The sequence below is a fragment of the Prinia subflava genome, chromosome 5, assembly GCF_021018805.1.
Source record: "Prinia subflava isolate CZ2003 ecotype Zambia chromosome 5, Cam_Psub_1.2, whole genome shotgun sequence".
NCBI lineage: Eukaryota > Metazoa > Chordata > Aves > Passeriformes > Cisticolidae > Prinia > Prinia subflava.
Window position 1 is genome coordinate 55,366,623 of NC_086251.1, and position 107,748 is coordinate 55,474,370.

Below are 107,748 nucleotides of genomic sequence, written 5' to 3' on the forward strand. Positions count from 1 at the left end.
TCACCCAAGGGGTGTTTGAGCACTGAAACAGACTCCCCAGAGCAGTGGTCACAGCCCCAAATCTGACAGAGTTCAGGAAGCCTTTTGGACAAAGCTCTCAGGCACATGGTGAGTCTTGGTGTGTCCTGTGCAGGGCCAGAAGTGGGATTCAAGGATCCTGACAGGTTCCTTCGGATTCAACATATTCTATGATTCAACTTGGGATTGTAATGAGTGAAAAGTCTCCATTACTCCTATATTTAGGAACTGTGCTGTCATCAGGCATCCACCTCAGCAGACAGTGAAGTAAATGCAAACTTTTGCAAGTTTGGGCTGGGATTTTCCAAATCATAAATGTCAGTAACTCACCCTGTACTCAAGTTATTATTCATACAGTGAGTTTATTGTGAATTAAGAATACAGACAGTGTTTTAATGGTACATGTGAAGGCTGTCACATATGCACTCTGGTTTTCATTGTGCACTTGAGAGAAGCATTAATATAAACAAAGCAGCAAATAATTATATACACCTCCTTCCCCGGAATATCTCTGAAGCAATTCCACCAGTGTGGCAGATCATTCTAAGCATTGAACTATCCCATAAGTATATACAGAAAAATTTATTTATCCACATTTGAATAATATTCTTTGTAAGCATTTTTTATTCTGGTATCTTACAAATATGATCTAGTTACATGTTTTTTGGTCTTGAAACGATTCTGTTGGTTTTTGCTGTTTTTTTAAAATTATTTTAAGGCTAAATACGACCCGCCACAATAATAAAAAAATAAGAGGAGAGGAAGAGGCAAAGCATTAGTCTCTCTACACTAGTATTTACTTTGTATTTTATATTTTAAAGTGTTTGTGGAATATACATACTACCATAGCTGAAATAGAGAAAAACATTTTAATAACAAAGCAAAAGTAGATCAGAAAGTTCCAAAATCTAAACAGGTAAGTATAGTTCTCATAGTACTATTTTAGAACCCATTCTGGAAATAATCTGTAATCTAAATACAACCAGTGTGTTTTGAGAAGCCTCTTTAAGAAGCCTTTTGTTATTGTTGAACCTTTCAATGATTTACTTCCATGGTTCTGGTATCTACTCGGACTTTGCTCAAACTATGGGCCCCTCTGCACCTGTCATAATTGTTGCCCTTGGGGTAGATATGAAGAAATCTTTATTTTTATTAGCATAAAATCTAGTAAGTACATCCATGTACTTGAAAATTTGAATGTACTAAATTCTGTTCAAGTGTTTTCATGAATACCAGCCTTGGGTTTTAATCTTCAGTTAGTGGAAAATTAGGAAAATATTCTCTTCTGTACATATGGATGATTTTGTTTCCATTGAGGATTGAGAAAATACAACCTTCATTTGGTTGTACCTCCAACAATATTAGATTTACTATCTTTTTCTTCCTCCAACAAGATTAGTTCAGTTCTTGCTGAAGATGTCACGATAGATGAGGCCCCATCAGTTTCAGCTTTTTCACCTTCTATTTCTTTAGGTGATAAGCTTTCTTGTGCATCAAAAAACACATCTGGTTTATCTGTTGGGCTATCTTCATCTGAGAGTCTCACCTCTTTATGACCCACCTCTTCTTTGTCAACAGACTTAGCCTTTTTGGAAGGAGATGTGAAACCAAGCTTGGGAAATCGAAACCATCCAGGTTTTTCAGCCTGCTTAGAGGAATCATCTGATGTGTCAGCAGGTTTCACATCTTCTGGAACTGATTTTTTTATTTCTGGTTTTGCATCTGTGCTTGTTTCATCCCCAGAAGATGAAAAGCCAATACTTGGAAGCCAAAATTTGAATCTTCCAGGAGATCTTTTATTATCAGTCTTTTCTTTCTCATTGGTTATGTCTTTTTCTTCACCTTCCACTGCTTCAACTACATCTTCATCTTTAGAGAGAGGAACTGCAGTTATTCCCTCTGGTGATTTATCAGGAAAACTCTCTTCAAGTTTACTGGAACACTTCACTTCAGTAGTAGATGTTTTTAACTTTGTCAATCTTACTTTTCCTCTAGATTCTTCAGATTCATGGTGTGGTTTGTCAGATAGTTTAGGCTCAGCACTGCCAGTTCTCTGTGCTGCTCCTCCAAAGCTTTCACCAGCACCTGTAGGTTTTCCCATTGATACATCTCCTGTTGGAGATGGCTGCTGGACCAGCACATCTAAATCACTGTGTGATTCCGGCAACTTTGCCTTTAGCAATGAGAATCCCAAAGCAGCAGTTTTGACCTCTGCTGACAGAATCTCTGATTCTTTCAGTATTTCAGTTGTGTAGATCTCACATCGCTCAATAGCAACATGTTCAGGTTCTACTTTCTCACTTACTTCTTGGCCCTCTATGTAAGACCAATGGATGTCTTGCCCTGCACTTGAAAGGGACGACTCTATGGTAGCTGTCATTTGTGCTGTTTTAATGTCAGGTTCAGTCACTGTTAAAATCTTGCTTTTTGCTTTTTGAATACCCCCCTCTAGAGCTCCTGGTGTTTCTTCTGGGATAGCAGAGCTTGCTTGCAGTTTCACTATTTCAATGTCAGAACTAGATCCCTTTGGATCTGTTACTACTTTTGACAGTAAAACATCAGCTTCAATTGGGAGAGTTCTGAAAGTGAATCTTGGTATTTTTAGTTTGGGAATTCTTACAATTACTTCTGGGACACCTTGTGTTTGGTCCACTGTTTCCCCTGTTATTCTGGCAGATGCTTCTATATGATCTAGAGCTTGATTTTCCAGGCCAATTGATCCTTCTGGTTTTTGTAACTCCATTTCTGCTGTGCCTCTTTTAGGTGCTGAATCAGCTTCTGACTTTGGCAAATTGGTATCATCTTCAAACCCCTTGATTTCTGAATGCAACATTCCAAACTTTGGAATCTTAAACTTGTATGCTTTAATTTTACTTGTTTCTGCTCTGTCTTCTACTTGCACTTCCACTCCTGCAGACACATCCTTTTCAACACTTTTCACCTGAAATTTCATTTCAGGATCTACTGTAGTAATTTTAACATCCGTCTTCACTGTTGGAACTTCTACCTTTAGATCTTCCATCTTAGCAGTAACGTAAGTACCATCTTCTGATCCTTTTGTTGTAGACCATTCACACACAGTCCTTTTTAACTGACTTTCTTCACTGTCTTTTCCTATGATTTTCACTTCGCCCTTTATCTTTCCTTTTTTAATTGCTGCCTCTTTATTTTGAATATCTAGCTCTTCCTTTGGAAGACTAACATCTCTTTTCTTCTGTGTTGCATCTAGACTAATTTCAGCTGATGATGGTTTACATCCTACCCCTGATGTCTCTAACTTCATGGAACTTTCTACCTTTGGGACTTCTATATCCTGTGATTTGCCTTTATGCTCTGGAAATGTCAGTGTACATGTAGGAAACCTATTTGCTGAACTCTTGTCTTTGTCAGTTTCTGAAGTACTTGGGTATGGTTTAGACAATTCTGCTGCAGACACTGTGATTTCTGAAGTACGTCCTTCAACACTGCGCTTAACTACATCTGCATAAGTTTCAGTTTTTGGAGTATTCACTCTACTATCTGTTTTTTCTGTGGATAATGAAATATCTCCTTCCACCTTTGGCAAGCCAGCATCAGAACTCTTCACAGAATCTCCTAATTTTTGAATCCCTTCTTTTCCAATAGTAATTTCAGCAACTGCATGTGGTAATGAGAAGGTATTTCCAGGAATACTTGTTTCAGTTTGTATTTGAGCAGAAGGAATAGTTGCCTGAGCTTTTTCCATACTTCTTTCAGTGTCAGCATCATGTTTCTTTTCCTTTGAGGATGCCCTGCCAAATGCAGGTATTCTGAATTTTGGCATTTTAAACCATCCCTGGTGTTCTTCAGTCTGAACTTCTTCAACTTTTATTTCATGTTCTTTTAGTTTGATTTCCTTCTCCTCAAGACTCTCAGTAACTCCCTCTGTCTTTGGTTTAGACACTGACTGGGTGCTTATGTCTACCTTTGCATCTACAGTGCCACCTGTCAGAGCTTGGGGTGTTTTTATCTTGCCATCAACTGCTCCAGGATCTGACACATCAAATGTAAGTTCTGATGCTGGAACTCCCACAGCAATGTCACCAATTTCTTTTGTCATTCTTAGATGGGGTAGCTCAGCTTCTATTTTTGGTGAGCTGATCTCTGTCTCTGGGACTTTCCCTTTTGTTGGGGAGATTCCAAACTTTGTCTTCTGGAATTTGGGCATTTTAATCTTCCCCTCAGGACCTTCCAGTTTCACTGTTCTTCCATCCACAACTGATGAGCTTTCTGTTAATATATCAGGGCTCTTCAAATCAGCTGAAGCTTCTCCTTTGGGGAGCTTAATACCAGCTTTTTGAATGTTACATTCAGTGGTAGAACTTATTTTTAAGTCAACCTGTTGAAAACTCCCCTCTGAGGGAGTCAAAGAAGCATCAATCTTTGCTGAGCTGACTGTTATTTCAGTTTTAGAGGCTTCAGTTTCTACTCTGGAAAACTCCAGAGTGCGGACCGTAGTGTCAGCCGGTTTTATGATTATTTGTGCCCCTTCTTCAGTCCCTTCAGGATGACTTTTTTCTATATCAGGTATCTTAATTGAATCATCAGCCTCTATTTCTGTTTTAGAAAGAGCAGCATTAGCTTCAACTTTTGGTGAATGAGACTGAGATTTTGGAACCTTGATCTTGGAGAGTGAAATTTTAGGCATGACAAATTGAGGCTTTTTAATTGGACTTTTTTGTTCAACTTTTCCTGCAGATATTTCAAGATCAAGGTCTGGCCCACTACCTTGATCATCAGTTGTAGTTCCTTTCACTTCTGTCTCTATTCTGCTTGACATGACAGAAAGCTTTTGGTCTTCTAAATTTGCTCCAGAATCTGATTTAACACTTGCTTCCTTCTTTGGTGACCAACTGAAGGATGGAAGTTTGAATTTGGGCATTTTGAAATGTCCTTCTTTCTCTTCTCCATCTCCATCTTGCTTTATTTCCCCCTTGATCTTTACTGCTGCACCTGAATCCTGAATATCACTGCCTGTTTTTGGAACAGAAATGTCAGCTGATGGCAGCTGAACGTCAGCCTCTGATGCCTTACTGTCAGTTTTGGTAATTTTGGCTTCAGGGCTGTAAGTCTCCGATTCTGTGCCACATTCCACCTCCAAGCCTGGTGCTTCAACAGCAATGTCAGATATTTCTACTGTTGCTTTTAGCTGGGGAACCTTGACTTCTGATTTGGATTGCTCAACATCCTTTTGTGATCCTTTCCCTTTAGAAAGTGTAATTCCTACCTTTGGCATTTGGAATTTAGACATTTTTGTTTTCCCTTCAGAACCTTCAGCTTTTATCTCTACATCACCCACAACAATTTCACCTGATGTTCTTTCAACACTTATGCCAGGACTCTTCACCTCAAGCGAATGTTCAGATATCGTCTTAATATCTGAGGTGGAGAGACTGGCACGAGCAGCAGCTGATTTCACTGTCAGATCACCTTCTTCGCAGGTAGGAACTGTGATGTCACCTGTAGGCATGCTAATATCCATCTCTATTTTAGGAGCTTTGGCTTCTGGTTTGGAAAATTCCAAAGTTGGGACTGTAACTTTTGGCACTTTTATGCCAAGTCCTGCCCCTTCTCCACTACTCTCTTTCTCAGATTTCTGAAGAGAAACATTTTCTTTTTCTTGTTTAGGTCCAGAAACATCAGTTTCCAGTACAGGCAGAGAGACCTGTACTTTCTGACCCTTAATTTTAGGGAATGAGATCTTTGGCATGGTAAATTGGGACTTCTTGGTTTTGGCCTTTTCACTGTCTTTTTCTGTTGTATCAAATTCCTCATGGACATATTGATTCTCAGGAGTAGGAAAAGTTAATTCAGACCCCATGTCTCCAGATAAAGTAGACAAAGTGGGTCCTTCCAGATGTTCCTCAACATGAGAAGGAGCAATAGCTTCTTTCTTTGGTGACCACCTAAATGAAGGCAGTTTGAATTTTGATGATTTAAGTTTGTTTTCTTTCTCCTCAGTACCCTTCTCTCCTGTAACTACTTCCTGTTCTGCCTTGCACTCTAAATCTGGGCCATAGATTTCTGCATCTAATTTTGGCAAGGGAATCTCCATGGGTGACAGATTTGGATCCATTGTTGGTGCATCCAGAACAACTTCAAGTGCAGGCTTATGCAACCTTACACCAAGTTCGGCATCAGATGTTTGAGCTGGTTTTTCAATATCAGGATCAGTCATATCAGATATTATCCTTCCCTTGGAAATTTCAGAATCCACGTTAAAACCAATGTCACTTTGAGATCCTTTTCCCTTAGATCGAATTCTGAATTTTGGTTTTCGGAATTTAGGAATTTTAACTGTGACCTCTGTGTCTACCAAAGATGTATCAGCAGATGTTGTTTTTCCCTCTAGCTTAAAACCTCCTTGCTCCTCAGAACCATCTTCACTTAAAATTTCAAAATCTGAAAGATTATCATCAGCAAGAGGTGCTGGTTTTGATCGAGATTCTGTTAGATTAATTTCATATTTAGTAAGAGTAATATCATTCTTTTCTATTGAAGGTTCCAAATCAATTTTAGATGAAGTCACTTCCATTTTAGAGAAGCCAATGCTAGGAACTCTGAATTTGGAACTTTTAGATACACTTTCTCCCTTAATGTGAGACAAACGTTTAGATCCAACACTCTCAGAAGGAAAAGAAGAAGTTTCATCTGTTAAGGAATGACAAATAGTTTCTGAAACAGAAACATCAAATCCAGGCTGCTTTTGTCCATGAGGTTTGAAACTTTTAGAAAGAGACATTTTAGGCAATCTAAATGCAGAAGTCTTAGATTTACCAATTTCCTCCTCTATACCAGTGGAAGATCCTAGGGGAACATCTAAACTAAGAGCTTGGGTCTCAGAGTCAGCCAATGTCACATCCACTTCTGCGGCTGCCGAGGGCAGCGGCAATTCTGGTTCCTTGAGGCTGACGTCCACCTCGGCGGACACGGTGCCCTTGGCCTCTCTGCTGCTGGACCAGCCAAAAGATGGCATGCCGAATTTGGGCATCTTGAACTTGCCATCCTTGGTCTTGGCGGCCTCCTTCTCTGCGACTTTGGCTTCTCCCTCCAGGCTGAGGGTGGCCTCGGGCGCCTGCAGGTCAACGCTGGCCTTTGGAAGGGTGACATCGACGGAGGGCAGGCTGATGTCCACCTTGGGAGCTTTGATGTCAGCTTTGGGCATCTCGAGGGAGGGCTTCTCCAGCTTCCAGCCGGCGCCCTCGGTCTTGGCGCCAGAAACGTCGGCTTTCAAGCCCAGCCCGGGGCCCTCCCCTGTTGCTGTCACGGTGGCAGAGGGGAGGTCGACTTCTGCGCTGGGCAGGCTGACCTTGGCTGTGGGCGCCTCAGCCTTGGAAGAGGAGACTGCAAATTTGGGCTTGTCGAACTTGGGCATCTTGAGCTTGCCTTTCAGGCCGGTGCCATCCAGCTTCAGCTCTCCTTCGGCGGAGGGCCCTTTGAGGTCGATGTCGGGCGCCTGGAGCTCCAGGGAGCCTTCGACAGAGGGCAGCTTGATGTCGGGGGCCGTGATGCTGAGGTCAGCGTCAGCAGCCTTGAGCTCTGCCTGCGGGAGGCTGACGTCCGCCTCCAACTTGGGAGACTTGACAGTGGGCTTGGAGAAGACCACGCTGGGCACCTTGACTTTGGGCATGTGTATTTTCATCCCACCACCTTCAGCTTTGCCTGAGGCCACCTCCAGGCTGGCTTCAGCCTCGGGGCCCTGCAGGGCGACTTCGCCCTCCTGGCCTTTGGCCAGCGAGACTTCGGCCTTGGGCAGGCTGACCTGCACCTGGGGACCTTTGACTTTGGGCAGCTTGACGCTGGGCATCTTGACATCGGGCATTTTGAATCGGCCTTTCTCGCCCTCTGCTGCTACGGCGGGTGTCTCTACGGTCACCTCCACACCGGGCGCTTGGATGTCGGCCGAGGGCAGCGTGACGTCCACTTCTGCGGCTGCCGAGGGCAGCGGCACTTCTGGTTCCTTGAGGCTGACGTCCACCTCGGCGGACACGGTGCCCTTGGCCTCTCTGCTGCTGGACCAGCCAAAAGATGGCATGCCGAATTTGGGCATCTTGAACTTGCCATCCTTGGTCTTGGCGGCCTCCTTCTCTGCGACTTTGGCTTCTCCCTCCAGGCTGAGGGTGGCCTCGGGCGCCTGCAGGTCAACGCTGGCCTTTGGAAGGGTGACATCGACGGAGGGCAGGCTGATGTCCACCTTGGGAGCTTTGATGTCAGCTTTGGGCATCTCGAGGGAGGGCTTCTCCAGCTTCCAGCCGGCGCCCTCGGTCTTGGCGCCAGAAACGTCGGCTTTCAAGCCCAGCCCTGGGCCCTCCCCTGTGGCTGTCACGGTGGCAGAGGGGAGGTCGACTTCTGCGCTGGGCAGGCTGACCTTGGCTGTGGGCGCCTCGGCCTTGGAGGACGAGACTGCAAATTTGGGCTTGTCGAACTTGGGCATCTTGAGCTTGCTTTTCAGGCCGGTGCCATCCAGCTTCAGCTCTCCTTCGGCGGAGGGCCCTTTGAGGTCGATGTCGGGCGCCTGGAGCTCCAGGGAGCCTTCGACAGAGGGCAGCTTGATGTCGGGGGCCGTGATGCTGAGGTCAGCGTCAGCAGCCTTGAGCTCTGCCTGCGGGAGGCTGACGTCCGCCTCCAACTTGGGAGACTTGACAGTGGGCTTGGAGAAGACCACGCTGGGCACCTTGACTTTGGGCATGTGTATTTTCATCCCACCACCTTCAGCTTTGCCTGAGGCCACCTCCAGGCTGGCTTCAGCCTCGGGGCCCTGCAGGGCGACTTCGCCCTCCTGGCCTTTGGCCAGCGAGACTTCGGCCTTGGGCAGGCTGACCTGCACCTGGGGACCTTTGACTTTGGGCAGCTTGACGCTGGGCATCTTGACATCGGGCATTTTGAATCGGCCTTTCTCGCCCTCTGCTGCTACGGCGGGTGTCTCTACGGTCACCTCCACACCGGGCGCTTGGATGTCGGCCGAGGGCAGCGTGACGTCCACTTCAGCAGCTGCCGAGGGCAGCGGCACTTCTGGTTCCTTGAGGCTGACGTCCACCTCGGCGGACACGGTGCCCTTGGCCTCTTTGCTGCTGGACCAGCCAAAAGATGGCATGCCGAATTTGGGCATCTTGAACTTGCCATCCTTGATCTTGGCGGCCTCCTTCTCTGCGACTTTGGCTTCTCCCTCCAGGCTGAGGGTGGCCTCGGGCGCCTGCAGGTCAACGCTGGCCTTTGGAAGGGTGACATCGACGGAGGGCAGGCTGATGTCCACCTTGGGAGCTTTGATGTCAGCTTTGGGCATCTCGAGGGAGGGCTTCTCCAGCTTCCAGCCGGCGCCCTCGGTCTTGGCGCCAGAAACGTCGGCTTTCAAGCCCAGCCCGGGGCCCTCCCCTGTTGCTGTCACGGTGGCAGAGGGGAGGTCGACTTCTGCGCTGGGCAGGCTGACCTTGGCTGTGGGCGCCTCGGCCTTGGAGGACGAGACTGCAAATTTGGGCTTGTCGAACTTGGGCATCTTGAGCTTGCCTTTCAGGCCCGTGCCTTCCAGCTTGAGCTCTCCTTCGGCGGAGAGCCCTTTGAGGTCGATGTCGGGCGCCTGGAGCTCCAGGGAGCCTTCGACAGAGGGCAGCTTGATGTCGGGGGCCGTGATGCTGAGGTCAGCGTCAGCAGCCTTGAGCTCTGCCTGCGGGAGGCTGACGTCCGCCTCCAGCTTGGGAGACTTGACAGTGGGCTTGGAGAAGACCACGCTGGGCACCTTGACTTTGGGCATGTGTATTTTCATCCCACCACCTTCAGCTTTGCCTGAGGCCACCTCCAGGCTGGCTTCAGCCTCGGGGCCCTGCAGGGCGACTTCGCCCTCCTGGCCTTTGGCCAGCGAGACTTCGGCCTTGGGCAGGCTGACCTGCACCTGGGGACCTTTGACTTTGGGCAGCTTGACGCTGGGCATCTTGACATCGGGCATTTTGAATCGGCCTTTCTCGCCCTCTGCTGCTACGGCGGGTGTCTCTACGGTCACCTCCACACCGGGCGCTTGGATGTCGGCCGAGGGCAGCGTGACGTCCACTTCTGCGGCTGCCGAGGGCAGCGGCACTTCTGGTTCCTTGAGGCTGACGTCCACCTCGGCGGACACGGTGCCCTTGGCCTCTCTGCTGCTGGACCAGCCAAAAGATGGCATGCCGAATTTGGGCATCTTGAACTTGCCATCCTTGGTCTTGGCGGCCTCCTTCTCTGCGACTTTGGCTTCTCCCTCCAGGCTGAGGGTGGCCTCGGGCGCCTGCAGGTCAACGCTGGCCTTTGGAAGGGTGACATCGACGGAGGGCAGGCTGATGTCCACCTTGGGAGCTTTGATGTCAGCTTTGGGCATCTCGAGGGAGGGCTTCTCCAGCTTCCAGCCGGCGCCCTCGGTCTTGGCGCCAGAAACGTCGGCTTTCAAGCCCAGCCCTGGGCCCTCCCCTGTGGCTGTCACGGTGGCAGAGGGGAGGTCGACTTCTGCGCTGGGCAGGCTGACCTTGGCTGTGGGCGCCTCGGCCTTGGAGGACGAGACTGCAAATTTGGGCTTGTCGAACTTGGGCATCTTGAGCTTGCCTTTCAGGCCGGTGCCTTCCAGCTTCAGCTCTCCTTCGGCGGAGGGCCCTTTGAGGTCGATGTCGGGCGCCTGGAGCTCCAGGGAGCCTTCGACAGAGGGCAGCTTGATGTCGGGGGCCGTGATGCTGAGGTCAGCGTCAGCAGCCTTGAGCTCTGCCTGCGGGAGGCTGACGTCCGCCTCCAACTTGGGAGACTTGACAGTGGGCTTGGAGAAGACCACGCTGGGCACCTTGACTTTGGGCATGTGTATTTTCATCCCACCACCTTCAGCTTTGCCTGAGGCCACCTCCAGGCTGGCTTCAGCCTCGGGGCCCTGCAGGGCGACTTCGCCCTCCTGGCCTTTGGCCAGCGAGACTTCGGCCTTGGGCAGGCTGACCTGCACCTGGGGACCTTTGACTTTGGGCAGCTTGACGCTGGGCATCTTGACATCGGGCATTTTGAATCGGCCTTTCTCGCCCTCTGCTGCTACGGCGGGTGTCTCTACGGTCACCTCCACACCGGGCGCTTGGATGTCGGCCGAGGGCAGCGTGACGTCCACTTCTGCGGCTGCCGAGGGCAGCGGCACTTCTGGTTCCTTGAGGCTGACGTCCACCTCGGCGGACACGGTGCCCTTGGCCTCTCTGCTGCTGGACCAGCCAAAAGATGGCATGCCGAATTTGGGCATCTTGAACTTGCCATCCTTGGTCTTGGCGGCCTCCTTCTCTGCGACTTTGGCTTCTCCCTCCAGGCTGAGGGTGGCCTCGGGCGCCTGCAGGTCAACGCTGGCCTTTGGAAGGGTGACATCGACGGAGGGCAGGCTGATGTCCACCTTGGGAGCTTTGATGTCAGCTTTGGGCATCTCGAGGGAGGGCTTCTCCAGCTTCCAGCCGGCGCCCTCGGTCTTGGCGCCAGAAACGTCGGCTTTCAAGCCCAGCCCTGGGCCCTCCCCTGTGGCTGTCACGGTGGCAGAGGGGAGGTCGACTTCTGCGCTGGGCAGGCTGACCTTGGCTGTGGGCGCCTCGGCCTTGGAGGAGGAGACTGCAAATTTGGGCTTGTCGAACTTGGGCATCTTGAGCTTGCCTTTCAGGCCGGTGCCTTCCAGCTTGAGCTCTCCTTCGGCGGAGGGCCCTTTGAGGTCGATGTCGGGCGCCTGGAGCTCCAGGGAGCCTTCGACAGAGGGCAGCTTGATGTCGGGGGCCGTGATGCTGAGGTCAGCGTCAGCAGCCTTGAGCTCTGCCTGCGGGAGGCTGACGTCCGCCTCCAACTTGGGAGACTTGACAGTGGGCTTGGAGAAGACCACGCTGGGCACCTTGACTTTGGGCATGTGTATTTTCATCCCACCACCTTCAGCTTTGCCTGAGGCCACCTCCAGGCTGGCTTCAGCCTCGGGGCCCTGCAGGGCGACTTCGCCCTCCTGGCCTTTGGCCAGCGAGACTTCGGCCTTGGGCAGGCTGACCTGCACCTGGGGACCTTTGACTTTGGGCAGCTTGACGCTGGGCATCTTGACATCGGGCATTTTGAATCGGCCTTTCTCGCCCTCTGCTGCTACGGCGGGTGTCTCTACGGTCACCTCCACACCGGGCGCTTGGATGTCGGCCGAGGGCAGCGTGACGTCCACTTCTGCGGCTGCCGAGGGCAGCGGCACTTCTGGTTCCTTGAGGCTGACGTCCACCTCGGCGGACACGGTGCCCTTGGCCTCTCTGCTGCTGGACCAGCCAAAAGATGGCATGCCGAATTTGGGCATCTTGAACTTGCCATCCTTGGTCTTGGCGGCCTCCTTCTCTGCGACTTTGGCTTCTCCCTCCAGGCTGAGGGTGGCCTCGGGCGCCTGCAGGTCAACGCTGGCCTTTGGAAGGGTGACATCGACGGAGGGCAGGCTGATGTCCACCTTGGGAGCTTTGATGTCAGCTTTGGGCATCTCGAGGGAGGGCTTCTCCAGCTTCCAGCCGGCGCCCTCGGTCTTGGCGCCAGAAACGTCGGCTTTCAAGCCCAGCCCTGGGCCCTCCCCTGTGGCTGTCACGGTGGCAGAGGGGAGGTCGACTTCTGCGCTGGGCAGGCTGACCTTGGCTGTGGGCGCCTCGGCCTTGGAGGAGGAGACTGCAAATTTGGGCTTGTCGAACTTGGGCATCTTGAGCTTGCCTTTCAGGCCGGTGCCTTCCAGCTTGAGCTCTCCTTCGGCGGAGGGCCCTTTGAGGTCGATGTCGGGCGCCTGGAGCTCCAGGGAGCCTTCGACAGAGGGCAGCTTGATGTCGGGGGCCGTGATGCTGAGGTCAGCGTCAGCAGCCTTGAGCTCTGCCTGCGGGAGGCTGACGTCCGCCTCCAACTTGGGAGACTTGACAGTGGGCTTGGAGAAGACCACGCTGGGCACCTTGACTTTGGGCATGTGTATTTTCATCCCACCACCTTCAGCTTTGCCTGAGGCCACCTCCAGGCTGGCTTCAGCCTCGGGGCCCTGCAGGGCGACTTCGCCCTCCTGGCCTTTGGCCAGCGAGACTTCGGCCTTGGGCAGGCTGACCTGCACCTGGGGACCTTTGACTTTGGGCAGCTTGACGCTGGGCATCTTGACATCGGGCATTTTGAATCGGCCTTTCTCGCCCTCTGCTGCTACGGCGGGTGTCTCTACGGTCACCTCCACACCGGGCGCTTGGATGTCGGCCGAGGGCAGCGTGACGTCCACTTCTGCGGCTGCCGAGGGCAGCGGCACTTCTGGTTCCTTGAGGCTGACGTCCACCTCGGCGGACACGGTGCCCTTGGCCTCTCTGCTGCTGGACCAGCCAAAAGATGGCATGCCGAATTTGGGCATCTTGAACTTGCCATCCTTGGTCTTGGCGGCCTCCTTCTCTGCGACTTTGGCTTCTCCCTCCAGGCTGAGGGTGGCCTCGGGCGCCTGCAGGTCAACGCTGGCCTTTGGAAGGGTGACATCGACGGAGGGCAGGCTGATGTCCACCTTGGGAGCTTTGATGTCAGCTTTGGGCATCTCGAGGGAGGGCTTCTCCAGCTTCCAGCCGGCGCCCTCGGTCTTGGCGCCAGAAACGTCGGCTTTCAAGCCCAGCCCGGGGCCCTCCCCTGTTGCTGTCACGGTGGCAGAGGGGAGGTCGACTTCTGCGCTGGGCAGGCTGACCTTGGCTGTGGGCGCCTCAGCCTTGGAAGAGGAGACTGCAAATTTGGGCTTGTCGAACTTGGGCATCTTGAGCTTGCCTTTCAGGCTGGTGCCTTCCAGCTTGAGCTCTCCTTCGGCGGAGGGCCCTTTGAGGTCGATGTCGGGCGCCTGGAGCTCCAGGGAGCCTTCGACAGAGGGCAGCTTGATGTCGGGGGCCGTGATGCTGAGGTCAGCGTCAGCAGCCTTGAGCTCTGCCTGCGGGAGGCTGACGTCCGCCTCCAACTTGGGAGACTTGACAGTGGGCTTGGAGAAGACCACGCTGGGCACCTTGGCTTTGGGCATGTGTATTTTCATCCCACCACCTTCAGCTTTGCCTGAGGCCACCTCCAGGCTGGCTTCAGCCTCGGGGCCCTGCAGGGCGACTTCGCCCTCCTGGCCTTTGGCCAGCGAGACTTCGGCCTTGGGCAGGCTGACCTGCACCTGGGGACCTTTGACTTTGGGCAGCTTGACGCTGGGCATCTTGACATCGGGCATTTTGAATCGGCCTTTCTCGCCCTCTGCTGCTACGGCGGGTGTCTCTACGGTCACCTCCACACCGGGCGCTTGGATGTCGGCCGAGGGCAGCGTGACGTCCACTTCTGCGGCTGCCGAGGGCAGCGGCACTTCTGGTTCCTTGAGGCTGACGTCCACCTCGGCGGACACGGTGCCCTTGGCCTCTCTGCTGCTGGACCAGCCAAAAGATGGCATGCCGAATTTGGGCATCTTGAACTTGCCATCCTTGGTCTTGGCGGCCTCCTTCTCTGCGACTTTGGCTTCTCCCTCCAGGCTGAGGGTGGCCTCGGGCGCCTGCAGGTCAACGCTGGCCTTTGGAAGGGTGACATCGACGGAGGGCAGGCTGATGTCCACCTTGGGAGCTTTGATGTCAGCTTTGGGCATCTCGAGGGAGGGCTTCTCCAGCTTCCAGCCGGCGCCCTCGGTCTTGGCGCCAGAAACGTCGGCTTTCAAGCCCAGCCCTGGGCCCTCCCCTGTGGCTGTCACGGTGGCAGAGGGGAGGTCGACTTCTGCGCTGGGCAGGCTGACCTTGGCTGTGGGCGCCTCGGCCTTGGAGGAGGAGACTGCAAATTTGGGCTTGTCGAACTTGGGCATCTTGAGCTTGCCTTTCAGGCCGGTGCCTTCCAGCTTGAGCTCTCCTTCGGCGGAGGGCCCTTTGAGGTCGATGTCGGGCGCCTGGAGCTCCAGGGAGCCTTCGACAGAGGGCAGCTTGATGTCGGGGGCCGTGATGCTGAGGTCAGCGTCAGCAGCCTTGAGCTCTGCCTGCGGGAGGCTGACGTCCGCCTCCAACTTGGGAGACTTGACAGTGGGCTTGGAGAAGACCACGCTGGGCACCTTGGCTTTGGGCATGTGTATTTTCATCCCACCACCTTCAGCTTTGCCTGAGGCCACCTCCAGGCTGGCTTCAGCCTCGGGGCCCTGCAGGGCGACTTCGCCCTCCTGGCCTTTGGCCAGCGAGACTTCGGCCTTGGGCAGGCTGACCTGCACCTGGGGACCTTTGACTTTGGGCAGCTTGACGCTGGGCATCTTGACATCGGGCATTTTGAATCGGCCTTTCTCGCCCTCTGCTGCTACGGCGGGTGTCTCTACGGTCACCTCCACACCGGGCGCTTGGATGTCGGCCGAGGGCAGCGTGACGTCCACTTCTGCGGCTGCCGAGGGCAGCGGCACTTCTGGTTCCTTGAGGCTGACGTCCACCTCGGCGGACACGGTGCCCTTGGCCTCTCTGCTGCTGGACCAGCCAAAAGATGGCATGCCGAATTTGGGCATCTTGAACTTGCCATCCTTGGTCTTGGCGGCCTCCTTCTCTGCGACTTTGGCTTCTCCCTCCAGGCTGAGGGTGGCCTCGGGCGCCTGCAGGTCAACGCTGGCCTTTGGAAGGGTGACATCGACGGAGGGCAGGCTGATGTCCACCTTGGGAGCTTTGATGTCAGCTTTGGGCATCTCGAGGGAGGGCTTCTCCAGCTTCCAGCCGGCGCCCTCGGTCTTGGCGCCAGAAACGTCGGCTTTCAAGCCCAGCCCTGGGCCCTCCCCTGTGGCTGTCACGGTGGCAGAGGGGAGGTCGACTTCTGCGCTGGGCAGGCTGACCTTGGCTGTGGGCGCCTCGGCCTTGGAGGAGGAGACTGCAAATTTGGGCTTGTCGAACTTGGGCATCTTGAGCTTGCCTTTCAGGCCGGTGCCTTCCAGCTTGAGCTCTCCTTCGGCGGAGGGCCCTTTGAGGTCGATGTCGGGCGCCTGGAGCTCCAGGGAGCCTTCGACAGAGGGCAGCTTGATGTCGGGGGCCGTGATGCTGAGGTCAGCGTCAGCAGCCTTGAGCTCTGCCTGCGGGAGGCTGACGTCCGCCTCCAACTTGGGAGACTTGACAGTGGGCTTGGAGAAGACCACGCTGGGCACCTTGGCTTTGGGCATGTGTATTTTCATCCCACCACCTTCAGCTTTGCCTGAGGCCACCTCCAGGCTGGCTTCAGCCTCGGGGCCCTGCAGGGCGACTTCGCCCTCCTGGCCTTTGGCCAGCGAGACTTCGGCCTTGGGCAGGCTGACCTGCACCTGGGGACCTTTGACTTTGGGCAGCTTGACGCTGGGCATCTTGACATCGGGCATTTTGAATCGGCCTTTCTCGCCCTCTGCTGCTACGGCGGGTGTCTCTACGGTCACCTCCACACCGGGCGCTTGGATGTCGGCCGAGGGCAGCGTGACGTCCACTTCAGCGGCTGCCGAGGGCAGCGGCACTTCTGGTTCCTTGAGGCTGACGTCCACCTCGGCGGACACGGTGCCCTTGGCCTCTTTGCTGCTGGACCAGCCAAAAGATGGCATGCCGAATTTGGGCATCTTGAACTTGCCATCCTTGGTCTTGGCGGCCTCCTTCTCTGCGACTTTGGCTTCTCCCTCCAGGCTGAGGGTGGCCTCGGGCGCCTGCAGGTCAACGCTGGCCTTTGGAAGGGTGACATCGACGGATGGCAGGCTGATGTCCACCTTGGGAGCTTTGATGTCAGCTTTGGGCATCTCGAGGGAGGGCTTCTCCAGCTTCCAGCCGGCGCCCTCGGTCTTGGCGCCAGAAACGTCGGCTTTCAAGCCCAGCCCTGGGCCCTCCCCTGTGGCTGTCACGGTGGCAGAGGGGAGGTCGACTTCTGCGCTGGGCAGGCTGACCTTGGCTGTGGGCGCCTCGGCCTTGGAGGAGGAGACTGCAAATTTGGGCTTGTCGAACTTGGGCATCTTGAGCTTGCCTTTCAGGCCGGTGCCTTCCAGCTTGAGCTCTCCTTCGGCGGAGGGCCCTTTGAGGTCGATGTCGGGCGCCTGGAGCTCCAGGGAGCCTTCGACAGAGGGCAGCTTGATGTCGGGGGCCGTGATGCTGAGGTCAGCGTCAGCAGCCTTGAGCTCTGCCTGCGGGAGGCTGACGTCCGCCTCCAACTTGGGAGACTTGACAGTGGGCTTGGAGAAGACCACGCTGGGCACCTTGACTTTGGGCATGTGTATTTTCATCCCACCACCTTCAGCTTTGCCTGAGGCCACCTCCAGGCTGGCTTCAGCCTCGGGGCCCTGCAGGGCGACTTCGCCCTCCTGGCCTTTGGCCAGCGAGACTTCGGCCTTGGGCAGGCTGACCTGCACCTGGGGACCTTTGACTTTGGGCAGCTTGACGCTGGGCATCTTGACATCGGGCATTTTGAATCGGCCTTTCTCGCCCTCTGCTGCTACGGCGGGTGTCTCTACGGTCACCTCCACACCGGGCGCTTGGATGTCGGCCGAGGGCAGCGTGACGTCCACTTCTGCGGCTGCCGAGGGCAGCGGCACTTCTGGTTCCTTGAGGCTGACGTCCACCTCGGCGGACACGGTGCCCTTGGCCTCTCTGCTGCTGGACCAGCCAAAAGATGGCATGCCGAATTTGGGCATCTTGAACTTGCCATCCTTGGTCTTGGCGGCCTCCTTCTCTGCGACTTTGGCTTCTCCCTCCAGGCTGAGGGTGGCCTCGGGCGCCTGCAGGTCAACGCTGGCCTTTGGAAGGGTGACATCGACGGAGGGCAGGCTGATGTCCACCTTGGGAGCTTTGATGTCAGCTTTGGGCATCTCGAGGGAGGGCTTCTCCAGCTTCCAGCCGGCGCCCTCGGTCTTGGCGCCAGAAACGTCGGCTTTCAAGCCCAGCCCGGGGCCCTCCCCTGTTGCTGTCACGGTGGCAGAGGGGAGGTCGACTTCTGCGCTGGGCAGGCTGACCTTGGCTGTGGGCGCCTCAGCCTTGGAAGAGGAGACTGCAAATTTGGGCTTGTCGAACTTGGGCATCTTGAGCTTGCCTTTCAGGCTGGTGCCTTCCAGCTTGAGCTCTCCTTCGGCGGAGGGCCCTTTGAGGTCGATGTCGGGCGCCTGGCGCTCCAGGGAGCCTTCGACAGAGGGCAGCTTGATGTCGGGGGCCGTGATGCTGAGGTCAGCGTCAGCAGCCTTGAGCTCTGCCTGCGGGAGGCTGACGTCCGCCTCCAACTTGGGAGACTTGACAGTGGGCTTGGAGAAGACCACGCTGGGCACCTTGACTTTGGGCATGTGTATTTTCATCCCACCACCTTCAGCTTTGCCTGAGGCCACCTCCAGGCTGGCTTCAGCCTCGGGGCCCTGCAGGGCGACTTCGCCCTCCTGGCCTTTGGCCAGCGAGACTTCGGCCTTGGGCAGGCTGACCTGCACCTGGGGACCTTTGACTTTGGGCAGCTTGACGCTGGGCATCTTGACATCGGGCATTTTGAATCGGCCTTTCTCGCCCTCTGCTGCTACGGCGGGTGTCTCTACGGTCACCTCCACACCGGGCGCTTGGATGTCGGCCGAGGGCAGCGTGACGTCCACTTCTGCGGCTGCCGAGGGCAGCGGCACTTCTGGTTCCTTGAGGCTGACGTCCACCTCGGCGGACACGGTGCCCTTGGCCTCTCTGCTGCTGGACCAGCCAAAAGATGGCATGCCGAATTTGGGCATCTTGAACTTGCCATCCTTGGTCTTGGCGGCCTCCTTCTCTGCGACTTTGGCTTCTCCCTCCAGGCTGAGGGTGGCCTCGGGCGCCTGCAGGTCAACGCTGGCCTTTGGAAGGGTGACATCGACGGAGGGCAGGCTGATGTCCACCTTGGGAGCTTTGATGTCAGCTTTGGGCATCTCGAGGGAGGGCTTCTCCAGCTTCCAGCCGGCGCCCTCGGTCTTGGCGCCAGAAACGTCGGCTTTCAAGCCCAGCCCTGGGCCCTCCCCTGTGGCTGTCACGGTGGCAGAGGGGAGGTCGACTTCTGCGCTGGGCAGGCTGACCTTGGCTGTGGGCGCCTCGGCCTTGGAGGAGGAGACTGCAAATTTGGGCTTGTCGAACTTGGGCATCTTGAGCTTGCCTTTCAGGCCGGTGCCTTCCAGCTTGAGCTCTCCTTCGGCGGAGGGCCCTTTGAGGTCGATGTCGGGCGCCTGGAGCTCCAGGGAGCCTTCGACAGAGGGCAGCTTGATGTCGGGGGCCGTGATGCTGAGGTCAGCGTCAGCAGCCTTTGGCTCTGCCTGCGGGAGGCTGACGTCCGCCTCCAACTTGGGAGACTTGACAGTGGGCTTGGAGAAGACCACGCTGGGCACCTTGGCTTTGGGCATGTGTATTTTCATCCCACCACCTTCAGCTTTGCCTGAGGCCACCTCCAGGCTGGCTTCAGCCTCGGGGCCCTGCAGGGCGACTTCGCCCTCCTGGCCTTTGGCCAGCGAGACTTCGGCCTTGGGCAGGCTGACCTGCACCTGGGGACCTTTGACTTTGGGCAGCTTGACGCTGGGCATCTTGACATCGGGCATTTTGAATCGGCCTTTCTCGCCCTCTGCTGCTACGGCGGGTGTCTCTACGGTCACCTCCACACCGGGCGCTTGGATGTCGGCCGAGGGCAGCGTGACGTCCACTTCAGCGGCTGCCGAGGGCAGCGGCACTTCTGGTTCCTTGAGGCTGACGTCCACCTCGGCGGACACGGTGCCCTTGGCCTCTTTGCTGCTGGACCAGCCAAAAGATGGCATGCCGAATTTGGGCATCTTGAACTTGCCATCCTTGGTCTTGGCGGCGTCCTTCTCTGCGACTTTGGCTTCTCCCTCCAGGCTGAGGGTGGCCTCGGGCGCCTGCAGGTCAACGCTGGCCTTTGGAAGGGTGACATCGACGGATGGCAGGCTGATGTCCACCTTGGGAGCTTTGATGTCAGCTTTGGGCATCTCGAGGGAGGGCTTCTCCAGCTTCCAGCCGGCGCCCTCGGTCTTGGCGCCAGAAACGTCGGCTTTCAAGCCCAGCCCGGGGCCCTCCCCTGTTGCTGTCACGGTGGCAGAGGGGAGGTCGACTTCTGCGCTGGGCAGGCTGACCTTGGCTGTGGGCGCCTCGGCCTTGGAGGAGGAGACTGCAAATTTGGGCTTGTCGAACTTGGGCATCTTGAGCTTGCCTTTCAGGCCCGTGCCTTCCAGCTTGAGCTCTCCTTCGGCGGAGAGCCCTTTGAGGTCGATGTCGGGCGCCTGGAGCTCCAGGGAGCCTTCGACAGAGGGCAGCTTGATGTCGGGGGCCGTGATGCTGAGGTCAGCGTCAGCAGCCTTGAGCTCTGCCTGCGGGAGGCTGACGTCCGCCTCCAGCTTGGGAGACTTGACAGTGGGCTTGGAGAAGACCACGCTGGGCACCTTGACTTTGGGCATGTGTATTTTCATCCCACCACCTTCAGCTTTGCCTGAGGCCACCTCCAGGCTGGCTTCAGCCTCGGGGCCCTGCAGGGCGACTTCGCCCTCCTGGCCTTTGGCCAGCGAGACTTCGGCCTTGGGCAGGCTGACCTGCACCTGGGGACCTTTGACTTTGGGCAGCTTGACGCTGGGCATCTTGACATCGGGCATTTTGAATCGGCCTTTCTCGCCCTCTGCTGCTACGGCGGGTGTCTCTACGGTCACCTCCACACCGGGCGCTTGGATGTCGGCCGAGGGCAGCGTGACGTCCACTTCTGCGGCTGCCGAGGGCAGTGGCACTTCTGGTTCCTTGAGGCTGACGTCCACCTCGGCGGACACGGTGCCCTTGGCCTCTCTGCTGCTGGACCAGCCAAAAGATGGCATGCCGAATTTGGGCATCTTGAACTTGCCATCCTTGGTCTTGGCGGCCTCCTTCTCTGCGACTTTGGCTTCTCCCTCCAGGCTGAGGGTGGCCTCGGGCGCCTGCAGGTCAACGCTGGCCTTTGGAAGGGTGACATCGACGGATGGCAGGCTGATGTCCACCTTGGGTGCTTTGATGTCAGCTTTGGGCATCTCGAGGGAGGGCTTCTCCAGCTTCCAGCCGGCGCCCTCGGTCTTGGCGCCAGAAACGTCGGCTTTCAAGCCCAGCCCTGGGCCCTCCCCTGTGGCTGTCACGGTGGCAGAGGGGAGGTCGACTTCTGCGCTGGGCAGGCTGACCTTGGCTGTGGGCGCCTCGGCCTTGGAGGAGGAGACTGCAAATTTGGGCTTGTCGAACTTGGGCATCTTGAGCTTGCTTTTCAGGCCGGTGCCATCCAGCTTCAGCTCTCCTTCGGCGGAGGGCCCTTTGAGGTCGATGTCGGGCGCCTGGAGCTCCAGGGAGCCTTCGACAGAGGGCAGCTTGATGTCGGGGGCCGTGATGCTGAGGTCAGCGTCAGCAGCCTTGAGCTCTGCCTGCGGGAGGCTGACGTCCGCCTCCAACTTGGGAGACTTGACAGTGGGCTTGGAGAAGACCACGCTGGGCACCTTGACTTTGGGCATGTGTATTTTCATCCCACCACCTTCAGCTTTGCCTGAGGCCACCTCCAGGCTGGCTTCAGCCTCGGGGCCCTGCAGGGCGACTTCGCCCTCCTGGCCTTTGGCCAGCGAGACTTCGGCCTTGGGCAGGCTGACCTGCACCTGGGGACCTTTGACTTTGGGCAGCTTGACGCTGGGCATCTTGACATCGGGCATTTTGAATCGGCCTTTCTCGCCCTCTGCTGCTACGGCGGGTGTCTCTACGGTCACCTCCACACCGGGCGCTTGGATGTCGGCCGAGGGCAGCGTGACGTCCACTTCAGCAGCTGCCGAGGGCAGCGGCACTTCTGGTTCCTTGAGGCTGACGTCCACCTCGGCGGACACGGTGCCCTTGGCCTCTCTGCTGCTGGACCAGCCAAAAGATGGCATGCCGAATTTGGGCATCTTGAACTTGCCATCCTTGGTCTTGGCGGCGTCCTTCTCTGCGACTTTGGCTTCTCCCTCCAGGCTGAGGGTGGCCTCGGGCGCCTGCAGGTCAACGCTGGCCTTTGGAAGGGTGACATCGACGGATGGCAGGCTGATGTCCACCTTGGGTGCTTTGATGTCAGCTTTGGGCATCTCGAGGGAGGGCTTCTCCAGCTTCCAGCCGGCGCCCTCGGTCTTGGCGCCAGAAACGTCGGCTTTCAAGCCCAGCCCTGGGCCCTCCCCTGTGGCTGTCACGGTGGCAGAGGGGAGGTCGACTTCTGCGCTGGGCAGGCTGACCTTGGCTGTGGGCGCCTCGGCCTTGGAGGAGGAGACTGCAAATTTGGGCTTGTCGAACTTGGGCATCTTGAGCTTGCTTTTCAGGCCGGTGCCATCCAGCTTCAGCTCTCCTTCGGCGGAGGGCCCTTTGAGGTCGATGTCGGGCGCCTGGAGCTCCAGGGAGCCTTCGACAGAGGGCAGCTTGATGTCGGGGGCCGTGATGCTGAGGTCAGCGTCAGCAGCCTTGAGCTCTGCCTGCGGGAGGCTGACGTCCGCCTCCAGCTTGGGAGACTTGACAGTGGGCTTGGAGAAGACCACGCTGGGCACCTTGACTTTGGGCATGTGTATTTTCATCCCACCACCTTCAGCTTTGCCTGAGGCCACCTCCAGGCTGGCTTCAGCCTCGGGGCCCTGCAGGGCGACTTCGCCCTCCTGGCCTTTGGCCAGCGAGACTTCGGCCTTGGGCAGGCTGACCTGCACCTGGGGACCTTTGACTTTGGGCAGCTTGACGCTGGGCATCTTGACATCGGGCATTTTGAATCGGCCTTTCTCGCCCTCTGCTGCTACGGCGGGTGTCTCTACGGTCACCTCCACACCAGGCGCTTGGATGTCGGCCGAGGGCAGCGTGACATCCACTTCTGCGGCTGCCGAGGGCAGTGGCACTTCTGGTTCCTTGAGGCTGACGTCCACCTCGGCGGACACGGTGCCCTTGGCCTCTCTGCTGCTGGACCAGCCAAAAGATGGCATGCCGAATTTGGGCATCTTGAACTTGCCATCCTTGGTCTTGGCGGCCTCCTTCTCTGCGACTTTGGCTTCTCCCTCCAGGCTGAGGGTGGCCTTGGGCGCCTGCAGGTCAACGCTGGCCTTTGGAAGGGTGACATCGACGGATGGCAGGCTGATGTCCACCTTGGGTGCTTTGATGTCAGCTTTGGGCATCTCGAGGGAGGGCTTCTCCAGCTTCCAGCCGGCGCCCTCGGTCTTGGCGCCAGAAACGTCGGCTTTCAAGCCCAGCCCTGGGCCCTCCCCTGTGGCTGTCACGGTGGCAGAGGGGAGGTCGACTTCTGCGCTGGGCAGGCTGACCTTGGCTGTGGGCGCCTCGGCCTTGGAGGAGGAGACTGCAAATTTGGGCTTGTCGAACTTGGGCATCTTGAGCTTGCTTTTCAGGCCGGTGCCATCCAGCTTCTGCTCTCCTTCGGCGGAGGGCCCTTTGAGGTCGATGTCGGGCGCCTGGAGCTCCAGGGAGCCTTCGACAGAGGGCAGCTTGATGTCGGGGGCCGTGATGCTGAGGTCAGCGTCAGCAGCCTTGAGCTCTGCCTGCGGGAGGCTGACGTCCGCCTCCAACTTGGGAGACTTGACAGTGGGCTTGGAGAAGACCACGCTGGGCACCTTGACTTTGGGCATGTGTATTTTCATCCCACCACCTTCAGCTTTGCCTGAGGCCACCTCCAGGCTGGCTTCAGCCTCGGGGCCCTGCAGGGCGACTTCGCCCTCCTGGCCTTTGGCCAGCGAGACTTCGGCCTTGGGCAGGCTGACCTGCACCTGGGGACCTTTGACTTTGGGCAGCTTGACGCTGGGCATCTTGACATCGGGCATTTTGAATCGGCCTTTCTCGCCCTCTGCTGCTACGGCGGGTGTCTCTACGGTCACCTCCACACCGGGCGCTTGGATGTCGGCCGAGGGCAGCGTGACGTCCACTTCAGCAGCTGCCGAGGGCAGCGGCACTTCTGGTTCCTTGAGGCTGACGTCCACCTCGGCGGACACGGTGCCCTTGGCCTCTTTGCTGCTGGACCAGCCAAAAGATGGCATGCCGAATTTGGGCATCTTGAACTTGCCATCCTTGGTCTTGGCGGCGTCCTTCTCTGCGACTTTGGCTTCTCCCTCCAGGCTGAGGGTGGCCTCGGGCGCCTGCAGGTCAACGCTGGCCTTTGGAAGGGTGACATCGACGGATGGCAGGCTGATGTCCACCTTGGGTGCTTTGATGTCAGCTTTGGGCATCTCGAGGGAGGGCTTCTCCAGCTTCCAGCCGGCGCCCTCGGTCTTGGCGCCAGAAACGTCGGCTTTCAAGCCCAGCCCTGGGCCCTCCCCTGTGGCTGTCACGGTGGCAGAGGGGAGGTCGACTTCTGCGCTGGGCAGGCTGACCTTGGCTGTGGGCGCCTCAGCCTTGGAGGACGAGACTGCAAATTTGGGCTTGTCGAACTTGGGCATCTTGAGCTTGCCTTTCAGGCCCGTGCCTTCCAACTTGAGCTCTCCTTCGGCGGAGGGCCCTTTGAGGTTGATGTCGGGCGCCTGGAGCTCCAGGGAGCCTTCGACAGAGGGCAGCTTGATGTCGGGGGCCGTGATGCTGAGGTCAGCGTCAGCAGCCTTGAGCTCTGCCTGCGGGAGGCTGACGTCCGCCTCTAACTTGGGAGACTTGACAGTGGGCTTGGAGAAGACCACGCTGGGCACCTTGACTTTGGGCATGTGTATTTTCATCCCACCACCTTCAGCTTTGCCTGAGGCCACCTCCAGGCTGGCTTCAGCCTCGGGGCCCTGCAGGGCGACTTCGCCCTCCTGGCCTTTGGCCAGCGAGACTTCGGCCTTGGGCAGGCTGACCTGCACCTGGGGACCTTTGACTTTGGGCAGCTTGACGCTGGGCATCTTGACATCGGGCATTTTGAATCGGCCTTTCTCGCCCTCTGCTGCTACGGCGGGTGTCTCTACGGTCACCTCCACACCGGGCGCTTGGATGTCGGCCGAGGGCAGCGTGACGTCCACTTCAGCAACTGCCGAGGGCAGCGGCACTTCTGGTTCCTTGAGGCTGACGTCCACCTCGGCGGACACGGTGCCCTTGGCCTCTTTGCTGCTGGACCAGCCAAAAGATGGCATGCCGAATTTGGGCATCTTGAACTTGCCATCCTTGGTCTTGGCGGCGTCCTTCTCTGCGACTTTGGCTTCTCCCTCCAGGCTGAGGGTGGCCTCGGGCGCCTGCAGGTCAACGCTGGCCTTCGGAAGGGTTATATCGACAGAGGGCAGGCTTATGTCTACTGTGCGTGTTTTTTTGTCTGATGCTGTAATTTCTGTAATTTCATCTTTTGCTTTTTTACCGAATTCTCTCTTCTGTATTTCAATATCAGTTTTTGAAATCTCTATTTTTCCTGTTATGTCTGCACTGGTTTTTTCTGTTTGGGATGATTTTATTGCTGATTCTTGCAGAGTTTTCAACTGGCCTTCTGGGTTTTGTTCGATGTCATTTTGATCTAGTTTTCCTTTGGATATCCCTCTTTTCATTTCACCAGTTGGAACTCTTATTGCTCCTGTCGGTACTTGTACCTGAAGTTCTTCTGCATTCATCACAGTTTGCACTTCTACTTCGCTTTCACTTATCTTTGCTTCAGGCTGGGCCCTTTCTTCCTTTGTACTTGACCAGGTAAACGTAGGGAATTTTAACTTTGGCAGTCTGAATTTGCTTTCTTTCCCCTCTATATCTTTTTCTTCTGTTTTCATTCCAATTTCTATGTTTAAGGCTCTTTCATTTGTGGGCATGCCATCTTCCTCTATTCCTTCCTTTTTTACCCTATCTTCTGTGTCGTCTCTGCTTTCTTCTCTTGTTATTTTTATGTCAGTTTTAGGTGTTTTGGCCACTTTGACTGATGGCATTTGTATTTTCCAAGTAGACACTTCTGATTCCACATCCGGCATGGGAGTTTTCACATTGAAATTCCTGCTGTCCTCTGAACTGAAATCAGCTGTTTTTTCTGGTACTGTCTGTGGAACCTCACCTCCCTGTTTGGCAGTGTCAGTCTCTGTCTCTTCTCTGGTGGACATTGAAATTCCATATTTTTTTTTCTGAATATTTAGTATTTGTGTGTCTTCTTCTGCTTGTTTTTCTCCTCTTTCCAGTGTGTCAGATGTCTGTAATTCTGCTTTAGCAGTGCCTATTTCTAGGCCTTTCACCTGTACAGATCCCTTAGCTCTGCGATCGCTCAAGTCTATGTTAATTCCACTTTCTGCATCTTTTTTATCTGCTGTTCCTTTCTGTTTCTTTTTTCGGGATTTTGATGAGGCTTGTGGTGATTTTTTAGTTGGGCTTACTTTCAGATCAGCTGTTTCTAAACTGGGCTTTGGTATCTCTGTTGTTATGTCTGGTACTTCAGGTAGACTAAATTTTGATGTTGCTTCCTTGTCTTTTTTAATGCTTATTTCAACTTCAGGGCATTGTTTTACATGAGATGGAATGCCATTTTTCATCTCTTTTAAGTCTTTTGTTAAAGTTTCATGTCCCTCCCCTGTTTTCATTTCATAAGCAGGAGATGTTGTATTTTCAACAGTTAAGATTTCGGGATTTTCCAGGCTTATATCATCTTTATGTATTTCTTCTCTTTCAGAGATCAGTGTAGTTTTTATTTCTTTTTTGTGCTTCTCTTGTGGTTCTGTTTTGGATCTGTGCATTCTGAATCCAATGCTAGGGAACTTCAGCTTCCTTTGGCTTCCTTTTTTCTCTTTGGTATGGACTTCTTGTGGATATTGAGACTCTGTGTCCGTGCTTGTAGGGGAAATATCCTGTACAGCAGGCTCATATGCATCTGATGTGCTATGAGATCTTCTGTGCCTCAGTATCTTTTTATTTTTAATTGATTGGAATTTTGGCCATGATAATCTATCTTTTTTAGGTCTCTTACTTCTTCCTACCCTTTGGCCTACAATTAATGTTTCCCTGTCTTCTTCTGAAGTGGCTTTTCCTGAAACATGCAGTGTTTCTTCAGGAATGCTCTCAGTGACTTCTTTTTCCTAAAAGCACAAATAGTAGTGAGAAGATTAGAAGTAAACTAAATACAGGTGCAACAGAAAAAAAAATTACTATAAAATACGTAAAATAATGTTCTTTTTATTACTAGCATCTACTTTTTATGTAAAAACAGTCCTGAAGATTATATAAATATGCAATGTCAGGCAGAAATTACATAAAATAAACGGACTGTCATATATGGATTTCTGAAGATTTTGGTTCCTTGCAAAACACTGGAGTAAAAAGAGGTTTCTATATAGAAATCTATACATGTCTGTACAAATATATGTTATATATAGTATTTATATATATGTATATGAAAATAAAATGATTTTTAAGTTGATGGAAACCTATGAAGAGATCATAGGTTTATCAAAATGTCAGTGGTTAGACTTTTTTTAATAGAAAATTTTACGAAAGAGCTTTGGATAAAAATGTTTACTGATATTTTACACTTTTGAACATACTGAGTATAAGTATTACAAGATTACCCAAGTCTGTTCCCTTAGTGGACAACTAACAACAACAAAAAAATGCTGACTCACTAAAGAATATTTTTATACCCTAACACAAGATTGTGGATTAATGTAAAATCCATAGTCTCACTCAAGATATTTAAAAAGCTGCAAATATTGTGTGGGATTTTTTTTTAATCATTAATATTCATGCTAGTAACTTTAAACACATGCCTAAGTCTTAAGAAGACACGTGTGTGTTTTCTGATCTATTTCCACACCCTACATTGCTCTCGTATGTTACCCAAACTTTGTAAACTAATCAGATATCTACCTGGCCTATCCTTTCCTTTTTGTGCTTGGCTGTAGAGTGTTCTAGATCTTCTTGCACAGCAATTTTTCTTTTGAGGCTGAACTGGACTCTGTATGGCTCAGAATATTGGAGAATCTTGAGTGCATCTTCATATTTGATATTATCGAAAAATATTGTAGCACTTAGAAGCTGATCACCTGCAATTGGAATAATACATAATTTTTATTACTTTGTGTTTTCTTATAGTTTTTTTGATTTTTTTTTTGTTGTTTTTTTAATTTTATTTTTTATATAGTAGTTTTATATACTACTTTCTAGGTGTCTTTTTCACTGTCGCAGTGAAAACTGATTTTTTTGTGGTATACAAAAAAAATCACATTTCATTATTGTTCAAGGAAGTTGTCTTAGAAATTATTAATATGCATACGTTGAGCTCACAGATAACATTAGTTGGTTTGAAATCCACTATTTGATACCTAAAGAGATGGCAGATCACACAGCTACAAATCTCATTATTTAAAGATACAGAATAAAATCAAAATAAAATAAAAAGATCAGACTGTACCTTCTCTAAGACTAAATATTTTGGAAGCAGGAGATTCCTTAAGTACTTTTTTAATAAATATTCCTTCATTTCCTCCACCTTTCACACTAAAACCACTAGCACCAGCTTCCACTTCTGTTTTCAGGGTCACTTCCATTGTCTCCTAGAGATAGAAAAAGATGTGAATTTATCATTGTTATTCATTTGTATTAAAGGGTTCTAAGTTGTTCTACAATAAAAAAATTTAGTTTTCTCAGGTATATTTTCAATAGCTCAAGAAAGATTATCCAAAATAGAGTCTATACTTACTCCATGTGGTTTTGATTCTGTTCTAAACTAGAATTAAGCACATGTGTTAGGTTATGTTGGATGAGGGCCATAGGGAAAATAGGTTATAATTTTAAAATGTGAAACATATGGGAACTTTTAGGCCTGAAAGACTGTATTTTCTGTGAAGATTTCTGTTAACTACTCAAATTAAAGTCAATGGGCCAGAAAAGTCAAGAGTAAGAGCTAATGCTGTACTGCAATCAAATCAGAAAAGGTTAAAGAAAGAATTCTAAAAAGAATTATGGAAGAACCCCAAATAGGACAAATAAATGTTCATGCCTCTGCCACAACTTGGCCATTCATAAAGAACCTGGTCAAAATAAGTCTTTGCCCATTTGTCCTTCCTTCTGTCCACCTATTCATGTCTTTGTGTAGTAACAAACTTCACTATTTAAAAGGCTCATAGCTAAAATTATGGAGTGCTTTTAGACTGACCTGTGGATGACTCTGTTTTGATTTGTCTGTAGAATGTTTTCTGTTTTCTTCTTGAAGCTGAAAAGGAATTTTTAATTATTTAATGTTCAGAAATCATGGTGTTTAGGTACAATGAAAGTCAGTTAAAATTCCTGGTTTAGAGTAAGAACTGAGGCTGACTTTAATGGCAACAGAGCAGAATCAGGATCAAGTGCAAGGTACAACATGAATGATTTAACTCTACTATTCCCAGCAGTAAATTAGATGCCAAGGCCTCCCTTCATTCTACCAAAATTTGCATTAAATGTCAGAATGTCAGAGACCAAATTTCTTAAGATATTGGAAGCTTTTCTGTGTCCTAACGTAGCACATTGTTCATGCTTTCAATTTTGTAAACATTTTTTTTTCACTTATTCAACTTCAGCATGAATTTCAAACTGTTGCCTACTTAACACGGCTGTAGTAATTAAATCCCTAACTTTGAAAAACCAAAAGGTACAAGTAATTTTGAAATACTCATTAGTTAGATTCAAGCCAATTATGTATTCTAACAGGAAAACCACTGTGATTTCTTAATGCTCTCTGCCTCATATCCTTCATGGAATTAAATAAAATGCATTTTCTTGCCAAGAAACAAGAACATGTTCAACAAGTCCAGCATAAAACAAAACCATCAATGAACACAGATGCAATTTTGGTGGAGACAGGAAGACTATATGGCTGCAACAATGTCCCATTCTATGACATGTGACTATCTGCTACTTGTGGGAGCTAAAGCCTCTTGAATCAACTTGATAATGCCATGCCTACATGAAAATTCACTGTCTTGCCTTTGAATAGTCTTCTTCTATGGGATACTCATAAACTGGAGAGGATCCTTGTGGCCTTGGACGAATGTCTTCTACTGCCACTTCATTAACCTGTGGAAAAGATGTGAGGGGTGGTAAAGGAACATCCACCAATAAGCAGTGACTCATTCTTTAGGAGTATTTCTCTAGTTATTCACGGTGTCCTGACTAAAAATCTTTTATTAGTGATGGTGCATAAAAAATAACCAGTACCTCTTTTTTTAGGGCAAGAACAAGTACAGTTCTCATGTTAAAGCACTCAAAACCACAAGGGACAGAGTTCTGAGAGACAAAAACCAGTGGTATGCTTATTTTGATTTTCTTTAGGTATTGTATGCATCTACAGACTGAACAGACTGAAAACAGATCAAGCAGTAATAATTGAAAAAAATTAAAAAGAAATCCCTCTCCTGCTCTATTTGCACACCTAAACTTTGCATCCAATGGCTTCAAACTTTATTGCCTTCTATAAGCAAGCAAACCATGGAAAAGTCCCAGAAGGACTTTCTGCTGACAAGCACTTGGCATTCTTCCTTCTGCAGTCAGACAATAGGGAACCTAAACTGTCTCAATCTTTAAAGAAAAGTTACTGTAGTTAACAGCCATGTAATAGTTTGCTAAGTCTTGGTAGTGAACTTATGCCAATGAACCATGGCAAAGAGCAGATGTCTTTACACTGAAACATCTTTCTGGTTTTTGAGCTGGCAGGACAATCCCAAGCTAAAATACAACATTTTTAATGGGAAGGGAAATCATCAGCAAGACCCAGCTATAAACAAATTATTTAAGAACCCGTTTTGCCAAACTGTGATCACAGAAAAATTCAGCTCTAAAAAAACTCACAGAATCTTCATCCTCTGCATCTGCATCGGCATCAGCATCTCCCGGGGGCTCGGCCGGTCTCAGCTGTCGTCCAGAACCTGAAAGCAGCACACAGGTTGTTGGTGCCTGCAGGATCCCACACAGAGCACAGAGCAGTCCAGCTAGCAAGCTGAAACCTTCTGGAGCAGCATGGCAAGGGATGTGCACAGGCCAGTGGAAACGCATTAATTTAGATTCCGAGCATCACAAAATGGTTTGGGTAGGAAGGGACATTCAAGATTATCTAGTTCGCCCTACTAGCCATGGGCAGGGGTTATAATCTGGCTAACTTCTAGTTCTATATTTTCTCCAACCTAGGGATTTTTATCCATCACAAAAGGTTTTACGTTTCTGGATATTTCTATATCTTTGGAAAAAGTAGTGACCATCTGCTGACCCCTGCCTCCTTTATCAGCCCCTATCTTTCCAAAAGGACTGAGTGTAGCCCACAGCAAAGGCTTGGGGGCACTGGAGACAGAAAAAGGAAAAAAGGGAAAAAGGGAAAAAGGGAAAAGGGAACAGAGAAAAAAAAAATTTCCTTAAGAAAAAGGGAAGAAGAGATGTACAAAGGGAATCTGAAGTACTTTTTCTCTGAGCTGTTATTCTTTAAAATATCAAGACCAGTAATTAACAGTTTGCTAATTTACAATAAATTAAATTGATTGAAATTCTCCATATTGAAATTCTTCCTCACTTCTGACAAAGGTCTTAGGAACCAGGAGAGTAAACATCATGAACCTTGATAGTCATAAAGACTTTTTTCTTTGCTTTAAAAAGTATTGAGGCTGGACAGACATGAGGTGAAGGAGATAGGCTGCCTGAAAGAGTCATTCTCATGAAATGCTTTAAATCGGACACCAAAGAATGAAAACAGCATGAGTTAGAACATGTTTTCAGAGATCTAGGTTTAGCCAGTAGAGGACAGTGTGGCTGAACCACATATTCCCTAACACACCAGCTATTCACATGCACAAGTCCTTGTCCCAATAACTATGTCTCTTTCCTGTCTCCATGCTCGTTTTTTCCAAGCCATCAGGCTGTCTAGCTCCCCGACACTCAGTTTTGCAACTGCCATCACTATGCATAGTTTTGGCTCTCCTAAACAGATCCTCTGGCTTAAAAATATGCTCAGAAACTAGAGAAAACAATTGAGAGGGTGAGCTGTGCAACTCATTGTCTGTTTTAAATGGAGAATCCCTGGGTTGGAACACAAGATTTCTGGACGTTACATGCTGTGTGTGCAGACAAAATGGCACAACTTAGTCATGTCTGCAGTCACTGACTTAAACATGTTGCCAAGCTCTTGTTAATACAGTTGGGATTTTGTTGGTCACTCCTCAGTTTTCTGATCTCCTACAGTTACTTTTTCCTTAATTTTTTGAAGATGAAATTATATAAGTATAAGTTTTGAAAAAGTTATGCCCCAGTGATGAGTGATGGTCCACTTTGTTAAGATGAATGGAAATAATGTGGTTCCAGTGGGAATATCCCATAACAGTCTGTGGGTCAAGCTTCCAAACTTGATAAAATAGAAGGCAATCCACATTAGCCATATGTACAGCATCATAATCAGCTCTCCTGCAGTATTCCAGCTCCAGGGAATTAGGATCAACCCAGAACACATCAGGGCTGCCAGACTGTTCCTCCTTTAACCTTCACAGCAGTAATCCTGACACCTACAATGGACAATTCCAGCAAAACCTAGAAAATGGTCTTAATGCACATTTTAACTCAGAGTAAAGATCTGCTTGAAATTTAGCTTGATTTTTTTTTCAAAAGCCCTAGCATTTGCAGTCTTCAGAAGCTCATGAAATCTGAGAAATCAGCATAACCTTGTTAAAAAATTTAGACATGGATTTATGAACCTGATTTGAAGCATTTCTGCTTGAAAATTCTGGAATCCATTCACGAAGCAAATGTATTTTAATAGGCATCATATGAGGAGAAGAGCTGTAGGACTGATGCTTGATTGATTTGCCTAGTGCTTTTAAAGATGCAGGTGCCAACAACAAATTTTATGGCTGTTACTAAAATTCCAAGAAATAGTAAGGATTTAGTCTTGTGGCATTGCCATATTTTTCACTTGGGAGAATCCCACCCACAAGCCCTGCAGTCCAGTAGAATGACTTAACAGAAAATTGCTTGGATTGCTGGAGTGTTTGCTCTTCAGTGCAGCACTTCAACGTTAACTACAGCATTGATCCCTGGTGGCTGCCAATAATTTTCCTACTGGAAAAGAAACAGGAAAGAATCATCTGTGAGACTTCTTAGGCTGGTTCAGTGCAGTTTCTCTCGTTTTACTCTGATGTAACTTCAGTGACGTTTGAATTGTCTGGAACTGGAGCAATGCAAGTACAGTACCTCTCCTAAACTGTGACAGTGGTGCATTTTCCTAAAAAATCAACCAACATATATTACTGTCCCCAGGGCTAACAGAGATGTGGGTGACATTGCATGGAGACTCATCAGACACACAGATGACCTTCCCTGCCAAAGCTTCGCACTGAGGCTTTTCCATCCACCCTGATTTCCCCAAACTCTGCCTAGGCTGCCCCTCTACAACAGTTAACCCATGTCATAAAAGACTTGTTGTGCCCTTGATTCCTACTGTAGACTAAGATTTGCTTCTGATTATTTCCTGATTCAGAATACTTTCAAAAGAAATCTATAAAAGAGGGGCATTACAGCACGTTTTCAGCAAAGCCTTCTTTCTGAGTAGAAAAGCCTGTGCCAATAAACTATGATTTATATGCATGTCATTCTCATGCCCTGAATAGTAGCGATGCCAGCATTTTATAGATTTTAACTTTTTTTTTATGGACCCTGGACAATCAATGCTTTGTTCAAAATGTTTTCATAAACAAGATGGAATTTACATCAGTGACTACTTCTAATAGCCACTGGACTGACTTCAGAACAAGGGAATTTTTTGAAAGTAAGCAGTAGGAGTTATATAGGCTGGATCATTTTCGTATCATATGACTGAAATGTGTATCTGCTTTTTGAAATGCAATTATTTAAAAATTGTTTTATCTTTAGCCTACCAAACCAGATGGACTGTTTGGGCAAAACCAGAAGGAAAAAATAAAAACAGGTTATTTTTTTGGTATTCACATTCAGTGGGCAATAGTCTCCAAAATCACATTTGATACAATATAATGAATTCCAAGTATGATAGTGTCATTGAATTTACATCAAATGTGCTTTAATGCATTGTATAAAGGGAAACATAGTTTTAATTGGAACACTGGCATACAAATTCCTGTGATCTGTATATTTCAAAATAAAATAAAACAGTACATGAGAATACCAGAGGTGTTAATAAAAGAAACAATAATGTCTTTTACTGATCATCCTAGCTTCTCTGCTTCCAGACTATAGCCCTTTCTCTGCAATTCTTAGATTTGGGCTTTTTGCTTTTTAAGATTTTGTACTAAAGTTGTATTTGCATCTGAATGGTGAATTTAAGTAATTTGCTTTTATCTTTAAGCATATTACTTTTCCTTGCATCAACTTCACCATGTGCCTTTTCTTTATGAGGATTTTGGTATTTGCTAGTTACCTTTCCTAAGCTGTGACAAGAAACTAACAATCCTGTTTCTGCAGTGTTGTGGAACTAACTCTGAGTTCACAGCCGGTTAGAAAACTTGTGCCTTGACTTGTGGGCAAGGCTGGGAGATCTTTAGATCAGGTCTTTTCTGACAGTGTAAAGCACACTCTGGACACATAACCTCGTTTGTGCAATTAATAAGGAGAAGGAGGAATGAATAACTGCAAGATAAACAGCAGCAGTAATAATATAATGTCGTTGTCGTTGTTGGCATTGTGTTTGACCCACTAAAGAATTCATACATGTAGGTCAGCAGTTTTCATGGTGCTCCCTCATGGGCTTACATCCTGTTGTAAACAAAGATGTGCATGGCTGCTGTCACGGGCAGCTTCAGCTGGCTCCTGTACCAGCCCTCTCTTCCTGCAGCCATCAGTCGCTGTACCTGCAGGTCTGTCTGTCTGTCCCTCTGCCTCAGGCACCCTCTCATGGGGCTGTTACTCCTCACGCACGAATGGCTGGTAACTGATAATGCATTTCTCCAGAATGTCTTTTGTTTTCAAAACCACATCCCTCTCTCCAGATGGAAGGTGTGCCTGACTTCTCCCCCCACAGCTTCTTCTCCCCCTCTTGCAGGTATGGCAATTACTGGGATTCCTTTTCCTCCCCCAGAGCTCTCAGAGCCTCCTGAGCAGTGAAGTCCCACAGCCCCTCCTGATTCACTTCTTACAGTTGAAATAGGGAATACTTAGAATAGTTGGAATATTTTAAATCGTGGGTCCCAGTTCAGGAAAGCACTTGATAACAGGAACACTATGCACATGCCTGACATTCATCTTGGCCTCTCAAGAGCACTTTTTCAGATAGGTAAGTTCACCTGACTTCCAAGCCAGCAATGCTGGAGGGAAATGATCCTGCAAGCATCAGCTGCAAAGATAAGAATCTGAAAGTGTCTGCAAATAAACCTTGTTGTGCATGTGCTGTGTTCCCGAGGTTTAAACCACGGTTTGCAGCACAGGCTCTCACAGAGTCTGAGCAGGCTCGACCACGACCTCGAGGCCTGTGGCATTTCCAATAAACAGCTCCAATGATGCCGGGGAAAACCACCAGGAAAAAAAAAATCAAGACGTTCATCTTTTACAGCGATTTCCTAGTGCATTCCAGAGAGCTGGATCCACTCCATTGTCTTGCAAGATCCCATGGACTGAGTTACAACAACTGCTGGGCAGGGCTGTGGGGCACGGCCGGAGCGCAGCAGGAATGCCGCGGCTGTCGCTCCATGTGGGCAGGATCCATGGCCCGGGGGACATGCGGGCACCCTGTCACGGACACGGCTGCCTCTCCCAGCCCTCCATCGCAGGAATGTCATGTTCCTTCACTTGAACCGCTGCCAGCGAGGCAGCGGGGGCACCCAGCAGCCCCACCTAGAAGAACCAGCTCGTCAGCTCTGAGCAGAGCGGCTGCCACGGTGGAAAAAGAACCTTCCTGCCTCAGAAAAGGTGTTAAAGTGAGGATCAGCACCGCCCCTTCAGCATTCCCCCTCTGCTCCGTGCTGGGAGTGGGACCCTCCCCTGAAATCTCTGTGGGACGAAGACAAAGGACTGCTCTGTGGAATGAAGATAAAGATTTTGCTGCTGAAGGAGTTTAACAGGCCGTATTATCAGCGGGATGCTATCAGAACCAGCCGGGCCGGTGTTCAAGCTACACTCCTGCCTTTGTTTTGCACTGGTTTGGCAATGCCCCTTGGCTGCACTCTGTTCCTGGGCTGCATACTTGAGCTGTGATGAATGTGGCTCAGACCTGGGAGCCGAAAGCAGGGGCTTGTAGCAGTCGTGCTAAAGGAGCAGCTACTCCCAAATAACCAACGTGTGTGAATAGTTTCCTTCCATTCAAGGCATGAACAAGATGTTTTGATTCATTGCCTTGGTATGTTAAGCAGCCCCTGTTGGCTGTTAGAGTACTTCATTAAAAGCCTTCAAATCATTTCATCTCAAAACCTTTTGAAGACATTATATATATGTGAGTTACAATCATGAGTCTCCTTGCTCAGCCAGAGGACTGTCCATGAAGTTAACACTTACTTTTATCAAAAGGAACAATACTCTGATCTGCAAAGTACATCCAAGCAGGGAAATATCTCGAGAATTAAAGTTCCTTGCAGAACAGACTGAGCTCTATAGGATTTTACAAAGCATTTTCTTCAGGTTGACTAATATCAGGAAAGATGTGTAAGAGCACTGGCAACTAAGAACTGATATAAACACTACCATAAAAACAGAAACTAACAGCCCCCACATGAAAAGAACAGTGAATGGCTTTCCTGTGAGTGTGTGTTTATTGATAAGCTCTGCCTGCAGATTTTAAAGTATTAAAAGCATTCCTGCTCACACTTCACAATAGGAACAAAACCTTTAGGAAGGCTGATCAGAAAGAAGTTCTTGCTTCTTACAGTGATCCACCTTTCCTCTAATGGTAAAGATAAGCTTAATAGAAACCATAGAACAATTCAGAACATGAAAATAAATCACTCTGGTGGGGCTCTGCACAGACCTTCTCAGCTTGAGTCATATTTTAACATGAAAAGCACAGGGGACTTTTTTTTTCTCCAACTGTCAAACTGAAATTTCCCAGATCCTGAGTTAATGACCTTCATCTAGTTATCATCATTTATTGGTTGCTTGGCTGTATAGGAAATGTAGTTTGGCCAGATCCACATAACTCTTCTGCTACAAGGATAAAATACTAACTAAAGTATTTCATTAGTCTGGTATTTCACCTCTTTCTGAAAGAATATAATGTTTCCTATGAGTAACAGAGAATTTGAAAATGAACTCTTCACCAAAGTTTATTGCACTAACATGAAGAGAGTGATGTCCAAAAGAGACAAGCAAAATCAGACAGGAGTGGTTGATAGCTGTATTTGGCTCTCCTGGTCCACCCTTCCTCTTCCTAGCTAAAACACAGCTACAAGGGGCAGAGAGAAAAAGGTAGCTGGAGAAATGCTCATGGTACCCAGCAGACAACCAGAGATTCGGTGTTGTTTCCCCTAGGCCATGGTTCTAACTCAGAAGCACAAGTTTTGGATCATCTCTAGTTTTAGTCTCTTTGCATGGAGGGTAGGTGTAACTTCCTGCCCTGTGTCTGTATCTTGCATGTCTGAGGCAGGATTTTCCTCTCTCTCGGGTTTTATGTGACAGAATGGGTTTCCAGTCTGTGCTTTACTTGCTCCCTGCATGAATTCCTTCTGTGTTTTCTTGCACTATACTGTGATAATGTAGTGAATCAGGACCCTCTCGGATAATTATCAATCATGATTTTTCCAGGATAGCAGGGCCTGTTCTCACAAAGGTGATAGAAGAAGGGAATCACTTTTTAGCAATTGTTGCTATGTGTGTCCAAACTCCTGGACTGAACCAAAATTGCTTAGCACCCTTTTGGACAGAAAGTGAGTGAGCAATTCATAGCCAAATAAAGCAATAAAGACTGGTCTAATCCATTCTGATCCTCAACAGTTTTATTTCCTGGCACTCTCAACAGTTTTATCTCTTGGGATGTACAGGTTTTACTTGCAACTGATTTGCCACTGTGCTGGATGCCCAAATAAAATTTCCTGGAGTGTCACTGCCTGTCTGGATGAACTGAGTTTTAAGAAGGGTTTCAGGAACATGTTGCAAATGAAGAGCTCTCACTTGCTTACCAGCTTCAGAAACCCTAGTGGGAACTACTCTGCAGCTATTTGGTTATCCAATAGATTGATTAGGCCTCTTGCAGTTTTCTCCCCTCTGAAAGAAACCCCTTCACCTATAGAACAAACTAGACTTGGGAAGGGAATGCACAGCACATCTGCCTTCCTCTCAGAGCAAGGAGATGATTCCTGCTGCCTTCCCAGTTAGATAGCTGTGACCTCAGCTCTTACAGTGACTCGGCAGGTGGGTGCCTATTGCAGATAAGGCCCATAAAGGTCACAGAAATTAACTTTGCCACATTCCTTCTCCTCTCTGATTCGCCCTTCCAAGAATTCAGGCTTCTATCAGCAGATTGCCTGTTCCACTGCCAAAGCACAGCCCTGCTCAGATTTATAAATGAGTCAAATGAATGCATTTATGGAAAATGATCTCTCTGCCTGCATAGGCTTGATTGGCAGCCCTGGAGACTCAATTTCTCTGGCCACAGAGTCAGTATTTCTTAAGAAGAAGTGGTTGTAACCCCAAGCTGTCTCTTAAGGTAGCCCAGTACTGAATAAAGTTACTAATTCTTGGTGGTTTTGGTAGAAAGCGCATTTGTTCTGTAAGAACAGGTCTTAAGATAAGAATAGAGGAACTGCTAATATTTTGCAAAAAGCCCAAAGAAACTGATGCAGGCTTTGTATAAATGGCACTTACCACTCCAAACTGGAAACAGACTTTTTAGCCCAAACTGCTAAAAATGCTCTTCAAACTCTTTGCTTAAAAAAGTCCTCATCAGAATCAATGCTCAGTAAAAATTTTTGTATTTGGAGATAAATATAAACATGTACATACATACATATATAGAGAGCAAGAGGTCATATTATGATCCTTATGGTCTTAAGGTCCTTATGGTCTAGAAGACTCTTATTTCTCCTTACCCCACTGATAAAATTCAGTGCACAATGAAGTGCCCAGATACAGCAATATTAATGGAGTGATGCTACTTTGGCCACCTCTTTGGAATGCTGGGCACAGCCCCTCTCAAAACAGGAATGGAGAAACAAACCTTGCAGTTTTCCCACAACCTTTTATGGGGGCTTTTATATAAATATCTGCCCCTGGAAACAGGTTTCAGTTTGAGAGAAAATTCCCTGGGCAACTTGTTTGGATGTAAATCAGCACAGAAGAAAATATTTTTTAAGCTTTTGAATTCCTTAATGTATACGTAATACAAGAGATACGGGATAAAGGTGACAGAAAATTATTATGGGAAAATATTTTACATCAAAGATAAAGTTAACAGTTCCCTCACTTTGTTAAGATAAAAATCTTTTCTGTCAATAAACACTGATAGTAGCAAAATAGCATTTGGCACAGCTCAGTTTTCCTTGTTTTTGTGTGGTAGGAGATTCTCTTTAAAATTAGAGAGAACTTCTGGATGCAGCCTGTGGGTTTACAAAAGCGTAAAATCTCATTTACAGATAAACTAATCCATTGAGTCAGATAAATAAATACATTAGCTTAGTTCTGCCCCCATCGGTGTAATTCAAATCTGAATAAATGGACGATAAACTTGGGTTTCAGTCACAAAAAGGTCAGATTTCAAAATAATTTAATCAGTCACATACCAAATTCTTTTTGAAAATGTTGTTTCTTGATTTTAGCCCATTGGTTTTTACCTCTTTTTTGAACACCTTTCCTTAACAGATGTATACCTTGCCCCAGCATTTTCTAAAAGAGTCATTTGATACAGGTCTTCTTTTACAAATTAAATGTGTTAACTTAATCTTCATTTTTTCAAATTAGAAATAGTTATATAAGACTGAAAAGCATTGGAATTTTAAGTGCATATTAATTTACAGAAGGAAAAACTGATGCTGACAAACTTTTGTTGTTTTGTATTTTTGAAAAAGTAAAATTCAATTTTTACATGTGGTTTTAAATAGTTCAGTACTGCTTTTCCATTTCTGTACCTCCTAGCACCCAAAAATAACAAATCAAAATGCTTGCTTAATAGATTAGAGAAAAACGCGGTTTAGTGAAGGAAATAGAATTCAGTTTTAGGTTTCACAGGCACTCTTATAAACGACTGGGAGAAACCATTTCTTTAAAGACTCATTACTGCAGTTCTGGATTTCTTTCTGGCTAAAGACTAAAAAAGCGACAAAGTAACTACACTGTGGTTCATCCATTAATGAATTGAGATGGGTGGAGTCGTTTGAAACACTAAGAGGACTATTTGTTGGATTTGATTATCAACCCTAATGCTGATTCATAACATTTCCAAACATCCAGAGCTTCTCGTAATACAAAAATAATGATATCAAATGAAAATGAATCACTTTATCATAATGGTCTGTTCACACTCAGGTTAAGTATTTTCTAACTCAGTTAAAATAGGATGCATCCTTTATGAAGGCACAGGGTACTGTGATGAATAAATCAGCTTGGAGTTAGAACCACTGTTAATTAGGGCCATTGTTGAGCTAACATCCCTCGTTGACTGTTCTTTCCCCCTGTTAACAGATGTTTTAAGCTCCCCTTAGTCACTGTTACATCTTTAACCTGTTCTCTCTTACCGGGCCATTGCTGACCGGGAGAAAGAACATGGAGAGAGAAGATTGCTATGCAAATGAGAGAGCCCAGTGCATGCTGTGAGGGAAAATTGGAGAAAAGACCACTCGGAACTGGAAAACTCTGCTGAAACGAGTGGTCAAAATTAAATGAATGGACAGTGCACAAGTAAGACTATCCCCTCCCTAAAGCTAGTCAGTTGTGCCTCTCGCAGTAACCTATGGACATCACCTGAGATGACACCTCTGAACTTTTGAGTGAAATTAGTTTTTGGTGTCGCTGTGGGGATTGAAATCCCTGCTCTGCCTGCTGTCCACTGGACAAAGCTGCACCACCTCCTCTTCTGAGTTGCTCCTGGGTGCGGTGGTGCATGTCAGGGCCCCTACCCCAAGCTGATCTCAATAAAAACACCCAAAGGGAGTTTGTGTCTCTGCCTGTTTTTATCAGTAAGGTTTTTCTTGATGAGACGCTGTGCTAGATTCAGACTGATACATAAGGGAGAGTAAATTACATTTTGCTCTTCAGCCAAGTCTAGGGCTTCACTGAAATACAACAGCTTGCTACCAATACAAAATATAAGGAAAAGGAAGTTCCTGGGGCTTCAGTTCCAGTTTTTGGGATCTGCTGCAAGGTGGGTTCTTCAGAGTCATTTAAATTTGTGGGACAGGAGGACAATCCAGTGGCTTGAATTCACTCTGAAGAGCAGCAATGACCACCTTGATCTGTGGAACTGTAAAGAATTTGAACAAAAGCAAAGAATGGGAGGCACCTGGAGATGCCCTTCAGTCCACCTGTAGGGTTTTCTGCACATCTTTGCAAAGAGTATTTTTAAACCAATGGTGTTTTACTACCTATGCTCTCTTGCACCCTGCGTGATCCAATGGCCCCAGTGAGGACTCTGCTGTCTGAGCAGGGGTTCAGCTCTCTCTGTGTGCAGCAGAGAGACCACTGCTCTCTCCTAAGAAAAGTGGATTTGCATTCCTTGCACTTTGCACAGCTTTCAGTCAATAAGGCCAGAAAAGGAGAATGATTGCTACCATGAAATTATCCCATCTAAAACAAAAGGCTGCACCACCATCTTACCGTGACATTTTTAAATACTGCAGTCCCAAAGTCCTCCATGGGCTGAGATGTTAATAGGGTTTTAGCAGAGACTGAAATATTTGCTTTATATAGTGGTGTTGGGGCAGTGTTGACAGAATTCTGCAACTGCACTGAGAGCAGAATCTGTTTCTTTCTTCATTGCAAATACTTTGAACACTACTTAATCCCACTTTGAACACTTATGAAGATTTGCCCCCATTTGACCAAAAAAGAATAAAGAAAAGCACTCTGCTGATCTTAGAAGACAAATGCCCAGAACTATTCTTCTTTTCAGAGAAATCAAGTGCAAGGCTTGATGCAAAAGGAGACAGATGGGAAAAGGGCGAAGACAAACCCACACATAAGCCCGGAGTAAGTCACAGAACCATAGAATCATGGAATGGTTTAGAAAAGACCTTAAAGATCATCTCATGCCAACCCCCTTGCTATGAGCAGGGACACCTTTCAGTAGACCAGATTGCTGAAAACCTCCTGAAGTCCTGCTAAGTGAAAAACAGGTCCTTCTACACTTCTACACCAGGAAAATCTACTGTGGAAAAATGATCTCCGAAGGTTTTGACAGTACACCTGGGCCAGGGTTTCAAGTGTGTAAGACCCAGATTCAACAACACTAAGCAAAGCACAGAGTGGGGGTTAAAATGTAGGATCTCCTGGGTCCATGTCCTTCTGCTGTGGGCTTGGTTTAGGGAAAGAACTCTCTGTTTTTGGAGCACAGCTTGGCCAATGCTAGGTCTTGTTCCTGATCCCTGGACTTCTAAAACCAGTTCTCAGAGGGCTCAAGCACACATGTGTAAAGTACAGGTTTATCCTCTGCAGCTGGAACCACCGGCCCTGTGAACAACTTCTAGACTGGTCGGTATGAGTGGGTTCTGATGGATTTGTTACTCTTACCACTTGGGCAGGTGTGGGTATTACAGCTGTGTTACTCTGTACACCTCTGCAGCAGGGAAGATCATGACCACTTCCACATACATGTTCAAAGAGAGGGATCTGAAAATGTATCTGAACAATTTCTAGGGAAGTTTAAGTTCTCCTTGCAAAGCAGTGCCAGCTCAGGGATACTGGAAAACACATTTTTCATGCATATGTTTTTTATTAAATGCAGCTGTCAAAACAGAGCAGGGCTCATGTTCCTGAAAAGGTGCAGGGAAGAGAAGACAAATGGTTGGAATAAAGCAAGAATGTGCCTACTCTGCCTAGGCAAAAATCACCACTTCTGTAGAGCCTTCAGCGCAACCTTCAAACTGGCTGGCTCAGGGATTGGTAGCTGTGTAGCTGTGGGATTTCAGTGAACGCCTCACAAACCCAACCAACTCCCCAGGGAAGCCAGTACTTGCTGCAGAAGCCACTCCTGCCATGCCCAGACCCGCTGGAGAGACACCAGCTCTGCACAAACTGCACCTTCCCAGTGCTGAGGAGGCACAGCCAGACAGAGCCTGTCCTTACCAGCGCTCACCCTCCCTGCCATGCTGCAGATTATTGTGCTCCAAGTGTGCTGGCAGTGAACTTAAACCATCTACTGCAATCTGGTAACACCTACCTCTAATCATTTTGCCACAGTAGAATTACAGAGGTAAAAACAGCAAAGGCAAAGCAAGATTTTTTTTTTTAAATGATAATTTTCCTCTTATCCCATAAATATAGATTCAGATTTTAGCCTCTGATCTAAATGTGTGTCCTGAAGGTGTTCAGCTGAATTTATAACAGTGCAATAGCAGAATCTGACCATGATCTTCAGACGACAACATCAGTTAACAGACTTGCTTATTCCTCTATAATGTATTATTTGGGTTTTCTACGAGGTTCCTATTCAACCAAGATTCTAGTCTAAATACAATGCAGTTGTGTGGCAATAGTGTACCAGATAAATTCAGCTAACTCTGGGTAATATCACAAAAAAATATGTGTTTATAGCTTCATGCCAGTTTCTGACTAATGCTTTTGTTTGTTGCTATAGCAAACCACACATGAATCTGATAGCCAAAAGCATGTTTATGACTAACCTTAGCTCTCTGGGGATTGAAAATTTGGAATAAAAAAATCCCTAAACCACAACACACAATGTGAGGAGAACATGATAGGAAACACCTTTTTTGGCACGAGTTACTATGAACATTAAATGGGAAGAACATCATAAGTGGAAAACATTAGTAAATGGGAACTGTGGGAATAACCGCCTTTAACCTACGGCAGTTCAAATCGAGCTTTCACTTCACATCACAAAGTTGTCTGTGCAGGACTAGAGAACTGTGCAGGAAGTCTTGGCTGCACACTAAGAGATGGATTTAAGCCTCTGAAATCTGGAGAAGCTTTGTATCACACTTTAAAACACTCAGACCACTTTACTGGAGATAATTTTTACACCGTGCCTTGACACCTAGGACACGGGTATTCACTTAATTAATTTCTATTACCATTTATGCTTTAGTGGTTTCCAAGAGCCTGTCCCAAGACTGACACCTCATTATGCTGTACAAATACACAATGGAGAACAATGCTGGCCCCAAAGGGCTTTCTGTTAAACTACCAGAGAGAGCCAAAGGGGGAGGGGGCTGGACACAGGGGGAGGCAGAGAGGTGATGTGAATGCATTGCCCACACAGTCAGGGGTGGAACTCAGGTGTTCTGCACCCCAGTTCAACTGACTGATCTAGTTGCCAAATATGATACTGTGAGAAGAAGAATACATTAGTTATCCTGCAGAGGAGAGAAAAATCAATGCAGTTGAAGTGATATCTAAACTAGGACAGCTTACAACAAAGCTACAGTACGTCAGGCAAAATTTACACTCATGTTACCCTGTTATTCTTAATAATGTTTTTCCTTCATAAGTTAAAAAAAAAAAAGGGGGGGAATATTGCAGTGGAGTGTATAGATCAGATCAATCTCCATCAATGCTTTCTACTGATTTTAATCACTCTGCCTCTAGACTTTAATATTGCATCTTTATTCTCAGATTTGTACAGCGCATACAGGCACATTATTATCGCTATTCCTGACAAGTTCTTCCATCATCTGTATGATACTCAACAGAGTCTTGAGTTCATGTACAACTTTGTGGAGAGATAAGCCTGCCCAAGCTCTTGTGTTGTATGTATTTCCAGAAGGTTTCATGAAAGACATCTTGACCCACTGGTAGGATCATCAGGACACAGCCACAACTGGAAGCGTACAAAAATCAGTAGGATTACATGATACCTACTGATCATCTAATGCCACAGGATCAAATCCTGAAGTACTGATATTTCATTCTGTGCCTACTCAAGCAAGACATCACTTGGCCTCATTGAAACTGATACCTGGCATGTTACATTGCATTCATCCTGTAATTCAGACTGTGATAGGGGCTGAGGTCAGCTTTGATTTAATCTTGCAAAATGCAGCAGAGCACACATCACTGCTCACAGCAATCACACCTGCAACTTTGTAAGAGTAAATGCTTTCAGAAAAAAATGCATTTTGTAGATTAGTCTGAGCTCCATTGGTGGATACAGCAAGTAGCACTAAGACATCAATGTTGTATAAAGTGTGAAACAAAGGCAAATAAGAGGCAGAAATTTTCCAGCAATAGCCCAAGTATCACTGCTGGACTACAGACGTGGTGGCATGCAGAGGGCCATATATGACTCTCTCTTGGCATTCACATGCTTTTTCAGTTCTTCACATTTGGCAGAAAATGTATCTTACAAAAAAGGATAAAAAAAGGAAGCTGCCAGGCTTCTTTCCTCTGCACTGAGAACCTGAAAACAGCTTTGGGTCCAGGAAGCACAAATACAGAGACCATTTCAAAATAGCCACCTCATTCTCTGTGATTTAGCCCCAGAGAAATTCCTCTTCCCTAGGAGTGCTCCAAGTTACTTTGTGATGGACAGCAGGAGGCAGTGATTACTGGTACCTATGGACACATGTCTATGCAGGCATGGTGCTACTTCATGAACATCTTTCTCTTTGGGCTCTCAAAAGGCATCCCCCTTGCACCCTCTATCACACAGGCAGCACTGCCTGGCACATGTGAATCTGCCAGCTTGGCAACTGCAGCACCTTGGTCATGGTGACCAAGGAAGTCCCTCCACCTGCCCAAAGCACCGTGTGAAACTTGGTGAGCTCTCCCCACCTTGCAAAAAATAAGACAGAAAACTGAAAAAAAAAAATTACTTGCTCAAAGTCACAAAGCGAGTTGGCAGCAGAGCCAGCAATAAATACAACCCAGATGTCTTGGATTCCATCTCCTCCCTGCACCATGCTGCCTCTCTTAGCTCAATGCTGGAAGGAAATGTTTTACATTTACTCATCCCTCCTTTTCCTTTGTCAATAGAAATTAAAGCAGGCATCTGACTGCCTAAGCCTTGAATACTCCAATGGTTTCCAAGGCTTGCAGTAAAGCCAGCCAACATTTCTATTGAATCCAGCCCTAATGGACAACTAAAAGTGATTTTTGTGCCAACGAGCCTATCAGTGCAAAACTCATTTAAGCACATACTACTTTTATATAGATATGCATTGTGTATACATATATATATATCATGACTCTGCAAAGAACCGCTAATTACAAACCCACAATTTTTGTAACTGTGATGGTTTTGGCTGATGTAGAGTTAATTTTTTTTCATAGTAGCTGGTATGGGCTGTGTTTTGGATTTGTGCTGGAAACAGTGTTGATAATTCAGGGATGTTTTTGTTATTGCTGAGCAGTGCTTCCACAGAGTCAAGGCTTTTTCTGCTCCTCACAGCAACCCCACCATTGAGCAGAGTGGGGGTGCAAAAGGAGCTGGGAGGGGACACAGCTGGGACAGCTGACCCCAACTGACCCAAAGGATATTCCAGACCATATGGCATCTGCTCAGCAGATAAAGCTGGGGGAATAAGAAGGAGGGGGAGGACACATTCAGAGTCATGGCATTTGTCTTCCCCAGTGCCTGTGATGGAGTCCTGATTTCCTGGGGATGGCTGAACACCTGCCTGCCAATGGGAAGCAGTGAATTAATTCCGTGTTTTGCTTTGCTTTTGTGTGTGAACTGTTTTACCTATTTGTCGTGGTTGCGGGGGAGGTGAATTTTTTCTAGGGGGATGTGGGCAGTCCAATCAGTAATCAGCTTTTCTGCTAGCACCTGGATTGGTCACTCGGAGGTTTGGACACGCCTCTGAGGACACAAAGAGTTAAAAGCAGGACCCCCAAGGGGGTTCAGCCTCTTTTTGGATCCCGGTTTCAGCAGAGAGACGTCTCAGGTCTCCTTCTCCTGCCCGGCCACGAGGCTGGGTGGGGGAGGGGAAACACGTGGTCGGGCTCAGGTAAGCCGGAGCCCCCGGGGGGGGAGAAGAGAAGGGACAGAACTGGAACTGAGCTGCCCCGTCCAGGATGGAGGGGTGGAAAACTGTGGAAGTGCCTTCTTTGTGTGCTCACCCCCTCTTCCCCCCAAACTCCGGGAGAAGGTGCCCAGCCACGTGGGGGGTTGCGGAGCCTGGGAGTGCCTCAGCCCGCACCCTGCTGGGAGATAGAAGCTGTTAACCCTTGCTTGGCAGAAAGAAACTTTTCTTAGACATTGATTCTCATGACTGGTGATTTTGGAAAAAAAGAGAAGGAAGCGGCCTGGGACCGAGGTGATAAAGCACGATTGGAAGGAACCTGATGGGCAAAGAATGAGAGGAGTAGCCTTTGGAGCTGGACTTTTCTTGCATAATGTCAGCCATGGACTGAACTTGAGTCTCTTTTGAACATAAACTGCATTTTTGGGTGGATGCAGCTGCCCCTGCTTTTGCTACAGTGACTGGCACTTGAAGAGTGGAGCGAGCAAAGAAGCGAGGGGGAGGGTGAGGTGGCACCCTCTGCCCTCAGGGCAGACCTGCTCCTGGAACCCCGGCCCCTGGGTAAAAAGGGGAGAGCTCGGCATGCAAGTATCCTTAAAAAGCCCTGTATGTAGTTTTGGCCTATGAGACAGCGGTGAGAGCGCTGGACATAGGAAAAAGAGAGAGTCACCCTGGCAGACTTCTCTGGGCGGTGCCACGGGTGACATGGGAACACATAAGGAGTAGACCTGTGTGTTCTGGAGAACAGTCTGTGGTGCGAGAGAGACTCCTCTCTCCCTTGCTGAACTGAAGATTGGTTTGTTTGTTTTTGAGTGGTGATTGTTTGATCTAAAACCCAAAGGTTTGGTCTGTGAAGAGTAATGTGTGGGGGATGGAAACTGGGAGAAGAGAAAAAATGTCCTGGGAAGTTTTTATTTCTGTCTCTGTGTGTGTTTAAGAGTTTTTTTCTGTTGCTGTTCTTATGTAATGTAATAAAGTTCTAGTGTTTTTTTTTGTTTTCAAGATTTAAGCCTGCTCTGCTCTGTTCCTGATCACATCCCACATGAGTTGTTAGAAAAAAAAAAAACATATTCATGGGTGCATTAACATCTGGCCAGTGCCAACCCATGACACTATTAAACTGTTCTTATCTCAGCCCATGAGTTTTTTCACTTTTATTCTTCTTATTCTCTCCCCATTCCACTGAGGGAGGGAGTGAGTGAGTGGCTCTGTGGGGCTGAGCTGACATCAGGGGTTAAATCATGACAGCAACTTAACTAAGCAATGAATAAACTGATCTACTACTATTAAAAAGAAAAAAAGCTAGAGCATGCTTTTTGTAAGTATAAATTTAAGACAAGCCTTTATACCTTTTTATTTTGTTGAAAGGTAGGAAAGTCTGTCAGAATGTTTCTTTCATTGAACCCACTCAGGTCTGCCAAAAGACTGATAGCTAAACAATGTTAATTTCCCATCAATTTATTTTGTGAACAGAATGTCCAAATATTTAAATTTTGCTCATTAGGTGTCTATAGTGTCTGTGTGGTAGGCCATGTTCATATATTTTCTAAAAGCAATGTAAATCTCATTTCCATCAAATACATCATGTCCTGTCAGCAAAATATCTTTACTGCTGTCAGCCCCAGGTAAGTCCATGTCTCTGAGCAGTTAAACACACACTTACTTGCCTGTTTTCTCACCCTCAAGGTGAATGCCATTCCATTTTTCCTACCTGTGATCATACAAATCCAGCTGGGATTGTAGGTATTGTGCTGCTGCTGCTGTAACTCCACTTCTAACATGCTGCTCTGCCTACTGAAGGTATTTCAGGGGAGCTGGACAGAAGTTAAAAAGAAATGCACCATTTCATGTTGTATTGTCCTCTCACCCAAATACTCAAGGGGTATGACAGTGGGAACAAAAACTTCAGCAGCTGCAGGTTGCCTGAAACACTTAACTCCCTCATTTCTCTTGACAGGAAAGCAAATGCCCTCCAGATTTTGCATTCAGGTCTCCTGCCAGAGAGCAGCACTCTCCTGCTCCTCTGCAGAAGAGCAGCTGGAGATCCACACATGGCAAGGTCAAAGAGCTCATGGTCTTCTTAGATGATCTTGTATTAGGTGCCACCATGAGCTCTCTGCACGAACCCACTTGCTGGATATCTGCATCCACAGCTTTGCTCCAGCCAACAGGGCTTTATTACAATTGACATTTTCTGAGATCTTCTAGACAGTGAAACAGACAAAAATGCAGCTTGAAAAAAGCCTTCCTTCTTTCTCTGCAGAACTGTTTCTGCCATTTCCTCATTGCTGTCACCTCCACTTTGCTCAGCTTGCTTGATACAAACCTTCTAAATCCTCTGAGGGACACCTGGGCAGGAGACTGTGTATCACTTAACACAATGGGGACCTTAACCTGCCCTCAGACTGCAGCAGCAATAAATGACAAGAATAGGTCTTGACAAACATGGCTGGGTTGTGCCATTTTTGTGCAACAACAGTCATTTTTACAGATTTGAGCCTGTGCTCCTGCCAGAGACACTGCAGTCTGCAAAGTCTCTGCGAAGCAGGAAGCTCTCACTCCTGCTCCTCAGAGCTATTGCAGCCAGGTCAAGGACATTGCTCCTTGCTGCAATCTGTCAGTGCTGATTTAGCAAGTCCCAGCTCCCTTCCCCTGAATGCACAGGCTCTGGCTGGCCTTCCCCATGGTTCCAAGTGTGTCTGAGAGCCAAAACCTTATCGCAGTCCATCTCTGTCTCCTCACAAGAGCAGAGTTAGTGGAGGGGTTGGCGTCGTCTGTTTGTGCTGGTATGACAGCCAGCTCCTGTTTTGGATTAGAGGATGATGGTTTTCCCTCCCTCTACATCCCTTACTGGGCATTTGAAAGAGAAGGATTTGTGGGGAGGGGGAACATTCATTATGGGTTTTTATAGCTCTTTTGCCCTCCCTTTGGTCTGGTGCAAAAGAAAGCCCCAGGCCCATGAGCTGTATCTGTGTGTGCTGTCATGGGCACAAACTTTGTCAGCCCAGGCCCTGAGATAAGAGTGTGATAGTGGAGAGGTGTTCATGCAGCACCTGAGCTTAGCTGCAGCTCCCTGCACAGAGGACTGCTGGCACAGGACCAGTTTTCAGTGCATGTCACAACTTGGGGAATCATTGCAAAAGCACTGCTTCTCTATCCAACGCCAGGGTGGAGATCTGCTGACTCCAGTCCCCATCCTTCAGAGCAGGGCAGGGACTGAATGTGTACCAGCACTAAGCTCCAGGCACACAGGAGGGCAGATAAACTAATGAAGCACAACTGAGAATGATGGAGACAGTGGTCAGGAGAAACACCCCAAACACACTGCAGTGTGTCTTGCTGCTAATGTGCAATGCAGCTCTGTGGCACCACCATCTGATACAGCTCCTACAAGGTGCTTTCCCTGGGCTGGAAAATGCTGTGGTTGCCCACATGGGCAAGGAGAAGATTTTGCTGCATGAGGTTGTCTCACCCACACTGGTTTTCACTGGTCTGTGGCTGGACATGTCTGTGTGTGGCCCTGCTGGCTGCTTTCTCAGTGCCCTTGAAAAATAATCCAAAATCACTGGTTTTCTTTCTGTGCCATTTGCTTCTGTCCCTGCTCCAGGGTTGTCTTTGACTCCATCACTGCATCCCAAGGGTTTTTAGGCACCTTTGGGCAGTCTTGCTGAGGCAGCAGGCTGTGGTAGGGAGGCTGAGCTGTGGGCTCCCCTGCTCCCCTTCCTGTCTTTTTGCCAAGGTATCTTCCCTCAGCACTGCCTCTGCCAAGCAGACTGATCCCAGAGGTACCAGCTGCAAAGGACTTAAAGGTGGGACTGTCACAATCTTCCTTCTTGGCTGCTGTAGGAATTTAAACTTTTCTTTGGGGATAAAAGCTCTAAAAACTGAAAATAAGAAATCATTTTTTTCCACAGGTTCTTCTACCCAAGCCATGCCATCAACCATGGTCCACATCCAACAAGTTGATCTGACTCAGGTGCTTCACCCTGTCTGTTCTGGAGCACCTGCAGTGCTGAGTGCCCCAAATTCCCCTGCTAGCATTGTGCTGGGCACCATTTGCCTGCCTGCATACACCCAACCTGCAGAACCACCACCCATCTGCTCTGCCATCTGCCTGCCACAGCCTTCCCTGCCACTGCACCAGGCACTGCTCTCCTGGGAAAGTCACAGTTCTTCACTGACAGAGAGGGACTGCAGCATCTTCCTAATCAAGAGAGAGAGGCAGTTCTGAATTTGTGTGACAACATGCTCTGGAGCCCATAGGTTGACTGGGACACAATTCACTCATGTGCAGTAAATGCTGCTGACACATGTACCTGTCCATGCTGGCCCCAGAATGACAAAACACTGCTGCCCTCCAAATGAAATTTCTGCTGCCACATTCCCCCTACCTACTGCTGCTGAGATCCTGCCGTCCTGTATTTCCCAACACCCTCTGAGCAGCCTGACTTCTGAACAGGGACACCTCAGGCACCCACACACCCTCCACACTCCTAGTGCTGCTGTGCTCAGCAGCAAAAGAAGGGAAATGATGATCCAGGTCTCTGGGAGGGGTCCCATGGCTTGGGGCTGGCCACAAGGTTGGGATGTGAGTGGTTCTGTAGGACTGGGACTGTTTATTCACGGTAGGAAAGCAGACAGAGTGAGAAAGGGAGAGAAGCAGGGGGAAGCACTGGGCAGAGCTCCCAGGAAAATGTTGCTGTGGACAGTTTGCTTGGGCTCCTCAGGGACTCTTGATGGCTGCTCTGATCTCCTCACCATGAGACCCAGGGATGATTTGTTGTCACATGCACTGAACACACTGTTTTCTTTCTAGGAAAAAAGCTCGTATATTAAGGAGAGATTACATTCATGCTTGAGCTTATCTGAAAGTGCTAGGCTTATTCTCTGGCCTTTAAGATTTATTTAGACTAAATAAGGTTTATATATTTGGTTGGTGAAGCATGCAATGTATACATTATAATTATGTAGCTAATGCACTAATCTCTGTGATGAGCTTTCCTGCCATAGTACAGTTACCCAAAAGCTTCTTTTTAATCTCTGAGGAAGGATAATTTTAAGAAGAAAACCATGATTTCTTCTGCTATCTCTATCCAAACCCTCTTTCATTCACAGATTGCTTTTAGACTGACTGAAGCAGTGGTTAAATCCTCCATGAACATATAATCCAAATACAGATATAAGATCACAGTGCCATTACTAAATTTATTCCTTTCACAGCAGATCTGTGGGGGCCCTGCCTCTGTCCAGCTCTGTTGATCACTGGAATGTCCCCTCATAAATACCTGAGTGTGAAAAGTCTGTTTTACACCACTTATATAGTCAATCATTTTCTAGTCTGAGATGTGCCCCCAAAAAGGATACTGACAGCAAAACCTAAGAAAATATTACCCATCACTGTTCATGGGAAAGCCTGAGGAGCAAGAGGGCATCAGCATGAACCCAAATGCTGCATGTAGTCATTCCCATGTGAAAATGCCCAGTTTGCCTCCAAAATGGGCTCTCACTTGCTCTTTAGGCGCTGAGCTGGCTGAGCTATTCATTCTGCAAACAATTTTTTTCTCATAATCAAGCCCATTATGTGAAAAAGTCAGCCTTAAGGAGTGTGAGGACACAGTTCGTATGAAAATCAATGCAACCTTTCACTGAAGCATAAATCAGATCAGCTCTGACATATATGAAAATATTTGGGGAATGTTTAATGACATTTTTGTGTTCTTGTAAATTATTTGCTTTTGGCTGATTTTAGTAGCAGGAATAGGGGAAGCTCAGCTCATAGTGGGAAACATCAGCAGTTGAAACCACCAACTTTCTCATGACAGTTTTACAGATCTTCATATTATAGGCCTTCCAATAAACTCACATACACAGAATTACAGAATCTTTAAATGTGGAAAAGACCTCCAAGATCATAAAGTCCAACCTTTGACCTAATACAGCCATGTTCAGTTTTCAAGCAAATAAAAAATCAAACCGAATCTTGTGGATACTTATCTGATTTTCTAATCTGAGGGAGAGCTGCTAACTTCTTTGAGGTTCGCCAAAAGCTAATCTCTAACTAATTTTCAAGATAACGATGCCTGGTCCCACTGAGCCATTTTTCCCCTTCAGAATACAATGCAAGCATCATTTAAAGCCCTTCCTGCCAAAGTTACTATCTCATTTGCTAACTTTAATAATTTTTGCTCCTGCATGCATGTCCTTTGAGTTTCTTCTGCTCAGGCTAAAATTCCCATTTTGGAATACATTCCTCCAAGTGATAGTGCTAAGGCAAATTCTCTGGATTAAAAAGAGTCATGTGAGGCAAAGGAAAGAACAGTTCCTGCATGTATTTACTTGAGGGAAAAGTAAAGCACTGTGCCTGGCTGACAGTCAGAGGTCCAGGAGCTGGAGCAAACCACACAGCAAGTAAAGAGAGGACCTGTGGAAACCTGATGGCATTTGCTACCTATGGCTGGTGTGAAGTATGGGAATCCTAGGAAAAAGTGGGGATGCCTGGACCAATAAAACATGTGAGCTTTCAGGATGCACTTCAAGGTGGAATATTTTATATACAGTTTATTAGACTATCTAGTTAGGACTTGTGGAAATGGGAATAAGTATGTGCAGCTTGAAACCTTTGCTTTTCAGTGCTGTCTGTCTGGGGCTGCAAACACACCACTGTTCAAGGGGAGAGAAGTGGGAGGTCAGTGGGCACGTAAAAGGTATTTAAAATCAGAGGGCTGCAAGGATAAGAGATGCTCCTCTGACTCTATGAAAGTCAGGTACAGACCAGTGCTGTCAAAACCAAGTAGTGTTTGTTCTCTTAACTACAGAGAAGAAACAACATTTGCCCAGCAGTGAAGAGCAGTTCCTGTGGCTTTGGAGACTCAAGCATTTATCAGCAAGCTTGGAAATCATATAAACCTTATCTCCTTGTTTGTGTTTCTGAAAAACAGATAATTCTGCCCCTGAAGACACTGCTATCTTTATTAGGCAGATGAAGTGGACTTGGTGCCTGCTCTTCTTCAGGCACTTGCATTCCTCCTCCATGGAATTTTTGCTGGGATTTGGGCTGTTACTGTGGCCTGGGACTCTCACTTGCAGAGCTGCCCTCCCTTACTAAAGGGTCCTCTATCAATTATCTTGGCCTATGTATTACTTACATGCCATAGCACCCTTAGCATATTTTGACTTGTTTCAGTCACTCTGGACTACATTTGGTCATCCCCTTCTTTGATAGAAGACTGCAGGCTTTTTCTCTGCAATAATTCAGCAGTTACTTTCAGATATTTGGCTACCTATAAGCCCCTTTCAGGAAGTAAACATGTTAGTAGGAAGTATTTAGTACGTGAAAGGTCCTCTCCTAGCCTGAGGTTTTGTTTTCTAGCATGAAATAATGAGTTCCAGCCTTGAATCTGAAATCTGGAGTTAAATGAGCAAACACTTGGATTTAACAAAATTTCCCTGGAGCACGCATAACCCTCCCACTCTGGGGCTAGGTACAGCTGCAGGTCATCCAAAGGACCTTCCTTGCCACCAAGATGTTGCCTTGATTCCTGCAGCATGTGGAGAGAAGGCAAACTACTTTTGGTCAGGTTTAATCTTGGCTCCACCGGGAGCTGAATCCCCGGAATCGCTCAGCGCTGCTCCACCGCTGGGCTGTGGAGGGAAAAGGCTGCTGGGCAGGCTGCAGGTGACACCTCAGGGAGGCACACAAGGCAGCAGTTGTTAGCTGGCGTTGTCAGGAAAACAGTTTGTTGGTGCACTGGGGGTCAGGGACATGGCAAACTGCCTGAGAGCAAGTGCTCGCCCTCGCTGGGTCTGCCTGTGCTGGTCCCCTCTCACCCCGAACAAGGTTAAAGGTGAGGCTTTTCTCAGCCTTACTGGTTCAGATTGTACCTGCAATACAGAGCCCACAAACACAGTGAGATGTTTCTCCAGAGGAGAAAATCCTGGGTTTTTTTCAGGGCATATTTTGCTGTTTCCAATTGTAAGCAACATTATGGAATGCAAACATAGCTAGATGTAAACAAAATAGATTGACTCTACTTACTCAAATATTTACTCAGATTATAAACTTTCACACCTTTCAAATACACTGCCTTATATTCTAATTATTTAGGTCTCTGAATGTGTGGAATCCTGAAAAAAAATCTTATACTAACCTCTCATTGTTTTACACTTACATAGGATAAACTTACTTCTTTGCCCAAGTAGAAAACTTGAGGAATAAAAACAACCCAAAGCTCCGAGTATATTTGGAGGTTCAAACCTTCAAATACACATTCCTGTGGCTTCATGTAAGGCATGACATCTCAGTAAGACCCTGATGCTCCCTCCCCTCACAGTGACAACGTTAAGGGAAGTGATCCTGGTGTGCCTTCCTGGAGAAAGGCGTGTCCAAGCACAGGGCACTGAACCCCCTGAAGTCAACAGGAGGTTAACTCGGATTGCAGCTATTCCCAATAACCACGCATTACAGACTGCTGGATTTTGTTTCAGTGATGAGCTTCAAGTACAGCCAAAAGCGAATAGAGGCACGTTGACCTCATAGTTTTGTGAATACAGACTGAGCTTCCAAGACAATTAAAAGCAGGGAATACGTGCCATCCCCAAACCCCTGGCGAGCCACTGCCAGGAGTTACCACTGCCCCGTCCGACTGAAAAGACATTAACACCCGCTGCAGAGGAGCTTGGAAGGCAGCCATCCCCCATGGGCTGCTTACGAGCACTGACTAGAGTCAAACTGACTTCAGTCAGAGATTTACACAAGCCTCATAATCTAATAGTGGAGTTTACTTTACGAGAGTGCCACACCAAAGATAGTAAAATGCCGTTTTAGCTAACAAATCTGCATGCTTGCACAGAAAAGCTACAGCCATCATGGAGCATGTCAGCACTGCAGAGTGCCTGGCACAGATTTATGGTTTTCAGTTTATTGCAGAGGAGTTATTGTTAACTCCATTGTTATAGACTTTCTGCAATTAAAGGTTCCAGTCACACTTATCATTTTTAAACATAGCTAATAAAACCCAGTAAATCCTGAGATGTTATAGGTTTTTCCGTGCTGTTAAACATCTGAAACTTTTTTTATGCTGGATTTTTGACCTATGTTAGGATGGATTTTGGAAGAAAATTGGCTGTCGTAAGCTGCTTTACTTCTGATTTGCTTAGATCTGCAAAATTTCTTGTAGTTTTTCTTTATCATAGTAAAAGAAAGAGAGAGGCAATACTTAGGCCTTTTCCCTCATGCACGCAACAGGTGATCATAAGCTAAGTACTGTGTCTCTTACAAGTTATCTTCCAACTTTCTGTGGTTTTTTGTGTCATAAATTATAAAGAATAGTGGTTATTTTTGTCTTAGCAATGACTTTCAGTCTTTTCTCTCACGTGCGTAATGTTTTCTCTCTTTTCTATTGAAGCTTTGAGAGAACGGATTTTCATTTTTTCTACAGGTGGTAACAGTTATAACTTCTACTTCTGACCACCTGTATTCACACATTCAGAAAGATATCAGGGTACATGGATGAACCTAGACAGGTGGACAGAATAATTTTACGCTCTGTATTTCCCAGCACTTTACAAACTAGCCTCAGCAGCCTTGCAGTGAGCACTTCCAGGATCCTGCTTCTACTGACAAGGTTATGGATCTGCTTTTTGAACGCTTCAAGGTTAATCTTAGTCTCAAATTCTACAAACATTCAGAGATCCTAATGCCAAGTCAGTATATTTTATATATATATATATATATATATTGCAAGTAGTATCTATTGAAATATCCACACAAATAGTATTTCTCTTACAGGAGCAGAGATACTATAAAATCCAAATATATCTAGGGGGAGAACAAGTAACAGAAAGCTCATATTCATCACAAATCAACCTCACTCTACAAAAATTGCTCTTTGCACCCTGCAATTCATTGCAACAGTTGGGATTGGCTCCTTGCACTACAAAAGAGTTTCACTATCTTTGAGACCGTCTGGATGGGTTAAGTATACAGACAGAGGAAGTAAGAAAAACAACATGCATGATCTGGAATAGAGATTACTGAATGGAGGGGTGTGTATACACTGAGGACCAATATCCCTCTGAAAGCTTGGGGAGGCTTAAAGGCTTGAAACCCCCTGCGTAAAAACGTGGATCAGAAACTTTTCATCAGGGCAAACACATTTGTTCATCCCTGATTTCACCTCTTCCCATACACAAGAAAGAGGCAAAGGTTTGCACCAGGTGAGATGCACCTTGGTTGAAGATCTGGGGACACTTTTCCCCAGCAGTGTCATTTAACACACAGCATCTTCAGGTTTCGCTTATCAAGTACAGCAGCTGGGAACGCGATGTCTTTCCCACTGTAAAGTCCAGTTTCTCTATCAAAGGACACAAAATGTTCACGCCCACATCTCTCTGCATTTTTAAAAACCCCATCATCTACTGCAAACTTTTGCAATCTGCATCAGCTATTTAATAGAAAGAAAGAAAGAAAGAGAGAGAAAAATGTTTGGGTTTTAAGAAAAAAACTTACCAAAAATAACTGAAGTTCTCTAAAGTTGCCCTGAAGTTGAAATAGCCCAGAACACCAGTGCAGAGCCTGCCTTAAACTCTCTCTCTTTCTCACTCCCCCTCTCTCTCCAGCAATTGGAAGGAGGGCTGTACAGAAATTCAGCAAACAATTTTCCTTCTATGTCGACCGGGGCGTTCCTCACGGGCAGAAAGGGGATGGCTGAGCCTGGGTGAGGCTCGCTGCTATCCCCAAGGCAAGGAGCGCTGTCGCAGATTACACAGCCCGTGAAATCCAATCCCTTTCTCTGCTCAGGCAACAGCTGGACGGCTTCAGCTGAGGCGGGAGCAGGGGACAGACCCCGGGCTTGTTGCTGGTCAGGCTTTCCATGCTGGGGGGCGCTGAGGAACGGGGGCACGGGGGGTTCTGTGAGCTCCGTCTCTGCTCGCAGCTCGCTGCTCCAGCTGCAGCTCGCAGGGTGGAGATGCGGGACAATTTCCGCGGGACTCGGAGAATATGGGATGTGGGCGCCCGCGCAAAACAAACAGCTCTTTTCCTGAAATTCATTCCCAGCCTTGCTTCAGGACATAACTGGGTAATTAACGTTGTATGTATTAGTAAATTGTCATGCCAGCACGCACACACACAGGATGCAGCCTGTCACAACAGCGCGGTTCAAACGGGCTCCAAGGCTGTCCCAGTGTCCTCCCTAAGTTCTTTTTTCCTTGTCGCTTTTGGCCAGCTGCTTGATTCTTTCCGAAAGCCCCCTGAATGCTGAGCTGACCGTCCTTACACCAAGTGAAGCTCTATGGCGGCTCACAAGGTGGGAGTGCTGGTGATAAGTGCCGCGTTCACCGTGTCCTGATGTTCTACACTTGAGGGAAGATGCCTAATGCCAGCAAAAATGGATTTATAAAAATTCCCAGCCCCTCCTCTCACCTGTTTCTATTTCATCCCGTGTAAAGGAAAGAAATTTCTAATACAGCTGATTCCTGCCTCTCCCAGGAATTCCACTGATCCTTTGACTCTCCTCCCTGAAGTTTTAAAAAGTCACAGCAAGAGATTTCAGCGCGGGTTTCTGTGTTTGACAGAGCTGCTGGTTTGCGTTCTGTCAAACAGGGGTGAGGTGAGAGAGAGTGCACAATACAAACAGCACACAAGCAGCCCTGGGAGTGTCCTGCAAAGAGCTCGGGCTGCTTTGCCAACACCCAGAGCAGGTAAGAAAACACTCCAGCCAAAGGAGGAGGAAAACCCCTGTGTTTACAGAGCAACCTCGCTTCGTGTTGAGGCAAATGCTGTGCTGGGGATTTTTATGCTGTTGGCCCTGAATAAGTTTTGATACCTGAAATTCTGCAGATGCTGGGTTTCTGGACCCAAGTTTGGAATGTGTGCACATGGTTTCCACAGAGAGCATTTGAAAATCTGAGAGGGAAAACTGAGTGTATATCTCTGATTACATCCTGTGTGGGTACTTAACAGGCATTTTATGAAAACTGGGTCACAGAACTACAGCACTTATACTAAAGCAAATCCTTTAACTTGTGCAATTAATATATATTGTTACATCTAATTATACATCAGATATTAATTACAGATCATGTATATAACTTAAGTTAGAAATACTATATGTAATTTTATCTAATTAATATACACAATTTTTCAGCACATGAACTGAATAACACTTCAGCAACTGTGTCTACTTATTATGTGATTCTATTGTATATCTATATGAAACAAATAATATATAATCACATATAATGTGTGATTATATACTTTAGCTATAATCATATGTAATTAATATAAATATATTGTGAAGCAGTATACATCAGTTCACACCCAACCTGTGTCCTCTTGTGAGTGTGGCACCCACATAAAGAGTTAAAAGCAGAAAGAGTTAAAAGCAGAGTTGGCTGTAGCCACTGCAAGGTGGTAAGGCTGTGAAGGAGGAAGATGAGGCAGTGGGACAGTGCCAGCACAGAGGAAGTGAGAAGGTGGCACGTGGAAGTGTTGAAGGCCAGGCTGGGTTTGGAGCAGCCTGATCTAGTGGAAGGTGTCCCTGACCATGGAAGGGGCTTGGAACTGGATGGTCTTTAAGGTCCCTTCCAACCCAAAGCACTCCATGATTCGGGGTTTCAAGCAAGATGTCCTGCAGCTGCCTCAAGGGTGGAGGTGGCCAGAAGCAATAAAGGTCTCCTGAGGTACAGTCAACAGCAGCAGAGTAAGCTGAGATGTCTGAGAATGGGAACAAGACCTTGCTAAGAGCTGGCTCAGGCTTGCTCTGGTGCCATCCCTATTTCTGTGCACTCTCCTTAGGACTATACCAAAGTCCAGCCTTTCTGAGCCATCCTACAACATCCTGACAAACAACGTCTATTTTTAGAAGCAGACACGCAAAACAAGAAGCCCAGCCTGCATCACGGATTGATGTGGGGACAGTTCCTTTGGATGCAGAGATTCATTTGGATGCCCCTGCCTCCAGAGGGAGTGGTGCCAGCAGCAGCCCTCCAGCAGGGCAGGGGCTGTGGGTGGCAGCAGCTGCAGCCTGCTCAATTCCCAGTCACTGCTGCATTTCAGCTGTCTTTGCTGAATATATGGATGGGCGTTGGTTCGATCTTTTAAGAATTTTTAAAGCCCACATGAGACAAACTCCTGGCTAAGTTGTGAGCAGCCAACTGTTTTTCCATAAACCTGGAAGAAATGACTCTGTTCGTTTTCATGGTATTGGGAAATCTACCTTCACTGTCAGTGGCCTTTTTCCAGTTTCATCTCAGAACTGAAGGTGTAAGCCCGGATGTCTGAGCACTGCCCTGCAGCTGTGACTCCAGTGAAGACAACTGCTGTGTCAGAGATTTATCCCCACACAACTGCAAGCCTAAAATCTCCCCTATTTTCAGCTAATACGATGCTGTTCTGGGACTGTCAAATTATTTCAACATTATTTGACTGACAGGAATTCATAATGCTCACTTGGTTTATTTTTAAATATTTATCAAATCCACTGTTTGTCTACTGAGCTATTGAAAAAATGCTAGCAGACTGATAATTTCCCAATTCACCAAGTGATTCCAGCACGAGTTATTCAGTGAGAACCCTCCAAACAGCCCTTGTGTTTACTCTTCTTGACAGACATCTAAATATTAAAAGATAAAGCTCTTTGAGCTATGCTGCAGCAATATTAAAAAATATTCCTTTCTGCTCAACTGCCTTGCCAGGGAGCACCACTGTAACTCACATTTCTCTGTTCCATGTCTAACCCTGTTTCCCACCTTCCCTGTGTTACAACGTTGTTTTCTCTGTTCACAGGTAAGGCTGCAAACACACAATTGGATGACACAAGCTTTGTTTTATTAGTGCTATTCACACCCTGACGTGTGCATGGACTCATGTTGGACTTACAAATAAGGGTGTGCTGCTTTAACAGTAATTGAGAAATGAGATGAAAAACAATGGGAATGTTCCTGTGTTTTCTTTGACCCAAAGAGAGAGAGGGACAACATGTTCCATGAGATTATAGTAAAGCATGCTCTGGAACACAGATTCCAGTAGTTCAGTGTGGAGGATGCAAGGATGATAATTTCAATTATTTTTCTTTTTTAGCAGTTAGAAATCTTCAGATATTTTGGGGGAAAAATATAAAGCCACAAATTTCCAAGTAGATAAGACTGGGTTGCAGATTCCAGCTAAAGAAAGCAAACTTGTCTGCACAATTCAGAAAGGAGTTAAAAAATGAGGACCTCCAGCTGAAAGAGAAATATGCTGCTAAGAGAATGAACCACAGGAAAAAGAAAAAGGAAGGGAGAGACAAGATCAGTGTGAACGCAAGACGTAGTAGAGTGGATGGAACTGAACATCAGACTGGCAATGAGAGGAATGAATGGGTGGAAGCATCTGGTCTCCAACTCTCAGTTCTAGCCCAGAGGAAGATAAATGTAACATTAATCACCAATTCACAGACATCTCCCATGCTTTGTCTCCCATGACTGCATTTTGTTACGACACAGGAACGTATATATTTATCTATTTCACAGTCAGTTAGTTTGAACTAAAAAGGTATTTAAGCCAGCCACACAAACTTCCTCTGAATTTCTTCTCTTTTGCAATACATAAGCCACGCATTTGATTGATTTGCTTCAACTTTTTTGGTTGTTGTTTGCATTAAACTCTTCCGTTTGCAGGTAGACATGCAACCTCACAGAAAGAGAGCCAGGTATGGAAATGAGGTTCCATCACTGCCTCTTTTAAAAAACCTCAGGGTTGGACTCAAAGACCTCTTTCTGAGGTTAGGCAATTCAGGTGAGTTTCCCCCCCCCCAAAAAAAAGTGAATGGCTGTCATTCATGTATCTTGTAACTTAACTGAAGTCTGTCCTCCAAATAGAGTCTTTTCATCTGAAAATTTACTCAAAAGAGGCTCCAGTGTCTACCTGCCTGTGGCAAGTTCTACCAGCATTACCTGCTTCCTGCACTGACACCAAGATTGAACCGATAATATTTTGTGTAGAAAGAGGTTTCTCCTTTGTGAAGACAAAAAATGTCAACTCCAGGTATCCAGGACTGGAGTAGTAAAATCCAAACTTATGGCAAAAAACCCCAAACAAACCCAGGGAAAAGTTGTATATTTTCAGAAATTCAAATATTCTCTTCCAAGATCCTAAATACCTTTTTTTTTTCACTTTAGTGGTTAATATTGTTGCTGATAGAAAAAAAAGAGCCTAAAAATGCAGATCTACAACCAGCATAAACAAAAAAAACACCCCAACAACAACAGAGAAAGCATTATTTAGAAATGAAACAAAATGAGGCATTTCCTAGAGCGATCCTTTCACTAACAGGAGAAGAAAAAAGAAACTAATTCACCCTGCACAGTTTCTTTTATTTTGTCCTCGGGCATATGCTCCATCTCCCTTTGTCCCCCAAATGCATTTCCACTGTCCCTGACAGTGCTGGCATTGACCTCCTGCAGCCAAAATAGCTCGGAGAGAACGAAACAGAAAAACAGGAGCCAGCCAGAGCAAGGGGCAACGCAGCCATGCCACGGACCTGGGGGAAAACTGCTATAATTGGCAAGGCTGGTACAAAACCCAGGGTACTGATGGAGCTGCTGCCTTCCTGCCCTTCCAGTTGTACATTAGATTATTCAGAGCAGAGGGGAACAAAGCCACCGCCTGCAGGACTTCACAGCCCCTGGGGAGTCACCTCAGCATCAACACCTCCTGCACTGCTGCTGGTGGATATCCATCTCCAGGCTGTGCTGTGAAGGACTTTGATTAAAAGTCAGTATTTGCTCCGTGTTCCCCACAACCATCTCTGCTGTATTCCCCGCTCAACTGGAATTCAGAGCTGCCTGACCATGGATCTTTATTATTAAACTATTTCAAAACCTGTGACATTGTGTGAAAAGCGGACCTTGGCTCCTCCCCGAAAAATTAATATTAGTGACAAATAGCCGACAGCAAGGAAACAAAAGCAGCTCTGCAAGCTGGAAAGATAGGTGTTAATTACCCGTGAATAACCTGTTTGTACTAGGTGGTAATGCTCAAGCACCTGGAAAAAAAAACAACTATTTGAAACAAACTGTTTCTCTTTCTGCAATGTCATTATGCTACCTTAAGCACTTTTCACAGTTTCGGTACTTCCGGATATCACAGAGTCAGTAAGTTTTCTCGTTTCGAAATCCAGGGAAAAAAATGCCCTAAGGACAGTCAAAGTATGAATACAATATTCACAAACTCTCCATTTTCAATCATTTACTGAGTTAGATATTTCTGAAGTACTTTTAAGCATCTGTGTGCCATTTGTTGTATTTGATCAAGACACTTTTTTCCTATCAAATTGAAATATCTTTCAATACCCAAATTGAAAGTTAAAGCATATTGCCACCGATGTGGTATCATATAAAATCATATAACAAGACCTCATATAAAAAGCAAACATCAATAAAAGCCAAGTATAATTATTAAATGCAGCAGCAAAAATGCCACTGAAAAAAGCAGAAGTTTTCATCTGCTATAGCAAAACACATTTCAGATGCTTCCCTACAGGTTGGGGTCATTTCCCTTTTCCTTTTTACCAGTCCCTCTATGGAATGGCATAAACTCTTGCCTTTTGCTCGTGTAGCTTGTGACATTCCAGCTGTGGAAATGCTTCAGTGGACCCTCCCTTGTTGTTTTTCTCTCCAAAACCTTAGAATAGTTCTTAAACAAAGATCTTAAAATAAGACTCCTGGCAGATGATCTCGCGATGTGCCCTGGGGTTTCCATGGCATTTAGTGGTGGTTACCAGTGATTACTACGTTTGTTGAAGGAGGAACTGGGAACTGCACTGAAATAATCCCTTTCTTGTGGCTTCGGGGTCCCCAGGGAACCTGCTCTCGGTGAGGGAAGGGGTGTAAATGCTCACCTGGGGACCTGGCTGTGCCCAGTCAGGAGAGGGCTGTTCGCTGGCAGTGGCTCTGGGCATGGGGCACATTTCTTACAGTTATTTCTTTTCTGACAATGTTTTAACCTAAGCCCTCACACACATCTGGAATGCCACCTGTTACTGGATTACCTGCACCTGTTTCTGTGTCCTGCTTGGTGGGCAGGAGCTGGCAGATGCTGCCTTTGACAACAGGAAAGAATCCCAGGTGAATGGGAGGAACAGGAGAAACTCCCTCAAACTGGGAACAAGCAAGCACCAGCTCCTGTCTTGCTAACAAAATAAACTGTTTTCCTGCAGATGATGAATGCTCACCCTGTTTTGCCCCTCCGTTTCAGGGGCACAGAGGGAGCCTGGGGATTAGGGGAGGGTATTTCACACATACAGGGGTTGCTGTGTGTCCGTGGCTGGCACACACCACCATGGAAAAACAGGGTCAGTGCTGCTGCTGTGCCTGAGACTCGGTGTGCATCTTCAGGGCGTGGGCTAGGACAGAGAAAGGACTCAGCAGATGACAATGGGGCTCAGTGTTTGCTGTAGGATGCCAGGAACACAGCAGGGTTTATTTCTTAATGAAGTGAGTCACTTGATTGGTATCAAGTATCTGTTAAGTTGAGTGATGGGGTGGATCCAAATGTTAGAGGACCTAGTTTTAAATATACCATTCACCACTCTGGACTGGCTCACACTGTGTAAACAACATCAGTGAGAGATGGAAATACATTAGGTTAATTCCATCTGGGGTTTCTAAGTCTCCTGCTTCCTTACAGAGCTGAGACTGCTTTTCCAACAGCTTCCTCAAAGCCCTACATCCCATCACAAAAAAGCCTTTCCTTGGAAAGGGGAAAACCAGAAGTACAGGGCAAGTAAAATCAGATAATCAGCACAGTTATCTGACTTCTGCACTTCAGCTTACTCAGCTGAACTGGCTCTCCGGTGCCCCAGAAAGGAAAACTCTGGGAAACAGCAGCCAAGAGGGAGTAAGAAAAGGACTGCTCCCTCCACGGTGTATTTGTGATGCTATTTGCTTTGTCCTGTGCAGTTCCTATAGGTGGAATTAAATCTTTGAGCTTTAAGGGTCTTGGCACATGCACATTTTGGTTTTAGGTCTTTTCATCCCATTTACTATCACTGAAGTCAGCTATAGGATTGTCTGTGACTCTTAATGGCAGCACTGTTGAGCCCTTTAATGCTTCATTCCTGACTTTCTCCCTCTGAAGAGCAGAGGAAACAGCAGCAACCAACCCCAGTCAGGGGTGAGAAATAGATCATGTCACCTTTTTCACCAGTTAGTGCCAGAGAAAGGTAAAATAGTACTGAAACTGCTGGACTCCTCAATGCACATCCAGAAATTGAATTTGAACATTGATTGATGCTCCTGGCAGAGAAAATCAGTTTGATAAGTATGAATAGGATTCCCTTGGGTCCTGCTGAAGCACTCAGCTGTGAGGCAGCATTTCTGTGTGGAGGAAGGAGCCTTGAAAGAGACCTTTCCCCAGCACAGCACTGCTGCCTTTGAGTTCAGCTGCCAGCCACTTGGTTGGATGAAGAAACTCAGTGTGTAATAATTAATTCCTCCTAATTTTCAATGATGCTAATGGTAAACGAGGTCACTGTTCAGTCTTGCACAGCACACAGTGCTATGTTGGTTCTGGCTGCAGTTGCCAATAGATAGGAATCAATGAAGTGAGAGAGAATAGCTCATATTTTTTTAAAGGGAAACATTATATATGTTGTGGAGTTTTGAAGTGCTCTCAGTTGCTGATGCAAACCCTGTAAATGTAGGCTGAGAATAAAGAGCCCAAAATGGGTCAGGAGCAGAGAAGAGCATTTATTCTGAGATCACAGCAAGCTGAACACTGCCAGCAGTGAGTCCTGTTCTTCCACAATCTGTTATCTCACACAAGTGCTTGTGTTTGCAGTCTTTGTTTGCTTATAAATAAAAGTATTTTAGTTTTATTTTTCCTTCCAAAAAAAGGTATGGAATGTGTTTGGGGAGTAGGAGGAGAACTGAATCTTAAGGATTTTTATACAGTGTTCATGAAAGGATTTGAAAAGCTAAATAAAGAATTACTGATAGCTTAGCCTTTTCTTTGTCTTGTTTCAAATAAGAAGTTATGTTATTAATGAAAAGAATCCCAAGAACTACCTAGATTGATCAGTGGCAAAATAGAACAGCAAAAAAAGAAGGGAGAGGGGATGTAGCTCTTCTCTTTTCTACCTCATGCTTGGTCAGCTTAATTATGTTAGCTTAGTTTAAACACCTTTGTTTTTTTAAAATGGGGAACAGTATCCTTAGAAGTTCCTTTATTTGAAATGGGTATTTCTGTGGATGAATGGTTAAGAGAGAAGTTAGTGGGGAATTTTAAAAATGTATTTTTTAGCCACTATTCTTGCTCAAGGAACTCAAATAGAGGCTGTAGTGCTCCTCATGGCATCACTCAGGAGATCCTTCCTGCTCACATGGTCCCGAGCTCCCTCCAAGCCCCTCTGGCAGCTGCAGGATCCTGCCTGGACTGGGCTCTTGCCCGGACATACCCACGTGCCCCATCCCAGCCCATGGCTCTGAGTAATACCAGTGACTCAGGGAACAAACACATGTGACACCTCACAAGCAGCTCTGTGAAGGCTTCCAATTTCCCACTACACAGTCCCATGATTCATCACCTTGCTCTGCTGATGGCTTCCCACGTAGAGAGTGGTTCAGTTAAGCAGCACTGGTCCTACATGCTTCCAAACTCAAAATCCCGGTTTCAGGAAACTATTCCTTTTCCAAAGATTCAACAAATACATGACAGAGGAAAAGGTGTGATAGGGAAACAGAAAAGCAGAACTGCAAGCATCACCTGTGATTGGTCAGTCCTTAATGAAGGTTTTTGGATGCAAGAAGAGAAGCAAGTTATAATTTAAACAGCATCCATGAATGAGAAGGATGCTGAGTGTGACAGCACAGGTCCTGCAGCGCCATGGGAAAACAGCACGGGGTCACTCCTCGGGCTGCCTTTTCCTTTTACTTAGGGCAATGAAAGGGCTCAGAATGTCCTGTGATAAGCCACTGCCTGGAGCTCATTTCCATGTGTGATTGTTAGCACCGCAGAGAACTGTCCCTGCTTAAGGGAATCACCCTTACTGCGGGCTCCCCGCATGACTCAGCTCCTGAGCGCTGTTCTGCGGGGCAGAGGGGAGCAGCTGCCAGGCTGGCATCCCCTCCTGCTCCCTCATCCAGAGGGGAGCAGCTGCCAGGCTGGCATCCCCTCCTGCTCCCTCATCCAGAGGGGAGCAGCTGCCAGGCTGGCATCCCCTCCTGCTCCCTCATGGCAGAGGGGAGCAGCTGCCAGGCTGGCATCCCCTCCTGCTCCCTCATCCAGAGGGGAGCAGCTGCCAGGCTGGCATCCCCTCCTGCTCCCTCATGGCAGAGGGGAGCAGCTGCCAGGCTGGCATCCCCTCCTGCTCCCTCATGGCACAGGGGAGCAGCTGCCAGGCTGGCATCCCCTTCTGCTCCCTCATGGCAGTGGGGTGTGGCTGTGCAGGGCAGGGTTGGTGCTGTGCAGGGATGCCCAGAACCATGCTCTCTGCTGCTGTGGGTGTGCTGGGAATCATCCACTGCCCACCCGCCCAAGGAAAGCCAGAGGGATGGAAAACTAAAACGTGAAACTGTTGAGCACAAAAACTGGGAAAGTGATTCATGGAAAACGGGCCTCACTGGGTGTAGACCTGTAGTTCTGTGGAATTAAGCACAGCTACAGGGGCTAATAATTTATCTCATTTACAACAGCATCTGTCTGTCTCTTGGTTCTGTAAAATGCCTGGGCACGGCACTATGGGTGAGCCTTCATCACTTCTGCTTCCCCAGGTGCTTTTCAGCTCCTACAGATGGCAGAGGGAGGTGGAATTCTGTTCTTCCCTTGTGAGCAGGGGGATAAGGGGGCAGAACAGATTTTGCTTAGCATGCAAACCCACTAAAACAGCAATTAAACCAGATTTGATTTGGTTTGTGTTCCCTCTCATGTGCAGTTATGCTGAGTTCAGAAGGTTTCTTGTTCACTCTCTTTTCTGAGCCCTTCTCACTGGGGACTTGAGTAAGAAACATGAACACCACCCCCTTGCTTCCTGTGGAGCTGCAGGAAGAGCTGGGCACCTTGCAGAAGGGTGCTCAGCTTTTCCCCCACAACCCCCTCAGAGACAGATTTCTGCTCACCTTGCTTCCATCATTTTCAGCTCCAAGACTAATTCTGGAAAACCATCCATAAGGCTGTGGCCTAGGACTATTCTTTCTTTGCATTAGAATATTTTTATAGTCCATTTTGCCAAGGAATCACAAGAGAAAAGCTGCAGATTGGCTTTTCTGATTATTCTCTCACTCCTTGCTGAAAAGTTTCCCTATTATTCTGCTGAACAGGGAAATGCAAATGAAACAGTTTATATTCAGTTATAAAATTCTCACTCAAAGAGAAGTGGATTTTTTTTTCTCTTGGGAAAAGAATTAATTTCCTCTAGATTTTGGACTTTATTCCTTTCTTACAGATCCTTTGGTGAGAAATGAAGGACCATTAACCATCTCCAAACTGATCATGCACCACAGAAAACGAGAAGTCCTTGGAGGTGACGTGAAGTCTCCATGCAACAAACTGAAACTTTAAAACTAGTAAAGGAATGAAGGAGTGAAACATCCCAAATGCCCAATTAGTCAGTTTTATTATCATGTTGTGTGTGGTCTCTGTGAATATCTGGCCACGTCTCACAAACTCTGAGACCATCAAAAGGATGTTGTGTGTGCATACCCCATAACAAAGCCATTAGAAACCCAAGAGGAGTTTTCTAGTGTGAGTCATGATACTCAGGAAGAGATGAGGCCGGGCAGCCAATTCACTTTTAAACAGCAGCATGAGGCCAGTGCAAAATCAGCAAATCCAGACGACCTGGATATCTCACACAGTGTTTTATTTACAGCCTCAAAAATGCCTAAATCCTGCCTGCACTGATTTGGAGGCAGGAGGGAGAGAGCAGATGCAGGCAACAGCTTCAGAGATTTATCTGTAGTCTGTAGCAGCCACCTAACTCTCCAGTAAACTTGGAGAGAGGACCAAGGGTTGTGAGACAAAGGAGTGAGAGCATGGATGAATTGGTTCTCTGCAACCGCACAGAGCAGAAGCCTTGGTGAGAACTTAAGAGACATCTTGGGAAAGAGATTAGTTTCGGGTACAGCATTAATCTTTTCTTTTCTTAGTTTACACTTTTTTAATCTCAAGGAGCTTTTAGCTTTTTTAGAAGAGAACAAGTTATAACAAAGCAGCACTGTAGAACACCCTTGGGGTGTCTACGAACCAGAACAGGGTTGGGAATCTGCAGCTCAAGGCCCACAGTCATCATCCAGAGAGCTGCAAAAAGGAAAGTCACCCTGCCTGATGTTACCTACAGCCTTCCAGCAAGGCCACTCATTAATATTAAGAAACAGCCACTTTATGAAGAGCAAACCTAGCAGGAACTGGGCAGAGCAGAACAGTGCCAGGACCAAGATGCAGAGAACATTGGGTATGTGCTTCAGATAGAGCCAACATGAGACCATCAGGAGCCTGAGGCAGCCCTTCCTTCCCAACCATGGCAGTATTTTCTAAATTCAGTGGCCCTGCTTGTTTTCCACTTAAAACTTCACTGTTTCTGGACAGAGCAGTCCTTACCAGGAACACCCATCCCTGGGGGCAGGAGAGGATGGCAGCACATCAGCCTCTGCTTGGGATCAGTGCTGCAGGTGGCAGAGGTGGAGAGAGGAGACAGCAGCAAAGAACTGTGGCAGGCTGGGGGGATTAAGCTCTGGTACGAGTTGGACCTCATCAAGGCTCAGCCAAGGAGAGCACACCTTCACCTGGACTGAACAAGAAGTGTGGGGGAAGCCTCCAGAGCTCTTGGGGGCAGGTGCCAGCAATACAGAAGAAGCTGGAATTTAATGTGTGGAAAAGGAGGGAGAGCTGGAGAGATGGGTCTAGTGGGAAACAGTCCTCTCAGGAGTGTAGCTAGGATTTGCCCCTCGTGCATTTTCTGCTCACCACAATGGCATTTCACAAATCCTCTAACCTGCAAGACTCTCACAACACACTTCTCTTCATAGAGAAGAGTGTACAGGAAGATTTTGAGCATCTCTTAATAGTAGCTGAAGTAACTGGGTGGTAAGATTTTTAGCCAAGGTGTATCCAGTGATGGCCAAACACCCTAATTCTCATTTTAGACCCCAAATGTTCAAAGAAAAAGTTAGGACTGACTGACCAAATCACCACCCACAGCTTGTGATTTTAAAACTGTTGTTATTTCCCAGGAAATCCTGGAAATCTCTGACTGCTGAGCAAGTAATTTTTACCCATGAAAGATCTGAGCTTTTTTAAAGTGGAACTTTGCCAGCAGAAAGAAAGGTGGTACACATCAAAAATGCTGGTTTTAATTTTGGCTGTACCTGCTGACCCTGACCTGGTGACAGATGGAACACACTGAATATTTTATAATGCATAAATACTTTGTCCTTCTGCACAGGATGGATTTAGGCCACCCTTTCTCCTGTACCTACTGGCATCTCACAAGGCAACAAAAAGCTGATTTCAAATCCACTGCTCCTGCCTGGGGGTCCCATAGCCCCTTGCATCCTTTTGTCTTTAATTTCAAAAAGCATCATTGAATACTCATTCTGAAAACAAAGATATCCCTCAGGTTTAGGCACCACTGTGAGTTTGCCCATCTCATCATTGCTCACAAGCAATGAAGGACAAGCACAGTTGGTAGAAATAAGGGTGTAGTTACAGGCTTTTGCATCAAGTCACACTTTCCCCATAACCTCTAGGCTGAGAAATCTGTGCATGCTCCAAGTCTGGAGAGGTGTCAGTCAGACTGAGTGTACTGAAAGCAACTATGGGTAGATGCCTGGTTTAGGACCTTTCCATGATCCTTTGAAGTATCCATACAAGACAGAACAGCAAGAATTACGAGAAAATTGACACCCTCAAGCAAAGACAGACTTCTATTCTGAAAAAACGACTTAAATGCAATCTGCTGCTGTGTAATATATATGCCAGAGGGACAAAATATGGTGTAAAGTAAGACCTCAGCAAGTTGAGATCCAGCTTACATATTTGGCCTGTTTAATCCAAGGATGAAAATAATTACGCAAAGTCAGTCCAAGCAATCCCAGAAGGATTTGAACATATGAAATACAGGCACTGCGAGAAGCGGAAGGAAGGGAGAGCTTCACCACTTTCAGTTCCCCTTGGCTTTCCTACGCTTGTGTGTGAATTTGGCCCAGAAATATGTCTGGCACAGGGGATGGTGATCATTCATCCTTTCTATTTGCACAAGAATGTGGGAAGGGCTTAGAAAAAGCTCCTCTTCTCCCATCTGGGGGTCTGGGTGGGTGCCAGTTAAGTTCAATGATGCATAACCATTTCAAGAAGCTCCTCGCCACTCTCTTCTTTGCAGGCATTTGTAAAGAAAGCAAATGTACATGCCCCAGCAGCATGTTGGTTGCTCTGTCAGGGTAGGAGGTATCCTACTTTTCTCTGCTCGACATGACAGCAGTACCAGGCAGAAAGGAAATAAAACCAGTTTATCACCTTAGCACACATCCAACAAGATTTTCAAACCCCAGCAGCTGGGGAGAAGAGAGAAAAGAAGCTTAACACATAGGCAGAAAGTCTTGACGTGCTGTGTGCTCAGAGAAGGCAGAATCTACATCATCTTGAGGGCACCAGGCGCCTGTTCTCACACACATGAGCAGAAGGCAGTGGAGGCAAAGCAACGAGATGTGCTGCAAGAAGCGAGCTCCTACCTGGAAGCCGTGGGCAGGTCTGGCCCCGGTGCTGCTGGCAGTGTCCCTGCCGTGATGGATGAGGTGCTGTGGGTCATTCATTCCCAGGGTGGGGCCGGCGGAGGCGGCTTTGGCTCCAAACCCCGCCTCGCACCATGTGAGCCCGGCACGGCCAGCTCTTGCCAAGGGGTGCTCCCCTCTCCTGTGTCTCTGCGAGCCCTCCCGAGGAGCCTCTCTGCGAGCTGAGTGGCAAATTGCAGCCAGCCTGCCTCGCCTTTGAGTCCTGGCCAAGGCTTTGTTTGTTTTTTCCTCTGTTCCAAACATCCTTTGTGCCTTTCTGGCTCAGCTAATTAGCTACAACGCTCAGCTTCTCCAGTTTTTAAGTGCTGCCCAAAGAATAGCTGGTCAGACCTAGAGAGACTCCTAAGCCTGTGCTGAGGAAGGAAGGTGGTCTCTGCCTGTGGCAGGTTCATCCAGCTGATGCACAGAACATCAGAACAGACACGATGGCTTGGGGGCAGTGTCATAAAAGGGTTTGTACCTCGGTTTCTGCAGTGCCCTGCAGCCAGAACTGCCACATCTCTGCTCCTGGTCCTGGCACAGATCACTGGGCTCAGGTAACAGAGAAAAAAGCCATCGACACCTGCAGCTGCAGGAGGGGTGGCTGGGGCATGGAAAGGATGACACCACAAACTCATGGGTGCAAAGGAACATCTCCAGGGCATCCTCAGCAGCCACAGAGAGTGGGAAGCTTGAGAAAGGGGAATGGGAGGAACTGCTCTGACTCTGCTCAGAGGGAGAGAGAGGAGAAAGACAGAAAGGCCCTGTACAGGCAAGAAAATCAGGAAGAAAAGCAGCCTTAGATATTTGGAGTTGTTCTATCAGATGGACCATCAAACTGTGTTTTAAAGGTTTGTCTGAGCTTGACTGTTCTTACAGCTCCATGATGTCACTTATCCTTACCTACCACAAGGCAGTTTGTCCAGGGGTTAAAGCTGCAGTTTCCAGCCATGTGGCAGCCTGTTGTAATCCGCCTTGTTACATAACCCAGCAAATATTTTGCTAAAGTTCAGTGTAATTCCAGGATTGATGGTGGCGAGAAGCATATTCTCCTTTATGAATTTTTGCCCTTTGGAAATCAGGATAGAGACATGCAAAGGGCAGATTTTTTCTCTGCTTGCCTTATTCAGTGGCTCTGTGTTCCCACCAGTCATGTTTTGATTCTCAAGGAAAAGGTTAACATCTCTCCTTTCCCTACTCCTCCTGCTGTGGCACATACCAGAGATCAGAGTGCAAGAGACAAACATGACACAAGTCAAGCAAAGACTAGAAATAGGTTAGGGAGGAGGTGAGTTATCCTTAGTCCAAATTAGGTGGAGCCCAGCTATTCCTGTGTTGTTTTCCTAAGGTCACTCTGGATTAGGGGAGGACACAAAGGGGAAGGGAGTGAGACAAAAAAAAGTTTTGATATTTAGCTTTTTCCTGAGACTGTTTATAGGTTTCTTGACATCATTTCATGATCATTCATGGCAAAGCTTTCCTAGGCTGTTTTCCTCCTCCTCCCTGTAGTGCCACTGTTGCCTTTCTGATGATGTGGGATCCGTGTGACTCTTTCCAGATCTCATATTTTCTCCTGCTCCTCCTCATGTGCTTCTCTCTTCTCATCATATTGTTGGCCCTTCTGTCTTATACAGAGAACTGCTGTTGGAGGCTCAGAAATGCTGACTGTTGGGCCAGATCACAGATTTCTCTGTTTCTTCCAACAGCTTCGGATCCAGCTCTTTCAGATCCATGCTGACCCACCTTTTCAATCTTTTTTTCTGTACCTTCTTTTAATCCTTTTTGTTTTTCTAATCATAGCTGTGATCCCCACTTATTAAAGTTTTTTGTGGTCCAGCTCCCTTTTCCAGTTACACTGGTGTGAATCCAGAGTAAATCTGCTGGTGTAATTGGGATCATAAGATATGAGTGACTGCACCTTCCAGGAGCCAGAGCCAAAACCAATGTCAATGTCGTCAGCACCTTTCTCGCCGTTGTTTCCAATATCAAAGAGAGACTGTAGTCTGGGAGCAGTGATACCAATCACCAGACTGGAAGTTAAGTTGCATAATTTACCTACTTCGATCTTCTCCAGATGCTTTTCAGCCATTAATTAAATATAGGAGCCCAACAAAGACAAGGGTTATCATTTTCAGGGTGAGGCACTAAGAAGGGAGCGATGTTCTCAAAGGCACATACAAAGAGTCCCCCCTGGCTCTGTGGTGAAACCTCGCATTGATTTTATTGGCTCAAATTCAGCAATAGGAGTCAAAAAAGGAGAAAAGTCCCTGTCTCTTGTCCGTACCAGAATGTTGATCCCACTGGGAAACTGGGTGCCACAGAATGGGTGCTGAGTCTTTCCCATGCCACAATTGGGTCAAATTTGGGGTTGGTGTTTTGTTGAATAGGGTCAGAGGAAATAAAAATGTCTGTGACAAGACAATCCATATGGCACTGGCTTCACTGGGGCTATCACATTTCCCCTTCCAGCCCATGGCAGGTCCAAGCTTCCAGGTCCCTCAGGATTTGGGGATTGATTTTCCCCTTTCATGCTACTGCTGAGTCCCAAAGGGATTTACTGATGTCGGTCATCAGTCCAAGCTAAGCACAGCTTTGGTGCTGCCAGAACTTGAAAACAAAAGTGTGGAGAACCTGATCTGTTCTGCATTCATCCACATTCCCTGAAATGCATTTGATGCCAGAGTAGCTAAAGGATTCTGCTTCATGCTGTGTGTCATGAACTTAAAAAAAAAAAAAAAATAGAAGCCTGGAAAACTTTCCAAATTGCGCAGTGCATTTGCCTTTTGTGCCCCAAGAAAAGGGTGAAGGTGGTAGGGCTGTTTCCTTTAATTTCTTGGCCCATAAGCATGCATCATGTTCTTACACTGGACTGTCTGCTGGTCCATCCCAGCTGTGTGTTTCATTTAAAAAAGTTTGTATTGAGGTGAGATGGAGAACTGAGATGGAGAACCCTATGGCAGTGAAAGACAGATGAAACAATTTTGTTTCTAGTCTCTTATGTATTCTATGAACAGAGCAGCAAATGCAGGTAGAAAAGTGTATGTGTAATGCACCTGTGTAATTTACAATTAATTTGCTAGCATTAATTTACTAATATTTCTCCCGCAGTAATTCTAACTGGATGGATTTTTATTTCTTTTTGTACAGCCTGTTCTGACAGAGGAAGACACACTGATAGAAATCTAATGGTAATATTGCACTAAAGAGAACTGGAAGCCCAGCCAGGACTAATTACTCCAACCTCAGACCTGGCTGCTCTCCTCATGGGGAGGCTCTGTGCAGGCACACGGGCTGGCAGGGTTAGTAGGGGAACAAACTAATGCAGAAACAGGAATGAAAGGTTACACTTGTGCAACTCTTATGGCCTGAAGATACTTCAGAACAAAATGTTGTGCCAGCAAGTTTTGGTAGGCAGGCACTACTATTTATTTGTAATATCTACTACTAGTAAGTAAAAAGGCTTAAGGATAGAAAAATCAGGACCTTATTGACATTTTCAAGCTCATCTGTGTCTCATGACTGAACACAGTTATGTAAAAGTCTGTGTTGCCATAAAGACAGGGGTGTATCCTTGAGAGATATTCCTTTGGTGTTTGGTGGCCTGAATTTCCTACAGTGAATGGGCTCTAGCATGGGCTGGCCAGGATGGAGAAAGCTCCCTCATGCAGAATACCAGCTCCATGTGCCTTTTCTTTCACATCAACACTGGCTATACCCCTTGTTATCCCCTCTCTGCACCCCCTGCACTGCCACATCATCCCCAAAGGTGCGCTCTCAGCTAGACCAGGAACAAAATTACCCTCCTGCAACCTCACTGCCAACCAAAACCCCATGGGGATATCCCAGTGCTCAGTAATGCAGCCCTGAGCACCCCACACATCCAGGTTACCCATGGTGGCTGCACTGGCAGATGGTACAGGACAGACGTGCTGGGCATGGGATTGTGGTTGGGACAAGGTGCACGGCCCTGTGCCACAGCAAACACGGAAACGAGGACACGAGGTCCCTCTGCACAGGACACTGGCACTGGGTGGCCAGGCATGCTGCAAGCTTGCATCCAGAAGTATTTTGCAGCCACTCCTCTGCACGGACAAGCCCAGCCTGGCTGTTTGTTTGAGTGTTTGTCTTGGCAGCGAGTCCCCACGCCGAACCAAGGGTGTCATTTATCTCCAGTGGTGGCAGTGCTCGCCAGAGCGAGCAGCAATAGCAGCAGCCCCGGAGGCCCTGGCTCGTGGGGGCTCTCCCTGGCCTTTGCTTCACATTCCTCCACCTCTCACACAGTAACAAGGGAAAAGAGGCTGCTGCAGCCAGAGTGCCTTGGGCAGAAGCAGATGGTGCACAAACTGCTGGGTGAGATGCACCACACTAGTGCCTAGGGAGGAGTGCACTGCCAAAGCGGACTTGAGATGTGTGTTGATTCTCCTTCTTGAAGTTTTGAAATGCAGCAGTGAAGAAAAAATCAGCATTTTTCAGCTGCTTTTGGTTTGCTGCTGGGGTTTGTCAGTTCCTCACATGAATCAGAAGCTGTGGCAAACACAATGTGCTGTGCCTCTGGTGGGTACATACCATCCCCGTTTCTTGCAGCCTGATGGAGAACAGCAAACCCTTCATTGGACAGGGGATGGACAAAGAGAGCCTTGTTGCCTGTGGGGCTCTGTCACACTGAAGTTTCTTTTCCACTTGTGCTCATAAGTCACCAAAGGGCCCGTGCGTACCCATTGGAAATAGAAGTGTGAAACTAATAACTAAAAATATAAACTCTGGAGGGAAGATGAGTAAGGAGGGAGGGAAGACTGAGAGAAGCCAGAGGGAAGCAATTTACTGAGCCTGATTCATGATGCTGGCAGGGAGCTCTCTGCCAGAGCCAGATGAATCAGATTCCCTTTCAGTCTGTGCTGGCACCACAGTTATTTTGGTGTTACCATGGGTAGAAGAAGAGTAGGTATTGGGAAGCATTACTGGGCAGAGAGTGAGTGAGTGCTGAAACTGAAACAGCTTGTCATCTTAAGAATATTCTCACTGAATGAAGTAAAAGGAGGAAAAATGAAATATACTGATGTGTCAAGTCAGAGCTTCTCCTGAGAGCCAGGGAGGGTGTTCCTCACCCAAGCTGGGAGTCTTGCTGCTGCAGGTTTTGTTTATCTCTCTCTTGATGGGGCTGGAATAGATGCTGTAGCAGCTCATAGTCAAACATCTTGAGGAAATATTTCTAAGAAAAAGTGCAACTGAGCAGGCATTTTGGTTTAGATCCTCAAAATTTTTGGACCATATTCAGCAGCTGGTATGGTGGAAATGGACTCACAGCCTTTGGCATGTCAGACAAGAACAGAGGAGAAGGGATGTCACTGTGCTGGTAATGTTTTTCTGGATATCACAGCTTGCAGTGGAGCCCTGACCAGGGACGTCCACAGCTCCAGCTGATCTCAGGATCTCAGGTGTGTTGTTCCCACACAGTGCAAAGATCAAATGGCACCTATGGCACCTGAGAAGCAGCAGTCTTGTGGTCCAGTTGTACATTCAGCAAAGGACTAAGGTACACGTTTTATTTTGACCCTTGCTCCAATCTGGTGGCAATTAGGAGGCCATACAGACTTGCTCCAGTGTCTTAGTGAATGGAATCTTTTACAGCCATTGGATTCTGGGGATTTAGATCATGCCCCAAAACAAGGTGACGAATAGGTTTAGAAAACATTTGTGCTAGAAAGACCTCTATATTTTAGGATTTGGCCAATTGCCACAGTTTGCTGATAGAGATGTTCTCTTCTCCTACTTATTTGTTGCTCTGACTCAAAAATTATCCACGAAAAACATGTTCATCAACAACTGCAAAACGTTCCCAGCCTCCTCCAGATGTCAGACCCAAGTGCATGCCTGTGCTTGCCAGGCTAATAAAGAAAACTGGCAAATTTTTGTTTATCTGTTTCTCACCTGTGTCATCATGACAGTCAGCTAAAGCAGGAGCAGATGAATATAGCTGCCAGAGACAGGAGCTTACAAAACCTGCCTATTTTTAGCCAGCCTTCCTTCCATGCTGTGGAGGAAACGAGGCATTTAATATGCTCTGCTTGATGTGGGATTCATGGTGTGGTTTTCCCCACCCTTGCTCAGATGATCCTGCCTCATCACCACGCTGATGTGCCTTTCTCAAACCCATATCACATGCCTGGGCAGCCAGCCAGCCTACCTGTCTGAGACAAACAGAGCTGCTGCTCCCGCCACACCCTGAGCTCCCAGGATGAAAACCCATTCCCAGAAACATCAGCAGTAACTGTTTGGAAAGCAGATGCCTGTCAAATTTCACATCTTTCCCTGCTGCTTCCCCTCCCAGCACAGATCTTGTGTAGGTGCCATGGCTTTGAACCTCCCGTGGCATGACCCAGTGCAGGAGATGCTCCTCTCACATGTGACCCACCAACAGCATCCCTTTCACACCACAAAACTGGTACCATGAAAGTAACAACCCAGCTTCATGGTATGGGGGAGCTTTGTTTCCTTAGCCAAAAAAGCCTGAAAAAAAACAACCCGAACATTTTGCTAATCGGTGAGTAAAGCCTGGTTTGGTGGAGTGCTCTGTTAGTGTTCTGGTTGTGTTTGTTTCTATTAAGTAGCACCTAGAAGTTCCAAGAATGTCTCTGATGTGGTAAACAGAAAGAGTAGTAATAACCACAAAACTAGTTTGTTTGCTAAACAAGTAAATCTGTGCAGGCAGAAAAACATTAGGAAAATGCTACTGCTGGAAAAGTCACATTTAAAAGAGAAAATATTTTCACCAAAACTATGTCAAATATATTTTGAATAAATCATATTTAAATACTGTCAGAGTGTAGTCCTAAAATTGCTAAACCTTATAGAAATTCAGTTGGTTTATCTAATCACCAGGTAACCAGCAGAGAGTCAGACTGTATCTTTTGTTGGGTGGAGAGATATGAATTATTCCTTGAGTTGTCTCCTTGATTCCAACAAGTCAGCTTAGGCAATAACAGGACTCAGAGTCCGACAAGCAATTTCTGACTTTCCATTGTTATGGAAAATATAATCCTAAACTATTTACAAAAGAAAACAGAAATAATCAGGCATTTAAAGACAAAAAATAAAAGCGCTCCACTTTTAGACTATCAAAATCTTACAGACTGTTTTTTGTAGATTATAACTTCTACCAGAATAAATAGTGAGGAAATTTATTGCAGAATGTAGATAAACATAGTTTTTTGTATATTTTAGGGAGAAAAAGATACTGTAGAAATTTCAGATTCCTGCCATTTTTGTAGACACAACTTTAAGACTACAAGTTGCTTGTTTTAAAACAGGTCAGTCTCTGCATAAACTAAAGAGCAGATTTGTAATTTATTGATACTCTTTTGCCAGCTAAGCACTGTTTTGCATTACTCTTTAGACTCATTCCTCCAGTCATCACTGTTCTGCTTCAGCGATATTTTATATTAAAATGTGTATCTTTTCCCCTTAAAAAAAAAAATTAAATTGCTAATTTCCTCTTGCTCTGCAGGGAAACCCAGGAAAATAATCCCTGCTTCCAGAGTGCCGTGTTGTCCAGCCAACAGACCGAATACAGAGCATAGGACACGTTTAATTTGCAAACACACACTGCAGGGCACAGCTTTAGCCATTGTAAATGCCGGGTGGATTGGATCATGCAGGAATCCTGCTACTCTGAGAAATGAAGGGCAAGCTCGTGAATTAAGGCATGCAACCCGAAAGAGGTCATTTAGACACAGCTTGAATTTAATTTGTTTACAAAGTCAAAGGCTTCTTTAAGCATAGCTTCGACATAGGCAGTAAAGTTTAGAGGAGGTAAGGACAGGCTTTTCTAAACTCTATTTTTCCTTATCTGATTCATGCAGCATCAGAGAAAGCCACACCCCGGCAGCTGCAGGGTTTGCCTGGGAGGCTGAGTCGCAGCGAGCGGAGCACAGGAAAGCAGAAGCAGAATACAGAAAAGTATAGAAAACGTGAGCCCACCACTGGCTGGAGATCCTGGCCAGTTAGGAAGAACTAGATGAAAGCAGTCACACATCTTGGTAGATTATGGTGGCACAGCAATAACAAGAGAGGAATACTTTGTCTTTTCAGAGGATCCCGGTGCAGAATCAGTCCCAATCCAGAGGAGGAGACGGAGACTTTGTGATTCTGTGCTGCAGGAAAAGTGCAGCTAGACTGAAACGAAATGCTGGCACACTCCTCAGCCTCTCAGTGAATATACATCCTTGGATGCCAACCAGATTATTCCGGGCTGCCCTGCATTGCATTATGCCTCACTGAGCACTGCTTGCAGAGCTGGAGTTCAGGTCATTGCAGAGAGAGAAGAGGAGTGGTGAGGATGTTCCTCGCAGAGTCTGAACACACTTAGGGAGATTGATGAGGGCTGCCCGATTGGCTGCTGCGCTCCCCGAGCCCCAGAGGCCACGCTGACACAGAGCACAGCAGCCTCCTGGTGATGGAGAGCCAGGAGGAGCAGGGCTGGGAAGTGTTCTGCATGCCTCCTGAGGAAACGCAGAGAAGCAAGAAGGGTGAGCTGACCCTGGGGTTTTCCCTTCCCTGTGAGCAAGGTCTGATGCAGCCCACCCACCCACCTCCCCCCCCCAAAATCAGCAGAAGGGAATCCCACTCATCTGCTTAAAATTACATTCTTAAACCCTGGACACTCATCAGAAGAAGGGGATTGGGACACCTCTTGGAAATGTAGTTGTATTCATGGCCAGCTACTTACCACCAACAAGAATGAAAAAGAACAAGATATAAAGTATATGTAAACTTTTTGTGTTGAACTTATTATAATGCTCAGACATTTCATTAGTAATCTTTAAGAAACAGGAAAATCATGCTGTCCATTCCACATGTAACCAGCCTGGGGCCAAAACCAGCTGCTGTGCAAGAATATGCACTGGGTCTGATCCAGTGTCCACTGAAATCAACAGGACAAGTTTCCCTGATGCTAGTGGGAGCTGAGGAGAGGACGAGAGCAGCCAGTGTGAGCCAGGAGGCCAGTGCTGCTAAAGACAGGGAATGTGCCCATACCATCACCCCTGTTTTCTGGCTGTGAGTATGGCAGTGGTATTGGTGAAGAGCACAGGGTGGGAAGGGACTTCAAGGCTTCGTGCTAGAGTTGTTCTCCTTGGCATTTATGGCAAGGAAGGCAACAAGTGTGGCTGTACTGCTCGGCATCCACCTTAGATTATGCCTAGCCCTTAGTTTGTCTTGGGGAGCATAATCCCCATGACACCAGTTAGCCTGGCCCCACCAGATCTGTGGGGATTTGGTGACTCAAAGATCACAGGAGAGGAGACTCCCACTAGAAGTCAGATCTGTGGACTTCTGAGGCCAGGGTTCAACTCCCACAGCTTTGGATGTCTACAGAATAAAAGCTTCATGCTGCATCCCATTGTACTCAAAGGACTGTAGCCATCCAACCATATTTGGTTAATTGTACCTCTAACCTTTATATTCTGCTAACTGTGCCTGGTGGCATAAATCCTTGAGCAGCAGAGGCAGTCCAAGGCCCCAGCTTGCCATGGCTCAAACATGGGGAAGATGGATCAGAAGACAGAGTGGTGACTCAGGGATTCTCTGTGCGCATAGGATGTGGTTTCTCGCTATTTGCAGAACCAGCTGATCAAGAGAGCAATGTGGTATCTGACAAGTGAATTATTCTTAGTGCAGTAAAGGAATAAAAATCCATGTGTTCTTTCCTACTGTTGAAAACCCTTTATAGACATGCTTTTGAACATAGTAAAATATTTAGTGAAGATGACAACAGTTCAAGTGAAAATGCAGATGCAAGCACACATGCACGCACACACAGGAGAACAACTCAGCTGGAAGATCTCCCTGTTACTCAGTTCAGCCATATGGTTGCACCTATAAAGCCAAAATACTTCTTGTGGCAGATATTTTTGGTTAGCTTTATTTTTGCTTCTGGGATCAGGAGTGAATTCCTGTGCAATGCAGAAAGTGTGCAGGATAAGGAATGCACCACTATGTCACTATCCAGCACAGGAAGCAGAAGGGCAGGGCCTGGAAGAGATCCATAACCGGGGACTAGATTTAAATGAGGTTTCACAGCTTGAAGCATGACATGTGCAGAAATTAATCCAGCACTGTGCTGCCAGGCACCCCAGCTCTCTGCCAGGGCTGCTGCCTTGTGCTAAACACAAATACCCTCTGGAGGGACCTCATTTCTGTTGCCCAAGAGCTTGGATCTCTCCCACACAGGCCCAGAGGGGGCTGCTCTGCAGGAGAGGTTCAGTCCATCTGGATTCCTGAGCCTGCTGAGCTGCTGGACCTCCAGAGATGTTTTGTTAGGTATCCTTGGAGTGTAATTTATCCGTGGTAGCAGGTTTGTGTTTCTCCCCCTGCAGTGGTTTAGGGGTGGTACCCACTTTTGTCATGGCACACCAGTCCATGGAGCACTCCCCTGGCATGCAGGTGGTCTGGGTTCAGTTCTCAGCTTGCTCTGTGAGGGCGAGGGTTTGGATTCACATTTTCCTTATCTCAGAAGAACCAGAGACATAAACATGGAGCTTCACTGGATCTGGAAAACATCCTCTCTTGACATCATTAAGAAAGCTCTGTGTCTCTTGCTTTGCTGAATGCATTCCATCAGAGTCTTCGCAAATGCAGATGAAGGGAAAGTGACAGCCTCTTGCTGAAGGAAATGGCCATAAATCAGTAGCTGCTTGCCCATGGACCAGATGTCACCACAGTCTCTGCTGAAACAAGGTCTGAGGTGGTGAAGAAGGGACCAAAGATTGAGAGCTGCACAACCCCATAGACCTGCTGGCCACAGGGCCACAGCTCAGCCTGTCCTCTCTAGGCTCTTCCCAGCCCTCCTGCTGCTCTCTGCAAGCATTTTCAACATGTGAATTGGGCTAATGTTACAGTTTTCTGATCACACCCTTTCTCTGTAAAATCCAAGTGTCTTGTCCTCTGAAAATGTCCTCCCTCCACTGCTCATTGCGTTCAGCCAGGTGGAGCTGGCCTCAGGGCTGGCAGCTGAGTCTGGTGGCCTCAGGGCAAGTGTGTCATGGAAATATCCACAGATGACAGAAGAACAGGGAAAAGCAATTGCAAAGTGCTAACGCTCCCTCAGGGGCTGTGAACAAAAATAAGATAAAAAGACAATACCAGACCTTTCTCGTGACATTTCATACCCCAGAAAATTTGTGGTGGGGGAGGAGCAGTCCCTCCTGGTGCAAGTGGGTTGTGGTTTGTAAGCACTGACTCTCTGGGAGCCTTTTTCCATGTGCTGTGCAGCCTTGCTGCTCCGTGTCCCTTCACTTGTCATGTCCCCTGGACCAGGCTGAGTTGGAGCAGGCACCAGCTGAGCAATGTCCCAGAGCAAGGCAGTCACTGGCTGTCCGTCTGGTGGTGTGGTATTTCTGGGCTCTTTGTTTCCACCTGGAAAACACACAAAAGTGAGATACTGGGGGGAGTATGTTTGCGTGACTAAGGAAGAGAGTAACTGAAGTGTCTTTGGTTTTTGAAGCAGGATGTGTGCATTGCAAGTCAATTTTCAAGGACTTTTTAATAGTGTCTGGAAAGAGAAATGTACCTGTGAAGGGAATTTCCTCTAGAGATGGGTAATACAGACACACCCTCCTCTCCATTACTGCTCAAGGAGCCTGCAGGATGGATTCAGCCCATTCTCTCCATTTTCTTCTGTACACAAAGGTACCTGATGCCCATCCTGGGTGCCTTAGGGCCCCCAGATATCTCCATGGGGCTGGCAGATCTGCCACAGGACCCAGGATAAACCTGTCCCCTTCCAGAGAGGCCAGCAGAGGCAAGGCAGCATACCCTGGTTGTCCCAGAGGGCACAGCTTGCCTACATTTGGACAGCTGAACCTGGCCAGGGAGGCTGCACTTTGACATTGTTAAAGCTGAGTCAACACATCTGTTCTGGATCTTGACAATTCGAATAATGGGCAGATGGAAATTGTTCAGAGATGCATATTTATTTTTCTACATTCATTCCTACTTGTTTTGTTTGAATTACTCTTTCTCTTTCAGTTCAACTCATCCAAACAGTGCAGCAAAAGTGAAGGTGGCTCTTCAAATGAGCTTGTATTTCTGTCCTGCACTTCCTGGATAGCAACACCTCATCGGGCTTCTTGTTAAAAACTCCCTTCTCTGGACGTGTGGCCCAGTTCATTTCACAGGTAAGGCTCCTCCAGGGGGATTTATGGCTCTGGCCTGGCACACCTTGTTCCTCTGTGTTGTTGGAGGAGGGCAGCCTGTGCAGGAGGAGCACAATGGCAGGGTGAGGTCAGGGCACAGGCCCCATCTCCTCCCCCATCTGCTCCATTCTCACAATAACACCATAGTCTTGCCAAAAATGTAAATGGTACCAGAAAGCAGGGTAGTAGGGTACCCAGAATCATAGAATAATTTGGGTTGGAAGGGATCTTTAAAGGTCATACAGTGCAATCCCCTGCAGTAAACAGGGGCCATGTAAAGGGACATCTTCAACTAGATCAGGTTGTTCAAAGCCCCACCCAACCTGACCTTGAGCACTTCCAGGAGTGGGGCATCTGCTGCTTCTCTGGGCAACCTGTATTTCACCAGTTTCATTGCAAAAAAAACTTCTTAATATCCAATCTTCTAGTTTAAAACCTTTCTCCTTTGTCTCACCACTACATGTCCTTGTAAAAAGTCCCTCTGCAGCTCTCTTGCAGCCCCTTTAGGCGCTGGAAGGTGCTAAAAGTTCTCCCTGGAGACTTCTCCAAGCTGAGCAACTCCTGCTCTCTCAGCCTGTGTTTGTAGGACAGGTGCTCCAGCCCTCTGATGTTTTCTGTGGCCTTCTCTGGACCTATTCCAGCAGGTCCATGTTGTATCCTGAGCCAATCCTCCAAATGTCAGCACTCAGCAGCCTCCACACACACCCGTGTGTTCAGATGGCCTTGCCCTGGGTCAGTGTGTACGGCAGGAAGAATTCCAGCTGTCCTTTTGCTCTGCAGTTTTCATACCACTGAAAGGTTAATGAGGCTGAATGCCTCCCTGATCCTCAAATACTTGGGCAAACCATGGGGAGCACAGCTCATTCCTTTGGAGCTTGGAGCTGAGGCAGGCTGCTCAGGCACCAGCATCTGTTCTCGGCAGGGCCAGCTCCGTGAGTGCTGCAGAGTCCTCTCCAACCCTTCAGCTGCTCTGCAGCAGCACATTGCTGAGCTGGGAGCAGCTTCTTCGTTCCCGTGGGCATGGATGTCACTGTCACTCTGCACTGTGACTTTCCAGGTTGCACAGCTGTCTCCCAGCCTCGATTCCTACGTGCATCCCAGCATTTGCACTCTGGCATCCACATTAATATACTTGTTCTTTTGAGGGCCCAGATTCCTCTCTCTCCATTCCCTTCTTTCTTGCTCTCAGTGTCCCTGTGTTCTTTACCACTGACCCTCAGTGGTTGGTTACTGGTCAGATGGTGCTGCCACTGCATGGGTAATTATGGCAAATGGGTGGCAGGAGATTTTTCCACTGAGGTCTGTTAGGATCAGAGGGGAGATGCACTGCCTTGGGAAACACGTTCACATTTCCATGTCCAACAGAAGGCTCAGCTCGTCCCTCAGCCTTGCCTCTCCCCTTCAATGGCTTCATGAAATGTGGCCATTCTTATTTGCTAGATGTCTTCTGCTTGGATTTATACTCTGGTCAGTTCAGCTATCTGAGATCTGAAAGGTCCTGCAACATCTCCTAAATTACCAATTTTCTTGTTTTCTTTATGTGACTCTGTCCTTTCTTTCTTGAGTGTTTTACATAACTTTCTAGATAAATTGAGGTTTTAGTCTACGTGACGTGGACCAGTTCCAGTGGGACTTTTCCCACCTCACTTTTGTGATCTGGTATCTGCTGAGTTACACAATCTCCTCCAACAGTAACATTCAGCTCATCACTCCCCCAAGGAAAAAATCTGCTTAGGGAGCTGCTCTCATCTCAGATGCACAAACCTTTTCTGGCACAAATGAAATGGGAAAGTCAGACAACAAAGTTCCCTGGAGCCAAATGGGTATCATTCATTCTTGCCATGTCTTGCTCTTTTAAGCAGTACAGCAAGAACAGAACGGAGAACTTAGGAACAAGTTTAGAATTTGTCTGAAACTGTTCCTACAGGCAAGCAGAGCTAATAATTGTGCATGGAAAAATTAGATACAAAATATTAAAATATTTTGCCTGAAATAAAAAAAACCCCCACCTTTTCTCAACTTCAGCCTTCCAGCCCCACTCCTCCCTTTTAAATATGTCTGTGATTTGTTCCACTGTCGGAGCCATGCACATGGAATATCCAAAATGAGCATGCAAGGCACCCTCAGTTTCTGCTGCAGCTTCCCTCTATGCCTTAAGATTTAGCCTTCATGTTTCCAGATTCTGTGCTGCTTAGGTGTAGTTCTGAGCCTCATATCAAATGCTAGTAAGCTCTCTTCACAGAGCAGGTAGACAAAACAAATCCTTTCCTGCTGAGGACCAAGGAAAACTTTCAAGCCCAAAAGCACAAACAAGGGTGGGCTGAAGGGAGGAACAAGAAGGATGGGACCTCACAACCTGAAGCTGTAATTGGACAATTAAACCCCAATATGCAAATGGAACAAAACTTATAAAAATGGAAGATCTCATGACCCATCTCAGCCATTTTGTGACCATTCACTTTTTGTGACCCAGGGTGCAGCCTTGATCAGGCTCCTGTCCTACCCAAGGTAGATCCTGGAGGCCTTTCAATAAATACCTGCTTTATTCCCTAGCTCTGTCCAGTCTCTGCTTCAGGTCAGCCTTCCCAAGGCATCACCTTGATGCAAAAGGAGCCCAGGTGCACTGGTCTTTAGTGTGCAGAGTCCAGATACATGAGAAAATGGACCTTTTCTAACAAAATTTGGCACGGATCTTTACACTGGTGTTTTCCTTCCAGCCTGAGATATTTTCCTTTAGAAACTTGGGATCACACCATTGTGCTGGACTAAGTGAATACTCCAGAATATGGTTCCTGACTGTAAAGGATCTTGTCATGGCAGTTTTCTCTTTTTTTTTTTTTTTAATATGTATTTGGTGCATGCAAGTGAGCATGTACTGGTACATCCATGGGGCAGGGAAGGAAGAAAACATGCAGTGCCCAGTGAATTTCTGTGGGGTCATGCTTGGGTGTCCTGACTCAGCTGTTCTTTTGGCCAAGCTCTACTGAACAGCTGTTCAAAACTATTTAAGCACCGGATGTCTCAATATAGTTCAGCATCTGTCTCGGGCTGACTGAGGACTGGTAGGGACCTGTAGAGACTGATCCATTCTTGATTATTGTTTGTAAAGGCATTGGCTTTTGCTGCTGATATAGCTGGACTGTCTGTGCCTAAATTCCTTTTTTTTCCCTGGAGAATTTCTACTATTGCTCTTTGTCCCTTTCAGAAGAGTCCCCTCTCTGCTGTCTGATTTTAGCCTCCTCCTAGTAAGTCTTTAGGCAGAGGTCAAGGCTTGGGCAGAAGAGATTTCACTGCTTTAAACAGTGAGAAAAACTTAGGCCAGGTTAAGTCTCCTGCACTCACATCACACTATAGTAATGCTAAAATGCAGTACAGATGCTCCTAGTAAAATACACTTGTTTCCAGGCTTTCTTTTTGAGACAATCAGGTGTAATATCTCAGTGTTTTACCCAAAAAGACTCTTAGTTAGACTTCTATTAAAATAACTTTGGAAGTTTAATTAAAGTGTATCTGAAAATTTCTGAGTGAGATATATCAACCTCAACTATATAAAATCTTTCATTTTTACAAGAAACTATCTGCATACTCTGATTTATCTAGTTATGAGGACAGTTCATTTATCTCTTTCTGTTTCAGCTGTTTGAATCCCAGAAAATCAATTACAGAAATTTCTTCCCTCTTACAGGGACATTTTTCAATGTTACATTCCATAGGCTATGAAGAGGTATTGGTTGCTAGTTTTCCATAGCTCTGTTTCCCAATCTCTTCTTCCCAAGTGAAGAGAAAATATCAGTGCAGGAAGACCTTTTCTTCCACAATGGTTAGATCAGTGCTGCTCCATTAACCAGTCAAAAGGTAATGATCTTTTAGCTACCCAGGTGACATGCATTGCCCAGATAGAAAGGATTTCAGAGGCTGCAGGGCTGAGTATTTCAAGACTTTACCTCTTATATTTCTCTATTCAGTTCTGATTGGAATCTTGTGCAGATTCAGGGAGAACTCAGCATGTAAAAGTGGGATTCAGCAAGGCCAACAAGGAGCAATCCCCTAAGTTAGCCTGAAGAAAATGGCAAGGAGAGTGGCAGGGACCTGCAAAGAGGTAGAGAAACTTAGCTCTGAGCTGCAGAAGTACCTGCTCTCACCTGGAATCTTAACCATAGGCTCTTCCCTGGAGATCATGTCCAAGCTACTCTTTTGTCACCAAACACAGCTGGGGAGAGGCCCACCTGCCTTTGCATGGAGTAGCTCAGTGTTTGCAGGACACTTCTGGAAGGTGAGAAGCTGAAGAGCAATTCCCCCCATTTCCTGGAGAAGGTGCCTGAAGATGTGCAAGAGCCTTGTGAGCATTGGCTGCACCCTGGAGTGGGAGGGAGGCACTGTGCCCTGCATGAAAACATCCCTCAACCCAGCAGCAAAAGTGCCTGAACTGGGCTCTGGCACATCTGGGAAAATGCTTTGGCTTTGGGCATCTCTTCTTTCTGTGCTGCCAGGGGCTGTTCCAGAGCTTGCTGTCCTGGAGGATGCCTGGTGTGAGTCTTTCATGACTCATCCCTGCAAAATCTCACACATGGAAAAGGCCTTTTAACTCCAGGGTTTCATGTGTTGTCCCAGTGCTGAAATCTGCCCAGTCCATCTTTGTTGAGGGTCTTCTCTATCTGCTGTGGACTTACATGTCACCTGTGCAGTGCCTCCCACTCCATTAGCTTCCTTCATCCCAGGATCATTCTCCTGCTTCCTCAATGCTGGTTTTGTGAAAAAGAAAATTCTTTTGCAGAGATGAGTTCATAACAGGTGGATCACTGTCCTCCTGCCATCTCCCTTCCTCACCAGTGGGATTCCCAAAGGGACCCCCACTCAGAAGTGACAATGCATTAAGGTCCTTTCTAGGGTTACCTGACTTGCACAGCACACCCAGTGACACCCAGTGCCTGGCCTGGGGTGAGGAGCTGCTTGTGGTTGCCACACTTTGCCTTTGCCTCTGGCAGGAGGCTCTCATGGTGCTCCAAATGATGCTGTTTCACAAACAAAAGCATTCCCTCTGTTCCTTTATCATTTCCTGAGAGGGTGTGTTCATCTCTGTCCCACTTGTGGCTGTCATCCAGCGCCTGGATCTGTGCAGGAAATCTGCCTTGAACAACACGTGAGGGCTGCCAAGACATGCATTGCTGCTCCCCACAGGCACCAGCAGCAGACAGCATTGTAATTATTTATCATCAGGAGATCAAGTGGTACATGGTGTTCTCCTCCAAAGACTGGAGCACTTTCATATTCCATGGCATCTCTGCTTTTGGGAACAGAGGAGGGACAGTGCCTGGGGCTGCTGTTACACTGAGGCAGAGAAGGCTGCAGGTCCATTTTGGTGTTGCAACCTCCATCACATCCAACTGAGCAGTTTGCTGAGCTCACCAGGCTCATTACAGTGGAGAGGGCTGTGACTCAGATGGGATCAGATATCTGAGCCCACTGTGGCTGCTCTCTGTGAGAGAGGGGCTTCACCCTTCTGCAGAGCAGCCTCAGGTCAGCCAAGGGCTGCAGGGAGAGTGTTTTTCTTCCTTCTCAAAAGAGGCCAAAGCCTGAAGCCCTGAAGGAGGTTTCATGCAGGTCTTGCTCTACTCTCCCTGGCAGTGAGAGCTGTGCCCCTCCAAGCCCAGGCATCCCCTCTCCCACCAGGAGGAGTCTGGCTGTGGCTGTGGGATTTTTGCCCTTTTTTCCCCACAGAGGAGGGCAGGGAGAGCAAGTTCTGAGGAGGGAGACAGCTCTGAGTTGCCTGCTGGGGTTTCAACCTGGTCCTCAACAAGGCAGGAGCCTTTCAGCAGGGCTGCTGCTATTTATTTCATATGTGTGGTACCTCTGTGAAGGGAAAGCATGGGAGTGCCTCAGCTGCTGCCACAGGGATTTACAGTTTCAGCCAGGAGCAAGGGTGGGACAGCCATGCCACCAGAACACAAGGACACAACCAGCTGCAGCCACTGCTCTTCACCTGCCATAAAATTTGGGATTAGTTATCATTCTCGTGTTCACAGAGGCCGTGATCTTTGCAGCATCACCTCTGAAAACAAGCCAGCTGTGAGGGCTCGCAGGGAGGGCTGTTCTCCCTGGATATCCTGACCCTTCCAGGCAGGCTGCACTGTCTTCCAGAAAATAGGGACAAAAATCAAATGTGGAATGCTCTTGAACTGATCTCCCTAGGAAAATACTCTGTGAGTGAACAAAAATGTGATCCCAAACAGAAAATGGTCACATAACTGGGATGTGTATGGCTGGAGGAGAGATAAGAGTTGGTGAGAGGGAGGTAACTGCAGTACCATCAGAGATAAGGCACTCCCTAAGAAATAACCCCCTGCTGCTCTGTGGGAGCTGAGGGCAGCTCAGCACAGCACTGTGCCTTGCAGAGACCCTGAATATTCAGCCAGAGACTCTGTGCTGGAACAGAGCCTTCTCCAGCAGCCAGCCAGTGAGGGTCTGCTGGCCTCCTGCCCTTCTCCTGGTGTCCACCCACTGAGTTCACTGGTTTCTTCACGCTGTCAGTGGCAGGCAATGCCACAGGAGTGCCACCACCCAGCACAGGGCATTACCTGGACTCTTGTGCCTCACTGGGAGCAGTGTCCTTTCCAGGATTGCACGGAGACACCCACAGCCAGCTGGGATCCACCACCCAGGACCTTTTCCTAAAGGCAGGTGCAGACACACCACCTTGCACAGACCTCACCAGAGCTGAATCTTTTCTATCTGAATTAATCCATTCCTCCTTTTCAGTGATTACACAGAGTCTGGAGCTTTGGTCCAAGAACAGGGGGAGCCAGATTTGCTGAGTAATGGGATTCAAATCCATGCTTGCTCACCAGGTAGTCCAGTGGGAGCTGTGGGAATTCCCATTGCATTTCCTGAAAATGGGTCTGCTGTACAGCAAGAAGCTCAGACTCTGATCAGGTAGAGAGGCACCACTGCAAATACAACTGTGATTTAGTGGTCGAGGGAAGTAGGTGGCTGCCAAACCTTGTTGTACATTTTGCATTAAATATTTAGCACATTAAAAAAGGAAGTGGTTTTCTGGAGCAGAGTGCCCCTTCTTCTAGGTGAGTGTCTTGACTGCTAAACCATCAAAGTCATCATGTTTTTTTCCTTGCTGCATGTGCTGAGGTTTCTTTGCTTTCTACAATGTGAAGGAAAAAGAGTAACCTGTGAGAGGTAACTTGCAAAATATTTCACCAGGGAATACCAGAATACCATTATCCAAACATTGCTTTTTGGTGAGCTTATGGGATTTTTGTCCTGATTTCAGCTTGCAGGTTTTTGAGTTATTTCATGATGCAAGACTACCCTAAGACTAATGGAGTGAAATGCCCTTTCTTCTGTGCTGCACCCCTATGAAAAATAAAGGTATTAGCATGTCTGTTTTCCACTCTGCTGGTCTCCGTGGTTTTGGTGTGAACTCTGAGCAGCCAAAGGTACAGAGGGATCTCACAGCTTGATGGGAGAGGTGGGTACCTCCAGGGCAGCATTTAACAGCAACTCTAATTATGCAGAAGGGTTGCTGACAGAGGCTGCTGTGGCTTCCCTGCTGCAAACCCTTAAATGAAGGCTGTTTTCTCTATGAAGTCTAAAGGTTGCCTAGCATTTATCAGAGGGTACGTGCCAGCACAGGGGTTGAAGATGAGGAGGGGGTGCAAGGCTGGGGACCACTCTGGGAAGAAGAAGGTGCAGAAGAGGAGGAACCTCAGGGAGGAAGCCATGGCTCAGGGAGGGAAGTGTACAGCCAACAGGCAGGGTCAGGGATGGGCTGTTAGAGGGAACAGTGTGTTGGAAAACAAAATGATTTTGCTTTTCTGTTTTAAAGAAAAATAGCATCCTCTGTGTAAATCTGTGCTGGGACGCCCTGCCCGACCTTGCTCTGAACCTGGGTGTGTGACCTGACGTTATCTGATGGGGGCCTTCTAGAGGTCTGTTGGAAACACTGTTTAAAGGAAATATTCCTACCAGAGGAGCAGAAGTGAGGGACAGAGCCCCACTGATGGTGACAGGATGGGGGCTGCCCAGCTCCTACACCTCAGGGCTGCCCTGTGCACACCCCAGAGCTCTGCTCTATCTGTAATTCGTTTTGCATGATTAGCTTGACATGATGTAACCCCTGTCCTTGTGACTCAGCACGCCAAATATAAGCATCAAATGACTACAGAGTCATCTGATTTACAGGAGTCTCACTTATAACAGCTCATTACCGAGCCAGCAAAGTATCTGTGAGCCAGCCAGCAGACAGCAGATTGGAGAGCTTATGAACACAGATTTTGGGAAGACTTTCCTAGTCAGGCCTGCAAAACCATCTACTTGCAGCAAATAAGCAAATTCATCTTGCTTTACCTTTTAAGTTTTCCTTTCTCGCTTCACTTTGTCTCAGGAAGTGAAGTTTCACCAATCAAAGCCACCTCAGGAAAGGTCTAACAAGTCTGTTTAAAACCAAGTCAAAATGAAATTTGGTTGGGAGCTAGGTGATGGAAGTAAAGTTTTCCACCAGCACAGGGTGAGACCAAAGGAAACTCTCAGACCTGGAGCTCTGTCGATGGCAGAATTTTCACATGCATGCATGTGTCCTTTCATGAGTCAGTGGTCAGAAACTCCAGTTGGCTGTGAGGTATATTGTTCACTCACAGGCCTTCTGCATTTATTTTATTACTTAAAGAGAGTCAGGTCACCAAAAGTTTTCTTATATCCCCTTACTGTGCTTTACAGCTCACTCCTAAAAAAGTTACATCAGGTGAATGACTTGGGTGGTCAGGCCAAGATGTTTTCTCAATTACTGCAGCTAAAACTCCTCCCATGGAATATTCCAGGCACTAAACAAGCTCTTTGACTGCAAAGCACCGTTTGACATCACCTGTCTTTAAGCTGAGTTAGGAAAGGAAATAGAGAGGTTCAAAAGTGCAATGCCACTTGCATTCAAGTCTTGCTTAATATGATCCCTGCTGTCACGTATTTCTCTTTGTGTAATTTTTCTTTCTGGGCTGGTGCAGCTCTGCCTGTGCCCTGAAAATGTGAACTTGGAGGGATGAAGCTCCAGCTGATCTCAGAGACTTTGTTCTTGTGGATAGAGAAGACACATGCCTTAGCCCTTCTCTACATGGTGCAATGCAAACACGTCTCTAACAGGGTATTTCCCTGACCTCCAGGCTATAGGATGCTTGCGATAAGGGGTTTCCAGGAGCTGAGGTGGGCACTCAGGTCTTCCCACAGCAGATGGGTGTAATTCCAATCCCTCGCAGCCACTGAGGCAATAAAGTTTTTATTCCAGACCTCTGGGCTGTGCCCAGCCCCACTTAGAGGGGCCATACTCCCTACCTGTACATGCCCTCAATTGCAGATTGTCCTGATGTAGGAAACACAAGCAAGAGATTCAGTTTTTAAGGAAAATGTGAAATGTTTGGGTGTATGCTCATCCATGGGTATTTTTCATTCTCTCTCTCTCTTTCTATGCAAAGCTGTCACGGGAGACATCTGACAGAACCTCTTGGGCTTTGACCATGTATGTCCGGTGTTTGCATTTTAAAAAATTATCTTGGAAATGTTTTGCCTAGTTCACATGATTTATTGCTTCAGGATAAGATTTTCTGGAAATCTGTGAGATCCTCCAGGATCAAAGCAGCCTAGCAAAGGCAAGGTGCTGTTATCATTACGTCTTCAGTCGCCTCACTTTCCCCATAGGGAGAAGTAATTGTGCATGCAGTTTGTGTCTGGAGGCAGTATATTCTACAGAAATGCCACTTATTACTGCACTGCTTTTCATCTGCAGAGGGGGAAAGTGATGTGAAAATGCCTAGAGGAGCAGGAATGTGGTAATATGAATCTCATTTTACCATGCGTAAAAGAACCTCGTGCAGACAAGGAGTTGATAAAAGAGAGTCAACGCTGAATAAAACCCCCCAATTAGAGCCCTATCAAAAGCAGCACTTCCAATGGTGAAATGGGTTAGCTCTCCCTGCTTTTACAGAAACCTGTGCTAGTGTGTGCCTGCTTGGCTTTTTATACCTGTCTGTACCTCTCCCATCCTGAAGCCATGGCTTTTGTTCCAGGTACCTGCATGGCCAAAAGCTCTTGGGTGGTGCTGGGTAACTGGGCAGAGGTGCTGCAAGCTCATTGCTCCAAGGCAGGGCACTGGAACTCCCCAGTCCCAAAATACAGAGGTTTTTTGCCATCGAGTGATGGCAACTCACAGTGGTTTGCCCTCACTTTAAATGGGAGCATCCAGTCAGGTCTGAACCTGATGGAAAACTGATGGTGATCAGCAGCTCAGCCCTGGCTTGTGGCACTCTGGAGACAGAAGTCTCATTTTCAGGCTGGGTTTGGAAAGCAGCATATGTGTGGAGGGATGGCTTGGAGCTGCTGCTGTGGGACCCGAGGTTTTGGGGAGGGCTGGAAGGCTCCAGTTTGTGAGGGTTGTCTGCTCCTGGTTTGCAGCAGCCACCACACCCCGTGTGCAGAGGGAGGTGTTTAGGGCCATCCCCAGCTGAGCAAGGGGCTCATGCTGGGAGGCTCACCTGGGATGTGGCAGCCCTCCTTTTGCCCCAGCTGCCACTGGCACTGTGTGTCAGCTGCTTTTCTCCTTCCTTGCCCCACTGAAACCCGTGGCAGGGATATGGAGTTGCAGATTCACTCTTTCTGCCCTGCAGTCTGTCCTTGCAGTGCACTGTGGTGGGCTTCAGATTTGCTTTTACCATCCCATTGCATCTGAGGGGGATAAAGCATAAACAGCTTTTGCAAAGCCATGCTCTGTGCAACTCTCCCCTTGGATCAGGTGAATCTTTCCCCCACACAGACCTGCTTGCTCTCAGCAGAGCCTTATCAGCAGAGGCTGACTGATAAAACAGGGCAGTGCCACTGGGGGCTGTTAGTGCATCTTGGCCACACACACACAAACACACGTGTGTGCACATATTCCTGCCAAGCAGGAGGCAGCAGTGAAGCTTCCAGAGATCTAGAAGGGTCCTGGAGGGCTCTCAGAGAAGGACAGGGCTTGTAAGAACCCCTTTGCATTCAGCCTCTTCCTCCAGGTGACAGTTTATTTGTAACATCTGATTTTCCCCTCAGCACATTCATGCCACCTGCTCTGACAATTATTTCTGATTTCGCCCAGTGTGAATTTCTGCTGGGCCATTTATAACTGACTGTCACAGAGTGCCACAGATTCTGCTGTCAGAGTGAGCACACACCTGATTTATTCACTATGCCTATATTAGGAAATCACTAGTTTACATTTAGGGGGAAAAATGTTATATTTTTTCTTCATCCTCTCAAGTTTTATCACAGCACCATCAAAAATAAGGGCTGAAAGGGATTTCTGAAAGTCATCCAGCCAGGACAAACTGAGCATCTAAACCCCTTTGGACTCTGCTTGGCCCCAGTGTAAAGGCACAGCCACACACTCACAACATCACAGAGTAACCACTGCTCTGTAGTGGCAATTTGCAGAGTTTGCCTCACCTCGAAGTTCAAGAGCTCCAGGGCAGACCTCCCTTTGTACCAGCAAAGTTTTCATTTCACTGTGTCTTTGAAGGAAACATGCCTCCCCCAGATTTGCTCCTGAAGGGGAGGTTTCACTGGAAATGTTTGTTGTCATGAGATAAGGCAAAAGCAGCCTCCACATCTGCACGTGCAGGGTCCTGGTGGTCACAGGGGTGGTTTGGGGAGTTGCTGGATGAGCAGACGAGGCAGGAGGGAGATCTCACTGGAGGGAAGGGTGCTCCCATCCCTTCATCTCAATGACCCCCCAGGACCACTCTCCTCTCAGTGACAGACACACTGTGACATGGTTGTAGCACCAGTGGGATGTCCTCAGCAGAGGAGCTGTGAGCAGCTGGGGGTGGTTCCCAAGTGGTGCCCATGGTGCCACTGCCTCCATGCCAAAACACAAATCTACCTCCTCCCACAGGAGGATGGAGCTAAAACACTCATGGTGCTGCTGATAAGGAGTGCATCTCCTTTACAGTCTCCAGGTTTCCAAGCAGATATATTTTGTAGTTTCTACAACAGCTGGGTGGGAAGCTGTGTGTTGCCAGCGTTACTGCTGTGTGAATTCCTTTCTCAGATGTTTGTTTGTATTGCCAGTGTCCTCAATGTGTCCTTGCTATGGGTGTAGCTCTAGTGCCAACAAAAACCTCCCGAAATTTCAGCAAGGGCATCTGATCCTATATTAGGTTGCAGGAATAATGAGATTTTCAACTGGTACTTGAACTTCAAACCTAATCCTGATTTATAGCCCCACAGATCTCCTTCTCAAGCCCTGTGTGTTCCCTCCTTCCTTGGGAGGGGTGGCATGGCTGTGCTGTGGCATCAGGCAATGGCTCAGGACGTCAGGGGAGCATGTCCAGATGACGCATGTGTGGTGATCCCAGGAATCTTCCCCTGGAGTCTGTCCAGGGCAGAGATTCACTCTTGTCCAAAGTAATGTCTTGCAAAAAGGGGAGTTGTGGGGAAGGTTATGACATGTGGGCAGGAGGCAAAGCTAAGGGGGGGCAGTTGTTTCAGGCTGCTGTCTCTTCCTGTAGTTCGTGGAAATGAACAGTTTGGGCTCAAGAGTGAAGTGAGGTTGCTTCCCTCTCTTCTGCAGTTTCAGAATCAAGAACATTTCTTTATCTGCAATTTAATGTCTGCACAGAGTGCTCAGATCACACTGGTTGGTTGCTGAGGGAGGAGGCTTAGCAGCCTGAAGCACACTTAGCAAAGTACATAAATGTGGGGAGGGGAGGAAAATCCCTGAAGGCACCACTTGTACAACTATGCAACATAAAAATTTACGCCGCTTCAATAAAGTATACACAAATAGTTTACAGTCTGTCTTCAAACCTAGCTGCTCTGCTGTGATTTCTAAATAGAATATGATTAATGTTAAAAATAATCCAATATATGAATTCTGCCTTTTGGATTGTTTTTAGCAGGTCAAAGGCCATTATTGCAGTAATTGAATAATCCCACAGCCCTTTGCTCCAGACATTCACTATGGAAACTAAGCAGTGAGGACTGGCTATTCTATTTTCCAGTCATCCAGACAGCATTTTAATGGGAAAGAAGAATCTGATGCAGTTAAAAGCCCCTCTAAAAGCAGATTATGGAGAAAAAAATAGATGCTCAGATGAGATGTAGGCTGATGATTCACTTCAAAATACTGTAATTGTTAAAGACACTGATAATCACTTTGGCAGGAATGCAAAGACATATAAATGCTTTTTTACCCTGTTTTCTCTAGATTGAGAGACAAGGGGGAGGGTTGTTTTTTTTCCATGAGACCAGTGAAAAGCACATATTTCTAAAGTAGAAATCAGAGTTTGTTCTGAGAGTGTTTTAAGACTCTCAGACGAAAAATACTCTGCTGTTAGAAATGTTGCATGTCATATTTAGACAACAGTGTTTATTAATTATAGGATAGAATCATCTAATGACTCCAGCTGAGATTGTGACATAGTGTACAAAGTATTATATACACATCATACAATGAGGTGTAAAAACAGCCAGGGACACCTCAAATCTAAGCAGACTTGTAACTGAGCACTGTTTATTTCACCTGTTTTTACATCCTTGCAAATCCATTGACCCCAGCTGAGATGCTGTTGACTTACCTCAACTTTGGAGGGAGACAAATCATAGGACAATTTTGTTATTCTCATTTTTTTCTGAGGAAAGGGCAGGGTAAAGGTAACTTATTTATCTGAAGTCACAGGAGTGGGTGGCATTGACTCTGGATAGTGTCCTAGATGCATAAGACTGTTTTCCTCCTATAAGAAACATCCTAAGTTCATTTCAAATGAGTGAGAGTTAGCCAGACACACCCAGGTACTGTTGGGTGGTGTCTCCATCACTTCTTCTCCATCCCCCTGGAGTATTCACTTGTGTCCTGGTGGGCTCACATCCCCTGTGGTCCTTCCACAACCACCACAAAAGACTCTGTAGATCTTGAGAGATCCAGGGGAGGCAAGTGCAAACTGAAATGCAGACATGAGGCAGATCCAAACCTTTGAGCACACAGGGCTGCCAGTGTGGCACTCACCACGCTGGTTACCGAGCCAGCCGGGCTTGGCTGCTAAAAACATTTTGGGATTTGGTTGCAGAACTTAACCTTTAGAAGCCCAGCAGCTCCTCCCCAGGCCCTCTGAGGAGCTGGCCAAGCAGTCAGCATTTAAGATCCAAGATCTGAAGCATTGCAGATTCATTTTTTTATGCATCTTCAATAACCTAAAAAAAGCTGAAGGTCTGCTAAAGATGCAGCTGCATTACCGGGAGGGAACCATTTAAGATCTGGCACAGGGAAAAGCACATATTTAAAAGACAGGCCTATCAGTCTTTAATGAGGTTATATGGGGACTGAGTGGTCATCTCATCATTGAGTAATCCTTAATGCAACGTGCTCTGAATCTATAATTAAAGCAGCTTCCACCTTTAACTCTTATGATAAATCTTGATTTCTCCCAGTTCTTGCAAAACCTCTCTCTGTCTTAAAGGTACACCTGGTGTGTCCATGAGCCCTGAAAGGACTCATCCTGAGTAGCCTAGTGGCACTGTGAAGGGCTCACTTGGAGCTGAGAAACTCCTGAGTGATGTTTCCTACTGAATGAGTTTCATCAAAATAAACCAGGTTTTAACAGAACAAAGCACCTGTATCAATTGTAATTACCCACTGTCTCTTGCTGCAGTATGGCTCCTGCCTGCTCACACTCTATCTGTGGAGAAAGTCTTTGCTGCTTCTTCAAAAACTCCTTTTCCAACCCAGAGGCTCTGCAGATCTCCCAGGAGGCTCCTTGCCTTCTCCCCCATTGAAGTTGTTCCCACCTGAGCCATTGCAAAACTCTCCAGCAGCACCTGTTGCTGGAAAAAGCAACTCAAGGCAAGAATAATTACCTGTATTTCTAGAAATTACAGTTTGGAAGCACTCTCTCAGGATTAATGGCTGCCAAGATTCCCTCAGGGGTAAGAGAAAGAAGGAACCTATAGCTCCTAAAGGGCAAATTCTCACAGAGCAAAGTTGCCAGACCAAGCCCTCTGCCTTTCTCTTGGGCGACTGTGAAATTGCTCTACGAACATAATGAGAAACATTGTCAGATAATTGCCCTGTGGTCCAGGCACTGACCAACAATTTGGCATTTTCTATCAGTTCCTAACTTTATCCCAAGTTTCCTGTGTGATCTTCAGCAAGTAGCTCAAACTAAACTTCCTCTTGCAAATGCAGGTACCTAATTCCCTCTGAATTAGGTCAGCATCTGCCAAGGACTCTGCAGTAGTCCAGCTCAGCCTCAAGGCCCTGCCTGTGCAATCCTGCCTTTCTCATGGTGACTTCCTTGCTTATTCAGATACATTGGGACTGGGTGGCACACGCTGTCTTCTCTGCAGCACTCACAGTTGAGAGTTCCAGCTTTGGTTTGGGGCTCTGACACACCTTCAACCACAACACAGTAGAAATAAACTATAGGTGGTGCAACACAAGACGTGCAGGGGCTACTGCATCTCCTTGCAGCACATAACCTGAATCAGCCTCAGTTTCCCCCAGCTACTGAGCTGGAAATGTGCACCAGGCTCGGTTTCCACAGAGCAGTAATTTATTTAATCATGTAACACAGAGCAATGTGGATTGCTGTCTCAGCACAGAGAGACAGAAACATGTCAAGAGCTTCTCCTGAAGGAGCAGCAACCTTCAGGCTGTGACTGTGGGAACTGTGTTGTCTTTATTGAGACTTCAGAACTGGTGTGATTTCACAGCACCTCTTGTATGCAAAATGGGAGGATTTTGAAAGCAGGTGAGCTGAAGGCATCTTGCTAAACATGGCAAGTGTTTTCTAAATAACTCATGAGAGCTGCAGCTGAGTCCAGCTGAGCTCTCTCTGCCTGCTGCTGGAGAAGGGTTTTTGTGCACTGCTGCTGCCCAGATCCTTTAGGTGACATCCCACAGGTGGGAAGAGCTCAGCCCTGGGGTCTGGGTGATCCATGGTACAAACACCTTTCATTTCAGAGTGAGAGCACAGCATGGTCATCCTCCCGTGTTCACTGTGCCCAATTTCTGCACAAATCCCAGCCTTGCAAAGCTGGAGGAGCACTGTGGTGTGGGCTAGGTTTAGAAAACCCACTGCTAAGGGGACATTTAGGTGGTGACTGCAAAAAGAGTCCCACAGTCTGTTAGTACTGACTGTGACCCTGCACAGGCTGGGGAGGGGTGGGAAGGGAACATGCCCCCTGGAGGGTGGGATTTGGTGAAATTGCCAGAGCAATAAAAAACAACAACAACAAAGAGCATTTTAAGCAAAAGTTGCATTTTGACTGAAATTAATGGAAATTAGGCACTAAGCAGATAAATGCATTTCTGGTTCTAACCTTAATTTTTGTAATACATCCAGTGCCCTATTAGGAAGAAAAGCTCATTCAGTGTCACACAGTGCCTCTGAAACAGAGGTGACTGATGTGTTGGTAAATTGGAAGTGCAATTCACTCCATCTTCGGCCAGAGAACTGTGTCCTGCATCTGACATTTCTTCATTATATTAATGTTTTTCTTTTTCTTTTTTGGAGATTGTGTTCCCAGAAAATTTGAGTCACAAATAAATCAGCCTGTCTTACATGTCAGTTCAGCTTTTTCTTATTAAATTGAACAACTACTGGAAGTTAGAGTTTTAAGAAAGAGCTTTCAAATTAATGTAAAGCTTGAACTAGTCTTGCACTGCAAACCAGTGGGAAAGAGCAAAGTTCTCTCTGACTGGCAGCCAACAGCCACTTAAATTAAGGAAGACTCAAACCTTTTGCCAGTTTCACAAAATATCAACACATCTGCCTGAATTATGAATTAATAATGCTGAGCTTAAGTAGAAAAAACAGACAAAAAATGGACAAACCCAGATCTGGATCTCCAGTTTAGGTACAGAGGACTGAACTCTGTTACTTCTACTTTTATGTGATTGTCAAAACAGTGTTGAAAAGCACCTCTGGTTAAATAACTTAAATGCTGAGTAAAGTACTAATAGCCCTGGAATCCCTTGATACTTTTTCTTTAATTTAGACTTTTCTTTGTTGGTTTGCTTACACTAGAACCTCATCTTGAAATTAATTGCATTTTTGCTCTATACTGAATGAACTTGCAATCTTCTGGCTTACTGGAAATGTTATTTATGTTGTCTCAAGTAATGAAAAGAAAATTAATACCATTTCAAATTATAATTTAATTATTATGTATATGCAAATTATAAATACATATATGTATAATTTGATTTTAATTTCACTGTAATAGCCATTACCAGCCCTGTAGGTAACACATACTATGAGTAGGCTCCAAAGCATTTCACAAAGAGACTAAACATGTAATTAGCGTTGCTTTATAAGTGGGGAAACTGAGTCAAGAGCTGTCTTGGCCAGAAGAAGGCAAAAGGTTGGCACCAGGTACTGCACCTCAGTCCTCTGGGCCCAGCTCCACGCCCAGGGTTGGTCAGATGCTCTTTCTGAGAGCAAGGGCTAAGCTGGGTATTTAGGAGCTGTAATTCCTTTTTCCAAACCCTGCTTCTTCCCTGCAAAATCCTAGACAACATCCACCTCTAAAAAAAAAATTACATTAGGCAACACATGCTAATTATTATTATGGCAAAACTTTCTGACAATCAGTCAAACAAGACGTTGTCATGGAAGGCTTGTCCACCTTTAGTCACTTCTCTAGTGTTAAAAAATACCTCTGAAGTGACTGTGCCTGGTGAGAGCTCTTGAGGTTTCCCTTGCCCAAACCAATGTCCCATTTGTGATCTGGGACATGACTGAGATCCTCCCTGGCCACTTTGCTGCTGCTCAGCCCTGCAGACAGACACAGCCAGGGCTCACCGTGCCTCTTGCCAGGACACCATACCAAAGAGATAAGCAGGTCTGGATTGCTGCAAGAAGTGTGTGGGTGAGGAATTAATCCTTGCTTAATTTGCTGCTAACAACTCCCTAGCTGTGGCATACTCCACAGCCAGCACTAGTCTGCACAGTCTCAGACCCTATGAAAACAGAAATACACGCCCAAACCACAGTGTATAAAAAAGAGATGTGTTTATTAGGAAAAGGAAACTATAAAAGAAGGGAGTATAATAATTAGCTGAGGATATTAAAAAAATTATATATGTATTAATATATAAAAGAGGTAAAGAGTTTGACTGTGGCAGTTTCCAACCTAATTGGTTTTGTGATCTCTGACTTAAAGGTTGTTGTTAATGATTTCTGTCATCATAATACTCACCAAAAGAAAAAAAGAGACTGAAATATTATTTTTTCCCTTTACTCTTAAAAAAACCTCACATTTTTTCCTGCGTACTGGTGAGATGACAGGGCATTCTTTGGAAGAAAGTAGAATGAGACATAGTTTGAATAAATTAAAAAGGAATGGCAAAAGTATGGAGTAAAGATATGTCTGAATGAGTTATACACACACTGTCAGGAGAGATGAAGTTACAAAGAAAAGTTGGCATGTTTGTGAAATTCCCTGCCCAGATTGTGCCAGCAGAACTCACATATGGGCTTTTGAAACTGCAATAACCCTCACGTGTCCGTGCCAGAGGCTTTGTCCATGCAGTCTCTCTGCTGTTCTGAACAATCATCCTGGTCCCAGGCCAGAGGGGAGGGTGGCTGCAGACTCTCAGCAGGCAAGGTGTGAAATGTGGCCTGGGACTTCAAAGTAATTTTTGTTATTCTGGGAAGGTGAGAATGGAGGAAAAGGTGTTTCATACCATTTTGTTTAAAGACCTACAACAAAGAGGAGTGCACTGTAGGGCAGGATGCCTGGACTGGAATCCTGGCTTGCTGGGTAACTTTGGACAAGACCCTTAACAGTCTCAGCTTCCCCTCTGTGGAAAGGATACTGTCCTGGCACCTTTCATGGAGCACTCCCAGACCCACTGATGAAAAAGACATTTATGCTGTTATTACCTTCCTTTAACATTTCTGAGTATGTGCCATGGGTGGGTCATGTCCAGCAGACAGCAGGCTCTGATCCAAGTGGAATATACACAAGTTAAAAGTGTGGCAGCATGAATAAAATAGAAAATTATCACAACTACCTCACAGCCAAAGTGCCTGGAAGTGGGAGGATGAGTGAAGCACACTTTGCAGTCAAGACCCTGTGCAGAAAGCCTCCCTGCTGCTCCACTCACAGCCCCACTGACCAGGAGCAGCTCTGCAGCTGCCTCAGCTTTGCCTGTGCTCCTGCCCACACCCACCTTGGTTCTCACCAAAGGGGTCCAGACCTTCCCTCTCCCTGGAGCTCTGTTGTTGCCCAATTGTGATGAAAAGTTCAAAGAGCTTGGCTTGTGCACTCACCTTATCCAAGGGAATGGGAATCATGGAATTATAGAATTGTTTAAGTTGGAAAAGACCTCTAGGATGGAGGTGGAGGGAGGAAAGCATGGGAGAAGCACAAACCAGCAGGAGTGAGGAATGGCACGTGGATTTGGATTAATGCATAAATGGAAGAGCTACCAGCACACCTTGGGGATGATGCTCCTGGGGGAAGGGCTGCTGTGGGAGATGGCACAGAGCAAGGTCAGGGTGAAGGACACAGGCAGCACACCTGGGCACACCTGAGGGAGTGAGGGACTGAAGGGAAAATATGGCCTAGAGGCAAGAGAGGGATCCAGACGGAGTGTGAAGAACTCTCTGACAGGATAAGAGTGAAAGTGTTCAGGGGTAATGAGAAGAGAAAATCTCCCTGGGTTAATACTACATTATTTAATTTGTCTGAACATTACATCACGTTGTTTCTGACTTGCTTGCACTGTAGCAATTACCGACAAACTCCTCACCTTAGCACACAGAAATACACAAACGAGCAGCCTACAAAGACCTGTAGGATGCAGCCCAGGGGCAATTCTCTCTTGCAGGCAGCCCTGGGTAGAGGGGCTCTGAGGAACCTTTTGTGCTCACCCTTGGGTGTCTTGGTTTGGAAAGACAAGTGTCTGTCAGGGAAAACAGGAGTTTCCCTTGAAATGGAGAATGTAAAACCCCCTCCCTCCAAATTATTAGAATTTTGCAATTAGGAGCTTTCAGGCAAAAATATGGGAATAGGAGTAACAGTTCTTTACTAGGAATATTAAAAAATACAAATGGAGTGATATAAAACCTTTGTTTCTTGGTGCTGGGAAAAAGGAAGGGAAAAAAAGACAGAGATAAACAAAATTGATACTAATGTTTTTCTCAAACTACAGCTTTCAGGGTCAGGACAGCAGGTCAGAAACTCTTTCTTCTTGCACAGCCCTTTCTCAGCTCTCTGCCCTCCCTAAGATCATTCCATAAATCTCTTGAGGAAGGCTCCACAGGTGTAAATACCTTAACTCCCTTGGCTTTGGGTGGAGATGGGAATATTGCAGATTTGAACCAGCTGAGACTCTCTGAGCCCAGAATAGTTTGACCTGAGAATAAAATGCCATCCCAAATGTAAGTGCACCTCAGGAACAGCCTAACAGGTGAATGATGTCTTGAAAAATCTGATTTTCAGCAGTAGTTACATCACCTGCATTTGTTGCTCTTCGTCCTTGTCTAAGGTCTGGGTTCCAGGATGTCTCTGTTCCACTGCTAGCTAATGGGAAGCCTGTGCATCTCAGTGAGATGTTATTCACTCCAAGTGGATACACTTGTTAGCTCTTCTAATTACCCTCCTCGTGTTCTCACATAAAAATGACTCCAAAAAATTTGTATTTCCTGGAACAGTCATTGACAGCATGTTTACCATCTTAATTGATCACCCATCACAGGCTCCTTCTCTGCCATAGCCACTCAATATTTCAGGGCCAGGCCAAGAACTCGCATTAAGTGGAGAATATTTGCACGGTGTGTCTCCAAGACAAGAGGAGCCCTTTGAAAGGTTAAATGCTGGGGTCTGCAGCACTCCCAGTCTTGGCTGGAGGCTGAGATGCTGCAGGCAGGAGTGTGGGACACTGCAGCAGCCCTCAGCAGGGATGGGGACTGCTGGCTCAGCAAGGCTTTGGATCTGGAAGCTGGAGGAAATGGGATCAGTCCTAGTTAGAAGGTGATTATAGCAACTTGCATTTGCCTTCCCACCCAGCCCTCTCCTAGGAATTTTTGAATCTCCAGTAAAACCATGTTTCAACAAAATAATAGAATGGTTCTCTTTGTTTATTTTCCTCCTCTCCAAGTTCCATCATTGCCAGATTGGAGGACTCAGGATGGAAAAGCAGAGAAGGAGGAGCAGCCACACAAAATCTAAACAAGTGAAAAATGCAAAACACCAGGAACTGTTTCATTCTACACGAAAATGGAATAAAGTTTTTGTTTGCAAATTGAGAATGCTGAGCAAGGTAATAATTAACTATAGCTCTTGTGGTATTTGAAAAGTACTCTCTTATTCAAAAGCGCCGCTCACTGACAATATTTCAGGTTCTTACCATAATTTGCCATCCAGATTCCTGTAACACATAATGTTCTGGGTGTGGGCTGAGCCTGGCTCCAGGAGGTGGGAGATGGGATATTTGGAAACACAAGGGGTTCCTTGCCCTGCCTGGCTGCAGCATCACCCGTGGCCCCAGCCCCAGGGTCCCTCAGGGGCAGTGGCTGAGCAGCAGGATGGGCTGGTCCAGGGTGCACGTCCCGCAGACAAAGGGGTGTGAGCTGATTCTGCATCCAGAGGCAGGGATGTGTGCCTGGTGGGGATGAGGCTGCCCTCAGCCATGCAGAACATGAAGAGTTCGGGAATTGTGATGAATCAGAGCAGAGCCAGCATGGGGTTGTTCACAGCACAGTATTTCATTAGAGTCATTTACTGTCACTAAAACAGGTGGGTGAGCAGCAGGACTTCCCAATCCATCCATTTCTGGGTAGGCTTGTAAAGTCCTTTGTGTCCACTGGCATTAATTATCCATGGCTAGCTGTGTGGGGGTGTTGTAAAAGCAAACCTTTGGAGGTAGGGGCCTGCACTGAGCTGCTTTTGAAGGGGAGATTCAGAGCATTTGTGTGCAGTGAGGTGTGAGGGAGCCAGGCAGGCAGGCAGGGTGGTAGAGCACAGCACACACAGCACTGGGAGAGGAGCAGGGAGCCCCAGGACAGGCACTTCCTTTGCTGGGACTGCCCAGCCCAGCTTCTCTGGAAGATGCTCCTGCAGGAACAGCACTGCTGCAGCCCCACTGTGCAGCCTCCAGTCCTATAGCCTGCACACCCTGTGCTCATTCTGGATCTGTCTGTCACACAGAGAGGATCACTCTTTGTCACCAGCATCACACAGGCCTTGCAAAGCTGAGCTCCTCATGTTTCAGCTCTTTGGGAGCCATGGGATGTATCTTTTGCACAGGAGTTTTGAGATTAAATCCATCAAAACTCAGGGTACTGCTCAAAGGAGGCCATGTAAGCCCCAGCTATATTTTCTAAATTGTGTTTAATTTGATTCAGGTCTTATCTAATCATGATATAGCATTCAGAAAGGAGCTGGTTTAATGTAAGAAATTTCCCAGCAAGGACAAGCTCCAGCTGCTGATCCTGTGTGCCCTGGTGCTGAGAAGTGGTGTATTCCAGCTGCACAAGCACTATGAATATTTTCACTGTGCATTTAGCAGATCCCACCTGAAATCCCTATGAATACCTCATAAAAGTGGAAGGATCAATACCCTTTGATCCACAGCTGAAGTTCCCTGCCATATTGCTGCTCCTCTGGCTGCCAATCCATCCCTCACCTGGCAGTCAAATGACCCCTTTGCCAGAGATCCCAGGTAAATCCATCAACAATTTAAATCCCCCTGCACTGTGAATCAAGCACACAGCTGTCTGACCCAGCTCCTACTGGACTTGATTTATCCTGGAGCAGAGTCAGGCCACTCTGAGGATCAACCCAGTCACCCCAACCCTGCCCCTTCACCATCACCCCACAAAGAGCTGAATGCCTCCCTCCCTCCCTCCCTCCCTCCCTCCCTCCCTCACCCACTCCTTCCCTCCCTCCCTCACCCACTCCTTCCCTCCCCACATCAATAGCTCCTGAGCAGCTGACTTTAGCATAATGCAGTGATCCAAACACAAGCAGACACAGTGGGATTTACTGGAAGATGTCTCTCACAATGCATTATTTATAGCAGTGCTTTATTATTAAACCTGAAGCCATTAGAATGGCAAAAGCTCAGGCTGGAGCTGTGTCAGCGTACTCAGATGCACACAGGCATGGCCATACCAGAAAAAGCATGTTTCCCTGTGCTGCCTGTGGGATATGTAGGGAAAGGGTAAGCAGGCAAACAAGATGACAGTCTAAGGCTGCAGGGATGGAGTCTGATCTCGTGGGAACTCACCATAATTTGTGTGGGTAGCACTGGGGCTGTTTGTGGGGCCACCTTGTCTGCAGACCTGGCTGGAGGTGCAGCACCCTCCTTCTCCCTGCCCTGGATGCAGGTGCTCTCTGGGGAGGTGCACCAAGTGTGGCACATCACACTCTGGTGTCCTTCTCCAACCACAGCCCCAGCAGTGAGCTCTGCAGCCCTCCCTCCCTCCCTTGGCACAGGATTGAATCTCAAATCCATCCAGTTGTGATGGGTGTGTGCAAACTCCAAACGCTTTATCCTGCTGCTGCTGCACCTACAGAGAGCTCCTCTGAGGAACCCCTCAAGAAGCTGCAGCCATGGCTGCAACTACAGCAAACACCCAGGCAGCAGTACTGATAAAATCCAGAGCACCCAGGATGCTCCTGAGTCCTGCCCAGTGCAGTCCTGTGGTGGTTTGGGTGTAGCTGCTTCCATGAGGGAGCACGAGGGGGAGATGGCAAAGCAAAACTTCCCTCCTGGAGGGCCTCTGCGTGGTCATCACCCTGCCACCCCTCCCTGCCACTGCCGGATTTTGGGAGGGTCAGAAACCCTGTAGAGCTGCCCTTCAGCTGAACATCAGCCTGTGCTGATTCTTTGGGGCCAGTTTGTCAAAGTTTTGTCCTCCTTGCTGTTCTTCCCATAGCGCCAGTGACAAAACTGCACGG

At 47.2% G+C, this 107,748-nt stretch overlaps 1 protein-coding gene across 1 annotated transcript; it reads right to left on the reverse strand.

Annotated features, from left to right (window-relative positions):
* Positions 1-360: 360 nt before the first annotated feature.
* On the reverse strand, positions 361-71,647 carry LOC134551490 (protein AHNAK2-like). Its single transcript, XM_063399152.1, has 8 exons — positions 71,582-71,647; positions 30,663-30,739; positions 29,802-29,891; positions 28,993-29,049; positions 28,249-28,390; positions 27,705-27,880; positions 23,337-26,917; positions 361-23,306 (listed from the first exon to the last, which is right to left on the reverse strand). The coding sequence occupies exons 5-8, from the start codon at positions 28,382-28,384 to the stop codon at positions 1,355-1,357; spliced, it is 25,845 nt and encodes an 8,614-aa protein (XP_063255222.1). The 5' UTR covers positions 28,385-28,390; positions 28,993-29,049; positions 29,802-29,891; positions 30,663-30,739; positions 71,582-71,647; the 3' UTR covers positions 361-1,354.
* Positions 71,648-107,748: the final 36,101 nt, after the last annotated feature.

What these genes read in the sequence shown, in the direction of transcription:
- LOC134551490 (XM_063399152.1), bottom strand. Translation starts at nt 28,384, where the DNA reads ATGGAAGTGACCCTGAAAACAGAAGTGGAAGCTGGTGCTAGTGGTTTT. An exon ending in AAAAGGAAAGGATAGGCCAG is followed by an intron (nt 26,918 to 27,704) that starts GTAGATATCTGA and finishes TTGTGCTTTTAG; the next exon opens with GAAAAAGAAGTCACTGAGAG. An exon ending in GGGCCCTCCGCCGAAGGAGA is followed by an intron (nt 23,307 to 23,336) that starts GCAGAAGCTGGA and finishes CGGCCTGAAAAG; the next exon opens with CAAGCTCAAGATGCCCAAGT.